The sequence below is a fragment of the Mobula hypostoma genome, chromosome 28 (genome assembly GCF_963921235.1).
Source record: "Mobula hypostoma chromosome 28, sMobHyp1.1, whole genome shotgun sequence".
Classification (NCBI taxonomy): domain Eukaryota; kingdom Metazoa; phylum Chordata; class Chondrichthyes; order Myliobatiformes; family Myliobatidae; genus Mobula; species Mobula hypostoma.
In genome coordinates, this window is record NC_086124.1 from 36,254,673 (window position 1) to 36,394,341 (window position 139,669).

Below are 139,669 nucleotides of genomic sequence, written 5' to 3' on the forward strand. Positions count from 1 at the left end.
GCACACTGTGTGGTCTTATTGTGCAAGTGTGTGTGGGGTCTAACTGCAAATGTGTGAAACATCAGTGCACACTTATGGTGTGCAAATCCTTGAGGAGTGTGCAAAAGCAGGGTGTGCAGTCCATTGCGGGGTTGTAAGTGTGTAAGTGCATTGTTTGTACACAAGTACTGGTGGTGTGTTTACACTTGCACTGGGTATGAGTGAGCAAATGCAGGGATCATACGTGTGCAAATGCTGGGAGTGTGAACACTCAAACGTGGACAGTGCTAGAGCATGTGAATGCCTAGGCTCAGGTGTGAGTGTGCAAATGCATGGGGCAGGTGTGTGCAAATGTGATTGTGTAACAACAGAGTGCCAATGTGTGGGCACAGAGCATGTGAGGTACAAATGAATGAGGTGTAAGTGTGCAGATGCAAGGATTGAGCACCTGCAAAGAGTGAGTATGCTAAAGCAGTGAGTGTGTGCACACAAATACAGGGACATAAATGTGCAAATACAAGGATGTAAGGGTGCAAATAAAGGGACGTAAGTGTAAGTGTGCAAATGTGAGCACTGAAATGTGCACCTACAGGGAGAGGTGCACCTATACTGAGGGAGCAAGAATGTGCAAAGAATGGACGTCCAAGAGCTCAGATGCATGAATCACAGGTGTGTAAATGCAGGCAGTGTGAGTTCACAAATGTAGGTGGTGTGAGTGTGTAAATACTGTTGGCCTAAGTGTGTGACTGTGGGCAATGTGAGTGTGTAAGTGCCAGTGTCTTAAGTAACTGCAGGCACTGTGTGTGTAAATATTGGCTATATAAGTGTGTAACAGGCAGTGTGAGTGTGTAAATGTCAGCTATGTGATTGTGTAAATGCAGGCGCGTGAACCTTCATCCACTGGGAGATTAATGACAATGAATATGTGGTGTGAGCGTGCAAAAGCAGAGAGGGTGAGATTCTGTCTTTGAGGGGAGAAAGGCCACAAGTGCAAAGTAGTGTAAACTTGCAAATAAGGTGAGTGCTCGTGTAAATGAGTGGTGGCCAAGTGAGCAAGTGAGGATAGTAGATGTTGGGTGTGACCATGCTAATACAGGGGGAGCGAGTGTGCAAATTTGTGAGGGTGGGTGTGCAAAAGGGACAGTGTGAGTGTGCAAGTCACAGCCTGTCCTGTCCTGCCCTCCTCAAACTCCTCGCACTGCCTCATCTCACTGGACAATAAACAACTCCAAGATGAAGTGGTGCCGATGGGGATCTGCTTTTTTCCTGGAGGGGAGAACGTAGAGAAGACCCACCCCCACCCCCCACAGAGGGATGGAGGGGAGGACATCAGAGGGGCAAGGGGTGGTTACGAGGAGGGAGAGAGAGGCAGAGAAGTAGATGAGCAGATAGAGGAGGGGTGAGTGAGAGGGGGTGGGAGAGAGTTAGAGGGGGCCTGTGGAGGAGGGTGGGAGACAGCAACAGGACGAATGAAGGGTGGGGGAGAAAGGGAGTAAGAGAAAGTGAGAAAAGGAGGGGTGCAGGAGAGTGAGTGGCAGTAGAGGGAAGGATTGTTAAAGACAATGGAGAGAAGGGGAAAGAGAATGTGGAAAGAGATAGAGGAGAGAGAGGGTACAGGGGCGGATTGAGCAAGAGAGTGAGAGGGAAATGAGAAAAAGGACAGAGTGTGGAGGAGGGGAATGGATGGAGGGAAAGAGCAGAGAGGGAGTTGGGGTTGGAGGGAGGATGAGAAAAAGAGGGAGAAAGGAAGGACCGAATGAAAGAGCAGAGAGGGGGAGGGAATTAAGAATGGGGAAGAGAGGGAGAGAGAGGCAGGAGTAAGAAGTTGAGGGAGGGAGAGTGAGGGAATGGATGAGAATTACAATAGGTAGGGGAGCAATGGAGAGGGGGGGACAAAGGCAGAATGTGAGAGAAAGGGGGACAAAAGGCGAGAGGGGGGACAAAGAAAGAACAGCGAGAGAGAGGGGGCGCAAAGACGGAGAGCTGAGGCAAGGGAGGGAATGGATAAAGAGAGAAAGAGAGGTTAGAGAGAGAAGACGAGGGAACAAAGAGGGAGAGAATGTGAGGCACAAAGAGAGAAGAAAGGGACTAAGAGAAGGCGAGAGGGAGGCAGAAGGAGAAGTCAAAGGAGGAAGGACAGAGGGAGAAAAGAGAAGGCAAAAGAGAGACGGGGACAAAGAGAAAAGGGCGACACAGAGAGAGAAGGTGGGTTGGGACAAAGAGAAGATGAGAGTGGGGGGACAGAGAGAAGATGAAGGTTGTTAGACAGGGAGGGATAGAGAATGAGAAGGCAAGAGGAAGAGAGAGTGTACAAAGAGAAAGAGAAGGTGATAGGGGTGAGAGAGAGAAGGGAGGGACAAAATGAGAAGGCAGAGAGAGGGGTGTGCAGAGGTGAGAGAGAGGGACAGAAAAGGCAGAGAGGAGTTTACAGAGAAGGTGAGAAAGAGGCATTATTAGCGGTGAACCAATTGATTCAAAGAGAGTGTGAGCTTCGTACAGATCGGGGAGAAGAGCACAGACGCAGTAGCTCATCATCGCGCAAGGCTGCTGAGAAAGGGAGACACCGTCTAGCGGAGCAGTTGTCGGAGTAGTGTAAGTCAGAGTAGTAGGGCTTTGGCTCATCTGGACTCGTCGAGGATGGACCTAGGCAAGATAGGTTACTTTTTTTTCCTCCTCTAATGAATAGTGGGTATGACTGCGAAGCCAGTTTTCTGTTCTGGGTGTCAGATGTGGGATATTTGGGAGACTTCTAGCCTCCTCCCTGCTGGCCACCTCTGTGCTAGGTGCATCGAGCTGCAGCTCCTTAGAGACCGAGTTAGGGAAGTGGGGATGCAGCTCGATGACCTATGGCTTGTTTGGGAGAGTGAGGAAGTGATAGTCAGGAGTTACAGGCAGTTAGTCACTCTGGGACCACAGGAGACAAATAACTGGGTGACCTTCAGGAGAGGGAAGGGAGGGAGTCAGGTAGTGGAAAGCACCCCTGTGGCCGTCCCCCCAAACAATAAGTACTCCATTTTCATCCCCAAGGATGACCTTCCCGGGGGGAAGGGAGTGGCCATGCCTCTGTCACTGAGTCTTGCCCTGTGGCTCAGAAGGGAAGAGGATGGCAGATGTAATAGGGGACTCTATAGTGAGGGGGACAGAAAGGCGATTCTGTGAGCATGAAAAAAAACCAAAGATGGTAATTTGCCTCCCAGGTGCCAGGGTTCGTGATGTTTCTGAACGCATCCACAATATCCTGAAATGGGGGGGCTACGTATTGGTACCAACGACATAGAGAAAGGGAGGAGGTCCTGAAAACACAATACAGGTAATTAGGAAGGAAGCTGAGAAGCAGGACAAGGGTAGTAATCTCAGGATTACTGCCTGTGCCACGTGACAGTGAGTATAGGAATAGAATGAGGTGGAGGATAAATGCCTGGCTGAGGGATTGGAGCAGGGAACAGGATTCAGATTTCTGGATCATTGGGACCTTTTTTTGGGGCAGGTGTGACCTGTACAAAAAGGATGAGTTGCAATTGAATCCGAGGGGGACCAATATCCTGGTGGGGAGGTTTGCTAAAGCTCTTGGGGAGGGTTTAAACTAGATTTGCAGTGGGGTGGGAACTGAACTGAAGAGGAAAAGGATGGGGAGGTTGGAGCACAAATAGAGACAGTTTGTGAGGAAGGACAGGCAGATGTTAGAGCAAAGATGCACTCAGCCTGATGGTTTGAGATGTGTCTATTTTAATGCAAGGAGTACCATAAACAAGGTGGATGAACAGAGCGTGGAACTGTGATGGTGTGGTCATTACAGAGACTTGGATGTCTCAGGAGCAGGAATGGCTGCTGAGTGTGAGGGGCTTTAAAAGAATGGAGAGGGAGGCAAAAGAGGTGGGGCTGTGGCATTGCTAATTAGGGATGGTGTCGCAGCTGCACATGGAGGAAGTCGTGGAGGGATGGTCTACTGAGGCAGTCAGAAACAGGAAGAGGGCAATAACTCTACTGGGTGTTTTTTAGAGAACCCCCTCCTCCTCCCCCCCCCACCAATAGTAACAGGGATATCAAGGAGCAGATGGGGAGGCAGATTCTGGAACGGTGCAATAATAATAGGGTTGTTGTGATGGGAGATTTTAGCTTTCCGAATATTGATTGGCATCTCCTCAGTACATGGGGTTTGGATGGGATGAAGTTTGTTAGGTGTGTTCAGGAAGGATTCCTGACACAATACGTAGATAAGCCAACTAGAGGAGAGGCTCTACTTGATCTGGTATTAGGAAATGAACTTGGTCAGGTGTCAGATCTCGGTGGGAGTGCATTTTGGAGTTAGTGACCACAACTCTATCTTCTTCACAATAGCGCTAGAGAGGGAAAGGAGCATGGGAAAACATTTAATTGGGCCGGGGGAAATATGCAGGAACTTGGGAGCAGATGTTCTCAGGGAAATGCACAGCAGAAATGTGGCAAATGTTGAGGGAACATTTGCATGGAGTTCTGCATAGGTATGTTCCATTGAGGCAGGGAAAGGATGGTAGGGTTAAAGAACCATGGTGTACAAAGGCTGTAGAAAATCTAGTTAAGAAGATAAGAAAAGCTTATAAAAGGTTCAAGAAACTGGGTACTGTTAGAGCTCTAGAAATAACTACAACACAATACAGGCCCTTCGGCCCACAATGCTGTGCCGAACATGTACTTACTTTAAAAATTACCGAGGGTTACCCATAGCCTCTACTTCTCTAAGCTCCATGTACCCATGATCCCACTGGTGATAGCACAGGACAGTTAACATCTTAGTCCACGTGTATTTTGTAACTCTACCTATCTAGAAGTCTCTTAAAAGACCCTATCATTTCCACTTCCACCACTCATTCCACGCACTCACCACTCTCTGCGTAAAAAAACTTATCCCTGACATCTCCTCTGTACCTACTTCCAAGCACCTTAAAACTGTGCCCTCTTGTGCTAGCCATTTCAGCCCTGGGGAAAAGCCTCTGACTATCCACACGATCAATGCCTCTCATCATCTTATACACCTCTATCAGGTCACCTCTCATCCTCCGTCGCTCCAAGGAGAAAAGGCCAAGTTCACTCAACCTATTCTCGTAAGGCATGCTCCTCCAATCCAGGCAACATCCTTGTAAATCTCCTCTGCATCCTTTCTATAGTTTCCACATCCTTCCTGTAGTGAGGTGACCAGAACCGAGCACAGTACTCCAAGTGGGGTCTGACCAGGGTCCTATATAGCTGTAACATTACCTCTGGGCTCCTAAACTCAATCCCACGGTTGATGAAGGCCAACTTTCCATATGCCTTCTTAACTGCAGAGTCAACCTGCACAACAGCTTTGAGTGTCCTATGGACTTGGACCCCAAGATCCCTCTGACCCTCCACACTGCCAAGAGTCTTATCATTAATACTATATTCTGCCATCATATTTGACCTACCAAAATGAACCACCTCACACTTACCTGTGTTGAAAATTACAAGGTTGCTAGGAAGGAGCTTAAATGGAAATCAGAGAGCCAGAAGGAGTCATGAGAAGGCCTCAGTGAGCAGGATTAAGGAAAACCCCAAGGCATTCTACAAGTATAAGAAGAGCAAGAGGATAAGCTGTGTGAGAATAGGACCAATCAGATGCGATGGTGGAAATGTGTACATGGAGTCAGAGGAGATAGGAGAGGTATTTAATGAGTACTTTGCTTCAGTATTCACTATGGAAAAGGATCCTGGCGATTATGAGGATGACTTACAGCAGACTGAAACGCTTGAGCGTATGGACATTAAGAAAGAGGATGTGCTGCAATTTGAGAGAAATTTGAGCTGCCTCATTCGCATTTTTTTCGTTACTTACAAATTAGACACTACATTCAAGCTAAGATTTGTAATTTTGAAATCCTTCCAGGGAGACATATGTTTTTTGATATTTTAAAGAACCCTCCTGACTCCAGGCATCTCATTTCTAAGTTTGTATGTTTGTTTGACAATTGCACTGTAGCATCTACTGTGAAGATTAGAGACAGCCAGAGAGAGGAGTTGGGCATTGAATTATCTGAAGCTGCCTGGGATAAGTGTTTGTCTATGATACAGGCTTGCTCTGTTAACAGCAGGCACTAACTGATCCAGTTTAAAGTTGTCCACCGTCTCCATCACTCTAAACTTAGGTTGCACAGGATTTACCCTTCTGTCTCGCCAATGTGTGATAGATGCCAAGGGACGGAAGCCACGTTGTCACACACCTTTTGGTTTTGCCCATTACTGACTGGATTTTGGTCCAAAATATTCAACTGGTACTCAAAGGCCTATAAAAGATCCTTCCCCTTGGAAGGAGGTCTCACCATATTTGGCTGCTCGCAATCTACTATTTGTTTCCCTGCAGCCATACAACAGTCTCTGATGCTGGGGATGATTGTTGCCAAAAGACTTATCTTGAGGGAATGGAAACCACCTTCTCCCCCTTCCTTTCGGAGATGGATGGCTGATATGATCTCAGTCATACAGATGGAGAAACTTAGGTTCTTGAGAACCAATTCAATTAAAAAAATGTTGGCTATCTGGGATCCATTTCTTGCCTACCTGGACGAGGCCGTGGGCAGATGACAATTTCCCTCCAGCTGATCTCTCACGGCCCTCATTTGAGATTTAATGTTTAGTATTCTTGAGTACTTTGTACACTAGGCATCCCTCTAATGTTATGTCTTTTTTTTTGCTTATTTCATTTTTATACATGTCTGAGCTGGTATGTTCTTGTTGATTTCATTTTTTTGCTTGAAAATTTTGAAAATAAAATATTTTTAAAAAAGAAAGAAAGAAAGAGGATGTGCTGGAGCTTTTGAAAAGTATTAAGTTAGATAAGTTGCTGGGACTGGATGAGATATACCCCAGGCTACTGTGGGAAGCAAGGGAGAGATTGCTAAACCTTTTGTGATGATCTTTGTGTTATCAATAGGGACGGGAGGATTGGAGGGTTGCAGATGTTTCCTTATTCAAGAAAGGGAGTAGAGATAACCCAGGAAATTATAGACCAGTCAGTCTGACTTCAGTGGTGGGCCAGTTGTTAGAGAAGATCCTGAGAGACAGGATTTATGAACATTTGGAGAGACATAATCTGGATAGGTACATGGAGTTTAGATGGACTGGATTGAGAAAAGGCAGATGGAGTTCAACCCAGATGAGTGTGAAGTGGTTCATTTCAGTAGGTCAAATTTGAAAACAGAATATAACATTAATGGTAAGACTCTTGGCAGTGTGGAGAATCTGAGGGATCTTGGGGTCCATGTCCATAGGACACTCAAAGCTGCTGTGCAGGTTGACAGTGTTGTTAAAAAGGCTTATGGGGTGTTGACCTTCATCAACTATGGGACTGAGTTCAAGAGCCGTGAGGTAATGCTACAGCTATATCTTAGAATGCTACAGACTTTGGTCAGTGCTGTGATCAGTTCTGGTCACCTCACTACAGGAAGGATATGGATACTATAGAGAGAGTGCAGAGGAGATTTACAAGGACGTTACCTGGATTGGAGGGAGTACGTTATGAGAATAGGTTGAGTGAACTTGGCCTTTTCTCCTTGGAGCGATGGAGCATGAGAGGTGACCTGATAGAGGTGTATAAGATAATGAGAGGCATTGATCGTGTGGATAGTCAGAGGCTTTTCCCCAGGGCTGAAATGGCTGACACAAGGTGGCATAGTTTTAAGGTGCTTGGAAATAGGTACCGAGGGGATGTCAGGGGTAGGTTTTTCACTCAGAGATTGGTGGGTGCGTGGAATGCACTGCCAGCAATGGTGGTGGAAGCAGATACAAAAGGATCCTTTAAGAGCCTCTTAGATGGAGCTTAGAAAAATAGAGGGGTATGCAGTAGGGAGAAGGTGAGAGAGAGAGAGAGGCAGGAACAAAGAGAAGGAGGAGTGACAGAGAGAAAATGACAAAGGTCCATGAGAGAAGGAGACAGAGAAAGGGCAAGAGAGAGGGGGTACAAAGAGAGAAGGTGAGTGAGAAAGGGGGAAGACAAGATAGGGAGAAAGAATGTGAAAGAGGAGGAGGGTTAGGGAGGTACAAAGATAGAGAACGAGAGAGAGAGAACGCGAGTGGGTCAAAGGCAGAGAGAAGTGGCGAGGGGAAGATAAAGGAAGGGGGCAGAGAGAGAAGATGAGGGCAGACAGAGAAAAAAGGTGAGAAGGGGGAACAGAGAGAAGGCAAGAGAGGGACAAGGTTAGAGAAGGAGACAGAGAGAGAAGGAGATGAAGGTGCAAGGAGTGAGTGATATAGGGACAGAGAGAGAAGGTGGGAACAGAGAGAGAAGGCAAAAATGAGAGGAGGGGAACAAACAGTGAGAGAAGGGGCACAAAGAGTGAGAATTGAGAGGGGGACAGAGAAAGAGTGGGGACAATGAGAGAAGGGGACAAAGAAGGAGAGATAGGGGTGGACAAAGAGAAGCTGAGAGAGAGGAGAAGGTGAGGGGGTAGATTGAATGTGAGAGAGAGAGGGAGGAACATAAGAAATAGGAGCAGGAGTCGGCCATCTGGCCCATCGAGCCTGCTCCACCATTCAATAAGATCATGACTGATCTGGCCATGGACTCATCTCCACCTACCTGCCTTTTCCCCGTAACCCTTAATTCCCCTACTTTGCAAAAACCTATCCAACCTTGTCTTAAATAAATTTACTGAGGTAACCTCCACTGCTTCATTGAGCAGAGAATCCACAGATTCACCACTCTCTGGGAAAAGCAGTTCCTCCTCATCTGTGTCCTAAATCTGCTCCCCAAATCTTGAGGCTATGTCCCCTAGCTCTAGTCTCACCTCCCTGTGGAAATAACTTTCCTGCCTCTATCTTATCTATTCCTTTCACAAGTTTCTATAAGATTTCCTCTCATTCCTCTAAATTCCAGTGAGTACAGTCTTAGGCAACTCAGTCTCTTCTCATAATCTAACTCCCTCATCTCTGGAATCAACCTGGTGAACCTCCTCTGCACCATCTCCAAAGCCAGTATATCCTTCCTCAAGTAAGGAGACCAGATCTGCATGCAGTACTCCAGGTGCAGCCTCAGCAGTACCCTGTGCAGTTGCAGCATAACCTTCCTGCTCTTAAATTCAATCCCTCTAGGCCAGTGTTCCATTTGCCTTCTTGATAGCCTGCTGCACCTGCAAACCAACATTTTGCGATTCATGCACAAACACTCCCAAGTCCTTCTGCATAGCAGCATGCTGCAATCTTTTACTATTTAAATAATAATACTTTCCTTTCAAAGTGGATGACCTCGCACTTACCAACGTTGTACTCCATCTGCCAGACCCTCACCCAGTTACTTAACCTATCTATATCCCTCTGCAGACTCTCCATATTTTCTGCACAATTTGCTTTTTCCACTCAATTTAGAGTCATCAGCAAACTCAGATACACTACACTCGGCTCCCTCTCCAGATCGTTAATGTATATCGTGAACAGTTGTGGGCCCAGCACCGACTCCTGCAGCACACCGCCCACCACTGATTGCCAACCAGAGAAACACCCATGTATCCCAAGTCCCTGCTTTCTATTAGTTAACCAATTCTCTATCCATGCTAATACATCACCCCAACTCTTTGCATCTTTATCTTATGGATAAGTCTTTTTTGTGGCACCAACCTTGTCCTAAATATATTTACTGAGGAAGCCTGCACTGCTTCATTGAGCAGAGAATTGCACAGATTCACCACTCTGGGAAAAGCAGTTCTGGAAATCCAGGTAAATAATGTCCATCCTACTATCTACTGCGCTCATTATATCCTCAAAGAACTTCAGTAAGTTTGTCAAACAGGACCTGCCTTTGCTGAATCCATGCTGCGTCTGCCTGATGGACCCATTTCTTTCCAGATGCCTCACCATTTATTCTTTAATGAAAGCTGCAAGCAGTTTCCCAACTACAGAAGGGAAGAGAGAGGGACAAAGAGAGAAGTTGAGAGAGAAAGAGAGGCAAGAGAGGGAATGGTACAGGAGAGAGAGCAAGGTTCAAAGAGAGAGGGACAAAGAGAAAGGGACACAGAGAGATAAAAAGAGAAAGAGGGGAGGAATTGATGGCTTTGTGGCAAAGTTTGTGGATGATACAAAGATAGGTGGGAGGGTGGTAGTGCTAAGGAAGCAATGCGCAGGACAAATGGAAGAATGGGCAAAAATGTGGCATACGGAATACAGGCAACACACACAAAATGCTGGAGGGACTCTGCCAGACAGGCTGCTTCTATGGAAAAAAGCACAGTCGATGTTTCAGACCAAGACCCCTCGACAGGACTGGAGGAAAAAGCTGCGGGAAGAGCTAGGAAGTTGATTACAAGTCTTTCCTAGCTCCTTTCTTCATCCCTCCCCCTCCAAGTTTCACCTATCGGCTGGCATTTCCCTCTCCCCTCACCCCAGCTTTCAAATCTACTTCTCAGCTTTCTTTCTCCGGTCCTGCCGAAGGGTTTCAGCCCAAAACATCGACTGTGCTTTTTCCCATGGATGCTGCCTGACCTGCTGAGTTCCTCCAGCATTTTGTGTGTGTTGCTCGGATCTCCAGCATCTGCAAATTTCCTCCTGTTTATGAGATGGAATACAGTGTTGGGAAATGTACAATAATGCATTTTGGTAAAAGGAACAATACTGCAGACTATTATCTGAATGGGGAGAAGTTTCAAACATTAGAAGTACAGAGGGACTTCGGAGTCCTCGTGCAAGACTCCCAGAAGGTTAATTTACAGGTTAAGTCTGTGGTAAAGATGGCAAATGCAATGTTGATATTTATTTCAAAGGAGAAAATGCTGAGGCTTTATAAGACACTAGACAGGAAGCTCTTGGAGTATTGTCAACCATTTTAAGACCATAAGACAAAGGAGCGGAAGTTGGCCATTCGGCCCATCGAGTCTGCTCTGCCATTTTATCATGAGCTGATCCATTCTCCCATTTAGTCCCACTCCCCCGCCTTCTCACCATAACCTTTGATGCCCTGGCTACTCAGATACCGATCAATCTCTGCCTTAAATACACCCAATGACTTGGCCTCCACTGCTGCCCGTGGCAACAAATTCCAGAGATTCACCACCCTTTCTTCGCATCTCTGTTCTGAATGGGTGCCCTTCAATCCTTAAGTCATGTCCTCTCATACTAGACTCCCCCATCATGGGAAACAACTTTGCCACATCCACTCTGTCCATGCCTTTAACATTCGAAATGTTTTTATGAGGTCTCCCCTCATTCTTCTAAACTCCAAGGAATACAGTCCAAGAGCAGACAAACGTTCCTCATATGTTAACCCTCTCATTCCCGGAATCATTCTAGTGAATCTTCTCTGTACCCTCTCCAACGTCAGCACATCCTTTCTTAAATAAGGAGACCAAAATTGCCCACAGTACTCCAAGTGAGGTCTCACCAGCACCTTATAGAGCCTCAACATCACATCCCTGCTCCTATACTCTAGAAATGAATGCCAACATTGCATTCACCTTCTTCACTACTGACTCAACATGGAGGTTAACTTTAAGGGTATCCTGTACGAGGACTCCCAAGTCCTGTTGCATCTCAGAACTTTGAATTCTTTCCCCATTTAAATAATAGTCTGCCCGTTTATTTTTTCTGCCAAAGTGCATAACCATACACTTTCCAACATTGTACTTCATTTGCCACTTCTCTGCCCATTCTTCCAATCTATCCAAGTCTCTCTGCAGACTCTCCGTTTCCTCAGCACTACCGGCCCCTCCACCTATCTTCATATCGTCAGCAAACTTAGCCACAAAGCCATCTATTCCACAATCCAAATCGTTGATGTACAATGTAAAAAGAAGTGGCCCCAACACGGACTCCTGTGGAACACCACTGGTAACCGGCAGCCAACCAGAATAGGATCTCTTTATTCCCACTCTCTGTTTCCTGCCAATCAGCCAACGCTCTATCCACGTATGTAACTTTCCCGTAATTCCATGGGCTCTTATCTTGTTAAGCAGCCTCATGTGTGGCACCTTGTCAAAGGCCTTCTGAAAATCCAAATATACAACATCCACTGCATCTCCCTTGTCTAGCCTACTGGTAATTTCCTCAAAAAATTGTAATAGGTTTGTCAGGCAGGATTTTCCTTTAAGGAATCCATGCTGAGTTCTGCCTATCTTGTCATATGCCTCCAGGTACTCTGTAACCTCATCCTTGACAATCGACTCCAACAACTTCCCAACCACCGACGACAAGCTAACAGGTCTAAAATTTCCTGTTTGCTTCCTTGCCCCCTTCTTAAATAGCGGAGTGATATTTGCAATCTTCCAGTGTTCTGGAACTATGCCAGAATCTATCGACTTTTGAAAGATCATCACTAATGCCTCTGCAATCTCCACAGCTACTTCCTTCAGAACACGAGGGTGCATTCCATCTGGTCCGGGAGATTTATCTACCTTTAGCCTATTTAGCTTCCTGAGTATATTCTCTGTCGTAATTGTGACTGCGCACACTTCTCTTCCCTGCCACCCTTGAGTGTCCAGTATACTGCTGATGTCTTTCTCAGTGAAGACTGATACTCGTTCAGTTCCTCTGCCATCTCCTTATCTCCCATTACAATTTCTCCAGCATCATTTTCTATCGGTCCTATATCTACTCTCACCTGTCTTTCACTCTTTATATACTTGAAAAAAGCTTTTAGTGTCCTCTTTGATTTTTTTTGCTGGCTTCCTTTCATAGTTAATCTTTTCCCTCTTAATGACCTTCTTGGTTTCCTTTTGTAAGGTTTTAAAAACTTCCCAATCCTCTGTCTTCCCTCTAATTTTTGCTTCCTTGTATGACCTCTCCTTTGCTTTAACTTTGGCTTTGACTTCTCTTGTCAACCACGGTTGCATCCTTTTTCCACTCAGAAATTTCTTCTTTTTTGGAATATACCTGTCTTGCACCTTCCTCATTTCTCGCATAAACTCCAGCACTGTTGCTCTGCTGTCTTTCCTGCCAGTGTCCCTTTCCAGCCAACTTTGGCCAGTTCCTCTCTCATGCCACTGTAATTTCCTTTACTCCACTGAAATACCGACACATCAGATTTCTCTTTTTCAAATTTCACAGTGAACTCAATCATGTTATGATCACTGCCTCCTAAGGGTTCCTTCACCTCAATTGCTCTAATCACCTCCGGTTCATTACACAATACCCAATCCAGTGCAGCCGATCCCCTGGTGGGCTCAACAACAAGCTGTTCTAAAAAGCCATCTTGCAGACATTCTACAAATTCTCTCTCTTGAGATCCAGTGCCGACCTGATTTTCCCAATCTACTCGCATGTGAAATTCCCCCACAATTATCATAACACTGCCCTTCTGACAAGCCTTTTCTATTTCCAGTTCTAATTTGTAGTCCACATCCCTGCAGCTGTTTGGAGGCCTATAAATAACTGCCATCAGGGTCCTTTTACCCCTGCTATTTCTTAGCTCAACCCATAAAGATTCTGCACCTTCCGATCCTATATCACCTCTTTCTAATGATTTAATATCATTTCTTACCAATAAAGCCACGCCTCCCCCTCTGCCTACCTTCCTATCCTTCCGATACACCGTGTATCCTTGGACGTTCAGCTCCCAGAGACATGCATCCTTTAGCCAGGTCTCAGCGATGGCCACAATATCATACCTGCCAATCTGTAGCTGTACAACAAGATCATCCACCTTATTCCTTATGCTGCGTGCATTTAGGTATAACACCTTAAGACCAGTATTTGGTACTTTTCGCTTTGATTTCACTGCAACTTTATTGCACTGCAACTCATCCCAATGGCTACAAATCTGCCCCATCACCTGCCTGTCTTTCCTGACATCTTTACTGCTCACTATCTTAGATTTATTTCTGTTTTCCCCTTCCTCCGCTCTATCATTCCAGTTCCCATCCCCCTGCCAAATTAGTAAAACCCTCCCTAACAGCTCTATTAAACTTTCCCGCCAGGATATTGGTCCCCTTCGGGTTCAAGTGTAACCTGTCCTTTTTGAACAGGTCATACTTCCCCCAGGAGAGATCCCAATTATCCAAGAATCTGAAGCCCTGCCCCCTACACCAGTCTCTCAGCCACTCACTCATCTGCCTGATCCGACTATTCTTGCCCTCGATAGCACGTGGCACAGGTAGCAATCCTGAGATTACTACCCTGGAGGTCCTGATTCTCAGCTTCCTTCCTAACTCCTGGAAATCTCTCTTCAGGACCTCCTCCTTTGTCCTATCTATATCATTGGTACCAACATGTACCAAGACAACTGGCTGCTCACCCTCCCCCTTTAGAATATTCAGGACCCGATCCGAGACATCCCGTACCCTGGCACCTGGGAGGCAACACATCATGTGGGTATCTCTGTCAGGCTCACAGAATCTCCTGTCCGTTCCCCTGACTATGGAATCCCCTACGACTACCGCATTTCTCTTCTCCCTCCTTCTCTCCTGCAGAACAGCGCCAGGCTCAGTGCCAGAGACCCGGTCACCGTGGGTGTCCCCTGTCAGGTCATCCCCCTCAACAGCATCCAGAACAAGATATTTGTTGCTGAGGGGGACAGCCACAGGGGTGCTCTCCACTATCCGGGCATTTCCCTTCCCTCTCTTGACAGTGACCCAGTCTTCTGACCCCTGTAGCCTAGGGATGACTACCTCCCTGTAGCTCCCGTCTATCACCTCTTCACTTTCCCTGATCCCTAACATGGTCTCTGAGGAGCTGCATCTCGGTGCACCCGGCGCAGATGTGGCCATCAGGGAGGCTGGAGGTCTCCCAGGATTCCCACATCTGACACCCTGAACAAAGCACTAACCCTGCAGGCATGCTATCTAATTCTACAGGAATGAAACAGGAAAAATAAGTCTACTGACCCACTTACCTCGCCAAACAGATGTACTTTTTAAACGATTAGCCCGTACCATTAGCTGTGAGAGCCCTGCTGTTCCTGTCCGTCCGGGCCGATTCGCGAAGTGGGGGGGGGGAGAAAAAAAAGAGTTGGCGCTTCACTCTCGCCTCTTTCCGTTTACCACCGAAGCCCGTTGAAGCTAAAGCCCTACACTCTGTTCCCACTCACTCCGCTGCCTGCTCCGACAGCTGCCCGCTGTATAGGGTGGTCTCCTTTTTAAACTCTCCGTGCGGTCCTGTTGACGTCACGTGCCTGTGCAGTCTCGCCCTTCTTGCACTCGAAGAAGTTTTTTTTTAAACTGCCTTACTTCAGAATTCAGCTCCCGCGACGCTGTGTAGTCCCGATCCAAAAGATGGGCCGCATATCTCAGAAAGGACGTGTTGTCATTGGAGAGAGTCCAGAGGAGGTTCACAAGGATAATTGCAGGAATGAAGGGGTTAACACATGAGGAGTGTTTGGCAGCTTTGGGCCTGTACTCACTGGAATTTAGAAGAATGAGGGGGGGATCTCATTGAAACCTACCAAATGTTGAAAGGACTTGGTAGGGTGGATAGGATATGGAGAGGATGGTTCCTATGGAGGGGGTATCTAGAACTGGAGGGCACAGCCTCAAATTGAGGGGTGACCTTTTAAAACAAAGGTAAGGAGGAATTTTTTTTAGCCAGAGAGTAGTGAATCTGTGGAATGCTCTGCCACAGACTGAACTTGAGGCCCAAGTCCGTGGGTGTATTTAAAGCAGAAGGTGATTGTTCCCTGATTGGTCAGGGCATCAAAGGATATGGCAAGAAGGTAGAAAATGACATAGGTAGAAAAAGGGAAGAGGTCCTGAAGAGGGAATTCAGGGAGTTTGGTAGGAAGCTGAAAGGCAGGACCTCTAGGGTAGTAATCTCAGGATTGCTGCCTGTGCCACATGCTAGCGAGTGCAAGAATAGATCAGGCATAAGACTGGTGTAGGGGGGAGGGATTCAGATTCATAGAAACAGAAAACCTACAGCACAATACAGGCCCTTCAGCCCACTTTACAACCTACACAAAAAGGACGGGTTACTAGCAGGCAGATTTAGTAGAGCTGTTAGGGAGGGTTTAAACTAATTTGGCAGGGGGGTGGGAACCAGAGTGATAGGCTTTAGGAAGGGGGAAACAGAAATAAATCAAAGGTAGCATGCCACAGAAATTATAGAAAGAACAGGCAGGAGATGAAGCTTAATCACAGCCAGTGGCAGGAGTTACAGGGCAATAGAGACATGGTGCAGTTAAAACAGAAAGTAACAAATACTGGACTGAGAGTGCTGTACTTGAATGCACGAGGCATAAGGAATAAAATGGATGACCTTGAAATTCAGCTGCAGATTGGCAAGTATGACGTTGTGGCCATCTCTGAAACTTGGCTAAAGGATGGCTGCCATTGGGAGCTGAACGTCCAAGGATATACAGTGTATCAGAAAGATAGGTTAGTATGCAGAGGGGGTGGTGTGGCCCTGTGAATAAGAAATAATATTAAATTATTAGAAAGAGATGGCATAGGATTGGAAGGTGTAGAGTCTCTATGGCTTGAGTTAAGAAATGGCAAGGGTAAAAGAACCCTAATGGCAATTGTACACAGGTCTCCAGACAGCAGCCGGGATGTGGATTACAAATTACAGCAGGAGATAGAAAAGGCATATCAGAAAGGCAATGTCATGATAATCGGGGATTTTAACATGAAAACCAAGTGGGAAGGTGCTCAGTGAGCTTAATGGTCTGAGGGTGGATAAATCTCCTGGTCCTGATGGAATGCACCCTCAGTTCTGAAGGAAGTAGCTGGAGAGATTGCGGAGGCATTAATGATGATCTTTCAAGAATTGATAGATTCTGGCATTGTACCGGATGACTGGAAAATTGCAAATGTTACTCCGCTATTTAAGAACAGTGGGAGGCAGCAGAAAGGAAACTGTAGACCTGTTAGCCTGACATCAGTGGTTGGGAAGTTGTTGGAATCGATTGTTAGGGATGAGATTACAGAGTACCTGGAGGCACATGACAAGATAGGCCAAAGCCAGCAAGGTTTCCTGAAAGGAAAATCCTGCCTGACAAACTTACTGCAATTCTTTGAGGAAACTACAAGCAGGGTAGATAAAGGAGATGCAGTAGATGTTGTGTACTTGGATTTTCAGAAGGCCTTTGACAAGGTGCCACACATGAGGCTGCTTAGAAAGATAAGAGCCCATGGAATTACAGGAAAGTTACTAGCATGGGTGGAGCATTGGCTGGTCGGCAGAAAACAGAGAGTGGGAATAAAGGGATCCTATTCTGGCTGACTGCCGGGTACCAGTGGAGTTCCACAGGGGTCGGTGTTGGGACCGTTGCTTTTTACGATGTTATGTCAATGATTTGGACTATGGGATTAATGGATTTGTGGCTAAATTTGCTGATGATACAAAGATAGGTGGAGGAGCGGGTAGTGTTGAGGAAACAGAGAGCCTGCGGAGAGACTTAGATAGTTTAGGGGAATGGGCAAAGAAGTGGCAAATGAAATACAATGCTGGAAAGTGTGTGGTCATGCACTTTGGTGGAAGAAATAAATGGGCAGACTATTATTTAGATGGGAAGAGAATTCAAAATGCAGAGCAAAGGGACTTGGGAGTCCTCGTGCAGGATACCCAAAAGGTTAACCTCCAGGTTGAGTCAGTGGTGATGAAGGCGAATGCAATGTTAGCATTCATTTCCAGAGGTATAGAATAGAAGAGCAGGGTTGTGATGTTGAGGCTCTATAAGGCACTCGTGAGACCACACTTGGAGTATTGTATGCAGTTTTGGGCTCCTTATTTTAGAAAGGATATACTGACATTGACATTGATTCAGAGAAGATTCACGAGAAAGATTCCAGGAATGAAAGGGTTACCGTATGAGAAAGGTCCGGCAGCTCTTAGGTTGTGTTCCCTGGAGTTCAGGAGATTGGGGGCGGGGGGGGGGGATCTCATAGAAACATTCTGAATGTTAAAGTGGGGATGACTGGAAGAATTGGATCAGCCCATGATAGAATGGCGGAGCCGACTCGATGGGCCAATGGCCTACTTCCACTCCTTTGTCTTCTGGAAGAGGAGGGAGAGAGAGGAGGGACAGAGAGAAAGAGAGGTGTCTATGTGTCGGAAGGTGGATCTGAGCGGGAGGAGGGCGGGGGTAGGCGGTGGGTCGATCGGTGGCGAAATGACTGTCCTGGGATGGCGTGGCGGAGGTCCGTCGATCCGGACTCCCTCCTCGCCCCGCCCTCTTCCACTTCCACCTCCACCTCACCACCCACAAGTTCACAGGTCGGGGAGTGAGTGCCCGCACAGAAATGAAAGTGAAAGAGAAACGGGGGGAGAGAGAGAGAGAGAGAGAGAGAATGCGGGAGTGGGTGGTGAAGGTGCGGTGAAGATTGTGGGGTATCTCTCACTACACATACGCCGAACCAGGTAGGAGACCGTGACCGTCGGGGGGGAGGGGGGCGGAGATGTCCCCCACTGTGGGTGCAGTTGAAACTCTCAGACCCACCGCACGCAAACAAACCCTTCACCCCAGGCCGTCCCTTCCGACGTGGGGATGGAGCGCAGTCAGGATGTGGCCATCTCTTGTGTTGGTGCAAGGTTCCCCACACCCCGCGTTTGCCCGCCTGACCAGACCTGCCCGAGTGCCTTTTAAATGTTGTTAATGTACTCCCCCCGGCCCCTCGTTGCATCGACGGGCCACCATCTGGGTGAAAAAGTTTCCCCTCAGATCACTTTTAAATCTCCCCTCCCTTCCCCGCACCTTAAACCTCTGGTTCTTCATTGCCCAGCCCTGGGGAAAAAGACTATCTATGTCCCTTTGTAAGGTCTCCAAGGAATAAAGTCCCAACCTGCCCAACCTCTCTCCATAACTCAGTCCCTCCAGTCCCGGCAACATCTTCCGAAATCTCCTCCTAGCTCAACGGCATCTTTCCTACAGCAGGGCGACCAGGGCTGAACACAAGACGCCAAGTGCGGCCTCACCAACGTCGTGCGCGCCAAGACATCCCGAGGGGTTTGGAGGGCGATGTGTGCGGCGGAGGATGGGGACACCAGGATTCGGGAGCCACGCTCCCCGCTGTTCTGGTGCTGGGGGGGATGGGGGCACTCGGTTAGTCAGATGGGACTTCTGAGACTAACGTTCATTCTAACTCTTCTCTCCTCATCCTCCTCCCTCACCCCCTCCCCATCCTCCTCCCTCACCCCCTCCCCATCCTCCTCCCTCACCCCCTCCCCATCCTCCTCCCTCACCCCCTCCCCATCCTCCTCCCTCACCCCCTCCCCATCCTCCTCCCTCACCCCCTCCCCATCCTCCTCCCTCACCCCCTCCCCATCCTCCTCCCTCACCCCCTCCCCATCCTCCTCCCTCACCCCCTCCCCATCCTCCTCCCTCACCCCTTCCCTCACCCTCTCCCTCACCCCCTCTCCCTCACCCCCTCTCCCTCACCCTCTCTCTCCCTCACCCTTTCTCCCCATCCTCCTCCCTCACCCCTTCCCTCACCCCCTCTCTTACCCCCTCTCCCTCACCCCCTCCCTTACCCCCTCTCCCTCACCCCCTCCCTTATCCCCTCTCCCTCACCCCCTCCCTTACCCACTCTCCCTCACCCCCTCTCCCTCACCCCCTCTCTTCTCATCCTCCCACTATCCTCACTCGCCCCCTCTCACTCGCCCCCTCTCACTCACCCCCTCTCCCTCGCCCCCTCTCCCTCAACCCCTCTCCCTCACCCCTCCCTCAACCCCTCACCCCCTCTCCCCCCTTCGCTCCCCATCCTTCTCCCTCACCCCCTCCCTCTCCCCCTCTCTCTACCCTCCCTCACCCCCCTCTCCCCCCTCTCCCCATCCTTCTTCCCTCTCCCTCACCCCTCCATCCCCCTCTCCCCCAACTCCTGCCCCCCTCACTCTCCCCTGTTGCCCCCCCCTCAGGAAGAGCCCCTTGCCCCATGATGGGCTCCCAGGAGCAGCTGAAGATCGACGTGCTACTACTGCTGTTTCAGCAGCCAGCCGGCCTGCCTATCGCCAGCCTCCCATACCAGTTCCTGCTCTTCCATGGCCGCCAGCTTGACCTGCAGGCCCATGGCTACCCCTCACTCGATGCGTTGCTCACTGACATGTCCAGCATGGTGGAGTTGAGGAGCGTTGGCAGTGGTGGCGTGCCCTACAGCCTCAGGCTCCTGCTCCGTGTCCCAGGCCAGGTGGAGGAGCCCCACCGACCACAGGCCCTGGCTCCGGCCTCCAAGCAACCCCAGCCTTGGCTTCTCAGTGTCCCAGTAATCCAGCGGTGGCCCCGCTTTCCCCACTATGTCCCTGTCCAGCCTCTCCGCTGGGCCCCGCCAACCAGGAGGGCAGGTTCAGCTGCAGCTGCAGCTCCAGTGAGGCCATTAATGAAGCAGAAGGAGGAAGCAGGAAAACCCAGCAGCACAGATCACAGCCCTGTGGTTCCGGGCAAGGAGGCAGCCCCCATGGCCAATGGGGAGAGGGAGATTCCAATGACCTACAGCGAGGTACTGAAGTCAGGAGGGCTAGCTGGAGGCAGGAGCCTGGTAGGGTGCAAGCCCAAGATCAGGCCAGGGCTTCAGGCCTACAAAGCAGGTGATCCAGCAGCCCAAAGCCAAGACAGGAGTTCAGCCAGCAGGAGAGCAGAGGAGCAGAAGGTGTGCCCAAGAGGTATGTGATGGGACGGTGTGGAGGGAGATTCACTCTGTGTCTGACCCCGGGAGTGTGTGATGGGACGGTGTGGAGGGAGCTTCACTCTGTGTCTGACCCCGGGAGTGTGTGATGGGACGGTGTGGAGGGAGCTTCACTCTGTGTCTGACCCCGGGAGTGTGTGATGGGACGGTGTGGAGGGAGCTTCACTCTGTGTCTGACCCCGGGAGTGTGTGATGGGACGGTGTGGAGCGAGCTACACTCTGTGTCTAACCCCGGGAGAGTGTGATGGGACAGTGTGGAGGGAGCTTCACTCTGTGTCGGACCCTGGAAGTGTGTGATGGGACGGTGTGGAGGGAGATTCACTCTGTGTCTGACCCCGGGAGTGTGTGATGGGACGGTGTGGAGGGAGCTTCACTCTGTGTCTGACCCCGGGAGTGTGTGATGGGACGGTGTGGAGGGAGCTTCACTGTGTGTCTGACCCCGGGACTGTGTGATGGGACGGTGTGGAGGGAGCTTCACTCTGTGTCTGACCCCGGGAGTGTGTGATGGGACGGTGTGGAGGGAGCTTCACTCTGTGTCTGACCCCGGGAGTGTGTGATGGGACGGTGTGGAGGGAGCTTCACTCTGTGTCTGACCCCGGGAGTGTGTGATGGGACGGTGTGGAGGGAGCTTCACTCTGTGTCTGACCCCGGGAGTGTGTGATGGGACGGTGTGGAGGGAGCTTCACTCTGTGTCTGACCCCGGGAGAGTGTGGTGGGACGGTGTGGAGGGAGATTCACTCTGTGTCTGACCCCGGAAGTGTGTGATGGGGCGGTGTGGAGGGAGCTTCACTCTGTGTCTGACCCCGGGAGCGTGTGATGGGACGGTGCGGAGGGAGCTTCACTCTGTGTCTGACCCCGGGAGTGTGTGATGGGACGGTGTGGAGGGAGCTTCACTCTGTGTCTGACCCCGGGAGTGTGTGATGGGACGGTGTGGAGGGAGCTTCACTGTGTGTCTGACCCCGGGAGAGTGTGATGGGACAGTGTGGAGGGAGCTTCACTGTGTGTCTGACCCCGGGAGTGTGTGATGGGACGGTGTGGAGGGAGCTTCACTCTGTTTCTGACCCCGGGAGTGTGTGATGGGATGGTGTGGAGGGAGCTTCACTCTGTGTCTGACCCCCGAAGTGTGTGATGGGACGGTGTGGAGGGAGCTTCACTCTATTTCTGACCCCGGGAGTGTGTGATGGGACGGTGTGGAGGGAGCTTCACTCTGTGTCTGACCCCAGGAGTGTGTGATGGGACAGTGTGGAGGGAGCTTCACTGTGTGTCTGACCCCGGGAGTGTGTGATGGGATGTTGTGGAGGGAGAATCACTCTGTGTTTGACCCCGGGAGTGTGTGATGGGAAGGTGTGGAGGGAGAATCACTCTGTGTCTGACCCCGGGAGTGTGTGATGGGACCGTGTGAAGGGAGCTTCACTCTGTTTCTGACCCCGGGAGTGTGTGATGGGATGGTGTGGAGGGAGATTCACTCTGTGTCTGACTCCCGAAGTGTGTGATGGGACGGTGTGGAGGGAGCTTCACTCTGTGTCTGACCCTGGGAGTGTGTGATGGGACGGTGTGGAGGGAGATTCACTCTGTGTCTCACACCGGGAGTGTGTGATGGGACGGGGTGCAGGGAGCTTCACTCTCTGTCTGACCCCGGGAGTGTGTGATGGGATGGTGTGGAGGGAGATTCACTCTGTGTCTGACCTCGGGAGTGTGTGATGGGACCGTGTAGAGGGAGCTTCACTGTGTGTCTGACCCCGGGAGTGTGTGATGGGACGGTGTGGAGGGAGCTTCACTCTGTTTCTGACCCCGGGAGTGTGTGATGGGACGGTGTGGAGGGAGCTTCACTTTGTGTCTGACCCCAGGAGTGTGTGATCGGACGGTGTGGAGGGAGATTCACACTGTGTCTGACCCCGGGAGTGTGTGATGGGACAGTGTGGAGGGAGATTCACTCTGTGTCTGACCCCGGGAGTGTGTGATGGGACTGTGTGGAGGGAGTTTCACTCTGTGTCTGACCCCGGGAGTGCATGATGGGACGGTGTGGAGGGAGCTTCACTCTGTGTCTGACCCCGGGAGTGTGTGATGGGACTGTGTGGAGGGAGCTTCACTCTGTGTCTGACCCCGGGAGTGTGTGATGGGACAGTGTGGAGGGAGCTTCACTGTGTGTCTGACCCCAGGAGTGTGTGATGGGACAGTGTGGAGGGAGAATCACTCTGTGTCTGACCCCGGGAGTGTGTGATGGGACAGTGTGGCGGGAGCTTCACTCTGTGTCTGACCCCAGGAGTGTGTGATGGGACAGTGTGGAGGGAGCTTCACTCTGTGTCTGACCCCGGGAGTGTGTGATCGGACAGTGTGGAGGGAGCTTCACTCTGTGTCTGACCCCACGAGTGTGTGATGGGACTGTGTGGAGGGAGCTTCACTCTGTGTCTGACCCCGGGAGTGTGTGATGGGACGGTGTGGAGGGAGCTTCACTGTGTGTCTGACCCCGGGAGTGCGTGATGGAACAGTGTGGAGGGAGCTTCACTCTGTGTCTGACCCCGGGAGTGTGTGATGGGAAGGTGTGGAGGGAGAATCACTCTGTGTCTGACGCCGGGAGTGTGTGATGGGACCGTGTGGAGGGAGCTTCACTCTGTGTCTGACCCCGGGAGTGCGTGATGGAACAGTGTGGAGGGAGCTTCACTCTGTGTCTGACCCCGGGAGTGTGTGATGGGACGGTGTGGAGGGAGCTTCACTCTGTGTCTGACCCCGGGAGTGTGTGATCGGACAGTGTGGAGGGAGCTTCACTCTGTGTCTGACCCCACGAGTGTGTGATGGGACTGTGTGGAGGGAGCTTCACTCTGTGTCTGACCCCGGGAGTGTGTGATGGGACGGTGTGGAGGGAGCTTCACTGTGTGTCTGACCCCGGGAGTGCGTGATGGAACAGTGTGGAGGGAGCTTCACTCTGTGTCTGACCCCGGGAGTGTGTGATGGGAAGGTGTGGAGGGAGAATCACTCTGTGTCTGACGCCGGGAGTGTGTGATGGGACCGTGTGGAGGGAGCTTCACTCTGTGTCTGACCCCGGGAGTGTGTGATGGGATGGTGTGGAGGGAGCTTCACTCTGTGTCTGACCCCGGGAGTGTGTGATGGGACAGTGTGGAGGGAGCTTCACTCTGTGTCTGACCCTGGGAGTGTGTGATGGGACCGTGTGGAGGGAGATTCACTCTGTGTCTCACACCGGGAGTGTGTGATGGGACGGTGTGGAGGGAGCTTCACTCTGATCTCCTTTCTCCTGCAGGTTTGTTACCGGATTGTCCTGTTAAGGAATGGCTGTTATCAGTGCTGAAGACTCGGGGATACCGTGACGGCCTCTATACCCGTAAGCTGGCCAGTCTCTGCCTCAAACAGCAGTGCATGGAGCTCTCGGCTTTCCTTTCTGAGAATCGCTACGGCTCGCTTGACGAGCTGCTCTCCTGTGTCCCAGAGGTGGAGATGGTGCCGGGTTGCGTTCATCACGGTGACTATGTAATCCGTCTGCGGGCCGGTACCAAATTGGATGGGGGAGCTGACCCTGGTAGGGGGCCATCACTCACCAAGGATAGCCCCTCGGCCCATCTGCATCATGCTGAACCAGGTATCTTACCAAGCTGCTCCCTCTTGCCCTTGTTTGGACCGTATCCCTCAACAACTCACCCATGCACAGCTGCCCAAATACCTGCCTCGTTCACCTCATCATCAATTAATTTACAGACTAGATACACAGATGACATGAAGGTTGGTGGAGTTGTGGACGGTGTAGAAGGTTGTCGTGGGTTACAACGGGACATTGACAGGATGCAGAGCTGGGCTGAGAAATGGCAGGTGGAGTTCAACCCGGAAAAGTGTGAAGTAATTCAATTTGGAAGGTCAAATTTGAAGGCAGGATTCTTGGATCCCAGTGTGGAGGGATATAGGGAACTTGGGATCCTTGTCCATAGATCCTGCAAAGTTGCTGCACAAGTTGGTCGGGTGGTTTTGAAGGCGTATGGTGTGTTGGCTTTTATTACTCAAGGGATTGAATTCAAGAACCGTGAGGTAACGTAGCTCTATAAAACCCTGGTTAGATCTCACTTGGAGTGTTGTGTTCAGTTCTGGTCTCCTCGTTTTAGGATGTGGAGGGTGCAGAGGAGACTTACCAGGATGCTGCCTAGATTCGAGAGCATGTCTGATGAGGAAAGGTTTAGTGAGCTGGGGCTTTTCTCTCTGGGGTGAAGGAGGATGAGAGGTGACGATAGAGGTGTACAAGCTCGAGGTAGAGATCGAGTGGACAGCCAGGACGGAAATGGCAAATATGAGGGGGCATAATTTCATGGTGATTGGAGTAACGAATAGGGGGAGGAATATCGGAAGTAGGTGTTTTTTTGCGCAGAGTGGTGGGTGTGTGGGACACTCTGCCAGGGGTGGTGGTCGAGGCAGATACATTGGGGGGGTATTTAACAGACACTTAGGTAGGCACATGGATGATAGAAAAATGGAGGGCTATGGGGGAGGGAAGGAACCTTGGAATAGGTTCAGGGGCCAGCACAACATGATGGGCTGAATAGCCTGTATTGTGCTGTGCTGTCCAAAAGGTTTCTCAAATTTATTTAAATTGCACTGAATTATACTTTAAACTATTCAAAAGAGTATTCACGAGATTTTGAGATCCAATTCAACGGTGCGAAGAAGTAAACATTATCCAAATGTTTACAAAAATTAATTAAGGTACATTAAAAAAATTAAATGATTCAGACACTAATAAATATATATTCCCACTCATGTATAGGACCTGTCAGAATGACTTTTAGACATTGTATTGTAGCTGCCTTTCTCCTGGGGAGAAAGACTGTGATGTCCCCTACCTGCACCACTCGTGGTGTTACAGACATCCCTCAGGTCACCCTCAGCCCCCCTGTCGGGCAGAAGATACGAAAGCCTGAGAGCACGTCCCACCAGGCTCGAGGACAGCTTCTACCCCGCTGTTATCAGACTATTGAACGGTCCCCCAGTACGAGGACAGCTTCTACCCCGCTGTTATCAGACTATTGAACAATCCCCCAGTACGAGGACAGCTTCTACCCCGCTGTTATCAGACTATTGAACAATCCCCCAGTACGGGGACAGCTTCTACCCCGCTGTTATCAGACTATTGAACAATCCCCCAGTACGAGGACAGTTTCTACCCCGCTGTTATCAGACTATTGAACGATCCCCTAGTACGATAAGATGGACTCTTGACCTCACAATCTACCTCGTCGTGACCCTTGCAGCTTATTGTCTGCCTGCACTGCCCTTTCTCTGTAACTGTAACACTTTATTCTGCACTCTGTTGTTGTTTTCCCTTGTTCTACCTCAATGCACTGTGTAATGATCTGATCTGAATGAACTGTACATGACACAAGATTTTCACTCTCTCGGTACGTGTGATTCACCAGATCTCATTTCCTCTGCAGATTCCTCATTTCCACAGCCAGCTGCATCCCCAGAAGTCACTGAGAGCATCCCGGAGAGAGTGTCCCTGCTCCTGGCACGATACCCAGAGGGTCTCAGCACCTTCCAGCTGCGTCAGGCATACCGAGAGACCTATCAGCGGGGCCTGGCTGTGGAAGGGCATCCCAGCCTCAGCACCCTGCTGGCAGCCATGGGCAGTACTGTGTCTATCCGCGGTCTGGGGGTCCAGGCTCGCCTCTTCCCACGTGGAGCACCTGGATGCAGTATGCTTGCCGGTGAGTGAACGCATCACACCAGCCAACCCCCCCACCCCCACCTGTCTCAACATACCACACTGGGAGAGTTGTTCACGGTTTCCCTCTTAACGGCCCACACTGTCAGGTTATTTCATGGTTCCCTTCTTAATATACCACACTGGGAGGGACGTTCAGGGTTTTCCAGTTGATATACCTTGGGAGGGATGTTCGGGGTTTCCATCTCAATAAACACACTGGGAGGGACGTTCTGGGTTTTCCAGTTGATATACCTTGGGATTGATGTTTGGGGGTTCCTATCTTAATAACCACACCAGGAGGGGAGGGGCATTCTGTATTCCCATCTCAGTAACCACACTGGGGGTGCTGTTTAGGGTTTCTGTACTGCAATACCACACAGAGAGTAGTTTCCCCTGTGATATACCTCAGTAAGAGGCAACCCTCTCGAAATGTCTTGCTGAGAGTGGTTTCCCTCTCATTACGTTACACTGACAGCAGTGTTCAGGGTTCACTGGGCATTCTCTCAATCTACTGCAGTAAGAGGGCCGGTCAGTTTTGCCCTCCTCATAGAATGCACTGAGTGGTCTCCATTATGGTGAACCATACTTCTCAATATATCATTCTGGTATTGGTGTGCCACTCTGGGAGGTCCATTTGGGCTTCCCCCTATCAATTCACAACACTGAGAGTAGTGTGCATGGTTCTCCTCTCAATATCCAACACGCAGAGTTGTGTATAAGGTTCCCGTCTCAATGTACCACTCTGGGAGGATCATCTTTGATACATCACACGGAGCTTGGGCGTTATTCAGTGGGAGTGGGAGGGAGAGCAGACCCAACAGGCCAAGCACTCGGGTTCATCTCCGACACGAGCCTCACAGCTGCTGACCCTCTCTTTTGTTTCCCAAAGAGCCTGAGACCACTCCACGCCAGCGAGATGGTGATGGGAAGTCCATGGGGAACGGGCAATTGGCCGCAGAGCTGCCAGAGTGGACCGTCACCGAGACGGGATTCTATGCCTCGGTGGGCTTGTCCCCCTGACCATTGTGATCAGTCTTCCCCACTGCCAAGGGAGACAGACAACAGGAATATCCGGGTCATATAGAACAGAAGTTATGATGCACCAAGTGTTTTGAGTGACACTGTAGCCTATCGGTTAGCGTACTAGTACTTCAGCGACAGTGCGACAGTGACCTGGGTTTACTTCCTGCTGTTAGCTGAACGTGCTCCCTGTGACCACATGGCTTTTGTCTGGATGCTCTGCGTTTTTCCCACATTTCAAAGACGTAGACTAATTGGTCACATAGATTAATTCAGCTGTGTGGGCTTGTTACTGTGCTGTATCTCTAAATTTAAAAAAATTATCCAGTTAAAGTCATGTTAACAAGTGCTTTTTAATCTACCGACGTAATGGCCCGTTAAAATTTCTTCACACCTCGGTGCTAAATTCTGTCATGTTGTGATCACTCTTCTCCGAGGCTGGGTGATCATCGGATCATAGAGTCAGAGAGCAGGGCCTCCAAATGGAACCCAACATGTGCTTTGACGTTCAACGTCCTCCAGCTCTGCCTGTCCTTGTCCATTCAGAAGGATTCTTCATTGCTGTTTCCATAACAGTTTTGTTTTTTTTTTAGCCAGTTAGGGTTGTTAGCCCCGAGCTGAACTCTAAACCTGCAGGACTGGTGGACCACCTCATCTGCTCTTTGACCTGTTTGGCAAGCCCTGACTCCAGCCAGCAGAGCTCGCCGGGTCACTGAGGCACACAGGTCTCCAAATCACAACAAAGTCGTGGTCCTCTTGGAGGGTGCTGTTAATGCTAGAGCGTAACTCAATATTTATTAGGAAATGTAGAGGAGGCTTGATCCAAAATCATGATTTAGCAAAAAACAATAACTTTAATAAGCAACCACAAAATAACGAACTATGAGAGGGCACCAAACGAAAGAGAACAGAGACTAAACATAACAGGCAGCAAGGTGAACTTTAGGAAGGGAACTGAAGGCTGAAGCAACTAGTTGAGGCCAGCTGGCTGGATGAGTGAACGAAGACTGTGGAAGAGAACGGGGGTTAAATAGGCTGCCGGCGGTGAATCTCGAACGAGCGGCAGGTGAATCCTATTAGCTGGGTGGAGACTGAGAGGTGTCTGTATTTGCATTGTTAAGTTCCATCAAGTTATGATCGCCCTTCCCTTAAACTTGGGTTTTAACAAGGTTATTAGAGTCCGCACCTGCTCTGCGCAGCCGAGCAAATTTTCTGTAACCTCGCACCATCATGTCTGGTTAAAGTATAACTTCATGCTAAGTTCTTTCACATTGTGATCACTCTTCCTCCCCAAGGCCAGTTGATAACAAGATTATTGTGGAGCCACAGAACAGGGCCTTCGGAACTCCAAGTGGGACCAAATATGTGTTTTGTAATGTTGCAAATGAAAGTATTCTTAAAGTTAAGTTCTATCAGGTTATGACCAAGAGCAGATTATCATGTGGTCCCAGAGTTGTTCACTGTGGAGGTGGGCCCTTTGCCAAATCTGATGCCCATCAAAACCAATCCATGTGCCTGAATTTGGCCCATAGTCTAAACCTTTCATATCCCTGTACCTGTCCAAGTACCTTTCAAATGTTGTTAATGTACCAGCCTCAACCACTTCCTCTGGCAGCTCGTTCATAGACGAACCACCCTCTGGGTGAAAAAGTTGCCCCTGGAGTCCATATTAAATCCCCCCCCCCCCTCACCTGTTACCTTCAACCTCTGCCATCTGGTTCTTGATTGCCCAACCCTGGGGAGAAAGTCTGTGTACATTCACCCTGTCTGTGCCCCTCATGATTTTAAACACCTCTGTGAGGTCACCCCTCAGTCACCTACACTCCAAGGAAAAAGGCCAAACCAGCCCACCCACTCTGTCCATATCTCCCAGCAACATCCTCGTAAGTCTCCTCTACACTCTTTCCCTTCCACTGTGGGTAGTCCCACCCCAGTCCAGATATTGGTACAGACAGTCTTCACTGAATTTGGGATCACTGGGAGACCTTGAATGACTCTAGCATGCTGGTAGAGTGGCTGAGATATATTGGGGGCATTTCTGGGGTCTGTGCATGTTGATGGGGTGGTTAAGAAGGTGTATAGTGTGTTGGCTTTCATTAATCGGGGGACTGAGTTTAAGAGCCACAAGGTAATGTTGCAGCTCTGTAAATCTCTGATTAGACCAGACTCGGAGTGTTGTGTTCAGTTCTGGTTGCCTCATTACAGGAAGGATGTGGGAGCTTTGGAGAGGGTGCAGAGGAGATTTACCAGGATTAGAGAGCATGTCCTATGAGAAAAGGTTGAACAAGCCAGGGCTGTACTCTTTGGAGCAGAGGGGAATAAGAGGTGACTTGATGGAGGTGTACAAGATGATAAGAGGCATAGATTGAGTGGACAGCCAAAGACTTTATCCCAGGGCAAAACAGCCAATGCAGGAGGGCATAATTTTAAGGTGATTAGAGGAAAATACAGGGGGATGTTAGAGGTAGTTTTTTTTTTTACACAGAGTGGTGAGTGTGCGGAACTCGCTGCCTGGGGTGGTGGTCGGGGCGGAACCCGCTGCCTGGGGTGGTGGTCGGGGAACTCGCTGCCTGGGGTGGTGGTCGGGCGGAGCCTGGGTGGTGGTCGGGGAGCTCGCTGCCTGGGGTGGTGGTCGGGGAACTCGCTGCCTGGGGTGGTCGGGGCAGAACTCGCTGCCTGGGGTGGTGGTTGGGGAACCCATTGCCTGGGGTGGTGGTCGGGGTGGAGCCTGGGGTGGTGGTCGGGGCAGAACTCGCTGCCTGGGGTGGTGGTCGGGGCAGAACTCGCTGCCTGGGGTGGTGGTCGGGGCAGAACCCGCTGCCTGGGGTGGTGGTCGGGGAACTCGCTGCCTGGGGTGGTGGTTGGGGAACCCGTTGCCTGGGGTGGTGGTCGGGGCGGAGCCTGGGGTGGTGGTCGGGGAACTCGCTGCCTGGGGTGGTGGTTGGGGAACCCGTTACCTGGGGTGGTGGTCGGGGCGGAGCCTGGGGTGGTGGTCGGGGAACTCGCTGCCTTGGGTGGTGGTTGGGGAACCCGTTGCCTGGGGTGGTGGTCGAGGCGGAACTCGCTGCCTGGGGTGGTGGTCGGGGAACCCGTTACCTGGGGTGGTGGTCGGGGCGGAGCCTGGGGTGGTGGTCGGGGAACTCGCTGCCTTGGGTGGTGGTTGGGGAACCCGTTGCCTGGGGTGGTGGTCGAGGCGGAACTCGCTGCCTGGGGTAGTGGTTGGGGCAGAACTCGCTGCCTGGGGTGGTGGTCGGGGAACTCGCTGCCTGGGGTGGTGGTCGGGGAACTCGCTGCCTGGGGTGGTGGTCGGGGCGGAACCCGCTGCCTGGGGTGGTGGTCGGGGCGGAACCCGCTGCCTGGGGTGGTGGTCAGGGAACTCGCTGCCTGGAGTGGTGGTCGGGGAACTCGCTGCCTGGGGTGGTGGTTGGGGAACTCATTGCCTGGGGTGGTGGTTGGGGAACTCATAGCCTGGGGTGGTGGTCGGGGCGGAACTCGCTGCCTGGGGTGGTCGTTGGGGCAGAACTCGCTGCCTGGGGTGGTGGTCGGGGAACTCGCTGCCTGGGGTGGTGGTTGGGGAACTCATTGTCTGGGGTGGTGGTTGGGGCGGAACTCGCTGCCTGGGGTGGTGGTCGGGGCAGAACTCGCTGCCTGGGGTGGTGGTCGGGGAACTCATTGCCTGGGGTGGTGGTCGGGGAACTCGCTGCCTGGGGTGGTGGTCGGGGCAGGTACATTAGGGACATTTAAGAGACTCTTAGGCACACAGATGATGGAAAATCATGGAGGGTTATGTAGGAGGGATGGGTTAGATTGATCTTGGAGTAGGTTAAACATCTCTACAGCAACACACACAGAGTGCTGGAGAACTCCGCAGATTCAGTAGCATTTATTAAAAAGAGTAAACAGTTGGCATTTCGGGCCAACACTCTTCTTCAGGATTGTGGGGGGGTGGGGGAGCAGGTGGGTGGAAAAGTTCAAGGGTTGGAGAAGAGAGAATCTGATAGAGGAGAATGGACAATAGGAGAAATGGAAAGGAGAGGGGACCCAGGGGAGAACAGGTGAAAGGTCAGAGTGGGGAATAGAAGGGTGGGAGTTTCGTTCACTGGAAGGAGAAATCGATGTTCATGCCATCAGGTTGGAGGTGACCCAGTTGGAATATAAGGTGTTGCTCCTCCACCCTGAGCGTGTATCCACATGTTAGAACGGTAATGGGAATTAAAATATCTGGCCACTGGGAAGTTATCTTACTGTGACCCCTCTCAGGCTTCAGTGCCCAACCAGGTCATCTCTGTTTCTTGGTGAGATGGAGATGGATATCAGTAACAAATAGGTGATCAATCCAGTCCTGATGAAGGATCTCAGCCCGAGCCATTGACTGTTGATTCATCTCCATTGATCCTGCCTGACCTGCCAGGTTCCTCCAGCATTGTGGGATCCCATATTGGCACTACAGGTTCCCACCGACCACAATTCCCATCTGCCCACGTTAAACTTTTCCTAACCATACACCTGTCCAAATAACAATGCACCAACCTCAACCACTTCCCCAGCAGCTCCTTCCATAGTCAAACCACCCCCGGGTGAAAAAGTTGCCCTTTGGGTCCCTATTAAATCTCTCTCATCTCTCCCTTAAATGTGTGCCCACTGGTTCTTGATTGCCCAACCCTGGGGAAAAAGAGGGCATTTAACTCTTTATGAGGACGGGGATTATTTTTAATTAAACTTTTTTGTTGGTGTTTCAGATGAGTTCAAATCAAAGTGAAAATAAATTAGTTGAAAAGAATATCTGGAATAATATGAATATGGTTAAGTACCTTCAAGGACAAGGGACTCTGGAAACTTCCATTGCAATTGTGTGATGAGATTGATTGTTAACTAGCTGCCATTGCTGGTTAATTACTACAGACTAGTGAAACCAGGCGAGGGATGAGAGAAAGTTAATACTGGTAGTAATGTTTACATCAACAGAGATATACACACACACATTTTTATTGTGTAGATTGTCACATGGCAGTAACTCAACGCATACAAGCATGTAGACATGGTCAAGAGGTTCAGTTGTTCAGACCAAACCAGAATGGGGAAGAAATCTGAAGTGACTTTGACCATGGAATGATTGTTGGTGCCAGACGGGGTGATTTGAGTATCTCAGAAACTGCCGATCTCCTGGGATTTTTACACACAACAGTCTCTAGAGTTTACAGAGAATGGTGAGAAACAAAAAAAAAATCCAGTGTCCTGCATTTTTGTGGGTGAAAGTGCCTTGTGTATGAGAGCGGTCAGAGGAGAATGGCCAGACTGGTCCAAGCTGACAGGAACTCAAATAACCTCACGTTACAACAGTGGTGTGCAGAAGGGCTTCTCTGAACATGTCTAACGTCGAAGTGGATGGGTGACAGCAGCAGAAGGCCCCACCAGGTTCCACTCCTGTACCTAAAAAAAAATCGCTATGTATTCATAAAACATAAATACAGAAAGAAAACAAAAGATTAAAAGCGGTTAAAAACAAAATAATCCTTATCATCTGTTTAATGAGCTGATTGTAGAATTCTGGAGGGAACCACAAACCCGACAAACCCCTTCATGCAGAGATATATCCTCCCTCCCTCCCTCCCTCCCTCTCTCCCTCTCTCCCTCCCTCCCTCCCCCTCTCCCTTTCTTTCTCTCTCCCACCCTTCGTCAACTCCCCCCACTCCATGTCTCTTTCACTCTAACTCTTAGCACGAGTTGTGACCAAGCCGAGGAGAAGATTCCCCATCTCCTACCCTTGCACAAAGAGGGTGTCCCTTTTTAATACCATTGCACACCCATCTTTATCTCCCAGGACATTCAGCGCAGACACACACAATTTAGAAACAGAGAGCAGGTGTGTAAAGAGGAAAACATTCTTCACCGCTATCTAATCTCAATAATGTACGTTGAACGAGACAAAACATTGGCGAATAAGGAGAGAAACGTCCTTCAAAATTGCTTTTATTTCAGTACGTATCTCCAAGGAATCAAATTCAACTCATTCCTTACAGTGGGATTAGTTTGGAGTCTGACACACGGTTGTGGGGAGAGAGTGGGACAATGGGATTACTATGGGGTCTGACACGGTTGTGGGGAGAGAGTGGGACAGTGGGATTAGTTTGGGGTCTGACACACGGTCGTGGGGAGAGAATGGGACAGTGGGATTAGTCGGGGTCTGACACAGGGCTGTGGGGAGAGAGTGGGACAGTGGGATTAGTTTGGGGTCTGACACGGCTGTGGGGAGAGAATGGGACAGTGGGATTAGTTTGGGGACTGACGCAGGGCCGTGGGGAGAGAGTGGGACAGTGGGATTAGTTTGGGGTCTGACACGGCTGTGGGGGAGAGAGTGGGGCAGTGGGATTAGTTTGGGGTCTGACACAGGGCTGTGGGAGAGAGTGGGATTAGTTTGGGGTCTGACACGGCTCTGGGGGGAGAGAGTGGGACAGTGGGATTCGTTTGGGGTCTGACACAGGGCTGTGGGGAGAGAGTGGGATTAGTTTGGGGTCTGACACGGCTCTGGGGGGAGAGAATGGGACAGTGGGATTAGTTTGGGGATTGACACGGCTCTGGGGGGAGAGAATGGGACAGTGGGATTAGTTTGGGGTCTGACACAGGGCTGTGGGAGAGAGTGGGACAGTGGGATTAGTTTGGGGATTGACACGGCTCTGGGGGGAGAGAATGGGACAGTGGGATTAGTTTGGGGATTGACATGCGGGGAGAAGGCGAATGACCCGGCACAGTCTGACAGGCGGTAGCACTGACCAATAGTGGGGTAAATTTCCAGGTGGGGCAGTAGCCGACCAGTAGGCATTCCAGGGGTGGCCGGGAGCCACTCGCCTCAGCCAATGGGGAGCTGGTCCGACTGTATAAAGCCGGCGAGTTCACCGGCTCCGGTAACCATCGAATCTGAATCCCTGATCACTTCCAACCGACCAGCAGCGGAAAACAATGCGGGAGATCGTGCATATTCAGGCCGGTCAATGCGGCAACCAGATCGGAGCCAAGGTAGGGAGGAGCGTTTTGTACCCACACACATTCCCCAGCTCCCTGGCCATGGGATCTTCCCGTGCATTGCCCCATTTTCCAACTCCCGGGTCCCTGGAAAGGGCGAGTTCCTGTTATCTACCCGTGCATTCCCCAAGCTTCGGGTCGCCGGGAGGGGAGAAGTGGGGGGGGTAGAGGAGAGAGGGAGGGGGAGAGGCAGGAGAGGAGAGGGTGGAGGGGAAGAGGAGAGGGAGGAGGGGGAAGAGGAGAGGGAGGAGGGGCAAGGCGGCGGGGGAAGGGGGAGAAGGGGTGCAAAGGAGGGAGAGGGGTAGGGGAAGGTGGGGCGGGGGAAGAGATGAGATCTTCCAGTTCCTGACCCCTTCCTCCGCTATTTCACCCGGGTCCTGGGATTTTCCTGCTCTTGGCCCTGTCCCATTGATGGGGAACGGGGTGGAAGGGTGGGTGAGAGTTATCTTCCTGTTCCTGCCGCCACCCACCCCCCGCGCCAAAGCCCAAAAGACGGTGCGGGGGCGGGGGACCGGCTGCCCGGTTGAGAGACTCCACTTTCGCCGCACCAGGAACGTTTCTCATCTCTTCATCCCTTCCCCCCACCCCCACACCACCTTCCCCTACCCCTACCCCTCTCCCTCCTTTGCACTCCTCCCCTTCCCCCTTCCCCCTCCCCTCCCCTCCCCTCCCTTTCTCTCCTCCTCTCTCTCTCTGCCTTGCCCTTCCTCTCCCCCTCCTCTCCGCTCCTCCTCCCCCTCCTCTCCACCCTCCCTCTCCACCTCTCCCTCTCCTCCTCCCCTCTCCCCCTCCCTCTCCGCCTTCCGTCTCCTCTCCTCCTCCCCTCCACCTCGACCTCCACCCCTCCGCCCTGCCTATCCCTCCTTCCTCCCTCCCCCATTTCATTCCTCCCCTTCCTTTCCATCTTCCTGTCCTACCTTCCCTTTTACCATCTATTTTTTCTCCATCTCCCTTACTCACCCTCTTTTCCTCCTCCTTCCCTCTACCCCCCCTTTTCTCTTTATACCCTTTACCTCTCTCCCTTACTCTTCTCTCTTAACCTGTCCTTCTATCTCTGCTCCCCCCTCCCTCTGTCTCCGTCTCTGCCCCCCCCCGTACCCCCCACTGCAGTTCTGGGAAGTCATCAGCGATGAGCACGGCGTTGACTGCACGGGGACATACAGAGGTGACAGCGACCTGCAGCTGGAACGGATCAATGTTTATTACAATGAAGCCACAGGTACACCTCACCTCGTCTGCGCTCCCTCCACCCCCCACCCTGTGCCCGAGCTCTCCTTTCTGAGGACCCTCATCTCCTCTTGCAGGTGGCAAGTACGTACCCAGGGCCATACTGGTGGATCTGGAGCCGGGCACGATGGACTCCGTACGGTCCGGACCCTTCGGGCAGATCTTTCGACCTGACAACTTTGTTTTTAGTGAGTGTACACCCACAGACTGTTTTGCAGGGTGGAAGCAGCTAATCCATGGGTGGTCCTGAAAAAGTGGGAGTGGAGGGGCACCTTGCATGCCTCAGTCAAGGGAATTGGCTGCTTGGCACTGAGGGCCTTTGCTCGGCAGACTGATCCTGGGTAAGAAATTAGAACGAATAGGCGGATGACTCGGCACCATGGCTCGTTGTGATGGAAGGGCTGTGTATTTCATTGTTATATGATGACCGGTGAAGAATGAGACCAGCTAATGGGTCACCATGGTGACGATGGAGACCTATGTAACTCCTGCCCAGTCTACATGGAAACTTGTTTTATAGGCCATAAGACATAGGAACAGAATGAGGCCATTCAGCCCATCGATTGGCTGAAATTGATCACAGCCGAGTGTGAGGTTTTGCTTTTCGGTCGAACCAACCAGGGTAGGTCTTACACAGTGAACAGCAGGGCACTGAGGAGTGTGGTAGAACAAAGGGATCTGGGAATACAGGTCCATAATTCATTGACAGTGGCGTCACAGGTAGATGGGGTCATAAAGAAAGCTTTTGGCACATTGACCTTCATAAATCAATGTACTGAGTACAGGAGATGGGATGTTATGTTGAAGTTGTGGAAGACGCTGGTGAGGCCTAATTTGGAGTATTGTGAAACGAGAAAAAATCTGCAGATGCTGGAAATCCGAGCAACACACAAAATGCTGGAGGAACTCAGCTATGGAAAAGAGTACAGTCGATGTTTCGGGCTGAAACCCTTCGGCAGGACTGAAGTATTCTGTCCAGTTTTAGTCACCTACCTGCAGGAAAGATGTAAATAAGCTTGAACGAATACAGAGAAAATTTCCAAGGATGTTTCCGGGTCTGGAGGACCCGAGTTACATGGAAAGATTAAATGGGTTCGGACTTTATTCCCTGGAGCGTACGAGACTGAGGGGAGATTTGATAGAGGTATACAAAATTATGAGGTATAAATAGGGTAAATGCAGACAGGCTTTTTCCACTGAGGTTGGGTGGGACTACAACCAGAGGTCACGGTTTAGATTGAAAGGTGAAAAGTTTAAGGGGAACATGAGGGGAAACATCTTCAATCGGAGGGTCTGCAAGTGTGGATCGAGCTGCCAGCACAAGCGGTGCATGCAAGTTTGATTTCACGTTTAACAGAAGTTTGAATACGTAAATGGATGTGAGGGGTATGGAGGGTTATGGTTGCCGTGTGGGTTGGTGGGAGTAGGCAGATTAAATGGTTCAGCATGGACTAGATGGGCTGAAGGGCCTGTTACTGTCATGTACTTTTCTATGACTCTGAAAATTTCACAGAATCTAAGTGAGTGTTTCCAGAGCAAAAAAAAGCATACACTTCCAGTGTCCTCAAAACATTTTCTTCTGCCCAGTCTTCCTAGTGCGGTGCGGTGTGCTACACGTTGTCGTGAGGGCCAGTGAACACGTCTCTAGCCACCTTAACTCGGTCTCATCACGTAACTGAGCTGAGTGAACTTCACTCCAGGGCCACGTTCCGTCCCTCAGCTGCCCCATTCGATTGTGGGTGCTAAGGGCAGCGAAATGATGCTTACAGCACAAGGCTTTTGTCAACCCTTATAACTTTCAGTTCCTTTCTGTTGTCATAGTTGGGTGTAAGGAGAGGTAGTGGAGACAAACTCCCACTACCAATTAAATGCTTTCAATTACGTGCATTTCGAATACCGAGTCTGGCTCCTATGCCCAGCAGAACTGTTTCTACTGACAGGAGAGGGGGCAAAGGCAGGACAGAGACACGTTGTCAGCCTCGGTCAGCTGCTCATCCAGGAGAACGAAAACTCTGATCTGCTTTGCAGCCATGGGGAAGGTTTTGGGAGTGAACCCCGAGAGAAAATGAGGAGCTGGAGTCCCTAAGTCAGTCCTACATTGAGTTCAACGCTGACTAGTAACTCCTGCGACGCCACTGGTGCCAGACTGTTAGTCCTTGCCATTCCTTCAGATTCATCAGATGTGTGGAGAGAGGCAGCTCCCCCCCGCCATATCGTACTGCTCTGGCTTGCGTACCAGGTAGACAACTGGAACACAACATCCGCAGTCGACCCCCACCAACGGAGGCCTCGTATAACTTTACCCATAAAGTGAGGACTGTTTTCACTTGAAAGTTTCTGCAGGATCCCAAAGCTAGGAGTAAATAAGGGTAATCAAAAATTCGGCATTACATCACTCACTTTCAAGTCCAGTTTACTGTTCAACCGTACATCACAGAATGAACTGAAGTTCCTCTGGATCAAGATGCACAGCACACTACATATAACTCACACACACAACAAATAAACTAATGGTTTGTTTACGATACAGGTTAAAAAAGTAACCGGTATTATGCTACCGGTGCTTCACTGCGTGATGAGACTGGGTGGTGGCAGGGAGTTCAGTGGCCTTACCGTCTGGGGGAAGAAGCTCTTTCCCATCTTGACGGTCTTTGCCCTAATGCTACGCTACCTCCTGCTTGAGTGGTTGGGGGGGAGAATCAAAGAGACGGGCAGATGGATGGGAGGGGTTGAATTGTTCTCCAATCTTGGCAATTTACTTCATCAGCATACGAGGAGATATTGTCAGTGCGCTGTTAATTTGTGGTGCGTTCTCTGAATGCTTGGCCTTTATATACTTACCAGTTGATTGGTCATCATTTCCGAAACTTAACTGTGACATAGGGTGGGGCTGCAGCACTGGTTGGTTGTGTGGTGAACTCTGTGCGTTGGCTCATAAATAGGATTGAGATCTTCACCTCTGCTTCGAGTTGTTCGTGGAAAACTAGCCCTCTTGGAATTCTCTTGCAGACCACGTGTTTTCTTGCACCGTGACTTCACTCATGCCCAGGCCAATTTGTGCCCCTCCCGATCTTCATGGGTGGAGATGGGAGAGAGTCGGTCGTGTCGTTTCACAGAGAGCTGATATTCACCGATCCTCGTGGATAGTTTTCTCCCCGTTCGGCTGAACAATGCAGAGAAGGTTCAAACATCGGAGGTGCAGAGGGATTTGGGAGTCCCCGTGCAAGGCTCCCAGAAGGTTAATTTACAGGTTGAGTCAAGGATAAAGAAGGCAAATGCAATGTTGACATTTATTTCAAGGGGAATAGAATATAAAAGCAAGGAGATAATGTTGAGCCTTTGTAAGACACTAGTCAAGCCGCACTTGGAATATTGTCAACTGTTTTGGTCGCCATATCTCAGAAAGGATGTATTGTCATCAGAGAGAGTCCAGAGTTCATGAAGATTATTCTGGGAATGAAGGGGTTAACATAATAGTAGCGTTTGGCAGCTTTGGGCCTGTACTCACTGGAATTTAGAAGAATGCATGGAGATCTCATTGAAACCTACCGAATGTTGAGAGGACTAGATGAGGTGGATGTAGAGAGGAGTTTCCAATGGTGAGGTTATCCAGAACTAGAGGGCACAGCCTCAGAATCGAGGGGCAGCCTTTTAGAACAGAGGTACGGAGGAATTTTTTTAGCCAAAGAGTGGTGAATCTGTGGAATGTTCTGTCATAGACTGTAGTGCAGGCCAAGTCCGTGGGTACATTTAAGGTAGAAGTTGATCGTTCCCTGATCGGTCAGAGTATCAAAGGCAGGTGAATGGAGTTGAGTGGGATCCAGGATCAGCCATGATAAAATGGTGAAGCGACTCGATGGTCTGATTAACCTAAATCTGCTCCTATGTCTTCTGGTCTTATGGTGATATTTGCTGTGTTAGGCTCCAGGCAGGGAAGGATCATTGGCAATGCCAAGGGCCCTGCGTAGGTGACTGGAAGAGGAGCCCGGTGATGCTCTTGGCAGTCTGATAAGAGCAGCAAGTTCATAAGCAAATCTCATACGTTTAGGTAACCACAACGTCCATTTGGAAACTGTACAAGTAATCTCCAGGGCGAGGGCCCCACAGCAGCAGACCCTGGCAGTGCCTTTCAGGATTGTGTCTCATACCATTGCTGCTACGTTCCTTGCTCTGGTCAAGAATCTTCCATTTTCAATTATATGGAAGGTACCGGAAAAGGGCCAGTAACCCATCCTGCTCATTGACTGTTTGTCCCTCTCCCAGCAGGGAGGAGGCTACATCGCATCCAGCCCAGTGACAGAACATTTCACAGATTCACCGCTCTCTGGCTAAAAAAAAAAACTCCTCCTTCCCTTTGTTCTAAAAGGTCCGGATACCCCCGTTATGTGCCGCATCGTATGACGTGGGTGATCATGGTCTTTGACCGTGATTGTTCCCGGCAAACTTTTCTACAGAAGCCTTTGCCATTGCCTTCTTCTGAGCAGTGTCTTTACAAGACAGGTGTCCCCAGACATTATCAATACTCTTCAGAGATTGTCTGCCTGGCGTCAGTGGTCACATAACCAGGACTTGTGATATGCACCAGCTGCCTGTACGACCATCCCTGATCCAGTGTCTAAGCAGGTGCTACACTCTGTCCAAGGGTGACCTGCAGGCTAGCGGAGGGAAGGAACACCTTACACCTCCTTTGGTAGAGATGTATCTCCACTCTGCCACGCCAGGACCACCAGACTCAAAACCAGTTACCTTCCCCTAACAGTAAGGCTGATCAACACCTCCACCCATCACTTCAGTATTCCCATCGGTCACCTTTACGAACATACAATCAATCATAAGCTGTCTTATGTGTTTATATTTATTGTGTTTTTTATTATTATTGTGTTATATTGTGTCACAGAGAAGGACAGCACAGAAGCAGGCCCTTCAGCCCATCTAGTCCATGCTGGACCATTTAGACTGCCTATTCCCATCAACCTGCACCAGGACCACACCCCTCCATAACCCCCCCCCATCCATGTACCTGTATAAACTTCTCTTAAACGTTGAAATCGAGCTTCCATGCACGACTTGCACTGGCAGCTCATTCCACACTATCACAGCCCTCTGAATGAAGAAGTTTCTCCTCGTCTTCCCCTCAAACTGTTCACCTTTCACCCTTAACCCGGGACCTCTGGTTGTAGTCCCACCCAACCTCAGTGGAAAAAGCCTGCTTGCATTTACCCCGTAGTGTGCATACTAAATACAACTTTGAGATTCGCCGTCTTACGAGCAGCCTCCAAACAAAGAAACACAGTATTAGCACAACACTTTACATGTAGGTGACCCAGGTTCATTTCTCGTCGTGATCGCGTGGGTTTCCTCCGGGTGCTCCGGTTTCCTCCCACAGTCCAAGGACACACCGGTCAGTAGGTGAATTGGTGATTGTAAATTGTCCCGTGATTAGGCTAGGGTTAAACTGGGGGACTGCTGGGCAGCATGGCCTATTGCATGTTGTATATCAATAAATAAATAAATTATTAAAAATGCACAATAAACATTTTCAAACACTAAATGTGCAGAAAAAAGCAAATTGTGCAAACAGCAAAAAAAAGTTCTGACAGGCTGCATGACTGTCTGGTGCGGGGGTGAGGGGCTACTGCACAGGACTGAAAAAAGCTGCAGAAAGTTATAAAGTTACTCAGCTCCATCATGGACACCAGCCTCCGTAGTATCCAGGATGTCTTCAAGGAGCGGTGTCTCAGAAAGGCAGCGTCCATTATTAAGGACCTCCAGCACCCAGGACAGCCCTTTTCTCACTGTTACCATCAGGTAGGAGGTACAGGAACCTGAAGACACACACTCAGCGATTCAGGAACGGCTTCTTCCCCTCTGCCATCCGATTCCTAAATGGACATTGAACCCGTGAACACTACCTCACTACTTACATTTTATTTTCTGTTTTGCTATTTTCAATCTAACTATTCCATACACATATATACTTACTGTAATTGATATATTTATTTATTTTCTATATTATAAGACCATAAAATGTAGGAGCAGAATTAGGGCATTTGGCCCTATTGAATCTGCTCTGTCGTTCAATAATGGCTGATCCTTTCTTTCCCCTCCTCAGCCCCAGTCCCCAGTCTTCCCCCCAGAACCTTTGATGCCATGTCCAATAAAGAACCTATCAATCTCTACATTAAATACACCCAACGACCTGGCCTCTACAGCCGCCTGTAGTAACAAATTCCATAAATTCATCACCTTCTGGCTAAAGAAGTTTCTCCACATCCCTGTTTTGAAAGGGCGCCCCTCTATCCTGAGGCTGTGCCCTCCTGTCCTAGACTCCCCCACCATGGGAAACATGCTTTCCACATCTTCTCTGTCTTGGCCTTTCAACATTCGAAAGGTTTCCATGAGATCCCCTCTCATCCTTCTGAATTCCAGCGAGTACAGACCCAGAACCATCAAACGTTCTGGTATGATAACCCCTTCATTCCCAGAATCACCCTTGTGAACCTCCTCTGAACCCTCTCCAATGTCAGCACATCTTTTCTTAGATAAGGAGCCCAAAACCACTCAGAATACTCGAGGTGAGGTCTCACCAGTGTTTTATAAACCTCGGTATCACATCCTTGCTGTTGTATTCTGGACCTCTTGAAATGAATGCTAACATTGCATTTGCCTTCCTCACCACCAACTCAAGCTGCAAGTTAACTTTTAGGGTGTTCTGCACTCTATGAACGTGAGGTGTCACGGGTGAATGTGAGGCGTCGCGGACGTAGGTAGGAAGGGATCGAGGTACGCCGATATGTTCTCCAATCACAAACAAGAGACAATATGCAGATGCTGGAAATCCAAGCAAGACACACAAAATGCTGGAGGAACTCAGCAGGCCAGGCATGTCTGCATACCTCGACTCTGTTTTATCCCCCCCGCAGTTCAGTCCCTTCCTACCTACAACTGTGACACATCACACGCTCTGGATCTTTTCAAGGATTTCAGGTTCCTTGGCCCCCGTCATCTCATTTTCACTACGGACCTCCAGTCCCTCTACCAGGAAGACTTCAAAGCTCTCCTTTTTGTCTGGACACCAGCCCCAACCAGTTCCCCTCCACCAGCACTCTCCTCTGCTTAGCAGAACTTGTCCTCACTCCTTATAATTTCTCCTCTGGCTCCTCCCACTTCCTTCAAACAAAAGGTGTAGCCATGGGCACTCACCTGGGTCCCAGCTATGCCTGCCTGTTTGTCAGCTACGTGGAACAGTCTATGTTCCAAGCCTACACTGGTGACCGTCCCACACTTTTCCTACGCTACATCGACGACTGCATTGGCGCTGCTTTCTGCACCAATGCCAAACTCATCAACTTCATCCACTTTGCCTCCAACATCCGCCCTGCCCTCAAATTTACCTGGTCCATTTCCAACATCTCCCTCCCGTTCCTCGATCTCTCTGTCTCAGTCTCTGGAGACAACTTATCTACTGATGTCTATTATCAACCCACAGACTCTCACAGCTACCTCCTCCCACCCTGTTACTTGTAAAACACCATCCCCTTCTCTCAATTCCTCCATCTCCGCCGCATCTGCTCTCAGGATGTGGCTTTTCATTCAGCTGTCCTCCTCTTTCAAAGAAAGGGGCTTCCCTTCCTCCACCATCAACACCGCCCTCAACTGCATCTCTTCCTTTTCAAACACGTCTGCTGTCACCCCTTCCTCCCGCCACACTACCAGGGATAGGGTTCCTCTTGTCCTCACCTACCACCCCAGAACCCTCCACATCCAGCACATAATTCTCTAGAAGTTCCACCATTTTCGACGGGATTCCACTACTTATCCTTGCAAGCAGAACAAGTGCTGCATCTGCCTCTACACCTCCTCCCTCACTACAGTTCAGGGCCCCGAGCAATCCTCTGAGGTGAGACGGCACTCCGCCTGTGGGTCTGTTGGGTCATATACTGTGTCTGGTGATCCCGGTGAGGCCTCCTGTATATGGGTGAGACCCAAGGTAGATTGGGAGACCGCTTCAGCAGGCACCTACACTCCGTCCAGCAGAGATCTGCCAGTCGTCACCCATTTTAATTCCACTTCCCATTCCCATTCCGATACGTCCATACATGGCCACCTCCGTGATCGTGGTGAGGCCACACTCAGGTTGGAGGAACAACACCTCATATTCTGTTTGGGTAGCCTCCAACTTGATGGCATGAACATTGATTTCTCAAATTGATGCAGTGACCCCCACTTCCCCCCCCTCACCTTATCTCCTTGCCCACCCATCACCTCTCTCTGATGCTCCTCCCCCTTTGCTTTCTCCCATGGCCTCCGTCTCTTTCATCAATCGACTCCCCCCCCCCAAGGTTTCACCTATCACCTTGTGTTTTTCTCTCTCCCCTCACTCCAGCTTTTAAATCTACTCCTTGTCTTTTCTCTCCAGTCCTGCCGAAGGGTCTCCATAGACGCTGCCTGGCCTGCAGAGTTCCTCCAGCACTGTGTGTTGCTTAGTTTCCATGATTGTTCATTGTTGTGGTTTACCCCTAAGGCACAGAGAGATTCCACATAAATGTTTACCGCAGCTCTGGCTGCAAGTTCAAATTCATTGTCATTGCTAATGTACACATGTACACCTCCAAATAAAACAGTGTTCCTCCGGACCAGGGTGCACAACACAGTACAGACAACTCCCATACAACCGTACACATGTACACCTCCAAAGGAAACGACGTTCCTCCGGACCAGGGTGCACAACACAGTACAGACAACTGCCGTACAACCGTACACATGTATACCGTCAAATAAAACAGTGTTCCTCTGGACCAGGGTGCACAACACAGTACAGACAACTCCCGTACAACCGTACACATGTACACCTCCAAATAAAACAGTGTTCCTCTGGACCAGGGTGCACAACACAGTACAGACAACTCCCATACAACCGTACACATGTACACCTCCAAAGGAAACAACGTTCCTCTGGACCAGGGTGCACAACACAGTACAGACAACTCCCATACAACCGTACACATGTACACCTCCAAAAGAAACAACGTTCCTCCGGACCAGGGTGCACAACACAGTACAGACAACTCCCATACAACCGTACACATGTACACCTCCAAAAGAAACAACGTTCCTCCGGACCAGGGTGCACAACACAGTACAGACAACTCCCATACAACCGTACACATGTATACCGTCAAATAAAACAGTGTTCCTCTGGACCAGGGTGCACAACACAGTACAGGCAACTCCTGTACAACCGTACACATGTACACCGTCAAATAAAACAGTGTTCCTCCGGACCAGGGTTCACAGGAACACTTTTATTTGGCAGCGTACATGTGTACCGTTGTATGGCAGTTGTATGTACTACGTTGTGCACCCTGGTCCGGAGGAACGTTGTTTCTTTTGGAGGTGTACATGTGTACGGTTGTATGGGAGTTGTCTGTACTGTGTTGTGCACCCTGGTCCGGAGGAACACTGTTTTATTTGGAGGTGTACATGTGTACATTAGCAATGACAATGAATTTGAACTTGCAGCCGGAGCTGCGGTGAACACTTACACGGATTCTCTTGTGCCTTAGGGGTAAACCACGACAATGAACAATCACAGAAACTGTGGGTTTCTTACCTTTTCAGGGAACTCCATTAATACATCAGCATCAGAACCTGGTCTCCTATTACCAGCAGGAGCTGTGAAGTTTGTTGTCTTTCTGGTCGCTGTACAATGCAACACGTAAGAAAACTGACTTTCAGTCAGAATTTCAAGTAAACTGTGTAGCCTGTGGTGGGGATGGAAACATACTGAAGCTGCCTTGGCCTGTGGGCATCTTTGAGCTCAGAGGCCAAAAAAACACATCACTTTCCGTCTCTTGCCCCCTCCCTGTCACCATACACAAGGATGATATGCAAATTCGTGAGGTGTTCCACATTTTTAGGTTACGAGGAGAAGGCCTGGAACTGGCGTTGAGGAGGAGGGAAGAAAAAAGATCAGCCATGATTGAACGGTGGAGCAGACTCGATGGGCCAAATGGCCTAATCCTGCTCCTATGTCTTATATGCTCTTGTGGTCTTACGGTCTTATGTTTATTCAATCAAAAAAACTATGAAACTATCTGATTAGAATAGTGTTCTCTAAATGACTACACTGTTGAAAACATACATCAAAGTTGCTGGTGAACGCAGCAGGCCAAGCAGCATCTGTAGGAAGAGGTGCAGACACCAGTTACGTCAGTCAGGTAACCTCTCTCCCTGTTCCTCTTCCCATTTCCTACGACCCTGTCTGTCCTGTCCAAAACCTCTAACCTCTTCCCATCTCCCCCCCTCTCTCCTCCCCAGGCCAGAGTGGAGCAGGAAACAACTGGGCCAAGGGCCACTACACAGAGGGAGCTGAGCTGATGGACTCCATCATGGACGTGTTAAGGAAGGAAGTGGAGAGTTGTGACTGCCTCCAGGGATTCCAGCTCACCCACTCGTTGGGCGGGGGCACTGGTTCAGGCATGGGCACCCTCCTCATCAGCAAGATCCGTGAGGAGTACCCCGACCGCATCATGAACACCTTCAGCGTCGTGCCCTCACCCAAGGTGTCAGACACGGTGGTGGAGCCCTACAACGCCACGCTCTCCGTCCACCAACTAGTGGAGAACACGGACGAGACCTTCTGCATCGACAACGAGGCCCTCTACGACATCTGCTTCCGCACCCTCAGACTCCCTACCCCCACCTACGGGGACCTCAACCACCTGGTCTCTGTCACCATGAGTGGCGTCACCACCTGCCTCCGCTTCCCCGGCCAGCTCAACGCCGACCTGCGCAAGCTGGCCGTCAACATGGTCCCCTTCCCCCGGCTCCACTTCTTCATGCCGGGCTTCGCCCCTCTCACCAGCCGCGGCAGCCAGCAGTACCGTGCCCTGACGGTGGCCGAGCTGACCCAGCAGATGTTCGACGCCAAGAACATGATGGCGGCCTGCGACCCCCGCCACGGCCGCTACCTGACCGTGGCGGCCATCTTCCGCGGCCACATGTCCATGCGGGAAGTCGATGAGCAGATGCTTAACGTCCAGAACAAGAACAACGTCTTCTTTTCCGACTGGATCCCCCACAACGTCAAGACGGCCGTCTGCGACATCCCGCCCCGCGGCCTCAAGATGTCCGCCACCTTCATCGGCAACTCCACCGCCATCCAGGAGCTCTTCAAGCGCATCTCCGAGCAGTTCACCGCCATGTTCCGACGCAAGGCTTTCCTGCACTGGTACATGGCTGAGGGGATGGACGAGATGGAGTTCACAGAGGCCGAGAGCAACATGAATGACCTGATTGCTGAGTACCAGCAATACCAGGATGCCACCGCCGAGGAGGATGGAGAGTTTGAGGAGGAGGATGATGATGAGGAGCTGACCAGGGAAGCAGTGTAGAAGATTCCACTGCCAGTAAGTCATCTTTCCTGCATTCCCAAAGCCAGGGACGCCACCCCCCCCCCCCACAAACAACAATCAAAGCACTCTCTCTTGTTCCTTCAGCAGGGTTCGAGAGAGAAACAGAGAAGTGGCTAAACAAGTCCCACCCCCATTGAAAAATCGAAAAGGGGGAAGGGGAAGCCGCATGAGTTCCCTGGTGCCTACGTCACTGCAGAAATCTTTCATCCCTATTGCGCTCCCTTTAATATCTCCTACTTCCCCACCCCCATGGTGAGCTTGCCTTGTTTTGAGAGCGTGTGCGTGTAAACACGGTATCTCTGTCACTTCATGGAAGGTGGGGTGATTAAAATATTTGATAGCATTTCTGAGTGTCCTGTGCAGTTCTTCTGTGGGATGGTCTTCTGCTTGGGTGCTGGTTCGATTTTGGCCGTTGGGACCGGCGTTGCATACATCTCCCGTCTCTCAGCATTTTCCTCCTCCTTCTCTTCCTCAGAAAAGAAGGACATGAAAAATGTCAGTGCTCTGTCAGGACAGACCACAGAACTCATCTGCTGAGGCTTCTTCTGGGTGGAACTGGCGGATCAGAAAGGAATGATCACGTTAATGCGGCTACCTAACAGTCCGGAGGATTTAAGGGAACAAATTTGTAGAGAGGTTGCAGACTGTCGCAAGAAACATAAGTTTGTGATAGTAGGTGAGTTTACCTTTGCACAGGTTGACTGCGACTCCCATTCTGGAAAAGGGTTGGACATGTTCAGGAAAGTTTCCCAGTGAGAGAGGGTCTGTAATCAGGGAATGAGACAGGGCAGCTGACAGAAGTTTGTATCAAGTGATCTGCCCTCAGTAACAATGATCAGCGAGGCACAGAGAATCTGTATTTATTGACAAGTAACTTTTATTGTCTCAACTAACAAGCACATGGGTTGACAAACTAATTACATATGTGCACCCAGCTAGAATCCCTGACCCTCCACGAACAGTCAATGAAGAGAAAAGGTAATACACGGGAAAGGACTCCATGCTGGCCAGGCATTCCTCATGGTCACGAACTCCACGTGTCCGAAGAGTCCTCCCTATCCACGATGGCTGGTCTCTGGTTGATGGAGAGTTATCGTCCCAATGTAATTGAAGCTCCCTATCCACGGTGGCTGGTCTCTGGTTGCTGGAGAGTTATCGTCCCGATGTAATTGGAGCTCCCTATCCACGATGGCTGGTCTCTGGTTGCTGGAGAGTTATCGTCCCGATGTAATTGGAGCTCCCTATCCACGGTGGCTGGTCTCTGGTTGATGGAGAGTTATCGTCCCAATGTAATTGGAGCTCCCTATCCACGGTGGCTGGTCTCTGGTTGCTGGAGCTCCCTATCCACGGTGGCTGGTCTCTGGTTGATGGAGAGTTATCATCCCGATGTATTTGGAGCTCCTGACTCAAATTCTCCTCATCAACTAAATTGGTGGATCTGCATCCCATTGGCTCAAGGTCACCTTCTCATTGGCTCTAGTTCAGGTTCTATGGCTTCTGCGCACCCCCGCCCCCCAAACCAGTCAGAACAAGGAGACCCAGACACCGAGTCTAACGAGACCACAGTTCACCTCCCCGGAACGTCTGACATTTTACGTAATAAATAACTACTTGTCAGGTTTAGCAGGTCATTACCTGAAGCTCCTTGGGTCAATTCCCCTGATTAGGTTGTCCCAGTACAAGAATCAGTTCCGAGTTCACAAAATGTGGTGGGAGGGCAAAGGCAACTGGTCTGTCTGCTTTCCCCTGTCCTTGATTCATCCAAATCCACTGACTGTGGTTCCTTCTGGCCATCAGTTTCAAGGTAAGTATGGAAAAGGATAGGTCTGGTCCACAGGTTGAAATTCTAAATTGGATAAAGACCAATTTTGATGGTGTCAGAAAGGATCTGGCAAGTGTGGATTGGGACAGGCTGTTTTCTGGCAGAGGTGTACTTGGAAAGCGGGAGGCCTTTGAAGGTGACACTTTGAGAGTACAAAGCTTTTATTTGTACAAAGTAAAGAGTACAGTTTGAGAGTACAAAATTGCAAGATCAGAATGAGAATCTATGTGTGGAGCCAAAAGAGATGGGGGGAGACCTTGGCAACACACACAAAGTGCTGGAGGAGCTCAGCAGGCCAGGCAGCATCTATGGAAAAATGTTTTGGGCCAAAACCCTTCAGCAGGACTGGAGAAAAAAAGCTGAAGAGTAGATTTAAAAGGTGGGGAGGGGAGGGGAGGGAGGTGATAGGTGAAACCTGGAGAGGAGGAATGAAGTAAAGAGCTGGGAAGTTGATTGGTGAAGGAGACAGAGACAGAGTCCATTTCACCTTTCACCTTGTGTTTCTGTCTCCCCTTCCCCCATCTTTTAAAATCTCCTCCTCGGCTTTTCTCTCCAGTCCTGCCAAGAGGTTTCAGCTCGAAACGTCGACTGTACTTGTTTCCACAGACGCTGCCTGACCTGCTGATACCCTCCAGCATTTTGTGTGTGTGGACCGGATTTCTAGCATCTGCAGATTTTCTCTCGTTTGAGACTGAGAGGAGAACCGAAATGAATTTTTGCATCTGTATTTACTCAGGAGACAGACAGAGTCCATAGAAATGAGGCAAAATGACAACAATTTCGTGGACCCTGTACAGATTACACAGGAGAAGGTGTTTGTCACCTTGAGGCAAATTATAGTGGGTAGATTCCCAGGGCCTGACGAGATGTTCCCTCGGACCCTGCGGAAGGCAAGTGCAGTAATTGCCGAGATATTTAAATCTTCCTTAATGACAGGCAAGGCACCAGAGGATTGGAGGACAGCCAATGTTGTTCTGCTGTTTAAAAATGGCTCTAAACACAAATCAGGAAATTACAGGCTGGTGAGTCTGACATCCGTTGTGAGAACGTTACTGGAAGGTATTCTAAGAGACCGGATATACTGTATGAGTGTTTGGATTCACGGGGATTGATTAAGGATAGTCAGCATTGCTTTATGTGTCAATCTTACAGAGATTTTCAAGGAAGTTACCAGGAAACTTGATGAAGGCAAGGCAGTGGATGTTGTCTACATGGACTTTAGGAAGACAGTTGACCAGGCTTTGCCTGGGAGGTTGGTCAAGAAGATTCAGTCACTCGGCATTCAGGATGAGATAGTAAACTGGATTAGACATTGGTTTTGTGGGAGAAGCCAGAGAGTGGTAGGAGAGGGTTGTCTCTCTGACTGGACGCCTGTGACCAGTGGAGTGCCACAGGGATCAGTACTGGGTCTGTTGTTGTTTGTCATCTGTGTCAACAATAGGGATACTGTGGTTAATTGGATCAGAAAATTTGTGGATGGCACCACGATTGTGGGTGTAGTGGACGGTGAGGAAGGATATCATGGCTTGCAGAGGGATCTGCATCAGCTGGAATTCAGTGCAGAGAAGTGCGAGGTGACCAGGGTAGGACTTGCATAGTGAACAGTAGGGCACTGAGGAGTGGGGTAGAACAAAGAGATCTGGGAATACAGGTCCATAATCCATTGAAAGTGGCATCACAGGTTGATAAGGTTGCAAAGAAAGCTTTGGCCTTCATAGATCAAAGTACTGAGTACAGGAGATGGGATGTTACTGTATGTTGTCGTTGTACAAGAATGGGGGAGGGGGAGTGAGTTGGGTCTAATTTGGAGTATTGTGGGCAGTTTAGGTCACCTGTCTACAGGAAAGATGTAAATAAGGTTGAACGTGTACAGAGAAATTTTACAAGGATGTTTCTGGGTCTGGAGGACCTGAGTTATAAGGAAAGATTGAATAGGTTAGGTCTTTGTTCCCTGGAATGTAGAAGATTTAGAGGAGATTGACAGAGGTATACAAAATTATGAGGGTATAGATAGGGTAAATGCAAGCAGGCTTTTTCCACTGAGGCTGGGTGGGACTACAATAAGAGGTCATGGGTTAAGGGTGAAAGGTGAGAAGGTTAAGGAGAACCTCTTCACTCAGAGGATCGTGAGAGAGTGGAACAAGAGGCCAGCACAAGTGGTGCATGTGATTTCACTTTCAACGTTTAAGGTACGTGAATGAGAGTGCCACGGAGGGCTATTATGGTCCAGGTGCAGATCAATTGGACTAGGTGGGCCAAAGGGCCCGTAGTTTTTCTATGACCACGTGACTCAGGATTGGTAACGTGGGGGAGAGTGTGGGACTGCTTCTTCAACCACTAGGACAGTGTTTCCCAACCTGGGCTCCATTGTATTGGTCCATGGCATAAGAAAGGTAGGGAACCCCTGTGCTGGGTATCAATATCTCCCATCCCCTCTTTAAAACTGGAAGATTCAAATGGAATCTAACAACGCCATTGAGCAGGAAAAGTGTAGAGGATGTTGCCGGGCCTCGAGGGATTGAGTTATGGAGAGAGGTTGTGCAGATTGGGAATTTATTCCTTGGAGTGCAGGAGACTGAGGGGTGACCTTACAGAGGAGTATAAAACCCCCGAGGGACACAGATACGGTTATTGCGCACGGTCTTTTCCCCGGAGTTGGGCAATCAAGAACCAAAAGGATACAGATTTAAGGTGAGAGGGAGAGGGATTTAAGGGGCAAATTTTCAGACATCCCACCTCTCCTGGAAGTTTTGGGAGTCTCCCGCATATTGATAGCAGCTCCCTGATGCCCGCAAATTATATACAATATTCCAGAAGTCTATTTGTTTTTTGAAAGTGAGCGAGAGGGAGAGAGTGACAGACGTAGAAAGAGAGTGACAGAGAGAGTATCCTGATTGGTCTCCCTTTGTGCTAAGTAGACCTATCAGTTTTCTCTGTGGGCCGGTTTTACAGTCGACCTCTCTTTCATTATCCATCAGTTCAGTTTAATGTCCTGCAGTGCCATGGCAGAGTGTTCCAAAAATAGAAAATATAAAACGTACTTCACCCCAGTGTACCCCTGCCTAATAGGGGTCAAAAATAATGACGGTGTTGCTCGCTGCACTGTTTGCAACAGTGACTTTTCTATTGCCCATGTGGGTTAAATGACTGTAAAAGACATGTTGAAGTGAGTTTAACAGGTGTCATTCATTCATTAGCATAGCTAACGTTATTTAAACTAGCTGGCTAGCTGCTAAGGAGCTACTCTATTGATGTCCTACGTGATGAGGCCAAACTCCCTGTAGACTTGCCTCATCACAGTACAAGGAAAGTTTGCAAAAGGAATAGAAAAGCTACTTGCATTAATATTTAGCTATTAGCATTGAGACTGCCAAAAAAATACTCAACAAGGAATATATATATATATATGTAAATAGTTTCAATATGTAATCAAATAAATTGTGTCCTTTCATTATCAAATGTTCTGTATACATGCACCCTTGGAGGTTGACGGGCAGAGGGAGGTTATGGGGCTGCAGGGGGCAGAGGTGGTGCTACCTCCCTGGGATGAGGTTTTGCAGGGTGGAATGTCTGAAATTTTTCACCTAGAGGGCGGTCCATCTATGGAACAAGCTGCTAGAGGAAGTGGTTGAGCCAAGTACATCAACAACATTCCTGATGTTGGGGGAGTCCAGAACCAGAGGCCACAGTTTAAGAATAAGGGGTAGGCCATTTAGAACGGAGTTGAGGAAAAACTTTTTCACCCAGAGAATTGTGGATCTGTGGAATGCTCTGCCCCAGAAGGCAGTGGAGGTCAATTCTCTGGATGCTTTCAAGAAAGAGTTAGATTAAAGGTGGTGGAGTGAAGGGATATGGGGAGAAGGCAGGAACGGGGTACTGATTGTGGATGATCAGCCATGATCACAGTGAATGGCAGTGCGGGCTCAAAGGGCTGAATGGCCTACTCCTGCACCTATTGTCTATTGAGACACAAGGACGTACAGAAATAGGAAAGAAGGGAAATGGGTTAAATGTGGGCAAACAAGAAACAACAACAATTGTCCTGACGAAGGGTCTCGGCCTGAAACGTCGACTGCACCCCTTCCTAGAGATGCTGCCTGGCCTGCTGCGTTCACCAGCAACTTTTATGTGTGTTGCTTAAATGTGGGCAAGATGGAGATCTGGGTCAGCAGGGGCCGGTCGGGCCGATGGGCAGTTGTCATTGCCTGTTCGCCCAATCACAATTCCGCATGTGCAATTGTGACGACATTGTCGGCCACGCCAATCAGGCGGCGCAGCAGTTTTGCAGTGCAGAGCAATTTCTGCGCAGTGGGCTGGGCCTTTCATAATTCCGCGCCTGACGGCCAATAGAAAAACGGGTCTGCCTGACGGACGCGCATCATGACCAATGTGAAGAAGCTGTGGGAGCTGCCCAATGAACGGCCACTGGTGGGAACCTGTGTATGGGAGCCGTATCTACCATTGGGAGGGGGAGCTGCCTGACGGGCGGGTGTGTAGCCAATGGAGAGCGAATTCCGGCGGAGAGAGCGGGGGAGGGGGCTTCCCTTCAGACGGCCTATCTGGGTTAAGGAACATGGGGGGTGGGCCAGTGCTTGCTGACGGGCGGGTTCAGTAACTAATGGTTGTTGAGAACTGGAAGGAAGCGCAGAAGCCTCCAATGGACAAACAAATCAGTGAGTGACAGACGGTTCAGATGACCAATAATCGACGAAATCCAAACGACCATTGAGGCATCAGTGTGGCGAGTGGGAGGGCGTGCTAACTTTGACAGGCGAGAGCATTAACCAATCGTAGTGAAGTTCTGCTGAAACTAGCCAATGGGCTTAGAAGATGGAGGGCGGGAGTCTTTTGACGAGCGTTCCCGGAAGCCAATGGAGGGGGGACTCGCCGCCGTTCCGGGCGCGGGCGGTTCCCCTATATAAACCCGGCCGGGGCGCGGAGCCATCATCGTTTCCACTGTCGCCGCCGCCCTTTTGCTATTCATTGTCCCGCGAAAAACCATGCGAGAGATCGTGCACCTTCAGGCCGGCCAATGCGGCAACCAGATCGGAGCCAAGGTGGGGAGGCGCTCCGTCACGGTCTCGGGGCGTTGTCCGGCCCTGGGATCTTCCCGTTCATTTCCCCTCCCCTCCCCTCCCCCACCCTCCGCTCCCCGGGACCATGAGATCATCCCGTCCCGGAACCGCTACTTCCCCGCGGCGCCGCGTCTGCTTCGGTGTCCTCGGACCCTTTTCCGGTGGTAGGCGGCGGTTTAGTAACGTTTGCTATTCTTTTTCTCCCTCTTTTCCTCTCCTCCCCCCCATTTCTTCTCTATTTCTTTCTCTTCTCCCCCGCACCTTCCCCTCCCCCCCCATACCTTCTCTCTCCCCCCCCCCGTGTCTTCTCCCCGGTACCCCCTCCCTCCCCCCTTACCCCCTCCCTCCCCCCTTACCCCCTCCCTCCCCTTACCCCCTCCCTCCCCTTACCCCCTCCCTCCCCCCTTACCCCCCTCTCCCTCCCCCCTTACCCCCCTCTCCCTCCCCCCTTACCCCCTCCCTCCCCTTACCCCCTCCCTCCCCTTACCCCCTCCCTCCCCCCTTACCCCCCTCTCCCTCCCCTGTACCTTCCAATCTCTCCCCCTCCCTCCCCTGTACCCCTCCCCCCTCAACCCCGTACCCCCCACTGCAGTTCTGGGAAGTTATCAGCGATGAGCACGGCATCGACTGCACGGGGACATACAGAGGTGACAGCGACCTGCAGCTGGAACGGATCAATGTTTATTACAATGAAGCCACAGGTACATCTCACCTCGTCTGCGCTCCCTCCCCCCGACCCTCCACCCCCCCACCCTGTGCCCGAGCTCTCCTTTCTGAGGACCCTCATCTCCTCTTGCAGGTGGCAAGTACGTACCCAGGGCCATACTGGTGGATCTGGAGCCGGGCACGATGGACTCCGTACGGTCCGGACCCTTCGGGCAGATCTTTCGACCTGACAACTTTGTTTTTGGTGAGTGTACACCCACAGACTGTTTTATAGGGTGCAAGTGGCTAATCCAGTGGGGCAAAATTTTATGGAGTCAGACTGACCTTGGAGGAACCTCCCAGAGCAGCCGATATGTGGAACCTCATCAATGTCCATGTGGACCTTATCTACAGATCCACTGTCTGCATCCATCATCAACCATCCCTTTCCCCTCTTCTCAAAGTCTGTCCCTCTCCTCTCCTCTCCCTCCTCCACCCAATTTCCAGCTGGTAAACCATGTACACAGAAAGCATCTGATCCGGATGCACCATGGCTGGGTACGGCAATTAAAAGGCATGTGGATGGAGGGCTATGTGGGGGGGAGGGGAAGGCTGGATCGATCTTGGAGCAGGTTAAAGCACACCATCCTGGGCTGAAGAGCTGGGACTATTCTGTGTTGATGTGGAGGGAGGAAGTTTGGTCTTTCCCCTGGTGTTCCTCGCTTCCTCTTTTCAGCCCAGCTCTGCATCCTGTCAATGTCCCGTTGTAACCCAGGACAACCTTCTACACCATCCACAACTCCACCAACCTTCATGTCATCTGCAAACCGTTCCTCATCCAAACCATAGGTAAGATTCCTCCCCAGTTGCAACACCTCACTGCAGTCTGCCATGTTTCCCCTCTTCTCGGAATTACACTCTGTTTGCCGTTCCTCTGTCCTGTCAATCCGCTGAGAAGCAGCGGTAAGTCTCGGGAATCAGCTGGCCGCGTGAACCCCGGAGGGTGATGGATACACCTGGGTCTGGGGGCGTGCTTCAGCCTCCGGTCAGACAAACGCCGTTCCGGCCTGCGCTCCTCCCGCTGCCGAGATGTCTCTGTCTCCGGTGTTCCCAGCTTCTGGCGGAAAGGAGAGTGTGAGGAGGTTGAATGTTAGAGCGGGCAGTTGGCAGGGAACCCAACCATCGACTCTGGCAATTCGTTGCTTGCGTGTTCTATGGAAAGTCCATAGATGACAGAACGTGACAGTCCACTACAGGCCCTTTGGCCCATCGTGTGCTGACCTTTTGAACCACTCTGATCAAGCTAGCCCTTCCCTCTCACATAGTTCTCCAGTTTTCTGTTTTCCTTCTCCATCGAAGAGTTTCTTAAATGTTCCTCAAGTACCACCCTCCCTACCACCTCCCCGGCGGAGTGACTCACTCACTCATCCTCCCTACTGCCTCCCCGGCGGAGTGACTCACTCACCCACCCTCCCTACCGCCTCCCCGGCGGAGTGACTCACTCATCCTCCCTACTGCCTCCCCTCGAGTGATTCACTCACCCACCCTCCCTACTGCCTCCCCTGGCAGAGTGACTCGCTCACTCATCCTCCCTACCGCCTCCCCTCGAGTGATTCACTCACCCACCCTCCCTACTGCCTCCCCGGCGGAGTAATTCACTCACCCACCCTCCCTACCGCCTCCCCTGGCAGAGTGACTCACTCACTCATCCTCCCTACTGCCTCCCCGGCGGAGTGATTCACTCACCCACCTTCCCTATCGCCTCCCCTGGCAGAGTGACTCACTCATCCTCCCTACTGCCTCCCCTCGAGTGATTCACTCACCCACCCTCCCTACTGCCTCCCCGGCGGAGTAATTCACTCACCCACCCTCCCTACCGCCTCCCCTGGCAGAGTGACTCACTCACTCATCCTCCCCGGCGGAGTAATTCACTCACCCACCCTCCCTACTGCCTCCCTTGGCGGTGTGATTCACTCACTCACCCACCCTCCCTACTGCCTCCCTGGAGAGTGACTCACTCATCCTCCCTATTGCCTCCCCTGGCAGAGTGACTCACTCACTCATCCTCCCTACTGCCTCCCCTCGAGTGATTCACTCACCCATCCTCCCTACTGCCTCCCCTCAAGGGGTGATTCACTAATCCACCCTCCCTACTGCCTCTCCTCGAGTGATTCACTCACCCATCCTCCCTACTGCCTGCCCTCGAGTGATTTACTCACCCATCCTCCCTACCGCCATCCCTCGAGTGATTCACTCCCTCACCCTCCTGCCTCCCCTGGCGGAGTGATTCACTCACCCATCCTCCCTACTACCTCCCCTTGAGGAGTGATTCAGTCACCCATCCTCCCTACTACCTCTCCTGGAGTGATTCACTACCCGTCCTACTACCTCCCCTCGAGGAGTGATTCACTTACCCACCCTCCCTACTGTCTCCCTTGGCGGAGTGATTCACTCACCCACCCTCCCTACCGCCTACCCTGGCGGAGTGACTCACTCATACTCCCTACCGCCTCCCCTTGAGTGATTCACTCACCCATCCTCCTACTGCCTCCCCTCGAGGAGTGATTTACTCACCCATCCTCCCTACCGTCTCCCCTCGAGTGATTTACTCACCCATTCTCCCTACCGCCATCCCTCGAGTGATTCACTCCCTCACCCTCCCGCCTCCCCTGGTGGAGTGATTCACTCACCCATCCTCCCTACTACCTCCCCTTGAGGAGTGATTCACTCACCCATCCTCCCTACCGCCTCCCCTCGAGGAGTGATTCACTCACCCGCCCTCCCTACTACCTCCCCTCGAGGAGTGATTCACTCACCCATCCTCCCTACCGCCTTCCCTCGAGGAGTGATTCACTCACCCATTCTCCCTACCGCCTTCCCTCAAGGAGCGATTTTCTCACCCACCCCTCCTACTGTCTCCCCTTGAGGAGTGATTCACTCACCCACCCTCCCTACCGCCTCCCCTGGCGGAGTGATTCACTCACCCACCCTCCCTACCGCCTCCCCTGGCGGAGTGATTCACTCACCCACCCTCCCTACCGCCTCCCCTGGCGGAGTGATTCACTCACCCACCCTCCCTACCGCCTCCCCTGGCGGAGTGATTCACTCACCCACCCTCCCTACCGCCTCCCCTGGCGGAGTGATTCACTCACCCACCCTCCCTACCGCCTCCCCTGGCGGAGTGATTCACTCACCCACCCTCCCTACCGCCTCCCCTGGCGGAGTGATTCACTCACCCACCCTCCCTACCGCCTCCCCGGTGGAGTGATTCACCCGTCCTCCCTACTGCCTCCCCTCGAGGAGTGATTCACTCACCTACTCTCCCTACCGCCATCCCTTGAGTGATTCGCTCACCCATCCTCCCTACCACCTCCCCTGGCGGAATGATTCACTCACCCACTCTCTCTACAGGCTCCCCTCGAGGAGTGATTCACTCACCCACTTTCTCTACAGCCTCTCCTCGAGGTGATTCACTCACCCACTCTCTCTACAGCCTCTCCTCGAGGAGTGATTCACTCACCCACTCTCTCTACAGCCTCTCCTCGAGGTGATTCACTCACCCACTCTCTCTACAGCCTCTCCTCGAGGAGTGATTCACTCACCCACTCTCTCTACAGCCTCTCCTCGAGGAGTGATTCACTCACCCACTCTCTCTACAGCCTCTCCTCGAGGAGTGATTCACTCACCCACTCTCTCTACAGCCTCTCCTCGAGGAGTGATTCACTCACCCACTCTCTCTACAGCCTCTCCTCGAGGTGATTCACTCACCCACTCTCTCTACAGCCTCTCCTCGAGGAGTGATTCACTCACCCACTCTCTCTACAGCCTCTCCTCGAGTGATTCACTCACCCACTCTCTCTACAGCCTCTCCTCGAGGAGTGATTCACTCACCCACTCTCTCTACAGCCTCCCCTCGAGGAGTGATTCACTCACCCACTTTCTCTACAGTCTCCCCTGTAACCTTGGACATTCAGCTCCCAACTACAACCATCCTTCAGCCACGAGTCAGTGATGGCTACAACATCATACCTGACAATCTGTAATGGTGCAACAAGATCATCCACTTTATTTCTTATACTCCGTGCATTGAGATATAACACTTTGAGTGCTGTGTTTGCTCCCCTTTTTGATGTTGCATCCCTGCTGTACTGGCGCTCGCTCTATCATCTGACTGCACGCTAGCTTTGATTTTTTAATCATCAGCCCTGTCCTGATTCCTTTCACTCCGGTTCCCACCCCCCCACCCCCATCATATCAGTTTAAACCCTCCCCAACAGCTGTGACAAACCTGCCCGTAAGGATATTGTTCCTCTCGGGTTCAGATGCAACCCGTCACTTTTGAACAGGTCATGCCTCCCCCAGAGGAGATTCCAATGATCCAAGAACCTGAACCAGTTTCTCAGCCACACATTAATCTGCCAAATTAACTGGAATACACTCTGCTCCACATCCACTGGTCTCACTTCATCAGTAGTATTTTTGTCACATCGTCAAAGAATCCAGTCAAGTTTCTGAGGCACATCCTGCTGACTGTTTCTCCAAATGCTCTCTGGTCTCCAATTCCCAGGGTTCTCCTGAATAAAGAAATAACAATCACCATCCTCCAATCATCTGCTCCCTCAGGGTGTGAAGATCATCACCGGGGGGCAGCAATCTCTTCCCACAGTAACCTCGGGTATCCTACCTACCCTGCCTACGGACTGTTTGTCCCACTCCCATCAGGGAGGAGGCTACCTAGCATCCACGCCAGGACCTCCAGACTCCAAAACAGTTCCTTTCCCCAAGCAGTGAGGCTGATCAACACCTCCACCCAGTAACCCCCAACCACCACTACTTTATCACTTCTTGTCAGTCACCTTATGTACAGACACCCCTGTGTCTAGAGTCACTTAATGGACGTACACTCTGTCTCCGTGTTGTGTTTTTAATGATGGTTATCTTTATCTTGTTTTTTTTTGCATCAGATCCGGAGTAACAATTATTTTGTTCTCCCTACACTTGTGTACTGGAAATGGCATTAAACACCCTGGAATCCTGTATGACCCTGGGGACTTATCTGTGCAAATGTTTTTCAAAAGTTCTGCTGTTTTCCACTTTGTTAATACCAACATTTTCAAGCTCACCCTCTGTTTTACAGTCGTCAAGGTCCCTCTCCCTGGTGAATACTGCAGTAGAGTTCATTCTAGACCTCCTCTGACTCCAGGCTGTCCTGACTGGCCCTCCCTTCTCTCTGCCATCTCCTGTTCTTCATGTGACATCTTGAGTTTTTCCTTAATCCTACTTGCCAAGGCCTTCTCGTGCTCCCTTCCAGCTCTCCTAAATCCGCTCTTCCTGGCTACTTTGTTACGCTCTTAACACCTTGGCTGACCTTTCCTAAACCTGAAGTAATCTTCCCCTTGACTAGATGTTCCACATCTCTTGATAACCTTGGTTCCTGCACCCTGCCTCGATGGGACATGTATCCAGAACCCCAGGCAAGTGCTCCCAGAACAACCTCTACATTCCTGTCGTGCATTTCCCTCAGCTCAACCTTCCTAAATTTACACTCCCCAGTTTCTGTCTAATAGCATTATAATTTGCCCTCCCCCAATTAAATACTTTACCGTACCATCTGCTTTTGTCCCTGGCCAGGGTGAAGGTCAGGGAGTTAGGGTCACTGTCTCAGAAGTACTCTCCCTGGTTCATTACCTCGTACCAGATCCTGTATGGCCTGTCTGTAGTATTGAGCCAGGGATCCTTCCTGGACGCACTTAACAAATCCCGCCCCACTTAAAACTTTCGCAGTAAGGACATACCAATCAATATTTGGGAAGTTGAAGCCCCCTATGATGACAACCCTGTTATTTTTTTCACCTTTCCAAAATCTGCCTCCTGATCTATTGCTATTGGGGCTGAGTGTGTCTACAGAGTAGTGAATTCTGGTTAATTGGGATAATCAGGACCAGTGCACTTTGGCCCAGTAAAGTGAAATTTCATAATGGACAAGCTACCACTTGAGTAACAAATTATGCATTTAAGTGAAATTTAGAACAAATTAGACCACTGTCAATACAGCGACAGTACTGTAAAACTATTACTTCCTGATGGTAATTGACTGGAGAATTCATCCAGTGTATGTTGCCGTGTTCTTTTGATTAGCTGTAAATGAACAAAGTCAGCAGAGACACCCCGTGAAGACAATGGACTGTCTTCACACAACGCTTCAGCAATTGCATCCTCCAAATCTTCATTTTTCATTGTAACATTCAAGACTATTGTCGAAGCCTTCAAATTCTTCATAGTTCTTAAAATGTTGAAATAGTTTAATTTTCGTTTCTGGCTTCTCCAGGCCTGAAAGCTTGAAACTGCAGTGAGTAAAACATTTCTGAATTGTCTTGTGCTTATTTCTTGCCAATGATCACTGACAGATGGCATGCTCTCTGCATACAAACACGCGTTACTGACACAGTGCAGTGTCTAATGGCCACGCAAATGCACGTGACTGAGAACACGTCAGTCTGCCCACAATGACGAACCAGCTGAAGAGCAAATTAAAAACTGAGTCTGAGCCTCCGTCGGTCAGAGTCGACCAATAGACAGTAGGTGCAGGAGTAGGCCATTCGGCCCTTCGAGCTAGCACTGCCATTCACTGTGATCATGGCTGATCATCCACAATCAGTATCCAGTCCCTGCTTTCTCCCCATATCCCTTCACTCTGCTATCTTTAAGAGCTCTATATAACTCTTTTTCGAAAGAATCCAGAGAATTGGCCTCCACTGCCTTCTGAGGCAGAGCATTCCACAGATCCACAACCCACTGTGTGAAAAAGTTTTTCCTCAACTCCGTTCTAAATTGTCAACCCCGTTCTAAATTGTCAACCCCTTATTCTTAAACTGTGGCCTCTGGTTCTGGACTCCCCCAACATGGGGAACATGTTTCCTGCCTCTAGCGTGTCCAATCCCTTAATAATCTTATGTGTTTCAATCAGATCCCCCCCTCATCCTTGTAAATTCCAGTGTATACAATCCCAGTCGCTCCAATCTTTCAACATATGACTGCCCCGCCGTCCCGGGAATTAATCTTGTGAACCAACGCTGCACTCCCTCAATAGGTAGAATGTCCTTCATCAAATTTGGAGACCAAAACTGTACACAGTACTCCAGGTGTGGTCTCACCAGGGCCTTGTACAACTGCAGAAGGACCTCCTTGCTCCTGTACAGCAAGGATGTTGTGTCCTAGCTGTGTAGATACGCAAGCCTGGGCAGTATGACATGGAGAGCAAGCAGAGTTGCCAGTCAGCATTGAACTCGATGTAGAGCTGCCTTAGGGACTCCATCTCTGGATCTCTCCCTCTAGGTTTACTCCCAAAGCTTTCCCCATGAGTGGGTATAGCCATAAGGCAGTGGAGGTTTGAGCTCAGAGTTTTCTTTCTCTGAGCTGCCAACCACGGTTCCGCCAGGCCTAGTAGCTAAGGCACACAAGAAGGTCAGGAGCAGAGGTTATTTCAGATGCACGCCATTGGGAATATTTTTTGACACAAAACTACAATCCTGCACCAAAGGCTTTTGGGACCTCCTGGGGTCCTGGGGAAGGAAGCATTGAAACAAAACTAGAGGAAAAGAAACTTTACAAATATAAAGGTCTCACTCTAAGTAAGAACTAGAATTTGATTATAAACAGAGTGGGAGAGTGGAAACCTAATTGGACGAGGAGTAACCAATCAGAGACAGACGTGGGGGTATTAATACCACCAGACTAGACATGACCAGGCATCATCCCTGGAGAAGGTGGCAGAGTTTGTCATCGAAATGTCAGTTTTAATCAATACCTGTACCCAGCTTGAAGACGGAGAAGAAATTATTCGTCATATACGCCAGGAAAGTACTAGATACTCTTACTAATCCCACTCCATGTTCCTTGTATCCATGTGCCTATTCAAGTCTCAAAAGCCTCAACCACCATACCAGGCAGCACATTCCAAGCATCCACTACTATCTGAGTAAAAAATTTACTCCTCACATCCCCCTTGAACCTACCCCCTTCACCTTCGATGCATGTCCTCTGGTAGTAGACGTTTCAACCCTGTGAAACGGAGATACTCACTGTCCAGTATCTGTGTCTCTCATAATCTTGAAACCTCCATCAGATCAACCCTCAGTCTCCACCGCTCCAGATAAAACAACACAAGTTTATCCAGCCTCACATGCCCTCGAAACCAGGCAGCAGCCTGGTAAACCTCTTCTGCACCCTCTCCAAACCCTCAACATTCTCCCTATGGTGGGGTGACCAGAACTGTGTGCAATTCTGGCCTAACCAGAGTTTTACAAAGTTTAAACATAACGGCCTGACTTTTGAACTCAATGTTTTGATTAATAAAAGCAAGCATTCATTAAGCCTTAACCACCTTATCGACCTGTGTAGTCACTTTCAAGGAGCTATGTACTTGGATCCCAAGATCCCTCTGCTCAACAACACTGTTAAAGGTCCTGTCTCCTTGCATTTGCCCTACCAAGGTGCAACACTTAACATTTACCTGGGTTAAGCAACAACTGTCATTTCTTAGCCCATATCTGCAGCTGATCTACATTGTGCTGTATTCTTTGCCAGTCTTCTACACAAATTGAATTGCATTGACTTTATTTCTGACATCCTTCACATACGTGAGTAAAAATCTTTGTGTTACGTCGCCATCTAAATGTGCAATGTGCAATCATAGTAATTTATAGTAAATAGAACAGTCAATGTAACAATGAATCAGCATGAATTAATCAGTCTGGTGAGAGAAGCTGTCCTGGAGCCTGTTTATTCTGGCTTCTTTGCTGTCGTACTGCTTCCTGGATGGTAGCAGTTGGAATAGATTGTGGTTGGGGTGACTCAGGTCCCCAATGATCCTTCGGGCCCTTTTTACACACTTGTCTTTGTAAATGTCCTGAATCATGGGAAGTTCACATTTACAGATATGCTGGGCTGTCTGCACCACTCTCTGCAGAGTCCTGCGATTAACGGAGGTACAGTTCCCATACCAGGCAGTGATACAGCTAGTCAAGATGCTCTCAATTGTGCCCTGTAGAAAGTTTTTAGGATTTGGGGGCCCATACCAAACTTCCTCAACCGTCTGAGGTGAAAGAGATGCTGTTGTGCCTTTTTCACCACACAGCTGGTGCGAACAGACCACGAGGTCCTCGGTGATGTGGATGCCGAGGAACTTGAAGCTGTTCACCCTCTCAACCCCAGATCCATTGATGTCAATAGGGGTTAGCCCGTCTCCATTCCTCCTGTCGTCCACAACCAGCTGCTTTGTTTTTGCGACATAGAGGGAGAGGTTTTCTTGACACCACTGTCTCAGAGAGATGACTTCTTCCCTGTAGGCCGCCTCGTTATTGTTTGAGATTTGGCCAATCAATGTAGTGTCGTCAGCAAATCTAATTAGCAGATTAGAGCTGTGGGTGGCGACACAGTCATGGGTATACAGGGAGTAAAGGAAGGGAGTTAGTACACAGCCCTGAGGGGTTCCTGTGTTGAGAGTCAGAGAGGTGGAGGTGAGGGAGCCCACTCTTACAACCTATCCACAATTCCACCAATCTTAGTATCATCTGCAAGTTTAATAACCTGTCCATCTATATTTTCATCCAGGTCACTTATATACATCACAAACAGCACAGATCCCTGTGGAACACCACTAATTACAGACCTCCAGCTCAAATGAGTCTTTTCAATCACCACCCTCTGTTTGAATGTAGACACTCAGTTTGCCACTGACCCATCCATCTTAATCTACGGAGTTAGCCTCCCACGAGTACTTTGTCAAATAGCTGGCTAAAATCCATGTAGACAACATCCACTGCCCTGCCCTCATCAATCTCTCATCACCTTGATTGAGTTGGTGAGGCATGGCCTGCCACACAGAGCCATGTTGGTTTTCCCTGATTAGGCCGTGGGTTACCAAATGCTCACACATCCTATCCCCAGGAATTTTCTCTAGAAATTTACCTACAACTGACAGAATAGACCAGTGGGTCTATTGTTCCCAGGGTTTTCACTTGTTCCCTTCTTAAGTAGAGGTACAACATTAGCCACCTGCCAGTCCTCTGCCTGTAGTTAGAGTCAAGGGCCCAGTAACCTATTGCCTCCTTCAATAACCTGGGGTTAATCGTATCAGCCCCAACACGTCCTCCTTGACCTCTAAACACCCGAATGTATTTATACACTCAGCACTGATCTCCTGGTTCTCCAAGTCTTGGTAAATACTGAAGCAAAATAATCATTTACCTCATTCACATTCTCCACATCCAAGCAAATGTCCCCCCTCCTTTGTCTTTGAGTGGTCCCACCCTGTCCCTTTTACTCCTGATGTATGTATAGAATACTTTGTGGGGTTCACCTTAATCCTACTTGCCAAGGACTTTTCATGGCCCCTCCGGGCTTTCCTAATTCTTCTTTGTACTGCTTGTGTGTTTCATTTGATCCTAACTTCTGAAGCTTTACATAATTTTCCTTTTTCTTCTGGACTAAATTCCCAATTAACACTTCTTAATTCCTGCCTAATGCCCTTGTAATTTTCCCTACTCCAACTTAAAACTCTCCCACAAGGACCATACCTATCCATCTCTATAGTTATCCTGAAAGTTAAGGAGCTTTGGTCACTGTTCACCCACTGAAAGGTCAGTCACCTGGCCAGGCCCATTACCCAACACCAGGTCCAGTACGGCCCCTCCTCTCGACCGTCCATATTGATTTAAGAAACCATCCTGGATACAATTAACAAATTCAGCCCCGTGTAAACCCCTTGCACTAGGAAGGTCCCAGTTTATATGAAGGAAGTTGAAATCCCCCGTGACGACAACCATATTATTTTTACACATTTCCTTAATTTGATTCCTGGTGGCTGTTGGGGGGTGTCTGTAGGACAATCCCATCAGTGTGATTGCACCCTTCCTGTTCCACCCAAATGAATTCTGTGTCTGACCTCTCCATTATACCTCCCCTGGGTGCAGCTGTCATATTGTTACTGATTAGCAGTGCAATTTCCCCCCACCTTATCTTTTCTAAAACTTTGAAAATCTGGTACATTAATCGCCCATTCCTACCCCTCCCTCAACCATTTCAGGAATGGCCACAACATTGTAGTTCCATGCTCTTAAGATCATCACCCTTACCCACAATACTCCCAAGCATTAAAAAAATACTCATTTTAAACTATCCAGCCCATCATAGCTGTTATTTCAATTTTGCCTTTCAGTACTGTTCCTGACATTTACAAATGTTCGTACCTTCTGGTCTGATCCTTCCCTTACTGTTCCCAGCCCCTCCCGGCCCGGATATTGAAATGTCTAAACTCTGGAGCAACCAGCTCTTCTGACAGCTAAGTTTCTCTAATGGTGACAACGTTGTACTTGTCCGTTGCTGTTGAAATTGGCCCATCACTCTGACTGCAGTTTTGCCCTATCAACTGTCTACCCCTGCTCACAGTCTCTAGACCAAGTTCCCAACCTGGGGTTCACAGACCCATCGATTAATGGTAGAGGTCTGTAGCATAAAGAAAGTTGGGAACCCCTCTAGATCCTGCATCTACCTGTACACCAACCACCTGTACAACACCAACCTTATCACTTCAGTTCCAAATCCCCTGCCAAACTAGTGTTAAACTCTCCCCAACGGCTCAATCAAGCCTGCCCACAAGGATATTGGTTCCCCCTTGGTTTCAGGTATACCCTGTCTTTTATTGTACAGTTGATATCTTCCCCAGAAGAGATCCCAATGATCCAGAAATCTTGAACACCTGGTCCCTGAGCCAATTCATCTGCCAAATCATCCTATTCTTAACCCTTAATAGTGCGTAGCGCACACAGCAATGTCCATCGAAGCGTACGGTGCCGTTTACGCTAACAGCCAACACAACCCAAGGGTGCGCTGGGGCCGGCCTGTTTCTCCACAGATTCCAGTGCCAACATAACCCCAGTTTGAGGTGCGAGCCTTCCTGTCTACAACCTCTAACCTCTCTCCTTCGCTCTCTTGTCTCCAGGCCAGAGCGGAGCAGGAAACAACTGGGCCAAGGGCCACTACACAGAGGGTGCAGAGCTGGTAGACTCCGTCCTGGACGTGGTGCGGAAGGAGGCGGAGAGTTGTGACTGCCTCCAGGGATTCCAGCTCACCCACTCGTTGGGCGGGGGCACTGGTTCAGGCATGGGCACCCTCCTCATCAGCAAGATCCGTGAGGAGTATCCCGACCGCATCATGAACACCTTCAGCGTCGTGCCCTCGCCCAAGGTGTCAGACACGGTGGTGGAGCCCTACAACGCCACGCTCTCCGTCCACCAACTAGTGGAGAACACGGACGAGACCTTCTGCATCGACAACGAGGCCCTCTACGACATCTGCTTCCGCACCCTGAAGCTCACCACTCCCACCTACGGGGACCTCAACCACCTGGTCTCGGCCACCATGAGTGGCGTCACCACCTGCCTCCGCTTCCCCGGCCAGCTCAACGCCGACCTGCGCAAGTTGGCCGTCAACATGGTCCCCTTCCCCCGGCTCCACTTCTTCATGCCAGGCTTCGCCCCTCTCACCAGCCGCGGCAGCCAGCAGTACAGCTCCCTCACTGTTCCCGAGCTAACCCAGCAGATGTTCGACGCCAAGAACATGATGGCGGCCTGCGACCCTCGCCACGGCCGCTACCTGACTGTGGCGGCCATCTTCCGCGGCCGCATGTCCATGAAGGAGGTCGATGAGCAGATGCTTAACGTCCAGAACAAGAACAGCAGCTACTTTGTGGACTGGATCCCCAACAACGTCAAGACGGCCGTCTGCGACATCCCGCCCCGCGGCCTCAAGATGTCCGCCACCTTCATCGGCAACTCCACCGCCATCCAGGAGCTCTTCAAGCGCATCTCCGAGCAGTTCACCGCCATGTTCCGACGCAAGGCTTTCCTGCACTGGTACACGGGCGAGGGGATGGACGAGATGGAGTTCACAGAGGCCGAGAGCAACATGAACGATCTCGTGTCAGAGTACCAGCAATACCAGGATGCCACCGCCGAGGAGGATGGAGAGTTTGAGGAGGAGGATGACGAAGAGGTTGCCTGAGGATGCGGGAGGGGCGGTATATGCGTCTCCACTGCCAAAATCTCCAATGCCAAGACCCCCCCGCCTTGACAAACTGAACCCTTTCTCCCTTTCCATTTCCCTCCTTGACACACTGAAACCTTTTCCCTCCCAATAAGCACGGAGTCAAGCATGACGGTTCGGGAGAGAGGGTTGCATGTCCCACGCTCCCTGAAAAGTTGTACGGAGGGGAGACGGTGCAGGAGTTCTCCAACGCCAAGGCCTCTCCCCTCTCGACACAACAAATCCTTTATGCCCACCCCCTCCTCTCCCTGTGTGATTATCATGACTTGTTTGGAGAGAGTGTGTGTGTCTTGGAAAAGTGTCCAGTATTTAGTGAAAGAAGGGGAGATTAAAAGACTTTTGATAGCATTTCTTGGTGCTCTGTGGAGTTCTTGTATGGGTCGGTCTACTGCTCTGTGTGGGCAATGGCTGGATTTTGGCCATTGGACCCCAGGACTGGAGGGACTGAGTTGTGGAGTGATATTAGGCAGTTTGGGGCTTTGTTCTTTGGAGCACAGGGGTGAACTTGCAAAGGTGTGTAAAACCACGAGGCATGGGTAGGGTTATTGTGCACAGACTTTTCCTTTTCACGAGGAAATGGGTTCATGGGTTTGGTAAGTGAGACAGAAAGCACTGATTACAAATAAGCACATTAACCATTTATTTACAGACAGCAAAACATTTGATCCAACATCTAAGCCACTCTGTTGGACAGCTAAAGCATTCAACAAATGGATACTAAACTAAGTGTGTACGAGCTGGAGCACACTTTTCTAGTGGTCGCGACCTCTGTGAAAGTGAGTACCGCAAAGACAAAGCCGGACGCCGGAGCCGTGGCAAGTCAACCGATGGGAAAGAGCTGCTGTAACCTTTAACGGACCAGTCGACGACCAGCACAGAAGTGACTTTCAACTTTCAACCCTTCTTATTACAGTTGGGTAATCAAGAACCAGAAGGGTCAGGGTTTAAGAGAAATTCAGTCAGAATATTTCACCCAGAGGATGGTCCATCTCTGAAATGAGCTCCTGGAGGAAGTGTTGAGGCAAGTACATTAACAACATTTAAAAGGCATGGCTGGGTATATCGAAACATAGAAAACCTGCAACACAATACAGGCTCTTTGGCCCACAAACCTGTGCTGAACATGTCCTTATCTTACAAATTACCTAGGGTTACCCATAGCCCTCTATTTTTCTAAGCTCCATGTATCTGTCCAGGAGTCTCTCAATAGACCCTATCGTATCCACTTCCATTCCACGCACTCACCACTCTGCATAAAAAAACTTACCCCTGATATCTCTTCTGTACCTACTTCCAAGCACCTTAAAACTGCCCTCTCATGCTAGCCATTTCAGCCCTGGGGGATCAATGCCTCTCATTATCTTATACACCTCTATCAGGTCACCTCTTATCCTCCGTCGCTCCAAGCAAAAAAGGCCGAGTTCACCCAACCTATTCTCATAAGGCATGCTTCCCAGTCCAGGCAACCTCCTTGTAAATCTCCTCTGCACCCTTTTCCTGTAGTGGGGTCTGGCCAGAGTCCTATATAGCTGCAACATGGATTAGAAAGGTGACTAAATCTCTGCACTCTCTCCTACAGCAGGGCGGCCAGGTCTCACCAACGTCTTGTACAACTGCAACATAACATCCCAACTCCTGTACTCAGTGCCCTAACTGATTGAAAGCCAACGTGCCAAACACCTTCACTACCCTATCGACTTGTGACTCCACTTTGATCTATGCTGCTAGGTTCCTCTGTTCTATTGTGCCCCATCGTGCATTGTCCTACACTGGAGTGACGTTCCAAAATGCATCACTTCCACTTACCGTTTCCATTTTCTGTTCCTCAGACTCCGAGTTCTTGAGTTCAAGATTTAAAAAACACAATCTACAGAGATTGTATGTCCATAAAGTGACAGTAGGCCCAGGCGTGTCTATACAGACGGTGACTGGAAATGATAAAGTAGTGGTGGTGGGGTTGCAGCTTTATAAAACTCCGGTCTAGCTGCATCTGGAGATTGTGTGCAGTTCCGATGGTGGACAGGAAGAAACTGTGTGTCTTCAAGCTACTGTACCTCCTCCCCATTGATAGTAATGGTTAGGAAGATATTCTCGATGGAGAAGGCTGAGTGGTCCTGTGTATTGGAGCCCCTGTGCCAGTGAGGATTGGTAAATGGATTTATAATTTCCAATATCTTTCTAATACATATTTTCTTGAGCTCATCAGCCCTACTGGAGCATAGGCCTCTTGACAGCAGCTCGTTGGAGTCCTCTGTCCTGGGTCACAGGGATTGGTCTGCTTTCATCACACAAATTCATACATCATCTAAAGATCCTTTCCCTCCCAGGGATGAGGACTTTGGCATTCCTGAAGTACTGTACTGGGTTTTCACTAGCCCTATGCCTAACCCTCTTTCACAGCTAGGGTTGGGAGCCTCCATGGCAGAGATTCTGAATCCAAGCAACATACAGAGCTGGAGGAACTCAGTGAGTCGGGCAGCATCTGTGGAGAGGAATACAGTCAATGTTTTGGGGCCATGATCCTTCATCAGGACTAGAAAGGAAGGGGTGGGGGGGGGGTGCAGAAGCCAGAATATACATCTATCTCCAGCATCTGCAGAAACTCATCTCCCTAGGACTTGTAAATATACATAGTGAGTGAAGTTGATCTCATTCCTAAATGTGGTTTACATGGGTTTCCTGAAGGGGAGATCTCACCCGACAAATGTGTTGGAATTCTTTGAGGAAATTACCAGCAGAATAGGCAGGAGAGTTGTAGATTATGTGTACTTGGATTTTCAGAAGGCCCTTGACAAGATGCTGCACAAGGCTGCTTAATAGTCCTAGAAAAGTACAACACAGAACCAGGCCCTTTGTCCCATCTCGTCCATGCCAAAACGAGTTAAACTGTACTTGGATCAGAACGTGGCCCTCCATACACCAACTGTACAGACTCCTGAAACATTGAAATTGGTCTCATGCATCACGTGCTGGCAGCTTGTTCCACATTCCCACCCCCCTCGTGAATGATGACATTTCTCCTCATGTTCCACTTAAACATTTCACCTTTTAACTCATGACTTCTAGTTGTAGTCTCATCCAACCTCGGTGGAAAAAGCCTGCTTGCATTTATCCTGTCTATACCCTTCATAATTTTGTATACCTCTATCAAATAAAGTCCTAACCTATTCAATCTTCCTTATAACTCAATTCCTCCAGACCCGGCAACATCCCTGTAAATTTTCTCTGCATTCTTTCAACCGTATCTTTCCTGTAGGTAGGTCACCAAAACTGAACACAATGCTCCAAATTAGGCCTCACCAACGTCTTAGACAACTTCACATAACACCCCATCTCCTGTATCCTGTACTCAAAGCTTTGATTTATGAAGGCCAATCCGTCAAGAGCTTGATGCCCCTATCTACTTGTGCCGCCCCACCACTTTCAATGAATGATGGACCTGTGTTCCCAGATCCCTTTGTTCTGCTGTTTTCAGTGTAGGAACTATCCTGGTTTGGTCCTACTGAAGTACAACACCTCACACTTGTCTGCATTAAATTCCAGCTGATCCAGATCCCTCTGCAAGCCACAATAGCCTTCCTCAGTACGCACTACACCCACAATCTTGGTGTCATCCACACGTTTTCTGATCCAGTTCACATTATCCCTATTGTTGATACAGATAACAAACAACACATACCCAGTACCAATCCCTGTGGCAGTCCACTAGTCACAGGCCTCCAGTAAGAGAAGCAACTATCTACAACTTACTGGTTTCTTCCACAAAGTCAATGTCTAATCTAATTTGCTACCTCACCTTGAATACCGAGCGACTGAACCTTCTTGACCAACCTCCCATGTGGGACCTTGTCAAATGGATTTTAGTCCATGTAGACAACATCCACTGTCTTGCCTTCATCCACATTCCTGGTAACTTCCTCAAAAAAGATTGGTTAGACAGACATACCACACACAAAACCATGCTGACTATCCTTAATCAGTCCATGTCTATCCAAATGCTTAAATATCTGGTCCCTTTCCAAGAACTTTCTCACAACTATTGTCAGACTCACTGGCCTATAATTTCCTGGTTTGTGTTTAGAGCCATTTTTCAACAGCAGAGCAACATTGGCTGTCCTCCAGTCCTCTGGTACCTCACCTGTCACTAAGGAAGATTTAAATATCTCTGCTAGGGCCCCGGCAATTTCTGCACTTGCCTCCAGTAGGAGCTAAGGGAACACATTATTGGGACCTTAGGACCTCTCCACCCTGATTTGCCTCAAAGTGCAAAAACCTCTAATCTGTACAGGGGCCATGCAGTTGATGCTGCTTTGCCTCACTTCTATAGACTCTGTGCCCGTCTCCCATGTAAATACAGAGTAATCGACTATTTATCTACTTATTTCTCACAGTAAATTTATTACGTCACCATATGCAACTGTGAGATTCATTTCCACCCAACAGAACAAACAACCAGTGTGCAAAAGGCAACGAACTGTGCAAGTACAAAACAATAATAATAAATATTGAGAACATGACATGGCAGTGTGGGTCCTGGAGCTCCTGTCCCTTCTTCCTGATGGCAGCAGTTAGTCTGGGTGGTGGGGGTTGTTGATGATGGATGCTGCTTTCCTGTGAGAGCGCTCGGTGTAGATTGTGCCCAGTGGCGATATTACCCGTGATTGGGTCGGTCACATCCACAACTGTTTTGTAGGATTTTCTGTTCAATGGCATTGGTGCGTCCATACCAGGCTATGCTGCACAAAGACAATCTACCAGTAGCCCCACAGATCTCTGCTCAAATCCACCGGTATGAAATATCAAGAGCAGGTTTATAGTCACACAACCATACACATGTACACCAAATAAAATAAGGTTCCTGCGGATCAGGGTGCACAACACAGTACATACAACTGTACACATGTACACCATGAAATAAAATATTGTGCCTGAGAACAGGGTGCACAACACAGTACATACAACTCCCATACAACCGTACACAGTCAAATTAAAACAGTGTTCCTCCAGACCAGGGTGCACAACACAGTGCAGACAACTCCCATACAACCGTACACACCTACACCATCAAATAAGACACTTGTCCTCTGGACCAGGGCATACAACACAGTACGTACAACTTCCATACAACCGTATGTACACCACCAAATAAAAGTGTTCCTCCAGACTAGCGTGCACAAGCATACAACTGTAAAAACGTACAGCACCAAATTTACACCCCCGTCTCCCTCCCCTCTCTCCTGTCTCACCCCCGCCTCCCTGCCCCCATCCACTCTCAATAGTCTCCCTCCCATCTCTCCTGGCTCCATGGCAATTCCCTGTTTCCCTCCTATCTACCCTGTATTCCTCCCCCATCTCTCTCCCCCTCCCCATTCTCCCACCCAACTCCTCCATCTCTCTCCCCCTCCCCATTCTCCCACCCAACTCCCCCATCTCTCTCCCCCTCCCCATTCTCCCACCCAACTCCCCCATCTCTGTCCTATCCCCCCGTCTATCTCTCCACTTCACTCTCCCCTCCCCTATCTCATTCGACTCCCTCACATCTCCCCGTCTGTCCATCCTCCTCGTCTCCCTTTCTCCCCCCTTTCCCCTCCCTCACTCACTCTCTCTTCCATTCTCACCCTTCCCTCTTTCTCCACTCCCTCTCTTGCCTTTGGTTTCTCTCTCTCCCCTTTCCCTTCCCTTTTCTTCCCCCCACCCTCCCTCTCTCTCTCCCTTCTCATTCCACCCGCACTGTCTTTCTCCTCGACCCCTCACTTATCTAACTCCCCATCTCCTCTCTCTATCTCTAGCCTCTCTCCCAACCCTCTCTTTCTCTCTCCCCTCCCCCTCTCTACCCTGCCTCACGCTCTCTCCCCAAATCTCATTCTCTCCCCCTCACTCTTCCCCCTCTTTCCTTACCTCTCTCACCCTCCCCTCCCTCATCCACTCTTTCTCCCCTCCCTCTCCTCCCCTTTCTCTCCTCCCGCTCTGTCATCCACTTTCTTTCTCCCCTCCCTCTCTCTCTTAACTGCTCTCTTTCCCCTCCCATTCTTTTCCCCTCCTTTTCTCCCTTCCCTCTGCTTCTCCCCTCCCCTCTCGCCCCTCTCTCCCACCCTCTGTCTCTCTGCCCCTTCTCCCTCCCACAATGCCTCGCTCCGCGCCTGCGCACACACCTGGTGACTGTGAGGCGGAGATGCCGCGAGCGGCGGGCGGAGGTCGGTCCGGCGGAGATCAGGGAGGGAGGGATGAATGAGGGTCTGTGAGGGATGGGGAGGTGGTAGGTACGGGCGATGGGGAAGGACGTCAGTGGGGAGAGGGTTGGAGGGAATGAGGGTCTGTGTGGGATGGGGAGGTGGTAGGTACGGGCGACGGGGAAGGACGTCTGGGGCGAGGGTTGGAGGGAATGAGGGTCTGTGTGGGATGGGGAGGTGGTAGGTACGGGCGACAGGGAAGGACGTCTGGGGCGAGGGTTGGAGGGAATGAGGGTCTGTGAGGGATGGGGAGGTGGTAGGTACGGGCGACAGGGAAGGACGTCTGGGGCGAGGGTTGGAGGGAATGAGGGTCTGTGTGGGATGGGGAGGTGGTAGGTACGGGCGACAGGGAAGGACGTCTGGGGCGAGGGTTGGAGGGAATGAGGGTCTGTGAGGGATGGGGAGGTGGTAGGTACGGGCGACAGGGAAGGACGTCTGGGGAGAGGGTTGGAGGGAATGAGGGATGGGGAGGTGGTAGGTACGGGCGACAGGGAAGGACGTCTGGGGCGAGGGTTGGAGGGAATGAGGGTCTGAGAGGGATGGGGAGGTGGTAGGTACGGGCGACAGGGAAGGACGTCTGGGGCAAGGGTTGGAGGGAATGAGGGTCTGTGAGGGATGGGGAGGTGGTAGGTACGGGCGACAGGGAAGGATGTCTGGGGAGAGGGTTGGAGGGAATGAGGGTCTGTGAGGGATGGGGAGGTGGTAGGTACGGGCGACAGGGAAGGACGTCTGGGGCGAGGGTTGGAGGGAATGAGGGTCTGTGAGGGATGGGGAGGTGGTAGGTACGGGCGACAGGGAAGGACGTCTGGGGCGAGGGTTGGAGGGAATGAGGGTCTGTGTGGGATGGGGAGGTGGTAGGTACGGGCGACAGGGAAGGACGTCTGGGGCGAGGGTTGGAGGGAATGAGGGTCTGTGAGGGATGGGGAGGTGGTAGGTACGGGCGACAGGGAAGGACGACTGGGGAGAGGGTTGGAGGGAATGAGGGTCTGAGGGATGGGGAGGTGGTAGGTACGGGCGAGGGGGAAGGAGGTCTGGGGCGAGGGTTGGAGGGAATGAGGGTCTGTGAGGGATGGGGAGGTGGTAGGTACGGGCGATGGGGAAGGACGTCAGTGGGGAGAGGGTTGGAGGGAATGAGGGTCTGTGAGGGATGGGGAGGTGGTAGGTACGGGCGACAGGGAAGGACGTCAGTGGGGAGAGGGTTGGAGGGAATGAGGGTCTGAGGGATGGGGAGGTGGTAGGTACGGGCGATGGGGAAGGATGTCTGTGGGGAGAGGGTTGGAGGGAATGAGGGTCTGTGTGGGATGGGGAGGTGGTAGGTACGGGCGACAGGGAAGGACGTCTGGGGCGAGGGTTGGAGGGAATGAGGGTCTGTGAGGGATGGGGAGGTGGTAGGTACGGGCGACAGGGAAGGACGACTGGGGAGAGGGTTGGAGGGAATGAGGGTCTGAGGGATGGGGAGGTGGTAGGTACGGGCGATGGGGAAGGATGTCTGTGGGGAGAGGGTTGGAGGGAATGAGGGTCTGTGTGGGATGGGGAGGTGGTAGGTACGGGCGACAGGGAAGGACGTCTGGGGCGAGGGTTGGAGGGAATGAGGGTCTGTGAGGGATGGGGAGGTGGTAGGTACGGGCGACAGGGAAGGACGACTGGGGAGAGGGTTGGAGGGAATGAGGGTCTGAGGGATGGGGAGGTGGTAGGTACGGGCGATGGGGAAGGATGTCTGGGGAGAGGGTTGGAGGGAATGAGGGTCTGTGTGGGATGGGGAGGTGGTAGGTACGGGCGACAGGGAAGGACGTCTGGGGCGAGGGTTGGAGGGAATGAGGGTCTGTGAGGGATGGGGAGGTGGTAGGTACGGGCGACAGGGAAGGACGACTGGGGAGAGGGTTGGAGGGAATGAGGGTCTGAGGGATGGGGAGGTGGTAGGTACGGGCGACAGGGAAGGACGACTGGGGAGAGGGTTGGAGGGAATGAGGGTCTGTGAGGGATGGGGAGGTGGTAGGTACGGGCGACAGGGAAGGACGTCAGTGGGGAGAGGGTTGGAGGGAATGAGGGTCTGTGAGGGATGGGGAGGTGGTAGGTACGGGCGACAGGGAAGGACGTCAGTGGGGAGAGGGTTGGAGGGAATGAGGGTCTGAGGGATGGGGAGGTGGTAGGTACGGGCGATGGGGAAGGATGTCTGTGGGGAGAGGGTTGGAGGGAATGAGGGTCTGTGTGGGATGGGGAGGTGGTAGGTACGGGCGACAGGGAAGGACGTCTGGGGCGAGGGTTGGAGGGAATGAGGGTCTGTGAGGGATGGGGAGGTGGTAGGTACGGGCGACAGGGAAGGACGACTGGGGAGAGGGTTGGAGGGAATGAGGGTCTGAGGGATGGGGAGGTGGTAGGTACGGGCGACAGGGAAGGACGACTGGGGAGAGGGTTGGAGGGAATGAGGGTCTGTGAGGGATGGGGAGGTGGTAGGTACGGGCGACAGGGAAGGACGTCAGTGGGGAGAGGGTTGGAGGGAATGAGGGTCTGTGAGGGATGGGGAGGTGGTAGGTACGGGCGACAGGGACGGATGTCTGGGGAGAGGGTTGGAGGGAATGAGGGTCTGTGAGGGATGGGGAGGTGGTAGGTACGGGCGACAGGGAAGGACGTCAGTGGGGAGAGGGTTGGAGGGAATGAGGGTCTGAGGGATGGGGAGGTGGTAGGTACGGGCGATGGGGAAGGATGTCTGTGGGGAGAGGGTTGGAGGGAATGAGGGTCTGTGTGGGATGGGGAGGTGGTAGGTACGGGCGACAGGGAAGGACGTCTGGGGCGAGGGTTGGAGGGAATGAGGGTCTGTGAGGGATGGGGAGGTGGTAGGTACGGGCGACAGGGAAGGACGACTGGGGAGAGGGTTGGAGGGAATGAGGGTCTGAGGGATGGGGAGGTGGTAGGTACGGGCGACAGGGAAGGACGACTGGGGAGAGGGTTGGAGGGAATGAGGGTCTGTGAGGGATGGGGAGGTGGTAGGTACGGGCGACAGGGAAGGACGTCAGTGGGGAGAGGGTTGGAGGGAATGAGGGTCTGTGAGGGATGGGGAGGTGGTAGGTACGGGCGACAGGGAAGGACGTCAGTGGGGAGAGGGTTGGAGGGAATGAGGGTCTGAGGGATGGGGAGGTGGTAGGTACGGGCGATGGGGAAGGATGTCTGTGGGGAGAGGGTTGGAGGGAATGAGGGTCTGTGTGGGATGGGGAGGTGGTAGGTACGGGCGACAGGGAAGGACGTCTGGGGAGAGGGTTGGAGGGAATGAGGGTCTGTGAGGGATGGGGAGGTGGTAGGTACGGGCGACGGAAGGATGTCTGGGGAGAGGGTTGGAGGGAATGAGGGTCTGAGGGATGGGGAGGTGGTAGGTACGGGCGACAGGGAAGGACGTCTGGGGCGAGGGTTGGAGGGAATGAGGGTCTGTGAGGGATGGGGAGGTGGTAGGTACGGGCGACAGGGAAGGACGTCTGGGGAGAGGGTTGGAGGGAATGAGGGATGGGGAGGTGGTAGGTACGGGCGACAGGGAAGGACGTCTGGGGAGAGGGTTGGAGGGAATGAGGGTCTGTGAGGGATGGGGAGGTGGTAGGTACGGGCGACAGGGAAGGATGTCTGGGGAGAGGGTTGGAGGGAATGAGGGTCTGTGAGGGATGGGGAGGTGGTAGGTACGGGCGACAGGGAAGGACGTCTGGGGCGAGGGTTGGAGGGAATGAGGGTCTGTGAGGGATGGGGAGGTGGTAGGTACGGGCGACAGGGAAGGACGTCTGGGGCGAGGGTTGGAGAGAATGAGGGTCTGTGAGGGATGGGGAGGTGGTAGGTACGGGCGACAGGGAAGGACGTCTGGGGCGAGGGTTGGAGGGAATGAGGGTCAGTGAGGGATGGGGAGGTGGTAGGTACGGGCGACAGGGAAGGACGACTGGGGAGAGGGTTGGAGGGAATGAGGGTCTGAGAGGGATGGGGAGGTGGTAGGTACGGGCGACAGGGAAGGACGACTGGGGAGAGGGTTGGAGGGAATGAGGGTCTGAGAGGGATGGGGAGGTGGTAGGTACGGGCGACAGGGAAGGACGTCTGGGGCGAGGGTTGGAGGGAATGAGGGTCTGTGAGGGATGGGGAGGTGGTAGGTACGGGCGACAGGGAAGGACGTCTGGGGCGAGCGTTGGAGGGAATGAGGGTCTGTGAGGGATGGGGAGGTGGTAGGTACGGGCGACAGGGAAGGACGACTGGGGAGAGGGTTGGAGGGAATGAGGGTCTGAGAGGGATGGGGAGGTGGTAGGTACGGGCGACAGGGAAGGACGACTGGGGAGAGGGTTGGAGGGAATGAGGGTCTGAGAGGGATGGGGAGGTGGTAGGTACGGGCGACAGGGAAGGACGTCTGGGGCGAGGGTTGGAGGGAATGAGGGTCTGTGAGGGATGGGGAGGTGGTAGGTACGGGCGACAGGGAAGGACGTCTGGGGCGAGGGTTGGAGGGAATGAGGGTCTGTGAGGGATGGGGAGGTGGTAGGTACGGGCGACAGGGAAGGACGACTGGGGAGAGGGTTGGAGGGAATGAGGGTCTGTGAGGGATGGGGAGGTGGTAGGTACGGGCGACAGGGTAGGACGACTGGGGAGAGGGTTGGAGGGAATGAGGGTCTGAGGGATGGGGAGGTGGTAGGTACGGGCGACAGGGAAGGACGACTGGGGAGAGGGTTGGAGGGAATGAGGGTCTGTGAGGGATGGGGAGGTGGTAGGTACGGGCGACAGGGAAGGACGTCAGTGGGGAGAGGGTTGGAGGGAATGAGGGTCTGTGGGATGGGGAGGTGGTAGGTACGGGCGACAGGGAAGGACGTCAGTGGGGAGAGGGTTGGAGGGAATGAGGGTCTGTGAGGGATGGGGAGGTGGTAGGTACGGGCGACAGGGAAGGATGTCTGGGGAGAGGGTTGGAGGGAATGAGGGTCTGTGAGGGATGGGGAGGTGGTAGGTACGGGCGACAGGGAAGGATGTCTGGGGAGAGGGTTGGAGGGAATGAGGGTCTGTGAGGGATGGGGAGGTGGTAGGTACGGGCGACAGGGAAGGATGTCTGGGGAGAGGGTTGGAGGGAATGAGGGTCTGTGAGGGATGGGGAGGTGGTAGGTACGGGCGACGGAAGGATGTCTGTGGGGAGAGGGTTGGAGGGAATGAGGGTCTGAGGGATGGGGAGGTGGTAGGTACGGGCGACAGGGAAGGACGTCTGGGGCGAGGGTTGGAGGGAATGAGGGTCTGTGAGGGATGGGGAGGTGGTAGGTACGGGCGACAGGGAAGGACGTCTGGGGCGAGGGTTGGAGGGAATGAGGTTCTGTGAGGGATGGGGAGGTGGTAGGTACGGGCGACAGGGAAGGACGTCAGTGGGGAGAGGGTTGGAGGGAATGAGGGTCTGAGGGATGGGGAGGTGGTAGGTACGGGCGATGGGGAAGGATGTCTGTGGGGAGAGGGTTGGAGGGAATGAGGGTCTGAGAGGGATGGGGAGGTGGTAGGTACGGGCGACAGGGAAGGACGTCTGGGGCGAGGGTTGGAGGGAATGAGGGTCAGTGAGGGATGGGGAGGTGGTAGGTACGGGCGACAGGGAAGGACGACTGGGGAGAGGGTTGGAGGGAATGAGGGTCTGAGAGGGATGGGGAGGTGGTAGGTACGGGCGACAGGGAAGGATGTCTGGGGCGAGGGTTGGAGGGAATGAGGGTCTGTGAGGGATGGGGAGGTGGTAGGTACGGGCGACAGGGAAGGATGTCTGGGGAGAGGGTTGGAGGGAATGAGGGTCTGTGAGGGATGGGGAGGTGGTAGGTACGGGCGACAGGGAAGGACGTCTGGGGCGAGGGTTGGAGGGAATGAGGGTCTGTGAGGGATGGGGAGGTGGTAGGTACGGGCGACAGGGAAGGACGTCTGGGGCGAGGGTTGGAGGGAATGAGGGTCTGTGAGGGATGGGGAGGTGGTAGGTACGGGCGACAGGGAAGGACGTCAGTGGGGAGAGGGTTGGAGGGAATGAGGGTCTGTGAGGGATGGGGAGGTGGTAGGTACGGGCGACAGGGAAGGACGTCTGGGGCGAGGGTTGGAGGGAGTGAGGGATGGGGAGGTGGTAGGTACGGGCGACAGGGAAGGACGTCTGGGGAGAGGGTTGGAGGGAATGAGGGTCTGAGAGGGATGGGGAGGTGGTAGGTACGGGCGACAGGGAAGGATGTCTGGGGAGAGGGTTGGAGGGAATGAGGGTCTGAGGGATGGGGAGGTGGTAGGTACGGGCGACAGGGAAGGATGTCTGGGGAGAGGATTGGAGGGAATGAGGGTCTGAGAGGGATGGGGAGGTGGTAGGTACGGGCGACAGGGAAGGATGTCTGGGGAGAGGGTTGGAGGGAATGAGGGTCTGTGAGGGATGGGGAGGTGGTAGGTACGGGCGACAGGGAAGGACGACTGGGGAGAGGGTTGGAGGGAATGAGGGTCTGTGAGGGATGGGGAGGTGGTAGGTACGGGCGACAGGGAAGGACGTCAGTGGGGAGAGGGTTGGAGGGAATGAGGGTCTGAGAGGGATGGGGAGGTGGTAGGTACGGGCGACAGGGAAGGACGTCAGTGGGGAGAGGGTTGGAGGGAATGAGGGTCTGTGAGGGATGGGGAGGTGGTAGGTACGGGCGACAGGGAAGGACGTCTGGGGAGAGGGTTGGAGGGAATGAGGGTCTGAGAGGGATGGGGAGGTGGTAGGTACGGGCGACAGGGAAGGACGTCAGTGGGGAGAGGGTTGGAGGGAATGAGGGTCTGAGGGATGGGGAGGTGGTAGGTACGGGCGACAGGGAAGGACGTCAGTGGGGAGAGGGTTGGAGGGAATGAGGGTCTGTGAGGGATGGGGAGGTGGTAGGTACGGGCGACAGGGAAGGACGTCTGGGGAGAGGGTTGGAGGGAATGAGGGTCTGAGAGGGATGGGGAGGTGGTAGGTACGGGCGACAGGGAAGGACGTCAGTGGGGAGAGGGTTGGAGGGAATGAGGGTCTGTGAGGGATGGGGAGGTGGTAGGTACGGGCGACAGGGAAGGATGTCTGTGGGGAGAGGGTTGGAGGGAATGAGGGTCTGAGGGATGGGGAGGTGGTAGGTACGGGCGACAGGGAAGGACGTCTGGGGCGAGGGTTGGAGGGAATGAGGGTCTGTGAGGGATGGGGAGGTGGTAGGTACGGGCGACAGGGAAGGACGTCTGGGGCGAGGGTTGGAGGGAATGAGGGTCTGTGAGGGATGGGGAGGTGGTAGGTACGGGCGACAGGGAAGGATGTCTGGGGCGAGGGTTGGAGGGAATGAGGGTCTGTGAGGGATGGGGAGGTGGTAGGTACGGGCGACAGGGAAGGACGTCAGTGGGGAGAGGGTTGGAGGGAATGAGGGTCTGTGAGGGATGGGGAGGTGGTAGGTACGGGCGACAGGGAAGGACGTCTGGGGAGAGGGTTGGAGGGAATGAGGGTCTGTGGGATGGGGAGGTGGTAGGTACGGGCGACAGGGAAGGACGTCTGGGGAGAGGGTTGGAGGGAATGAGGGTCTGTGAGGGATGGGGAGGTGGTAGGTACGGGCGACAGGGAAGGACGTCTGGGGCGAGGGTTGGAGGGAATGAGGGTCTGTGAGGGATGGGGAGGTGGTAGGTACGGGCGACAGGGAAGGATGTCTGGGGCGAGGGTTGGAGGGAATGAGGGTCTGTGAGGGATGGGGAGGTGGTAGGTACGGGCGACAGGGAAGGACGTCAGTGGGGAGAGGGTTGGAGGGAATGAGGGTCTGTGAGGGATGGGGAGGTGGTAGGTACGGGCGACAGGGAAGGATGTCTGGGGAGAGGGTTGGAGGGAATGAGGGTCTGTGAGGGATGGGGAGGTGGTAGGTACGGGCGACAGGGAAGGATGTCTGTGGGGAGAGGGTTGGAGGGAATGAGGGTCTGTGAGGGATGGGGAGGTGGTAGGTACGGGCGACAGGGAAGGACGTCAGTGGGGAGAGGGTTGGAGGGAATGAGGGTCTGTGAGGGATGGGGAGGTGGTAGGTACGGGCGACAGGGAAGGACGTCAGTGGGGAGAGGGTTGGAGGGAATGAGGGTCTGTGAGGGATGGGGAGGTGGTAGGTACCGGCGACAGGGAAGGACGTCAGTGGGGAGAGGGTTGGAGGGAATGAGGGTCTGTGAGGGATGGGGAGGTGGTAGGTACGGGCGACAGGGAAGGATGTCTGTGGGGAGAGGGTTGGAGGGAATGAGGGTCTGAGAGGGATGGGGAGGTGGTAGGTACGGGCGACAGGGAAGGACGACTGGGGAGAGGGTTGGAGGGAATGAGGGTCTGTGAGGGATGGGGAGGTGGTAGGTACGGGCGACAGGGAAGGATGTCTGGTGCGAGGGTTGGAGGGAATGAGGGTCTGTGGGATGGGGAGGTGGTAGGTACGGGCGACAGGGAAGGACGTCAGTGGGGAGAGGGTTGGAGGGAATGAGGGTCTGTGAGGGATGGGGAGGTGGTAGGTACGGGCGACAGGGAAGGATGTCTGGGGAGAGGGTTGGAGGGAATGAGGGTCTGTGAGGGATGGGGAGGTGGTAGGTACGGGCGACGGAAGGATGTCTGTGGGGAGAGGGTTGGAGGGAATGAGGGTCTGAGGGATGGGGAGGTGGTAGGTACGGGCGACAGGGAAGGACGTCAGTGGGGCGAGGGTTGGAGGGAATGAGGGTCTGTGAGGGATGGGGAGGTGGTAGGTACGGGCGACAGGGAAGGACGTCAGTGGGGAGAGGGTTGGAGGGAATGAGGGTCTGTGAGGGATGGGGAGGTGGTAGGTACGGGCGACAGGGAAGGACGTCAGTGGGGAGAGGGTTGGAGGGAATGAGGGTCTGTGAGGGATGGGGAGGTGGTAGGTACGGGCGACAGGGAAGGACGTCAGTGGGGAGAGGGTTGGAGGGAATGAGGGTCTGTGAGGGATGGGGAGGTGGTAGGTACGGGCGACAGGGAAGGACATCTGGGGCGAGGGTTGGAGGGAATGAGGGTCTGTGAGGGATGGGGAGGTGGTAGGTACGGGCGACAGGGAAGGACGTCTGGGGCAAGGGTTGGAGGGAATGAGGGTCTGTGAGGGATGGGGAGGTGGTAGGTACGGGCGACAGGGAAGGACGTCTGGGGCGAGGGTTGGAGGGAATGAGGGTCTGTGAGGGATGGGGAGGTGGTAGGTACGGGCGACAGGGAAGGACGTCTGGGGCGAGGGTTGGAGGGAATGAGGGTCTGTGAGGGATGGGGAGGTGGTAGGTACGGGCGACAGGGAAGGACGTCTGTGGGGAGAGGGTTGGAGGGAATGAGGGTCTGTGAGGGATGGGGAGGTGGTAGGTACGGGCGACAGGGAAGGACGTCTGGGGAGAGGGTTGGAGGGAATGAGGGTCTGTGAGGGATGGGGAGGTGGTAGGTACGGGCGACAGGGAAGGATGTCTGTGGGGAGAGGGTTGGAGGGAATGAGGGTCTGTGAGGGATGGGGAGGTGGTAGGTACGGGCGACAGGGAAGGACGTCTGGGGAGAGGGTTGGAGGGAATGAGGGTCTGTGAGGGATGGGGAGGTGGTAGGTACGGGCGACAGGGAAGGATGTCTGTGGGGAGAGGGTTGGAGGGAATGAGGGTCTGTGAGGGATGGGGAGGTGGTAGGTACGGGCGACAGGGAAGGACGTCAGTGGGGAGAGGGTTGGAGGGAATGAGGGTCTGTGAGGGATGGGGAGGTGGTAGGTACGGGCGACAGGGAAGGACGTCAGTGGGGAGAGGGTTGGAGGGAATGAGGGTCTGTGAGGGATGGGGAGGTGGTAGGTACGGGCGACAGGGAAGGATGTCTGGGGAGAGGGTTGGAGGGAATGAGGGTCTGTGAGGGATGGGGAGGTGGTAGGTACGGGCGACAGGGAAGGACGTCAGTGGGGAGAGGGTTGGAGGGAATGAGGGTCTGTGAGGGATGGGGAGGTGGTAGGTACGGGCGACAGGGAAGGACGTCAGTGGGGAGAGGGTTGGAGGGAATGAGGGTCTGTGAGGGATGGGGAGGTGGTAGGTACGGGCGACAGGGAAGGACGTCGTGGGGAGAGGGTTGGAGGGAATGAGGGTCTGTGAGGGATGGGGAGGTGGTAGGTACGGGCGACAGGGAAGGACGTCTGGGGCGAGGGTTGGAGGGAATGAGGGTCTGTGAGGGATGGGGAGGTGGTAGGTACGGGCGACAGGGAAGGACGTCAGTGGGGAGAGGGTTGGAGGGAATGAGGGTCTGTGAGGGATGGGGAGGTGGTAGGTACGGGCGACAGGGAAGGACGTCAGTGGGGAGAGGGTTGGAGGGAATGAGGGTCTGTGAGGGATGGGGAGGTGGTAGGTACGGGCGACAGGGAAGGACGTCAGTGGGGAGAGGGTTGGAGGGAATGAGGGTCTGTGAGGGATGGGGAGGTGGTAGGTACGGGCGACAGGGAAGGACGTCTGGGGAGAGGGTTGGAGGGAATGAGGGTCTGTGAGGGATGGGGAGGTGGTAGGTACGGGCGACAGGGAAGGACGTCTGGGGCGAGGGTTGGAGGGAATGAGGGTCTGTGAGGGATGGGGAGGTGGTAGGTACGGGCGACAGGGAAGGACGTCTGGGGAGAGGGTTGGAGGGAATGAGGGTCTGTGAGGGATGGGGAGGTGGTAGGTACGGGCGACAGGGAAGGATGTCTGGGGAGAGGGTTGGAGGGAATGAGGGTCTGTGAGGGATGGGGAGGTGGTAGGTACGGGCGACAGGGAAGGACGTCTGGGGCGAGGGTTGGAGGGAATGAGGGTCTGTGAGGGATGGGGAGGTGGTAGGTACGGGCGACAGGGAAGGACGTCTGGGGCGAGGGTTGGAGGGAATGAGGGTCTGGAGGGATGGGGAGGTGGTAGGTACGGGCGACAGGGAAGGACGTCTGTGGGGAGGGGTTGGAGGGAGGAGGGTCTGTGAGGGATGGGGAGGTGGTAGGTACGGGCGACAGGGAAGGACGTCTGGGGCGAGGGTTGGAGGGAATGAGGGTCTGAGAGGGATGGGGAGGTGGTAGGTACGGGCAACAGGGAAGGACGACTGGGGAGAGGGTTGGAGGGAATGAGGGTCTGTGGGATGGGGAGGTGGTAGGTACGGGCGACAGGGAAGGACGTCAGTGGGGAGAGGGTTGGAGGGAATGAGGGTCTGTGAGGGATGGGGAGGTGGTAGGTACGGGCGACAGGGAAGGACGTCTGTGGGGAGAGGGTTGGAGGGAGTGAGGGTCTGTGAGGGATGGGGAGGTGGTAGGTACGGGCGACAGGGAAGGACGTCTGTGGGGAGAGGGTTGGAGGGAATGAGGGTCTGAGGGATGGGGAGGTGGTAGGTACGGGCGACAGGGAAGGATGTCTGGGGAGAGGGTTGGAGGGAATGAGGGTCTGAGGGATGGGGAGGTGGTAGGTACGGGCGATAGGGAAGGATGTCGGGAGAGGGTTGGAGGGAATGAGGGTCTGTGAGGGATGGGGAGGTGGTAGGTACGGGCGATAGGGAAGGATGACTGGGGAGAGGGTTGGAGGGAATGAGGGTCTGAGGGATGGGGAGGTGGTAGGTACGGGCGATAGAGAAGGATGACTGGGGAGAGGGTTGGAGGGAATGAGGGTCTGTGAGGGATGGGGAGGTGGTAGGTACGGGCGATAGGGAAGGATGTCTGTGGGGAGAGAGTTGGAGGGAATTAGGGTCTGTGAGGGATGGGGAGGTGGTAGGTAGGTGATGGGAGTTGATGACGGTCATGAGGAGAGGTGGATGGAGGAGAAGAGGGAGGGGATAATGAGATTCTGGAAGGCTGGGGAAGCACTAGTGCAGGGGGTGCATAGGTGTCAGGAGGCAGGCGGGGAGGAGCGAGGGGTGAGAAATTGGCAGAGGGAGAGTGGGAGGACAGGAAGGAGAGGAGAGGTGTAGTATGTGGGAGAGGAGGGGATTTTGGGATAGAGGGTGGGTTTGTCCAGGGAAGTATAAGGGGAAGCAGAGAGGTTACAAAAGGGAGGGAGGGGGCTTTGGGAGTGAGGAGAGGTTCATCCAGGGGAAGGAGAGAGGGAGGGGAGGTGCAGTGCAGAGTCTAAGGGGAAGGGATATTGGACCCTGGGTCCACAGAGAGGGGAGGTTGAGGGGGATGATGAAGTCAGTAGGAGGGGAGAGTGAGGAAGAGGGAGTGATGAAGAAGGGAATTGGGGAAAATAGAAGGAAAGGAGAAGAGCAGGAGTTGGGTTTGGTGGAGAGGGAAATGAGAGAAGGATTTTAGTTTTCCTTTTTTTAGCGATACAGCATGTAGTCGGTCCTTCCATATCTTCGAGCTGCACCACCCCAGCAGCCCCATGACCCCAATCATCCGTAACCTAATCACAGGACAATTTACAATGACCAGTTAATCTACCTGTTACATCTGTGGACTCTGGAAAACCCACACGTTCCGTGGGGAGGTTGACAGAGACCTTACAGAACGATGTTGGAATTGAACTAGGATCTCGGAAGCTGCACCACTGTGGTTTAGTGAGAGTGAGGGTGGTCTAGATGAGGGTAGGGTTAGTAAGATGGAGGGAGAGAGGCATGTTGGAGTTGGGGCAGCGGGAAGTGGGGAGTGAGGGGGTGAAGTCTGGGTGGGGAGTGAGGGGGATGAAGTCTGGGTGGGGAGTGAGGGGGTGATGTCTGGGTGGGGAGTGGGGGGGTGATGTCTGGGTGGGGAGTGAGGGGGTGATGTCTGGGTGGGGAGTGGGGGGGTGATATCTGGGTGGGGAGTGAGGGGGTGATGAAGTTTGGGTGGGGAGTGAGGGTGATGTCTGGGTGGAGAGTGAGGATGACGTCTGGGTGGGGAGTGGGGGGGTGATATCTGGGTGGGGAGTGAGGATGAAGTCTGGGTGGGGAGTGAGGGGGTGATGTCTGGGTGGGGAGTGGGGGAGTGATATCTGGGTGGGGAGTGAGGGGGTGATGATGTCTGGGTGGGCAAGTGAGAAGGGAGGGAGGTGTGTTTGCAGGTTGGTATTGGGAGATGGGTCCTGAGGGAGAGTGTGGGTCAATGTGGGGGAAGCAAGGGGATTGGGAGTAGTTTTGTTAAGGGAGGGAAGACAGGATGGGATGTGGAGATGGTCCTAGACTCACCCGCTATACAAAACATCTCTCCTTGTCTAGGCCTTTCGATATTTGATAGGTTTCAATGAGATTCCCCTTCATTCTTCTAAACTCCAGCAAGTTCGGACCTCGAGCCATTAAAGACGCCTCATACATTAACCCTTTTATTCCTGGGATCATTCTTGTGAACCTCCTCTGGACCCTCTCCAATGCTTTTCTTATTAGATAAGGGGTCCAAAACTGTCACAGTGCCCCAAGTCTGACCAATGCCTTATAAAGCCTCAGCATCACATCCTTGCTTTTGTATTCTAGTTCCCTCTGATTTTAGAATTTGCTTCCCGCTAAGAAAATACTCTACACTTTTATTCCTTCTACCAAAGTTCATGACCAAAAGTTTCCTGACACTGTATTCCATCTGCCAGTTCTTTGCCCATTCTCCTAATCTGTCTAAGTTCCTCGGCAGAGCTGCTGTTCCACTTATCTGCATATCATCTGCAAACTTAGCTACAACACCATAAATTCTGTCATGCATATTATATAATGTGAAAAGAAGTGGTCACAACACAGACTCCTGTGGAACACCAGAACACCACTTGTCACTGGCAGCCCCCTTTATTCCCTGTCTTTGTCTCCTGCCAGTCTATCCATGTTGGTATCTTTCTTGTAATAACCATGGGCTCTCATCTTGCTACGCAACCTCATGTGCCACACCTTGTCAAAGGCCTTCTGAAAATCTAAGTACACAATATCCACTGAATCTCCTTTGTCTAGACAATAGATGCAGGAGTAGGCCATTCAGCCCTTCGAGCCAGCACCACCATTCACTGTGATCATGGCTGATCATCCACAATCAGTACCCTTTTCCTGCCTTCTCCCCATATCCCTTCATAGAACCATAGAAACTACAGCACAGAAACAGGCCTTTTGGCCCTTCTTGGCTGTGCCGAACCATTTTCTGCCTAGTCCCACTGACCTGCACACGGACCATATCCCTCCATACACCTCTCATCCATGTATCTGTCCAATTTATTTTTAAATGTTAAAAAAGAACCCGCATTTACCACCTCGTCTGGCAGCTCATTCCACACTCCCACCAGTCTCTGTGTGAAGAAGCCCCCCCCAATGTTCCCTTTAAACTTTTCCCCCCTCACCCTTAACCCATGTCCTCTGTTTTTTTTCTCCCCTTGCCTCAGTGTAAAAAGCCTGCTTGCATTCACTCTATCTATACCCATCATAATTTTATATACCTCTATCAAATCTCCCCTCATTCTGCTACGCTCCAGGGAATAAAGTCCTAACCTATTCAACCTTTCTCTGTCACTGAGTTTCTCAAGTCCCGGCAACATCCTTGTAAACCTTCACTCCGTTATCTTTAAGAGCTCTATCTAACTCTTTTTTGAAAGAATCCAGAGAATTGGCCTCCACTGCAGAGCATTCAACAGAATCACAACCCTCTGTGTGAATATGTTTTTCATCAACTCCGTTCTAAATTGTCAACCCCTTATTCTTAAACTGTGGCCTCTGGTTCTGGACTCCCCCAACATCGGGAACGTGTTTCCTGCCGCTAGCATGTCTATCTTGCCTTATATTTCCTCAAAGAATTTCCCCTTGACAAACCATGCTGACTTTGGCCTATTTTATCATGTGTCACCAAGTACCCCAGAATTACATTCTTAACATTCATCTCCAACATCTTCCTAACCACTGAAGTCAGGCTGACTGGCCTATAATTTCTTGTCCTTTGACTCCCTCTTTTCGTAAAGAGTGAAGTGACATATGCAATTTTCCATTCCTCTGGAACCATTCCAGAATCTAATGATCCTTGAAGGATCATTACTAATGCCTCCACAATCTCTTCAGCTACCTGTTTCAGAAGTCCGTCTTGTCCAGGTACTTATCTACCTTCAGACCTTTCATCTTGCCAAGTACCTTCTCCTTAGTAATAAAACTCACTTCTGCCCCCTGACTTTCTCGAATTTCTGGCATACTGCTGCTGTTTTCTATCACCTATTTCTTTACCCCACATTTCTAGCTCTCCAGTGTTATTTTCCAGCAGTCCAATACCTACTCTTGCCTCTCTTTCACTCTTTATATATTTAAAAAATATATTATTAGGTACAGTTCCTATAAAAAGTATTCAACCCCCCGCCTGGAGGTTTTCATGTTTTATTGTTTTACAACATTGAATCACAGTTGATTTAGAAACATAAAAAACCATACAGCACAATACAGGCCCTTTGGCCCACAAAGCTGTGCTGAACATGTCCTTACCATAGAACTACCTAGGCTTTACCCATAGCCCTCTATTTTCCTAAGCTCCATGCAGCCATCCAGGAGTCTCTTAAAAGGCCCTCTCTTTTCCACCGCCGCCGGCAGCCCATTCCACACACTCACCACATCTCCTCTGTACCTACTTCGAAGCACCTTAAAACTGTGCCCTCTTGTGTTGGCCATTTCAGCCCTGGGGAAAAACCTCTGACTAGCTGCACGATTTGATTTGGATTTTTTGACACTGGTCAACAGGAAACAGACTCTTTTGTGTCAAAGCAGAAATGGATCTCTACAAAGTGATCTAAATTAATTACAAATATAAAACCACAAAATAATTGATTGCAGAAGTATTCACTGCTCCCCTTTAATATGACACCAAATCATCTCTGGAGTAGCCAATTGGTTTTAGAAGTCACATAATTAGGTAAATAAAGATGACCGTGTGTAGTTCAACTGATTGATAAAAATACACCTGCATCTGGAAGGTGTTTCTATACCCCTGGGTTCCTCGGATCTATAACGCTCCCCAGGGTCCCTGTTGTTCACTGTGAAAGTCCAACCCTGGTTTGTCTTCCCGAAACGCAACCCCTCACTCTGATCCAAATTAAACTGCATTTGCCATTCATTGGCCCACTGCCACTGCTGATTAAGTGCTGTTAAACACTCACTATCACTGTTACATCGAGACAGTATGAAGGGAAAACAGAGCACAGTTATAGAGAAAGTACTGTGCAGCAGCCAATAAGCTGCAAGGACCGTGACGAGGTAGATTGTGAGGCCAAGAATCCATCTTATCGTTCTGGGTTATCTGTCGTTCAATAGACTGATAGTAGCAGGGCAGAATCTCCTTGAATCTGGTGAGATGTACTTTCAAGCTTTTGTATTTCCTACCTGATGGGAGGGGGAGAAGAGAGAATATCTGGGGTTAGGGGGCATCTATTATTATGCTGGCTGTTTTAGCCTGGTGGGATGTGTAGCTTCTGCCCGATGGGAGAGTGGGGAAAAGAGACTGTCCAGGGGGTGGTAGGAGGTCTTTGATGAGCTTGTTTCCATTTCAATCTGTGTACTTTCTTGACCTCTATCTGCCTATCTCTGTCCTCCCTCCTCTTTTCTCATCTCTGTCATGACACCCATGTCTCCCTCTCTGTCTGTCTCCTGCTTTCTTTCTCCCTTTTCACCTCTTCAACCCACACTGCCCTCTCTCTCTCCCCACACTCCCCCTCCACCGCCTTCCATTCCACTTCCCCATCTCCTTCCTTCCCCTCCACCTCCATCTCCCACTCCTTCTATCCCTCCCCCTTCCTCGCCTTCCTCCCCATCTCTCCCCAACCCCTCCCTCTTCCCCTCCTCTCCCCCTCCCCTTCCCCCTTCCCCCCTCTTCCCCCTCCCCCTCCCCTCCCTCCTTCCCTCTTCCCCCTCCCCCTTCCCCCTCTCCCTTCCCCCTCTCCCCTTCCCCTCCCCCTCTCTCCCCCTTACACCTCTCTCCCCTCCTCCCTCTTTCCCTTACCCCTTCACCCCCTCTTCCCCCTTCCCTCTTGACCCCCCTCCCCCTTCTGTTTGTCTCTTCCTTTGCCTCTCCCTTTCTCTGTGTGTGTCTCTTTCTCTGTTTCTATCTCCATCTCTCGCTCTCTGTCTCTCTCTCATCCAGTCTCCCTGTTTCTTTCTCGCTCTCTCCGTCCCTGTCTCTTTCTTTCTCCCCATCCCCATCTGTCTGTCTTTGTTTCTCTCTCTTTACCCCCCCGTCTCTATCGATCTGTATCTCTCTCTGCCTCTCTCGAATCTCAACTCTCTCCTCTCTCTAGACTGCCAGATGGAGACGTGTGGCGATGACTCAGTGGACAATTTGGTGAGTAGATCCTTGTGGAGATGGTCCCCCCACCCCCTTCATCCCCTTCGGTGACCTTTGTCCCCAGATACTCCCGTGGGTTTGGCTCACGTTCCCCTATCTCCTCTGACCTGGGTTCCCTGTTAATTCCTTCAGGGCCAGCCTGTGGCCACTTTTACCGAACACCTCTGCTGTCCCCTCAAGAAGTGTTGCTTCTTGAACCGTTGTGTGTGCGTGTGTTGGGGGAGCTGGAGAAGGGGCTCCCGGGGAGGGAGTCACTGGGTGTTCAGATTGCTGAGGATTCATTGAAGAGCTGACGTGTCTCTCTGGGTTGGTACAGAAGGAGCGACTGGGAGATGGGAAACTGAGGTTGGGGATGGCATCTGGGGCTGTGTTAACTCCCTTTGCTCTTCCAAATGGTTGAGGTGGGAGTTCTTAGGGAATGTGGGTGGAGGGAGAATGGCGGGGGGGGGTGATGACAGAAAATGATGGGAGGTGAGACAGAGAAAAGGAGGAGGGTGATAAAGTGTGAAGATGGGAGGGGTGGAGAGAGTGAGAGGGTGGGGAGGGAGTGAGAGTGTGAGAGAGAGAGGAGACATTCCCATCCCTTCACTCTCTTCCCCTCTCCCTCTGCCTCTCCTCCCCCTCAGGAGGACTCTGCAGCAGAGGAGGATGAGGAGTCACCTAACGCTGACAACAAGCCATCTGCCCTCCTGAACCAGTGGCCCCCGCTGGAGGAGGGGGGAGGGAGGGGGCCCAGTGAGAGGCCCCTCTCGTCCTCACCACCCGCCGCCCGCCGGACCTACATCTGTCCCGAATGCGGCCGCCCTTTCACCAAGTACTCCAACTTCAAGCAGCACTTACGGGTGCACTCCGGGGAGAAGCCATTCGCCTGCGGGGGCTGCGGCAAGGCGTTCAACCTGCGCTCGAATCTCCATCGACATCAGCGTACCCACACAGGCGAGCGGCCCTATCCCTGCCCGCAGTGCGGCCGGGCCTTTGGAGAGCGTTCCAGCCTGCGCCGCCACCAGCGGACTCACACTGGGGAGCGGCCGCACGCCTGCCCACTGTGCGGACGTTGCTTCGGACAGACCTCGGTGCTCCGAGCCCATATGCGGGCCCACACAGGTGAGAGACCACACGCCTGCCCGGTCTGCGGCCGCCGCTTCGGACAGCCATCGGCTCTGCGGGCACACCAGCGGGCACATACCGGTGAGCGTCCGTTCTCCTGTCCTGAGTGCGGACGCCCCTTCCGCCACGCCTCCAGCCTGGCGCAGCACAGGCGGGCCCACGCTGGACTGCGGCCCCACCGCTGCATTGACTGTGGCCGGGCCTTCGGCAAGTCGTCCACGCTCGCCCAGCACCGGGCCACGCACGCCGGCCTGCGGCCTCACGCCTGCCCCGAGTGTGGCCGCTGCTTTGGGCGGCCTTCTGCCCTGGCCCGCCACCAACGCCTCCACTCCTGGCGGGGAGAGAGGGCCTGCGGGGACTGCGGACAACACTTTGCTGACCCTGAGGGATTCCATGGCCACCAATGCTCTCTGGCCAGGGGCGATGTATGAGCCAAGGCAGGGCCTGGGGTGTTGGGTAAGGGTGGTGTCCATCTTTGGTGTTTCCTTTCAATTTATGTCAGGAGGGGTTGGTACCTGTCTCAGCTTCCTGGGCAGGGTTAATCCATGCACACAGCATCTGATGCATCACCCCTTCCTCCTCCCTCACTCTTCTAGTACCCCCCCTTTCCTTCTCTCACCTGTCTCACACGCACACTGTCTCCCTCACTCTTCCCTCCCACCCACCCCCAAGGACTTCTTAACATCTCCCGTTCACGACTCAGCCTCTCCCTCAGCCCTCCATGATGCCACAGTCTACCCTTGTCGTGAAGCAGCTTGCTACCCCTACCGATATCGGGGGTGGGGGAGGGCATTGCTGCTCTGGTTCATATACTGAGGGAGCATCACATACTGTCAGCTGGGGAGAGGGAGATGTCTATGCGCTGAAGGGCTGGATCGCTGAAGATAGTTTCCTTCCTTGCCCATCCCTCTCATATACCCAATGCCAATACCGTTTGCACCCAGTCTCTATACACTGCAGTCTCCCCGTGTGCCCAGTCTCTATACACTGCAGTCTCCCCGTGTGCCCAGTCTCTATACACTCTGCAGTCTCCCCGTGTGCCCAGTCTCTATACACTCTGCAGTCTCCCCGTGTGCCCAGTCTCTATACACTGCAGTCTCCCCGTGTGCCCAGTCTCTATACACTCTGCAGTCTCCCCGTGTGCCCAGTCTCTATACACTGCAGTCTCCCCGTGTGCCCAGTCTCTATACACTCTGCAGTCTCCCCGTGTGCCCAGTCTCTATACACTCTGCAGTCTCCCCGTGTGCCCAGTCTCTATACACTCTGCAGTCTCCCCGTGTGCCCAGTCTCTATACTCTGCAGTCTCCCCGTGTGCCCAGTCTCTATACTCTGCAGTCTCCCCATGTGCCCAGTCTCTATACACTCTGCAGTCTCCCCGTGCGCCCAGTCTCTATACACTGCAGTCTCCCCGTGTGCCCAGTCTCTATACTCTGCAGTCTCCCCGTGTGCCCAGTCTCTATACACTCTGCAGTCTCCCCATGTGCCCAGTCTCTATACACTCTGCAGTCTCCCCGTGCGCCCAGTCTCTATACACTCTGCAGTCTCCCTGTGTGCCCAGTCTCTATACACTCTGCAGTCTCCCCGTGTGCCCAGTCTCTATACACTCTGCAGACTCCCTGTGTACGCAGTCTCTATACACTCTGCAGTCTCCCCGTGCGCCCAGTCTCTATACACTGCAGTCTCCCCGTGTGCCCAGTCTCTATACACTCTGCAGTCTCCCCGTGTGCCCAGTCTCTATACACTGCAGTCTCCCCGTGTGCCCAGTCTCTATACACTGCAGTCTCCCCGTGTGCCCAGTCTCTATACACTGCAGTCTCCCCGTGTGCCCAGTCTCTATACACTCTGCAGTCTCCCCGTGTGCCCAGTCTCTATACACTGCAGTCTCCCCGTGTGCCCAGTCTCTACACTCTGCAGTCTCCCCGTGTGCCCAGTCTCTATACACTCTGCAGTCTCCCCGTGTGCCCAGTCTCTACACACTGCAGTCTCCCCGTGTGCCCAGTCTCTATACACACTGCAGTCTCTCTATACACTCTGCAGTCTCCCCGTGTGCCCAGTCTCTATACACACTGCAGTCTCCCCGTGTGCCCAGTCTCTATACACTGCAGTCTCCCCGTGTGCCCAGTCTCTATACACACTGCAGTCTCCCCGTGTGCCCAGTCTCTATACACTCTGCAGTCTCCCCGTGTGCCCAGTCTCTATACACTCTGCAGTCTCCCCGTGTGCCCAGTCTCTATACACTCTGCAGTCTCCCCGTGTGCCCAGTCTCTATACACTCTGCAGTCTCCCCGTGTGCCCAGTCTCTATACACTCTGCAGTCTCCCCGTGTGCCCAGTCTCTATACACTCTGCAGTCTCCCCGTGTGCCCAGTCTCTATACACTTTGCAGTCTCCCCGTGTGCCCAGTCTCTATACATTCTGCAGTCTCCCCGTGTGCCCAGTCTCTATACACTCTGCAGTCTCCCCGTGTGCCCAGTCTCTATACACTCTGCAGTCTCCCCGTGTGCCCAGTCTCTATACACACTGCAGTCTCCCCGTGCGCCCAGTCTCTATACACTGCAGTCTCCCCGTGTGCCCAGTCTCTATACACTGCAGTCTCCCCGTGTGCCCAGTCTCTATACACTCTGCAGTCTCCCCGTGTGCCCAGTCTCTATACACTCTGCAGTCTCCCCGTGTGCCCAGTCTCTATACACTCTGCAGTCTCCCCGTGTGCCCAGTCTCTATACACTCTGCAGTCTCCCCGTGTGCCCAGTCTCTACACACTGCAGTCTCCCCGTGCGCCCAGTCTCTATACACTCTGCAGTCTCCCCGTGTGCCCAGTCTCTATACACTGCAGTCTCCCCGTGTGCCCAGTCTCTATACACTCTGCAGTCTCCCCGTGTGCCCAGTCTCTATACACTCTGCAGTCTCCCCGTGTGCCCAGTCTCTATACACTCTGCAGTCTCCCCGTGTGCCCAGTCTCTATACACTCTGCAGTCTCCCCGTGCGCCCAGTCTCTATACACTGCAGTCTCCCCGTGTGCCCAGTCTCTATACACTCTGCAGTCTCCCCGTGTGCCCAGTCTCTATACACTCTGCAGTCTCCCCGTGTGCCCAGTCTCTATACACTCTGCAGTCTCCCCGTGTGCCCAGTCTCTATACACTCTGCAGTCTCCCCGTGCGCCCAGTCTCTATACACTGCAGTCTCCCCGTGTGCCCAGTCTCTATACACTCTGCAGTCTCCCCGTGTGCCCAGTCTCTATACACTCTGCAGTCTCCCCGTGTGCCCAGTCTCTATACACTCTGCAGTCTCCCCGTGCGCCCAGTCTCTATACACTGCAGTCTCCCCGTGTGCCCAGTCTCTATACACTGCAGTCTCCCCGTGTGCCCAGTCTCTATACACTGCAGTCTCCCCGTGTGCCCAGTCTCTATACACTCTGCAGTCTCCCCGTGCGCCCAGTCTCTATACACTCTGTAGTCTCCCCGTGTGCCCAGTCTCTATACACTGCAGTCTCCCCGTGTGCCCAGTCTCTATACACACTGCAGTCTCCCCGTGTGCCCAGTCTCTATACACTTTGCAGTCTCCCCGTGTGCCCAGTCTCTATACACTCTGCAGTCTCCCCATGTGCCCAGTCTCTATATACTCTGCAGTCTCCTCGTGTGCCCAGTCTCTATACACTCTGCAGACTCCCTGTGTACGCAGTCTCTATACACTCTGCAGTCTCCCCGTGTGCCCAGTCTCTATACACTCTGCAATCTGCCCATGTGCCAATCACCAACAGCCTGTCCTGGTCCAGACATGTAGACTTCTCGCCCAGGAAAGCCCACCAACACCCCTACTTCCTCAGCAGGTCCCCGTCGACCCTTACCAATTTTCACCGATGCACCACAGAAAGCATCTGATCCGGATGCATCACGGCTCGGTACGGCAACTGCTCCGCCTGGGACCGCAGAAAACCACAGAGAGTTGTGGACACAGCTCAGCACATCACGGAAACCAGCCTCCCCTCCATGGACTCTGTCTACACTTCCCACTGTCTCAGTAAAACAGACAGTGTGATCAAATACCCCACCCACACCGGACATTCTCTCTTACCCCCTCTCTCAGGCTCGTACCCTGCTGTTACTACACTCATGTTGAAAGTAAATTTAATGTTGAAGTATATATTGTTGCTGAGATTAATTTTCTTGCAGACATTTATAGGGAAATAAAAACAATAGGATTTACAAAAAAAAATCTCTACATTAACCAAGACTGCCAAACAACCAATGTGCAAAATAATAATAGTGGGAGCATTAGAAAGTTTTTGATAAGAACAGGCCATTTGGCCCGACACAGCATGTAGAATTCCTATTCACACAGAATTACAACACGAGTCCTTGAAATTGAGTCTGTAGGCCATAGAGTCATTTTAGTGCTGGGGTGGTTGAAGTTATCCACGCCGGTTCTGAAGGCTGATGATTGAAGGGTAATAACTGTTCATGAACCTGGTAGTGTGAGTCCTGAGGCTCCTGTACCTGCTTCTTGATGGTGGCAGTGAAATGAGAGCCTGGCCTGGATGGATGCTGCTTTCCTGCGACAGTGCTCTGTGTAGATGTGCTCAGTGATGAGGGCTTTACCTGTGATCAACTGGGCCGTGAACATCACTTACATAGAATAGTACAGGCCCTTCAGACTATGATGTTGTACTGACTCCAAGATCAACCTCATCCTAGACACAAAATACTCTGCAGATGCTGGGGTCAAAGCAACACTCACAACACGCTGGAGGAACTTAGCAGGTCGGGCAGCATCTGTGGAAACAATCAGTCAACGTTTTGGGCCAGAACCCTTCGTCAGGACTGAAGAGGGAAGGGGCAGAGGTGGGGGGAGGGTGGGAAGGAGAAGGCTGGTAGGTGCCAGGTGAAAAACCAGTAAGGGGAAAGATAAGGGGGTGGGGTGGGGAAGCAGGGAGGGGATAGGCAGGAAAGGTGAAGAAGGAACAGGGGAAAACACAATGGGTAGTAGAAGGAGGCGGAACCATGAGGGAGGTGATAGGCAGCTGGGGGAACACCTCGGTATTCCCCCCTCCCATACTTTCCTCCAATTGCCTTAAAATTATCCCCGTCATATTAGCCATTTCCTCCCTGGGAAACGGTCTCCGGCTGTCTACTCTATCTCTGCCTCCTTCAGTCCAGAGAGGAAAGCCCCAGCTCACTCAACCTTTTCTCATAAGACATGCTGTCTAACCCTGGTAAATCTCTGCACCCTCTCTAAAGCTCTCACATCCTTCCTGTAATGAGGTGATCAGCACTGATCACTATTTTCCAAGTGTGGTCTAATCAGCTGCAACTTTACTTGCGGCTCTGGAGCTCAATCCCCCAAGTAACGAAGGGTCATCCCGTCAACTGTGAGGCATCCATGGCTGTGGGCATCAAGATCCCTCTTTCTTCCACACTGCTAAGAATCCTACCGTTAACCCTGTATTCTGCCTTCAAGTTTGACTTTCCAAAGTAAATCACTTACCACTTTTCTGGGTTAAACTCTATCTGCCACTTGTCAGCCCAGCTCTGCATCCTGTCAATGTCCCATTGTAACATACAGCAATCTACTGCTGACCTCTGGTGCCATCTGCAAACAGCTGATGTTCCCGTGTGTTTGAATTGCTGTATCAGACTGTGCTGCAACCAGTCCTATTACTTTGAACAGGACATCTGTAGAAATTTGTAAGTGTTCGGTGACAAGACAAACCTTGATTTACTGAGAGAGTAAAGATACTGGCATGCCTTCTTGTAATTTTAAGGCGATTGGTAGAAAGTATGGGGGGGGTGGTTGTCGGGGTAGTTTATTTTACACAGAGAATGGTTGGTGTGTGGAGGACCCTGCCAGGGGTGGTGATAAATGTAGATGCATTGGGAGCATTTAAGGGACTGTGTGGATGATAGAAAAATGAAGAGCTATGTAGGAGAGAAGTATTACCATGAAGGTATCTTGATCTTGGAGTAGGTTAAAAGGTTGGCACAACATGGTGAGCTAAAGAGCTTGTTCTCAGAAATCTGGACACTGTCATGCCTTATAATGTCTCCATTAAGATTCAGAATAGTTTAATGTTATTTCTAGTACACAAGTGTAAAGGAGAATGCAATAATTGTTATTCTGGATCCAATGCAGCACAAAAAAATCACAGTAAGATAAAGAAAGCCATCCTTGCATCTGTATTTACTCAGGAGACTGACGCATAGTCTATAGAAACGAGGCAAAGCAACTGTGAAGTCATGGACCCTACAGATTACAGAGGAGGTGTTTGTTGTCTGAGATGAATTGGGATGGACAAATCCTGACAAGGACCTGACAAGTTTTCCCTTGGATCCTGTGGGAGGCTGTGCACAAATTGCAGAGGTCCTGGTGGAGTTATTTAATTCATCCTTAGCCACAGGTGAGGTACCAGAGGATTAGAGGATAGCCAGTGTTGTTCCGCTGTTTAAGAAAGGCTCTAAGACCTATATATTTATCTGTTGATTTTGACCTACAACCAAAGAATACTATTTGGAAACTAAATTCAAGTCTACTCAACGATTCCTATTTTAAGGAACAAATTAAAAAAGAAATTGGTCTTTACTTAGAATTCAATGATAATGGAGAGGTTTCACCTCCCATTCTATGGGATACTATGAAGGCTGTCTTAAGAGGGAAAATTATAGCAATATCGTCATATAAGAAAAAAATAAGGAATAAAACGTTAGGGGAAATTACAAAATAAGCTGAAGGAACTAGGAAAAAAACACAAATTGAGTTTGGCACAGGATACACTAGAGGAAATTTTAAAAAGTTTGGAATGAAATTAATAGTTTGGCTGCACAAGAAATTAGAAAAAATGTAATGTTTCTGAAACAGAGACACTATGAAAGTGGATCTAAATCTATGAAAATACTGGCGTGGAAACTGAATAAAAGATAGCAGAAAATACAATTCATAGAATTAGGGATCCAAGAACAAAAGTGATAAATAATAAGCTAAGTGAAATTCAAGCAGCTTTTGAAATGTTTTACAAAACTCTATATTCCAAAGTTCCAGGGGGAAGCATAGCCAGACTGATGCCTTCCTAAATTCTTTAGAGTTACCCACTTTAAGCAAAGAACAAAATACAACAATGACTGCTGACATAACTGAAGCTGAACTAAACACTGCAATTAGTAGGCTTAAATTAAGCAAGTCACCAGGATCAGATGGATATACGGCAGAGTGGTTTAAAGAGTTTAGAAATGAGTTAATTCCTGTTTCTCTCCCCACACTGAACTGGGCCCTAAGAAAGGTGCAAATGCCCCCCAGCTGGAAGGAGGAGATAATCTCAGCTGTACCGAAAGAAGGCCAGGATAAAATGGAATGTGGGTCATTTAGACCAATATCTGTTCTTAATGTGGATTATAGATTATTTACCTCCATCATGGCCAAATGATTAAAAGAGTTCTACCCACACTGATACATAATGATCAGACAGGTTTTATACAACAACACCAAACACAAGCCAATATACGAAGGACACTTCACATTATGGATCATATAAAAAAAAGAAATTGAAGCAATAGTGATAAGCGTGGATGCTGAAAAGGCATTTGATTCAGTTAATTGGAATTTCTTTACAGAGTTTTACATAGATTTGGTCTACATGACACAATTATTAAAACTGTACAGGCACTATATGACAATCCTACTGCTAGGATTAAAATCAATGGATAGTTATCTAATAGTTTTACCCTAGAAAGGGGCACGAGACAGGGTTGTGCATGGTCACCGCTACTCTTCACATTATATCTGGAACCATTAGCTCAACACATCAGACAAAATTAAGATATCAGAGGAAATACTTTTAAAGGGACAGAACATAAATTGGCCTGTTACGTGATGATATTTTGATCTATCTAGGGCAACCAACATACTCTTTACCTAAATTGATGCAATCCTTTGAACAATATGGCCAATTATCAGGATACAAGATCAACATAGATAAAACGCAACTACTTTCATATAACTATAGCCCACCAAGAGAAATTGAAAGTAGATATCCTTGGGCATGGCAAACAGAGTCCATCAAATATTTAAGCACCACACATCAAGGTTGCTGGTGAATGCAGCAGGCCAGGCAGCATCTCTAGGAAGAGGTACAGTCGACATTTCAGGCCGAGACCCTTCGTCAGGACTAACTGACGTGTTTGCGTGTTTCCATCAGATATTTAGATAGATAGTAGACAGATAGACATACTTTATTGATCCTGGGGGAAATTGGGTTTCGTTACAGTTGCACCAACCAATTTGGGCATCATTATGCCAAAAGATTTGGCAAAATTATCAGAATGCAATTATCAGCCTATATATAAAAAAAATTAAGGAAGATATAACAAGATGGAATCTAATTCCTTTTCTTGGTCTCAGTTCAAGGATTGAATCTATTAAAATGAATATACTGCCCAGATTACTATATCTCTTTCAGACCCTAGCAATAGAGATTAACCAAAATCACTTCAATGAATGGAACAAGATGCTATCAAGATATATATGGCAAGGTTATATTATATTATATGGTTATACGGTAAAAGGCTTAGAATTCGTCTCAAAACTTTGCAATTAGCCAAGGAAAAGGGGGGAAGGGGCCTACCTTCTCTTAGAGATTACTATTTTGCAGCACAGTTGAGAGCCGTGATATGCTGGTGCAACCCATCATATGATGCTCAATGGAAAAACATTGAGGAGAGGATACTTTCCATCCCCATACAGGCAGTTTTGGCTGGTAACAACCTCCAAAGTTACATAAATACATGGGTGAAATGGACTCTTAAAATATGGAAAACTATTATAAAAGAATATAAACTAGAGAGAGACATTGCAATTCTTCAATGGTGTGCATATGACTCGGATTTTATGCTGAACAAACTGGATGCTAGATTTAAGGACTGGACAGCTAAAGGAATAACAACTATTTGCAATATAATGAAAGAAGGAACATTGTTCAGTTTTGAAATGCTCAAAGGAGAAACACTTACTAGAAAAACAAGACTTTTATCGATATTTACAGATGTGACAGTATGTTAATAGGACAGTTAAAAATGTAACCAAAGCAAGTACATGTCTGATAGAGCTGTTTAGAAAAGCAGATAATTCAGACAACGGTAGCGTGTATAAGGGTTTGTCAAATCTTAAAACACATTTGACTTCATATATTAAAACAAAATGGGAGAAGGAAGGAGGGATAATAATATCTGAGGAAGACTGGACAATAATATGGAGGTATCAACGGAAGTGTACCAGTTCACAGAAATGGAGAGAGTTCGGGTGGAAAAACTTGATAAGATATTTTATTACACTCTCTCAGAAATCCCATTATGATAGTAACCTCCCTGTTTGCTGGAGAAATTGTGGAAATCAAAATGCAAACCATTATCATATTTTCTGGGAATGCCCCGTTATCAAAGACTGTTGGAGTGGAATACACAAGACTTCTTTAAATGTGAAATACCCTGAGAAAGTAAGACCATATATTTTGGGTATATACCTTCAGAATGGTTGAAAAGAGCTAAATATTTAATGAATGTACTGCTGGTGGCTGGTAAAAAGACCCTTACCAGGAAATGGTTATCACAGGAGAGCCCAACTTTAAATGTATGGATGGAAATTACAATGGACATTTACAAAACGGAGAAGATCACAGCATCTGATTATAAGTTGGAACAATTTGATTCAGACTGGGAAAAATGGTTTAACTACATAACACCTCATAGGCCTGATTTTATTCTCAGAAGTCAATGAATATGTTGAAAAAAAAGATCACTCCCTCCTTTGTGCATAGTTTTCTTCTTTTGATTGTTCTTTCTTTCCTCTCCTTTCTATAAGTGTATACCTCAGATAAATATTATGTGGAGATTTGTGACAAATATGACTATATGATATATGTACAGTATCTGAAATACATCTTATGGAAAGTTTTGTTTGATGATGAACTTCAATAAAAAAAAATTACAAAAAAAAAGGCTCTAAAATAAACCAGGAAAGTATGGACTTGTGAGCCTGACATTAGTAGTGGCAAAGTTATTGGAAGGTATTCCAAGGACTGGATATATGAATATTTGGAAAGACGGATCAATTAGGGATAGTCAGCATGGTCCCATGTGTGGTAGATCATGTCTAACCAATCTTACCAAGTTTTTTTGAGGAAGTTACCAGGAAAGTTGATGATGATGAGGCAGTGGATGTTGTCTACAATGAGTAAGGCTATTGACAAGGTCCCGCATGGTAGATTGGTCAAGAAATTTCAGTCTCGGCATTCAAGATGAGGTAATAAATTGCCTTTGTAGGAGAAGCTAGAGAGTTGTAGTAGATGGTTGCTGCTCTGATTGGAGTCCTGTGACCAGTGGAGTGCCACAGGGAATGGTGTTCTTTGTCATCTATATTAATGATCTGGATGATATTGTGCTTTACTGGATCAGCATGTCTGGAAGACACTGTGATTAGGGCTGTAGAGTGGGAGCTTGACCAGCTGGAATTTAATGCAGATGAGTGTGAGGTGTTAAACTTTGGTTGGACCAGCACAGTGAATGGTTGGGCACTGAGGAGTTCAATAAAACAAAATGATCTGGGAATACAGGTCCTTATTTCATTGAAGGTGGCCTCACAGGTAGATAGGATTGTAATGAAAGTTGTAAAAAAACGTTGGTGAGGCCTAATTTTGAGTGTTGTGTTCAGTTTTGGTCACCTAACTACTGGAAAAATGTAAATAAGATTCAAAGAGTATAGAGAAAATTTACAAGGAGGTTATCGGGACTGGAGGACCTGAATTTTAAGGAAAGATTGAGGGAAGACTTGATAAAGAAATACAAAATTGAGGGGTTTAGATTGGGTAAATGCAAACAGACTTTTCTCCACTGAGGTTGGGAGCTATGATGACTAGAGTTTAAGGGTGAAAGGTGAAATGTTTAAGGAAAACATGAGGGAAACTTTTACACTCAGAGGGTGGTGAGAGTGTGAAATGAGTTGCCAGTGCAAGTGGTGCGTGCAAGCTTGATTTCAACATTTGAATAAAGTTGGGATGAAAGGGGTATGGAGGGTTATGGTGTTGGTGAGGGTCAATGGGAGTAGGCAGTTTAAATGGTTCAGCATAATAGATGGACCGAAGGGCTTATTTCTGTGCTGTAGTTTTCTGATTAAATAACATAATAGTAAACAACACAAAAAAAATGAATACTGTACATAAGATAGCTTCTTTACATAAATTGGTTGTATATCCATAAGGTGGCACTATGTATGAGCGTGTCTGTACATAAGATACTGAACATTTGATGCCTCTGGCTCTACTCACTGGAATTTAGAAGGATGAGAGGGGGATCTCATTGAAACCTGTCGAATTTTGAAAGGCATAGACAGAGTAGATGTGGAAAGGATGTTTCACATGGTGGGGGAGTCTCGGACAAGAGAGCACAGCCTCAGGATAGAGGGGCGTTCATTTAAAACAGAGATTCAGAGACATTTCATTAGCCAGAGGGTGATGAATTTGTGGAATTTATTACCACAGGCAATTATGAAGACCAGGTCGTTGGGTGTATTTGAGGCAGAGTTTGATAGGTTCTTGATTGGACATGGCATCAAAGGTTACAGGGAGAATGCCGTCGAATGGGGCTGAGGAGAAAAAAGGATCAGCCATGATTGAATGGTGGAGCAGACTCGATGAGCTAAATTCTGTTCTTATGTCTTATGGACTATTACAAGAAATGATCAAGTAGCGGTGGATATGGGTGTGGAGAGGTGGGTTACTGGGTGGAGGTGTTGATCAGCCACACTGCTTGAGGAAAGGAACTGTTTTGGAGTCTGGAGGTCCTGGTGTGGATGCTACGTGGCCTCCTCCCTGATGGGAGTGGGACAAACAGTCCATGAGCAGGGTGGGTGGGATCCTTCCTGATGTTCCTAGCACCTTTCTGTATAGGCTCTGTACAGAAATACACTAGTCTATACACTACTAATGGTAGATAGTGTTTGTATCTGTAAGCATTCATACAATATGACTGAAACAACAGACAAGAGGCACATGACAAAATCATTTTATTTCCAATGTCATTTGGCCTGTTTAACCAGTCAGAACGAGAGCACATTGAAAGGATGTCTCAATGATGTTCCAGTCCCTGGAGCAGGACAGAAGGGCACAGATTCTCTGCTGGACAGCACCAGACCGGACAGCCAGGTTTGATCCCAGCCTCAGGCACGGCTTCCTGCGTGCTCCAGTCTTGTCCCACATCCAGTGGGTGGGGAGAGTTTATGTGGAGGGTTAGTCAGTGGAGAGTCTGATGAGGAGAGTGTCTGTGGGCTGAGGGAGGGAATCCAGTGAGTGGTGGGGGTGAACCAGTGACTGGACTGTGGGTGGGGAGAGTGTCTGTGGGTTGTGGGTGGGGAGAGTGTGGGCTGAGGGAGGGATGGAACAGGGTGGGGGAGAGTGTCTGTGGGCTGAGGGTGGGGAGAGTGAGCTGAGGGAGGGATGGGACAGGGTGGGGGAGAATGGGCTGAGGGAGGGATGGGACAGGGTGGGGAGAGTGTGGGCTGAGGGAGGGATGGGACAGGGTGGGGGAGAATGGGCTGAGGGAGGGATGGGACAGGGTGGGGGAGAGTGTGGGCTGAAGGAGGGATGGGACAGGGTGGGGAGAGTGGGCTGAGGGAGGGATGGGACGGTGGGGGAGAGTGTCTGTGGGCTGAGGGTGGGGAGAGAATGGGCTGAGGGAGGGATGGGACAGGGTGGGGGAGAGTGGGCTGAGGGTGGGGAGAGTGTGGGCTGAGGGAGGGATGGGACAGGGTGGGGAGAGTGGGCTGAGGGAGGGATGGGACAGGGTGGGGAGAGTGGGCTGAGGGAGGGATGGGACAGGGTGGGGGAGAACTCATCCAAAAGGCATCACTCCGTCTCTGAAGAGCCCAATGAGATTACTGTCAGGGGCTGGTTCCATAATAATTTTCTGAACCTGCAAATTAATGAACAGTGGTTATGCACAGGTGATAGAACTCAACCACCCCAATCCACCGTCAGCAGTGAAATTATCACCAGTCAACAGTGTGGGACTGACCCAGGGATAGGGAGACGGTGTTCCTGGTGTGGGTCTGACCCAGGGATAGGGAGATGGGAACTGAGCACGGTGTTCCTGGTGTGGGTCTGACCCAGGGATAGGGAGATGGGAACTGTGCATGATGCTCTCAGTGTGGGTTTATTTTTGCCGGTAAAAATGAGATCAAATCTTTAAAAAGAGGTGACATAGGATCGTAAAATGTAAAATCCTTATGGGTAGAGTTGAGAAACTGCAAACCCTTGATGGGAGGCCTCCGAACAGCAGCCAGGATATGGGCTACAAATTACAATGGGAGATAGAAAAGGCATGTCAAAATGGCAATGTAACGATAGTCATGGGGGATTTCAATATGCAAGTTGATTGGGAAAATCATGTTGGTGATGGATCTCAAGAGGAGGTATCTCTAGAATGCCCCCGAGATGGTGGTTGAGCTTACTAGGAGATCAGCAATTCGGGATTGGGTGTTGTGTAATGAACCGGATATAAGGTTAAGGTTAAGAGAACCCTTAGGAGAGCATTTAATAGAGCAAAAATGGTAAGTTAGGGGATTGGGAAATTTTTTATAACCAACAGAAATCAACTAAAAAAAGGCAAGAGTAGATATTGGACCGCTGGAGAGATAGTAATGGGGGACAAGGAAATGGTGGACAACTGTGGAAGACGCAGTGTGCCAGAAATTCGAGTGTGTCAATGGGCAGAAGTGAGTGCAGTTGCTATTAGTAGGGAGATGGTGCTTGGGAAACTGAAAGGTCTGAAGGTAGGTAAGTCAGAGTTCTGAAAGAGGTAGCTGAAGAGACTGAGGAGGCATCTGTCAAGAATCACTAGATTCTGGCATGGATCTGGAGGACTGGAAAATTGCAAATGTCACTCCACTCTTCAAGAAAGAAGAGAGGCAAAGGAAATTATAGGCCAATTAGCCTGATCTCAGTGGTTGAGAAGGTGTTGGAGTTGATAGCTACGGATGTGGTTTTGGAGGCATATGATAAAATAGACCATGGACTTCAGGGAATTCTTTAAAGAAATAACAAACAGGATAGACAAAGAATGTTGTGTACTTGGATTTTCAGAAGGCCTTTGACAAGGTGCCACACATGATGCTGCTAAAAAAGAGCCCATGGTATTTCAGGAAAGATACCACCATGGTTGATAGGCAGGAGGCAAAGAATGGGAATAAAGGGAGTCTCTTCAGATTGGCTGCCAGTGACTAGTGGCTTACCTTTGTGTTGTATGTCAATGATTTGTATGATGAAAATTATGGCTTTGTCGCCAATACATAGGTAGGTGGAGGGGCATGTAGTGTTCAGGGAGCAGGGAGACTGCACAAGGACTTAGCCAGATTAGGAGAATGGACAACGAAGTGGCAGTTGGAAAACAGTGCCAGGAAGTGTAGGGCCATGCACTTTGGTAGAAGGAATAAAAGCACAGACTATTTTCTAAACAGGGAGAAAATTCAAAAAACGAGGTGAAAAGGGACTTGGAGTCATCATTGCAGGATTCCCTGAAGGTAAATTTGCAGGTTGAATCGGTGTAGAGGAAGGTGAATTCAATGTTAGCATTCAATTTGAGAGGACGAGAGTGTAAGAGCAAGGGTGTAATGCTGAGGCATTAGGGTTAGGGTTCACTTGGAGTACTGTGAACAGCTTAGGCCACTTATTTAAGGTGTATTGACATTGGAGGTGGTTCAGAGGCGATAAATGAGACTGATTCCGGGAATGAGCAGTGATTGATGGCTCTGGGTCTGTACACGCTGGAATTTAGAAGAATAAGGGGGATCTCACTGAAACCTATCAAATGTTGAAAGGCCTAGATACAGTGGATGTGGAAAGGATGTTTCCTTTGGTGGTGAAGTCTAGGACCAGAGGGCACAGCTTAGAATACAGAGGTGTCCATTTAGAATAAAAATGTGGAAGATTTCCTTGCCAAATAATGGTGAATCTGCGCATTTTATTGCATTGTGTGCTGTGGTGGTCAGATCACTGGTGGAGGGTGATAGGTTCTTAACTAGTTGGGGTATGGAAGTTTATGGGGTGAAGGCAGGACAATAGGGCTGAGAGGGAAATGGATGAGTCATGATGGCAGAGTAGACTCAATGGGCAAAATGGCCCAATTCTGCTCCCATGTCTTATGGTCTTATAAGCCTGACACAGGGAGATATGGGGGCAGGAACTGTGGACGGTGCTTCCAGTGTGGGTCTAACACGGGGATATGGAGACGGGAACTGTGATGGTGCTCCTGGTATGGGTCTGACCCAGGGATACGGAGATGGGAACTGCGTATGGTGCTCCCGGTGTGGGTCAGACCGAGGGATACGGAGACGGGAACTGCGCATGGTGCTCCCGGTGTGGGTCTGACCCAGGGATAGGGAGATGGGAACTGTGCACGGTGCTCCCGGTGTGGGTCTGACCCAGGGATACGGAGATGGGAACTGCGCACGGTGCTCCCGGTGTGGGTCTGACCCAGGGATACGGAGATGGGAACTGCGTATGGTGCTCCCGGTGTGGGTCTGACCCAGGGATACGGAGATGGGAACTGCGTACGGTGCTCCCGGTGTGGGTCTGACCCAGGGATACGGAGATGGGAACTGCGTATGGTGCTCCCGGTGTGGGTCTGACCCAGGGATACGGAGATGGGAACTGTGTACGGTGCTCCCGGTGTGGTTCTGACCCAGGGATACGGAGATGGGAACTGCGTACGGTGCTCCCGGTGTGGGTCTGACCCAGGGATACGGAGATGGGAACTGCGTACAGTGCTCCCGGTGTGGGTCTGACCCAGGGATACGGAGATGGGAACTGCGTACGGTGCTCCCGGTGTGGGTCTGACCCAGGGGATACATAAACAGGAACTGTGCATGGTGATCCCTGTGTGGATATAGAAACATAGAAGACCTACAGCACAATACAGGCACTTTGGCCCACAATGCTGTGCCGAACATGTACTTACTTTAGAAATTACCTAGGGTTACCCATAGCCCTCTACTTTTCTAAGTTCCATGTACCTATCCAGGAGTCTCTTTAAAAGACCCTATCTGCCTCCACCACTGTCACCAGCAGCCCATTCCACGCACTCACCACTCTCTACTTTAAAAAAAAACTAACCCCTGACGTCTCCTCTGTACCTACTCCCAAGCACCTTAAAACTGTGCACTCCCGTGTTAGCCGTTTCAACCCTGGAAAAAAGCCTCTGACTATCCACACAATGCCTCTCATTATCTTATACACCTCTATCAGGTCACCTCTCATCTTCCACCGCTCTAAGGAGAAAAGCCTATTCTCATAAGGCATGATCCCCAATCCAGGCAACATCCTTGTAAATTCTCCCTGCACCTTTCTATAGTTTCCACATTCCTCCTGTAGTGAGGTGACCAGAACTGAGCACAGTACTCCAATTGGAGTCTGACCAGGGTCCTATATAGCTGCAACATATGCCTTCTTAACCACAGAGTCAACCTGCACAGCAGCTTTGAGTGTCCTATGGACACGGACCCCAAGATCACTCTGATCCTCCACACTGCCAAGTCTTACCATTAATACTATATTCCACCATTATATTTGACCTACCAAAATGAACCGCCTCACGCTTACCTGGGTTGAACTCCATCTGCCACTTCTCAGCCCAGTTTTGCATCCATAGAACCATAGAAACTACAGCACAGAAACAGGCCTTTTGGCCCTTCTTGGCTGTGCCGAACCATTTTCTGCCTAGTCCCACTGACCTGCACACAGACCATATCCCTCCATACACCTCCCATCCATGTATCTGTCCAATTTATTCTTAAATGTTAAAAAAGAACCCGCATTTACCACCTCATCTGGCAGCTCATTCCATACTCCCACCACTCTCTGTGTGAAGAAGCCCCCCCTAATGTTCCCTTTAAACTTTCCCCCCCTCACCCTTAACCCATGTCCTCTGGTTTTTTTCTCCCCTTGCCTCAGTGGAAAAAGCCTCCTATCAATGTCCCGCTGTAACCTCTAACAGCCCTCCACACTATCCACAACACCTCCAACCTTTGTGTCATCAGCAAATTTACTAACCCATCCCTCCACTTCTTCATCCAGCACATTTATAAAAATCACGAAGAGAAAGGGTCCTAGAACAGATCCCTGAGGCATACCACTGGTCACCGACCTCCATGCAGAATATGACCCATCTACAACCACTCATTGCCTTCTGTGGGCAAGCCAATTCTAAATCTACAAAGCAAGGTCCCATTGGATCCCATGTCTCCTTACTTTCTCAGTAAGCCTTGCATGGGATACCTTATCAAATGCCTTGCTGAAATCCATATACACTACATCTACTGCTCTACCTTCATCAATGTGTTTAGTCACATCCTCAAAAACTTCACTCAGGCTCGCAAGGCACGACCTGCCTTTGACAAAGCCATGCTGACTATTCTGAATCATATTATGCCTCTCCAAATGTTCATAAATCCTGCCTCTCAGGATCCTTTCCATCAACTTACCGGCCACTGAAGAAAGACTCACTGGTCGATAATTTCCTGGGCTATCTCTACTCCCTTTCTTGAATAAGGGAACAACATCTGCAACACTTCAATCCTCCGGAACCTCTTCCGTCCTCATTGATGATTCAAAGATCATCGCCAGAGGCTCAGCAATTTCCTCCCTCATCTCCCACAGTAGCCTGGGGTACATCTCGTCCAGTCCCGGTGACTTATCCAACTTCATGCTTTCCAAAAGCTCCAGCACATCCTCTTTCTTAATGTCTATATGCTCAAGCTTTTCAGTCAACTATAAGTCATCCCTATAATCACCAACACACACAAAATGCTGGTGGAACGCAGCAGGCCAGACAGCATCCATAGCAAGAAGCACAGTCGACGTTTCGGGCTGAGACCCTTCGTCAGGACTAACTGAAAGAAGAGATAGTCGACTGTGCTTCTTCCTATGAATGCTGTCTGGCCTGCTGCGTTCCACCAGCATTTTGTGTGTGTTGCTTGAATTTCCAGCATCTGCAGATTTCCTCATGTTTGCGCCCACAATCACCAAGATCCTTTTCCGTACTGAAGCAAAGTGTTCATTAAGTACCTCTGCTATCTCCTCTGGTTCCATACACACTTTCCCACTGTCACACTTGATTGGTCCTATTCTCTCACATCTTATCCTCTTGCTCTTCATATACTTGGAGAATGCCTTGGGGTTTTCTTTAATCCTGCTCACCAAGGCCTTCTCATGGCCCCTTCTGTCTCTCCTAATTTCATTCTCAGGCTCCTTCCTGCCAGCCTTATAATCTTCTAGATCTCTATCATTACCCGGTTTTTGACCCTTCTGTAAGCTTTTCTTTTCTTCTTGGCTAGATTTTCAACAGCCTTTGTATACCATGGTTCCTGTACCCTACCATCCTTTCCGTCTCATTGGAACATACCTATGCAGAATGCCACACAAATATCCCCTGAACATTTGCCACATTACTGCCATACATTTCCCTGAGAACTTCTGTTCCTAATTTATGCTTCCAAGTTCCTGCCTGATAGCTTCATATTTCCCCTTACTCCAATTAAATGCTTTCCTAACTTGTCTGTTCCTATCCCTCTCCAATGATATGGTAAAGGAGATAGAATTGTGATCACTATCTCCAAAATGCTCTCCCACTGAGAGATCCGACATCTGACCAGGTGCATTTCCCAATACCAGATCAGCCACACCCTCTTCTCTTGTAGGCTTATCTACAGTCAAGAAACCTTCCTGAACACACCTAACAATCTCCACCCCATCTAAACCCCTTGTTCTAGGGAGAAGCCAATCAATATTTGAGAAATAAAAATCTCCCACCACGACAACCCTGTTATTATTACACCTTTCCAGAATCTGTCTCCCTGTCTGCTCTTCAGTGTCCCTGGTACTATTGGGTGGTCTACGAAAAACACCCAGTAGAGTTATTGATCCCTTCCTGTTTCTTCCTTCCACCCACAGAGACTCAGCAGACAATCCCTCCATGACTCCCACCTCTTTTGCCTCCCTCCCTGTCCTTTTTGAAACATCTAAAGCCTGGCACTCTTAAGTAACCATCCCTGCCCCTGAGCCATCCAAATCTCTGTAATGGCCACAACATCATAGCTCCAAGTACTGATCCATGCTCTAAGCTCATCCGCTTTGTTCATGATGCTTCTTGCATTAAAGTAGACACATCTCAAACCATCGGTCTGAGTGTATCCCTTCTCTTATCACCTGCCTATCCTCCCTCTCACACTGTCTCCAAGCTTTCTCTATTTGTGACCCAACCACCTCTTCCTTTGTCTCTTCAGTTCAGTTCCCACCACCCCCCCCCCCAGCAATTCTAGTTTAAACTCCCCCCAGTAGCCTTAGCAAACTCCCCTGCCAGGATATTGGTCCCCCTTGGATTCAAGTGCAACCCGTCCTTTTTGTACAGGTCACTCCTGCCCCAAGAGGTCCCAGTGATCCAGAAATCTGAATCCCTGGTCCCTGCACCAATCCCTCAGCCACACATTTATCCTCCACCTCGCTCAATTCCTAAGCTCACTGTCGCTTGGCAAAGGCAGTAATCCCAAGATTAATACCTTTGAGGTCCTGCTTCTCAACTTCCTTCCTAACTCCCTGTAGTTTGTTTTCAGGACCTCCTCCCTTTTCCTACCTATGTCATTGGTACCACTATGTACCACGACTTCTGGCTGTTCATCTTCCCACTTCAGGATATTGTGAACACGATCAGAAGCATCCCGGACCCTGGCACCTGGAAGGCAAACTACCATCGGAGTTTCATTCCTGCGTCCACAGAATCACCTGTCTGACCCCCTAACTATAGAGTCCCCTCTCATGCTGCCATCCTCTTCCTTTCCCTACCCGTCTGAGCCACAGGGCCGGACTCTGTGCCAGAGGCGTGACCACTGTTGCTTCCCCCATGTAGGTCGTCCCCCTAACTGGAGTACTTATTGTTAACGGGGACAGCCACAGGGTATCTCTGGTATCTGATCTTGCCCTTCCCTCTCCTGACTGTTACCCACTTACTTATCTCCTGAGTCCCCAGTGTGACTACTTGCCTATAGCTCCTCTCTATCACCTCCTCACTTTCCGTGACCAGACGAAGGTCATCGAGCTACATCTCCAGTTCCCTAATGCAGACCCAAAGGAGCTGCAGCTCGACCCACCTGGCACAGATGTGGCCGTCCAGGAGGCCAAGAGTCACCCAGACATCCCACATCTGACACCCAGTATAGAACACCGGCCTCACAAACATACTTCCTGTTTCTATTCCTCACAGGTAACTTACCTCACATTGACCTGATATCACTAAAGCCCTATCACTCTGCCTCAGATCACTCTGTCGATGACTACTCTGCTAGGCAGTGTCTCCCTTTTATGCTTGAACCTTCCCTGCTCTCTAACTCAGGATTGGTGTTCCGGTTATCGCCGCTGACAGGTTATGTACAATAGACAAACACTCTTGAAACTCCCATATAAATAACCGCCGCCAACCTGCGAGAAATCCATCTTGGTAAAGCTCTGTTGACGCTGCTGATAGGCCACGTACAAAGGACAAACTCTCTTGAAACCCCCTTTTTAAATGATCGCCGCTGACCTGCAAGAAATCCCTTAATATGGAGACGGGAACTGTGCACGGTGCTCCCTGTGTGGGTCTGACCCGGGGATATGGAGATGGGAACTGTGCACAGTGCTCCCGGCGTGGGTCTGACCCAAGGATATGGAGACGGGACTGTGCATGGTGCTCCCTGTGTGGGTCTGACCCAAGGAGATACAGAGACGGGACTGTGCACGGTGCTCCCGGCGTGAGTCTGACCCAGGGATAGAGAGACTGGAACTGTTCATGGTGCTCCCAGTGTGGGTCTGACCCAAGGATATGGAGACGGGAACTGTGCACGGTGCTCCCTGTGTGGGTCTGACCCAAGGGGATACAGAGACTGGAACTGTGCACGGTGCTCCCTGTGTCGGTCTGATCCAAGGAGATACAGAGACGGGACTGTGCATGGTGCTCCCAGTGTGGGTCTGACCCAAGGATATGGAGACGGGAACTGTGCACGGTGCTCCCTGTGTGGGTCTGACCCAAGGGGATACAGAGACCGGACTGTGCATGGTGCTCCCGGCGTGGGTCTGACCCAGGGATAGAGAGACTGGAACTGTTCATGGTGCTCCCGGTGTGGGTCCGACCCAAGGATATGGAGACGGGAACTGTGCACGGTGCTCCCTGTGTGGGTCTGACCCAAGGGGGTACAGAGACGGAACTGTGCACGGTGCTCCCGGCGTGGGTCTGACCCAGGGATAGGGAGACTGGAACTGTGCACAGTGCTCCCGGTGTGGGTCTGACTCAGAGATACGGAGAGAGGAACTGTACATGATGTCCTGGTGTAGATCTGACCCAGGTGGGGGGTACACAGGGTCCCTTACCTCTCGGAACTTTGGGTGCTTTGCACCGGACAGGAGCTGTAGGAGAGCTGCCTCGCTTGTGGTGATGAATGCCCCACTCTGCCGCATTCTGGAAAGCGCCAGGAGTCTGTCTACTTGGCTGGAAGAGACCGTGTCATGCATAATTCAATCTGGGTCTCGGTCCCACCACCCCCACGCCCCGCTTAACTTCAGAGTCTAATCCTGATTCTAATCCAACCCTTTTTTGCCTTGTCAGCCTCTCCCGGGCTCCCCCCCTTCACCAAACTTGCCCACGCAATGAACCCCCCCCCACCTCAAATATCTCGATCTTGCTTCCCTCATACACTTCCCAGATTCCAATTCTACTCTCCATCAATTTCAAGACAGGATCTTTCCCGACCAGATGTGCCTATCCTTCCCCATCCCCCACTAGTAGTGATATCAATTAGGGCCACTCCACCCTTCTATCTGCTCCTACTCCTGTTTGACAAGCTCTGACTACCCCCACTGCTCACTTACATGAGGAAGCCCCTCCCTGCCATACAGACCCTAAAGTCCGGAGAGGTCTGAGGGAGAGGAGAGCTAAGGACTCAGGAGTCAATGATATGGTAGACAGTGAAGAGTATTGTCAAAAATCATAGGAGTTGTTTCCATCCACTCCAGAAGTGGGCTGAGGAATGGCAAATGCAGTTTAATTCAGCTCAGTGCAAGCTATTGTGTCTGGGAACTCAAACCAGGGTTGGACTCTCACAGTTAATGGCAGGAGCCCTGGGGAGTGTTGTAGAACAGAGGGACATGGTTCCCTGAAAGTGGAGTCACAGGTGGACTGGGGAGTGAAGAAGGCGATTGGCACGCTGGCCTTCATCAGTCAGGGCACTGAGTACAGAAGTTGGGACGTTATTTTGTAGTTGTACAAGACCTCGGTGAGGCCACACTTGGGAGTACTGAGTTTTGTTTTGGTCGCCCTGCTGTAGGAAAGATGCCACTGGACTGGAAAGAATGCAGAGGAGATTTACGAGGATGGGACTCATGGGACTGCATTCTAGAGAGACAGGTTGGGATTTTATACCTTGGAGTGGAGGAGACTGAGCACTGACCTTACAGAAGTGTATGAACACTCAGGGTGAAGACAGAGGTGTATAAAACCCCAAAGGGCACAGACAGGGTGAATGTGACAGTCTTTTCCCCCCAAGGCTGGGCAATCAAGAACCAGAGGGCACAGGTTTAGGGTGAGAGGGAGGGAAGAGATTTAATAGGGATCTGAGGGGCAAACCACCCATTTTCATCCAGAGGGTGGTCTGTCTATGGAATGAACTGCCAGAGGAAGTGGTTGAGGCAGGGACAGTAACAACGTTTAAAAGGTCCACAGACAGGTACATGGATAGGAAGGGGGACAGATGGGACTGGCAAGTTGGGCCTGTTTCTGTGCTATGGATTGGGATGCTCTGACTCCCCAGTAGTCCTCGTTTCTCACCTACGTGAGGAGCAGGCATCTGCAATCACATGGACATCGAGGCCTTTCTCAAGAAGGTCCAACGCTGTGCTCTGGAAGAGAGTTTAGTATTGAGTATTATTAGAACTGGTTTACATTGTCACACGTACCGTGAAAATCTTGTCTTGCGTACAGGTCAGATCATTACTTAGTGCACTGAGGTAGAACAAGGGAAAACAATAACAGAGTGCAGAATGAAGTGTTACAGTTACAGAGAAAGGGCAGTGCAGGCAGACAATAAGCTGCAAGGGTCACGACGAGGTAGATTGTGAGGTCAAGAGTCCATCTTATCGTACTGGGGGACCGTTCAATAGTCTGATAACAGCGGGGTAGAAGCTGTCCTCGTACTGGGGGACCGTTCAATAGTCTGATAACAGCGGGGTAGAAGCTGTCCTCGTACTGGGGGACAGTTCAATAGTCTGATAACAGCGGGGTAGAAGCTGTCCTCGTACCGGGGGACCGTTCAATAGTCTGATAACATCGGGGTAGAAGCTGTCCTCGTACTGGGGGACCGTTTAATAGTCTGATAACAGCGGGGTAGAAGCTGTCCTCGAGCCTGGTGGGATGTGCTCTCAGGCTTTTGTATCTTTTGCCTGATGGAGAGGGGAGAAGAGAGAATGTAAGGGGTGGGTGAGGTCTTTGATTATACTGTCTGCTTTATCCAGGCTGCAGGAAGTGTAGAGAGAGTCTATGGAGGGGTGGCTGATTTCTGTGATGTGCTGAGTTGTGATTTCTTGTGGTCTCAGGCAGAGCATTTGCTGTATTGAGCCTCAAGCCAATGTCAAACAGACCATAGTTGATCTGAGCAGTGGGATCAACGTGCATGAAACACCATACCCTGGCACCTTCACCATTGTTTTGGGGGATTTTAGCCAGACCATCTTAAAACTGTCACAAAATAACTACCATCAACAGATCACTTGCAATACCAGAGGAAACAACACACTACCATTGCTACACCACCAAGAAGAATGCCTACCGTGCTGTTCCACACCCACACCTTGGAAAGTTTGATCACCTGGCTGTACTTCTACTCCCTGAGTACAGGCAGAGACTAATGACTGCAGCACGAACAATGAGGACCGAGAAGGTTTGGACAAGGGAAGTACAGGACTGCTTTGAATCGTTGGACTGGACTGTATTCAGGGATTCATCTTTGAATCTGGATAAGTATGCTATAGTTGCTACTGACTTCATTAAAACCTGTGTGGATGAGTGTATGCCCACAAAGACTTACTGTACATTCCCAAACCAAAAGCCGTGGATGAACCAGGAAGTACGTCGTCTGCTGAAGGCCAGATCTGTGGCATTCAAGTCTGGCGACCCAGGCCTGTACCAGAAAACCACCTATGATTTGTAGAGGGCTATTTCAAGGGTGAAGAGACAATTTCGAATGAGGTTGGAGGTGATATCAGATGCATGGCAACTCTGGCAGGGACTGCAAGACATTACTTACTACAAAGCGAAACCCAATAGTATGAATGGCAGCGATGCTTCACTACCAGATGAATTCAACACCTTCTATGCCCGCTTTGAAAGGGAGAATACAACTACAACTGTGAAGATTCCTGCTACAGCCGGTGACCCTGTGATCTCTGTCTTGGAGGCCAATTGTCTTTAAGGAGGGTGAACCCTCACAAGGTAACAGGGCCCAATGGAGTACCAGGTAAGGCTCTGAAAACCTGTGCCAACCAACTGGCATGGGTATTCAAGGATGTTTTCAAAGATTCAAGATTCAAGAAACTTTATTGTCATTCTAACCGTACATCAGCTCTGCAGGGCAGAATGAGACAGCGTTTCCCAGGAGCAGTGCAATCATAACATAACAAACGCAACACTAAATAATAAACATAACAATAAATAGTAAAACACAACAGTCACATGTCAGTTAAATCAGTTATAATTGTCCAGTGCAAGTTAAAAGTGTCCAAAGCAGAGTCAGGTGGAGCAGCTATTTAGCAGTCTGACTGCCTGTGGGAGGAAGCTGTTTAGTAGCCTTGTGGTTTTAGTTTTGATGCTCCTGTAAGGTTTGCCTGATGGCAGAAGAACAAACAGTTCATGGAAAGGGTGTGAGGGGTCTTTAATGATGTACCGTGTCTTCTGGAGGCATCGACTCTGAAAGAGGTCTTGGACAGAAGGTAGGGAGACCCCAATAACCTTCTCTGCTCCCCTAACCACCCTCTATAAGGCTTTTTTGTCGACAGCACTGCAGCTGGAGAACCAGGTGGTGATGCTAAAGGTCAGCACACTCTCAACCACGCCTCTGTAGAATGTAGTTAAGATGTTAGTGGGGAGTGATGCTTGTTTAAGCTTCCTCAGAAAGTGCAATCTCTGCTGGGCCCGTTTCACAATCCCAGTGGTGTTCCTGGACCAGGTGAGATTGTCTGAGATCTGCACCCCAAGGAACTTGATGTTTTCCACTCTCTCCCCTGTGGAGCCGCTGATGCTGAGGGGTGTGTGCTCAGGCTGAGACCGTCTGAACCTCTCACTGCTGCGGTCGGAAGTTCCAAAAGGCAAAATTCTACCGGTACCTAAGAAGAGTAATGTGAGCTGCCTTAATGACTATCACCCAGTCACATTCACATCTATGGTGATGTAATGCTAGAATGAACTCCAGCCTCAACAAGGACCTGGACCAACTACAATTTACCTATTGCCACAACAGGTCAATGGCAGACACAATCTCAATGGCTCTTCACATGGCTTTAGATCGTCTGGACAATACAAACACCTACGTCAGGATGCTGTTCATTGACTTTTGCTCAGCATTTAACACCCTCATTCCCACAGTCCTGATTGATAAGCTGCAGAACCTGGGCCTCTGTACCTCCATCTGCAATTGGATCCTCAACTTCCTAACCAGAAGACCACAATCTGTGCAGCTTGGTGATAATATCTCCTCCTCGCTGACGATCAACACTGGCACAACTCAGGCTTAGCCCACTGCTTTACTCCCCCTATACCTATGACTGTGGACGCCATTATTAAGGACCCCCATCACCCAGAACATATACTCTTCTCATTGTCTCATTGTTAAATAAATCCAAAGGGTTTCTGCAGTTATGTTAGTGGCAAAAGGATAGTGAGGGATAAAATTGGTCCCTTGGAGAATCAGAGTGGACGGCTATGTGTGGAGCCAAAAGAGATGGGGGAGATTTTCTTCAGTATTCACTAGGGAGAAGGATATTGAATGGTGTGAGGTAAAGGAAACAAAAAGGGTAGTTATGGAAAGTATGACAATTAAAGAAGAGAAAGTACTGGTGGTTTTAAGGAATATAAAAGTGGATAAGTCTCTGGGTCCTGACAGGATATTCCCCAGGACCTTGAGGGAATTTAGTGTGGAAATAGCAGGAGCTCTGACAGAAATATTTCAAATGTCATTAGAAACGGGGATGGTGCCGGAGGATTGGCGTATTGCTCATGTGGTTCCATTGTTTAAAAAGGGTTCTAAGAGTAAACCTAGCAATTATTGGCCTGTGAGTTTGACGTCAGTGGTGGGTAAATTGATGGAAAGTATTCTTAGAGATGGTATATATAATTATCTGGATAGACAGGATCTGATTAGGAACAGTCAACATGGATTTGTGCGTGGAAGGTCATGTTTGACAAATCTTATTGAATTTTTGGATGAGGTTACTAAGAAAGTTGACGAGGGTAAAGCGGTGGATGTTATCTATATGGACTTCAGTAAGGCCTTTGACAAAGTTCCACACGGAAGGTTCAAACGTTAGGCATTAATATTGAAGTAGTAAAATGGATTCAGCAGTGGCTGGATGGGAGACGCCAGAGAGCAGTGGTGGATAACTGTGTGTCAGATTGGAGGACGGTGTGTAGCGGTGTGCCTCAGGGATCTGTACTGGGTCCAGTGTTGTTTGTCATATATATTAATGATCTGGATGATGGGGTGGTAAATTGGATTAGTAAGTATGCAGATGATACTAAAATAGGTGGCATTGTGGATGATGAAGTAGGTTTTCAAAGCTTGCAGAAAGATTTAGGCCAGTTAGAAGAGTGGGCTGGAAGATGGCCAATGGAGTTTAATGCTGAAAAATGTGAGGTGCTACATTTTGGTAGGACTAATCAAAATAGGACATACATGGTAAATGGTAGGGCATTGAAGAATGCTGTAGAACAGAGGGATCTAGGAATAATAAGACCATAAGACAAAGGAGCAGAAGTAGGCCATTCGGCCCATCGAGTCTGCTCCGCCATTTTATCATGAGCTGATCCATTCTCCTATTTAGTCCCACTCCCCCACCTTCTCACCATAACCTTTGATGCCCTGGCCACTCAGATACCTATCAATCTCTGCCTTAAATACACCCAATGACTTGGCCTCCACTGCTGCCCATGGCAACAAATTCCATAGATTCACCACCCTCTGACTAAAAAAAATTCTTCGCATTTCTGTTCTGAATGGGCGCCCTTCAATCCTTAAGTCATGCCCTCTCGTACTAGACTCCCCCATCATGGGAAACAACTTTGCCACATCCACTCTGTCCATGCCTTTTAACATTTGAAATGTTTCTATGAGGTCTCCCCCCATTCTTCTAAACTCCAAGGAATACAGTCTAAGAGCGGACAAACTTTCCTCATATGTTAACCCTCTCATTCCTGGAGTCATTCTAGTGAATCTTCTCTGTACCCTCTCCAACGTCAGCACATCCTTTCTTAAATAAGGAGACCAAAACTGCCCACAGTACTCCAAGTGAGGTCTCACCAGCGCCTTATAAAGCCTCAACATCACATCCCTGCTCCTATATGCTATTCCTCTAGAAATGAATGCCAACATTGCATTCGCCTTCTTCACTACTGACTCAACCTGGAGGTTAACTTTAAGGGTATCCTGTACGAAGACTCCCAAGTCCCGTTGCATCTCAGAACTTTGAATTCTTTCCCCATTTAAATAATAGTCTGCCCATTTATTTTTTCTGCCAAAGTGCATAACCATACACTTTCCAACATTGTACTTCATTTGCCACTTCTCTGCCCATTCTTCCAATCTATCCAAGCCTCTCTGCAGACTCTCCGTTTCCTCAGCACTACTGGCCCCTCCACCTATCTTCATATCGTCAGCAAACTTAGCCACAAAGCCATCTATTCCATAATCCAAATCGTTGATGTACAATGTAAAAAGAAGCGGCCCCAACACTGATCCCTGTGAAACACCACTGGTAACCGGCAGCCAACCAGAATAGGATCCCTTTATTCCCACTCTCTGTTTCCTGCCAATCAGCCAACGCCCTATCCATGTATGTAACTTTCCTGTAATTCCATGGGCTCTCATCTTGTTAAGCAGCCTTATGTGTGGCACCTTGTCAAAGGCCTTCTGAAAATCCAAATATACAACATCCACTGCATCTCCCTTGTCTAGCCTACTTGTAATTTCCTCAAAAAATTGTAATAGGTTTGTCAGGCAGGATTTTCCTTTAAGGAATCCATGCTGAGTTCTGCCTATCTTGTCATATGCCTCCAGGTACTCTGTAACCTCATCCTTGACAATTGACTCCAACAACTTCCCAAACACCGATGTCAAGCTAACAGGTCTGTAATTTCCTTTTTGCTTCCTTGCCCCCTTCTTAAATAGCGGTGTGACATTTGCAATCTTCCAGTCTTCCGGAACCATGCCAGAATCTATCGACTTTTGAAAGATCATCGCTAATGCCTCCGCAATCTCCACAGCTACTTCCTTCAGAACATGAGGGTACATTCCATCTGGTCCAGGAGATTTATCTACCCTTAGACTATTCAGCTTCCTGAGAACTTTCTCTGTTGTAATTGTGACTGCGCACACTTCTCTCTCCTGCCACCCTGACACCCTTGAGTGTCCGGTATACTGCTGATGTCTTCCTCAGTGAAGACTGATGCAAAATACTCGTTCAGTTCCTCTGCCATCTCCTTATCTCCCATTACAATTTCTCCAGCATCATTTTCTATCGGTCCTATATCTACTCTCACCTGTCTTTTACTCTTTATATACTTGAAAAAGCGTTCAGTATCCTCTTTGATATTATTTGCTAGCTTCCTTTCATAGTTAATCTTTTCTCTCTTAATGACCTTCTTGGTTTCCTTTTGTAAGGCTTTAAAAACTTCCCAATCCTACGAATTCCCACGAATTTTTGCTTCCTTGTATGACCTCTCCTTTGCTTTAACTTTGGCTTTGACTCCTCTTGTCAACCATGGTTGCATCCTTTTTCCACTCGAAAATTTCTTCTTTTTTGGAATATACCTGTCTTGCACATTCCTCATTTCTTGCATAAACTCCAGCCACTGTTGCTCTGCTGTCTTTCCTGCCAGTGTCCCTTTCCAGTCAACTTTGGCCAGTTCCTCTCTCATGCCACTGTAATTTCCTTTACTCCACTGAAATACCGACACATCAGATTTCGGCTTCTCTTTTTCTAATTTCACAGTGAACTCAATCATGTTATGATCACTGCCTCCTAAGGGTTCCTTCACCTCAATCTCCCTAATCACCTCCGGTTCATTACACAATACCCATCCAGTACAGCCGATCCCCTGGTGGGCTCAACAACAAGCTGTTCTAAAAAGCCATCTCGCAGACATTCTACAAATTCTCTCTCTTGAGATCCAGTGCTGACCTGATTTTCCCAATCTACTCGCATGTGAAATTCCCCCACAATTATCATAACACTGCCCTTCTGACAAGCCTTTTCTATTTCCAGTTGTAATTTGTAGTCCACATCCCTGCAGCTGTTTGGAGGCCTATAAATAACTGCCATCAGGGTCCTTTTACCCCTGCTATTTCTTAGCTCAACCCATAAAGATTCTGCACCTTCCGATCCTATATCACCTCTTTCTAATGATTTAATATCATTTCTTACCAATAAAGCCATGCCTCCCCCTCTGCCTACCTTCCTATCCTTCCGATACACCGTGTATCCTTGGACGTTCAGCTCCCAGAGACATGCATCCTTTAGCCAGGTCTCAGCGATGGCCACAATATCATACCTGCCAATCTGTAGCTGTACAACAAGATCATCCACCTTATTCCTTATGCTGCGTGCATTTAAGTACAACACCTTAAGACCAGTATTTGATACTTTTTGCTTTGATTTCACTGCAACTTTATTGCACTGCAACTCATCCCAATGGTTACAAATTTGCCCCATCACCTGCCTGTCTTTCCTGACATCTTTACTGCTCACTATCTTAGATTTATTTCTGTTTACCCCTTCCTCCGCTCTATCATTCTGGTTCCCATCCCCCCGCCAAATTAGTTAAAACCCTCCCTAACAGCTCTATTAAACTTTCCCGCCAGGATATTAGTCCCCTTCGGGCTCAGGTGTAACCTGTCCTTTTTGAACAGGTCCTACCTCCCCCAGAAGAGATCCCAATTATCCAAGAATCTGAAGCCCTGCCCCCTACACCAGTCTCTCAGCCACGCATTCATCTGCCTGATCCGACTATTCTTGCCCTCGCTAGCACGTGGCACAGGTAGCAATCCTGAGATTACTACCCTGGAGGTCTTGCTTCTCAGCTTCCTTCCTAACTCCTGGAAATCTCTCTTCAGGACCTCCTCCTTCGTCCTATCTATGTCATTGGTACCAACATGTACCAAGACAACTGGCTGCTTACCCTCCCCCTTTAGAATACTCAGGACCTGATCCGGGACATCCTGTACCCTGGCACCTGGGAGGCAACACATCATGTGGGTATCTCTGTCAGGCTCATAGAATCTCCTGTCTGTTCCCCTGACTATGGAATCCCCTACGACTACCGCATTTCTCTTCTCCCTCCTTCTCTCCTGGTGGTGCATAGTTCCCTGAAGGTGGAACCTCATGTGGATTGGGTGGTGAAGAAAGCTTTTGGTATGCTGGCCTTTATTAATCAGAGCATTGAGAATAGGAGTTGGGATGTAATGTTGAAATTGTATAAGGCATTGGTAAGACCAAATTTGGAGTATTGTGTACAGTTCTAGTCACTGAATTATAGGAAAGATGTCAATAAAATTGAGAGAGTACAGAGGAGGTTTACTAAAATGTTGCCTGGGTTTCATCTCCTAAGTTACGGAGAAAGGTTGAAGAGATTAGGTCTTTATTCTTTGGAGTGTAGAAGGTTGAAGGGGGACTTGATAGAAGTGTTTAAAATTATGAGGGGAATAGATAGAGTTGACATGGATAGGCTTTTCCCATTGAGAGTGGGGGAGATTGAAACAAGAGGGCATGAGTTCAGAGTTAAAGGGCAAAAGTTTAGGGGTAACATGAGGGGGAACTTCTTTACTCAGAGAGTGGTAGCTGTGTGGAACGAGCTTCCAGCAGAAGTGGTTGAGGCAGGTTCGATGTTGTCATTTAAAGTTAAATTGGATAGCTATATGGACAGGAGAGGAATGGAGGGTTATGGGCTGAGTGCAGGATGGTGGGACTAGGTGAGAGTAAGAGTTTGGCACGGACTAGAAGGGCTGAGACGGCCTGTTTCCGTGCTGTAATTGTTATGTGGTTTATATGGTTAATGTCAGGAAGGAGGTACAGAAGCCTGAAGGCGCACACTCAACAATTCAGGAACAGCTTCTTCCCCTCTGCCATCTGATTTCTGATTGGATATTTTTCTCTCTATATTATCGTGTATTGCATTGAACTGCTGCTGCTAAGTTAACAAATTTCACAACACATGCTGGTGATAATAAACCTGATTCTAATTCTGAAACCATGCTGCATCTGGATCGGATCCTTTCCGTTGTGTATCGAAAAATAATTGGTGCGGGTCGCTGGAGACATGCTCAATTTCTTTAGCCCTCTGGGATGAGGAGGTGAAGGAAAGAGGAGTCTGAACAGGGGACTGTGGAGTGTAGGGACTGCTGGGAGTTACAGAGTAAAACTCCTTCTACACTGTCCCACCACACGTTTCCAGGGTCAGTTACAAGGTGAGGCTCCTTCTGCCCTGTCCCATCACACACTCCCGGAGTCAGACACAGAGTGAAGCTCCCTCCACACCGTCCCATCACACACTCCCGGGGTCAGACACAGAGTGAAGCTCCCTCCACACCGTCCCATCACACACTCCCGGGGTCAGACACAGAGTGAATCTCCCTCCACACCATCCCATCACACACTCCCAGGGTCAGACACAGAGTGAAGCTCCCTCCACACCGTCCCATCACACACTCCCGGGGTCAGAGACAGAGTGAAGCTCCCTCCACACCGTCCCATCACACACTCCCGGGTTCAGACACAGAGTGAAGCCCCCTCCATACTGACCATTATACAGGCCTGCGTCTCGATGCCACACAGCAGGACAGACTGTAGCCCTGGCAGGGCATCAAGCTCTCTCTCCACCTCAGGACACAGCATACTAAAGCAGGTCTTGCTGATTTTCCTTAGGTCTTGGGCTCCAAGCTCCGGAACAGTGGGTCCCAGCCCCTGAGGGTACTGTTCCGTGACGATGGTGGGGATTTCCAGGGCTCTGGCACCCTGTTAAGGGAGGGAGAGACAGTTAAGGTCTCAGGACCTAAATCAGACAGTCTGTTATCACTGGCTGCTTTTTTTCTCACTTCCCCTCGTCCCTCCCTCCCTCCATTGGAAACCACTATTTTTTATAAGATTTGTGCTTTTTAACAAACTCATATTTTTAACACTCACTGGCAGAAAGTGGTCTACAGGTCCACAATCCTTTATCCGAAATTCTGAAATCCAAAAAGCTCCGAAAACCGAAGCTTTTTACGCCGACAGCTGACGTCACTCAGGTGTGACGTGGCAGCGCTAGCAGAGGCCGCCAGACGTCAGTTGTGGCTCAGTGCTCGTACTGGTTACACGTGCATTTGCTGTTCGCTGATATTTTGTGTTCACTGTTGACTTTGTGTTTAATTTCACTGTGAAAATGTCAAAAAGAGCTGCACATTTTTTTACTGCGCCCATGGTCTGTTCTTCATCAAATTATGGTATTGCTTTGCACGGCTGTAACTATATGTTATACTTATGTGGTTCTGTCAGTGTTAGTCTCTGTTTTGTCCTGTTTTCTGTGATATCACTCTGGAGAAACATTGTATCATTTTTTAATGCATGTATGCATTTCTAAATGACAATAAAAGAGGACTGAGTGTTCTCATAATCTAAAAAAAAAGATACCCCTATGGGTAACAATGAGAAAAAGAGAAGGAATCTTCTCTATCAATGACGCAGAAAGTGGAGTTATTGCAGAAGCTTGATGGTGGTGTGTCTGTGCGGCGTCTTACTGAAGAATATGGTGTCGGAACTACCACTGTATATGATTCAAAGAAACAGAAACACAAGTTACTGAAGTTTTATAGTGACATTGACGTTCCACATTTATTCCAAAAAGTCATTTACTATGTGTTTGATTCGGTTCGTTTGAAGCTGTATATTTTTATGTTTTATTGAATGTTTTTTTCTTGTCATTATTCCCTAAACAATACAGTATAACAACTATTTACATAGCATTTCCATTGTATTAGGTATTATAAGTAATCTAGAGATGATTTAAAGTATATGGGAGGATGTGCGTAGGTCTGGAGCTCTGCTGGGTCCTAAAGTCCACCGCACTAAGGTTAAATAAGGGACTTGAGCATACGTGTTTGTGGTATCCGCGCAGGGAGGGGGGTCCCAGAACCAATAAGGAGGGATTCTGAAATCCGTAAAATTCTGAATTCCGAAATGCAACTGGCCCCAAGGATTTCCAATAAGGCACCTGTATCAGCTAAACTAACAGTTTATCACCTGTCTTATTTTTCATTGGCTAAGTATTAGCACATCACCGACGTGATGTCACTGTTTTAATTATGTAGCCTATTTACTAGTTCGTTCTTATCGAAGGAATTTTCCTCATCTTATTATAAAAGTGATGGATTTTCCAGAGGTGCCATCTTGGCTTCTTTATTCCTTTTGTCTTCACATCCATTCCATCATTTCTCAGCTCTTTATTCAGTTTGATGAGTATTTGTATGTACTCTAAAATAAGCTGAAATCTTGGAATTAAAACTAACTGTCATTCTTGACTCCCGGAAGACCCCTAAGGATCAGAAAATAAAGAGAGATACAACAGCTCTATCTTTCCTCTCCTCTCTTTCACCTTTGCTCCATTATATCTCTCCTCTCTCTTTCACCTTCCCTCCATCTCCTCTTTCATTTTCCTCTCCTCTTCTCTCTCACTTTCCCTCCATCTCCTCCCTTCCTCCTCCTCACCCACCCTTCAGACCCTCTTTCCCACTGTCCCTCCATTTCTCCCCCTTATTTCACCTTCCCTCCATCCTCTCACCAACCTTCTTCCAACTCCTCTTTCCCACCCCTCCATCCCTCTCTCTTTCCCACCTTCCCTCCATCCCTCCCTTCCAGTGTGAGAGAGCTGAGGATGAGCCAGCAGGTTTACGAGTAGACGATGAATGTAAGGAAGGACAAGCCAATGACTGGGTACAAATGCAGACGGAGCAACGAGTTAAATTGTACCACAGAGGCAAACTTCATCAGGGCGAAGAATGCCGGACTGAAGGTGCTGTATTTAAGTGTACACAGCATTTGGAAAGAGGTGGAGGAACGCATGGCGCAATTAGAGATCGGGCGGTACAACGTTGTGGGCATCACTGAGCCGTGGCTGGAAGAAGGCCACAGTTGGGAGCTTGTATCGAGACGACACATTGGAGCGGCAGAGTGGTAAGAGATGGAATTACATCTGCAGAAAGAGGTGACATAGGGTCAGAGAATGTTTAATCTTTGTGGGTGAAGTTAAGAAACTGCAAGGGTAAAAAAAAATTACAGGAATCATATATAGGCCTCCAAATAGTAGCCAAGATGTGGGGTTGAGATTGCAAAGGGAGCTGCAAAGGACATGTAATAAGGGTAATGAGATAATTGTAATGGGGGACTTCAATATGCAAGAGGTTGGGGAAATCAGGTTGGTGTCGGATCACAAGAGAATACCCTTGAGATGGCTTTTTAGAGCAGCTTGCGCTTAAGCTGACTAGGAGGAAGGCCATCTTCGATTGGGTGTTGTGTAATAATCCAGATTTTATTAAGGAGCTTAATGTAAAGGAACCTTTAGGAGACAGTGATGATAATATGATTCAATTCATACTGCAATTTGAGAGGGAAAAGCACAAGTCCCATGTATCAGTATCGCAATGGAACAAAGGGAATTACAGAGGCATGAGAGACTATCTTGCCCAGGTGGATTGGAGGAGGACACCAGCAGGAATGACTGCAGAGTAGGGGTGGCTGAAGTTCCTGGGAATAGGTCACAAGGTACAGGATAGATTTGTCCCACAGAAGTTGTTCTCAAATGGCAGGGGTAGGCAACCATAGCTCACAAGGGAAGTTAAGGACTGCATAAATGCCAAGGAAAGGTTTAAAAATGACTGGGACATTGGATGATTGGGAAGCTTTTAAAATCCAACAAAAGGCAACTTAAAAAAGCCATAAGAAGGGAGAAGATGAAATAATGAGGGCAAACTAGCCATTAATTAAAAGTTATATAAAGAGTAAAAGGGAGGTGGGAGTTGATATTGGACCACTGAAAAATTATGCTGGAGAGGTAATAATGGGGGGACAAAGAAATGGCTGATGAACTTAATAGGTGTTTGGCATCAGTCTTCACTGTGGGAGACACTAGCAGAGTGCCAGAGATCTGTGAGTGTCAGGGAGCAGGAGTGAGTGTCATTGCTATTACAAAGGAAAAAGTGCCAGGCAAACTGAAAGGTCTGAAGGTGGATAAGTCACCTGGGCCAGATGGACTACGTCCCAGAAACCTGAGAGAGGTTGCTGAAGAGATAACGGATGCATTGGTCATGATCTTTCAAGAACCAGTTGATTCTGGCATGGTCCCAGAGGACTGGAAGATTGGAAAAGTCACTCCACTCTTTAAGAAGGGAGGAAGGCAGAAGAAAGGTTAGGCCAGTGAGCTGAACCTCAGTGGCTGGGAAAGTGTTGGAGTCTGTAATTAAGGATGAGGTTTCAGGGTACTTAGAGACCAATGATAAAATAAGTCAAAGTCTGTATGGCTTCTGTAAAGGGAAATCTTGCCTGGCAAATCTTCGAGAAGTAACAAGCAGGGTGGACAAAGCAGAGGCAGTGAATATCATTTACTTGGATTTTCAGAAGGCGTTTGATCGTGCCACATGAGGCTGCTTAACAAGATAAACTCCTATAGTGTTACAGGAAAGATACTGGCATGAATAGCGGAATGGCTGACAGGGAGGAGGCAACAAGTGGGAATAAAGGGGCCTTTTCTGGTTGGTTGCCAGAGACTAGTGGTGTTCCTCAGGGGTCAGTATTGGGGCCATTACTTTTCACTTTGTTTGTCAGTGATTTGGATAATGAAATTGATGGCTCTGTGGCAACATTTGTGGATGATACAAAGATAGGTGGAGGGGTGGGTAGTGCTAAGGAAACAATGCGATTGCAGCAAGACTTAAGTCAAATTGGAAGAATGGGTAAAAAAGTGTCAGATGGAATACAGTGTTGGGAAATGTATGATAATGCATTTTGGTAAAAGGAACAATAGTGTGGACTATTATCTAAATGGAGAGAAATTCAAACATCAGGTTGAGTCTGTTGTAAAGGCGGCAAATTCAATGTTGGCATTTATTTCAAGGAGAATAGAATATAAAAGTAAGGAAATAATGCTGAGCCTTTATAAGACACTAGTCAGGCTGCACTGGAGTATTGTCAACAGTTTTGGGCCCCATATCTCAGAAAGGATGTGTTGTCATTGGAAAGAGTCCAGAGGAGGTTCACAAGGATGATTCTGGGAATGAAGGGGTTAACATAATAGCAGCATTTGGCAGCTTTGGGCCTGTACTCACTGGAATTTAGAAGGATGTGGGGGGATCTCATTGAGACCTACCGAATGTTGAAAGGACTAGATAGAGTGGATGTGGAGAGGATGTTTCCTCTGGTGGGGGTATCCAGAACTAGAAGGCAGAGTCTCAGAATAGAGGGGTGACCTTTTAGAACAGAGATAAGGAGGATTTTGTTTTTAGCCGGAGAGTGGTGAATCTGTGGAATGCTCTACCACAGACTGAAGTGGAAGCTGAGTCGGTCGGGTATATTTAAATTGGAAGCTGATAATTTCCTGATCGGGCAGGACACCAAAGGATATGGCGAGAAGGCAGGTGTACAGAGTTCAGCCATGTTGAAATGGTGGAGTAGATTTGATGGACTGAATGGCCTAATTCTGCTCCTATGTCTTATGGTCTTCCCTCCGTCCACCTCTTCCTCACCTCGAGCATCCTGGCAGCCACAGAGACTATCTGTGGGAAATACACCACGCTCTGGCGGAATTTCTCCTGCATGTCACAGAGGAAGAGGGCACACGTCCTCGCCACGAGCTTTCCCACCTTGTGGCTCGACATTCCGGATCTTTTGTCTGTGGCAACAGGAGGAGACGTCATCAGGAATGCTGCACCAGAATGTGGTTGGGTGGGGGGTGGGAGGGGGAGGGGGAGGGTTTGGTGGGAAGTCTCCATTTTTGAGAGGGAGGGGTTGACCAGTCAGTGGCAGACATGGGAGGGGAGGGGTAGAGATTTCTGCCTTTCCCCCCCAACACCAGAGAAGGGAGAGATTCGGGGGGAGAGGGGAGAGGGGAGAGACACGGGAGGGGGAGAGACACAGGGGGAGGGGGAGAGGGGAGAGACACAGGGGGAGGGGGAGATACATGGGGAGAGGGGAGAGATGGGGAGGGGGAGAGACATGGGAGGGGGAGAGGGGAGAGACACAGGGGGAGGGGGAGATACATGGGGAGAGGGGAGAGATGGGGAGGGGGAGAGGGGAGAGACACGGGGAGAGATGGGGAGGGGGAGGGTTTGGGGGTTTGGTGGGAAGTCTCCATTTTTGAGAGGGAGGGGTTGACCAGTCAGTGGCAGACATGGGAGGGGAGGGGGAGAGATTTCTGCCTTTCCCCCCAACACCAGAGAAGGGAGAGATTCGGGGGGAGAGGGGAGAGACATGGGGAGAGATAGGGGAGGGGGAGAGACACGGGAGAGGGGAGAGACACAAGGAGGGGGAGAGAGGAGAGACATGGGGGAGGGGGAGATACACGGGGAGAGATGGGGAGGGGAGAGGGGAGAGACACAGGGGAGGGGGAGATACATGGGGAGAGGGGAGAGATGGGGAGGGGGAGAGGGGAGAGACACGGGGAGGGGGGAGGGTGGAGATACAGGGGGAGAGGGGAGAAACATGGGGAGAGATGGGGGAGGAGGAGAGACACGGGAGGGGGAGAGGGGAGAGACACAGGGAGGGGGAGAGATTTCTGCCTTTCCCCCCAACACCAGAGAAGGGAGAGATTCGGGGGAGAGGGGAGAGATACGGGGGAGGGGAGAGATACATGGGGAGAGGGAGGGGGAGAGGGGAGAGACACAGGGAGGGGGAGAGGGGAGAGATTCGGGGGAGAGGGGAGAGACACGGGAGAGGGGAGAGGGGAGAGACATGGGGGAGGGGGAGATACACGGGGAGAGGGGAGAGATGGGGAGGGGGAGAGGGGAGAGACATGGGGGAGGGGGAGATACATGGGGAGAGGGAGGGGAGAGATGGGGAGGGGAGAGGGGAGAGACACGGGGAGGGGGAGGGTGGAGATACAGGGGGAGAGGGGAGAAACATGGGGAGGGGGGAGAGAGACAGGGGAGAGTGGTGGGAGAGAGGAGAGAGACAGGGGAGTTGGGAAGGAGAATAGGGAGATGGGAGGGAGATGGATAAGAGGGGACGGAGGCAGGGGAGCGGTGAGAGAGATAGGGGAGCCGGGTGGGAGTCCTGCCATTAACTGTGCCCTGACCCTCAGCATTTCACCATCTTGAGGCAACAACCTTGGGTGAGACACCCGGTGAGCTCCCTTTCTCCCTCCCGAGCTCCTTGAACAGGTGACTGCCTTTCCAGAGCAGCCAGACGGGCCGGTGTCTTGTGCTATACACAAGTAGGCTGAGCTGCTCCCTCTCGTCTCTAGAGGGACCAAATTATCCCCAGTGTGGCAGGACCGCCTCATCCTATCCAGACAAGGATTCAACAGCCTCCTGTTTCCCAGGTGAAAGCCAACAAGATCTGATGGATACAACCTGGGCTATCAGCTTGACGGGCTGAGCGGCCCCCGATCCTGCAGACCCGCCTTTCTTATTAACATGGGTGGGGTGGGGTGCGGTCACTCATCCCGCCTCCCGAACGGCTCTCCTCCAATCACCTATCGCGTTCACTCCGCCCCTCCTTGCCATTGGACGGCGGCCGCTCTAAGAGCGCGTGAGAGAAGTAATTGACAGGTGTGTTTTGGGGGGGGGGCCCTCGACGGTCGGCGGCGGGAAGGGAAGGGTCGCGTCCTGATGCAACATCCATCGTCCCCACGCTTCCGCTCCTCCCGCCCGGCTCCCAACATCGCCTTCCCGATCCCTTGGAGTCGCACTCACCTCCTCCTGCTCGGGTCGGGACGAGCCTCCAGCGCGCACGCGCCTCGCCTACCCCCCCCTCCTGCCCAACGCGCAAGCGCAGCGCCCATCCTGATTAAGGATGGCATCCTTTCTGTTCGCGATGCTTGCTGGGAAACACATGGCGCCATCGCCGCCTCGTTTTCCTTCAATCTCCTTCAAGCGTCGTTGGGAGCTTGGTAACTGGGCGTGCAGATTAAAACGATGCAATAGAGTCAAGTGAAAGCAAATTAAGAAAGGTCCTGGATGATGCCACAGCAGTGTTCAAGGACGGCTTTGGAAAACTCAAATATATCAAAGGTAAAGTAGGTGAAATGAAAATGCCATGCCCAAGTTTTTGATAGAAGTCCAGATCATTATACCATCTGTGATTAAAAGTAGCCAGTGAGCTAGATTGCATGGAGGCTGCAGGAATTCTTTCCAAGGTTGAGTGGAGCCCATTGGCAATGTTAGTGTTTCCAGCCAAGAAGAATGGATCAGTAATGACTTTAAAGTCACCATCAAACCAATATTGAAATTGGAATAATACCACTCTCAGTCACCGATAGAGACCCATATCAGAATCAGGTTTATCATCACTCACATATGTCATGAAATTTGTGTGTGTTTTTTTGTGGCAGCAGTACTGTGTAATTACAACAATATTGTGCAAAAGTCTTAGGGCACATACATATAGTTAGGGTGCCTAAGACTTCTGCATGGTACTGCAGTAATTTAATGTATTACACTGTACTGCTGCCACCCAAAAAAGTTTCATGACATATGTAAGTGATGATTAACCCGATTCTGATGTGGGATTCTGATTTGATTTTATATTGAGTTGGAGTTCATAGCAAAGCAGGGAGGAGTGTTGTGTGCTTAGTATTTCAATAATATTTGATAATCTTGTAAATGTGTTGTTTGATTAAGCTTTATTTGTTTACTTAATTTATTATGGGTTATATGTAAAAGTATGGGAATGACATGCGTTATTATGCCACCACATCATACTTGCACACTTAAGTAAAGTAAAAACAAAACAAGCACAAGCGATTCCTGGTCCTGTGTTTTCCTTTCAGTTTATGCTTTGGAGTCACAAACCAAAGCGCTTGTGATGGAGTGGCTGAGTCTACAAACCTCCCCAGTCTCTTACAATTTTGTGCATTGGAGCCTCCAGACCATAGGACACAAAAGCAGAATTATGTCATTCGGCCCATCGAGTCTACTCTGCCATTCTATCATGGTGACTTATTATCCCTTTCAAACCCATTCTCCTACCTGTTCACCATAACCTTTAACACCCTTACTAATCGAGAACCTATCAACCTCGCTTTAAATACGCCCAATGATTTGGCCTCCACAGCCTGTCTGTGGCAATGAATTCCACAGATTCATCACCCTCTGGCTAAAGAACCAGGTAACCAGTCAGAATACACATCTGTAGAAACTTACAAGAGTCTTTGTTGCCTTAGCAAATCTCCTCAAACTTCTAATGAAATTTTGCCACTAGCATGCCTCCTTCATGTTTGCAGTCATGCATCCTTGCCATCAAGTCGTTTATTAAAGGAAAGACTGATTTTTGCGTCCTGTAGCTTACTGAAGAGGCTTAGTGAGGGCCAACGATGTATGGGTAGGTGAGGATTTCCATTCCTTTTTAAACCAGCCCTGTCTCCCCGCCTCCCCCAATGGGTTAAAGAGCTACTGGTGTAGCGGTTAGCGCAATGCTATTACAGCTCTGGGCTTCAGAGTTTGGAGTTAAATTCCAGTGCAGTCTTTAAAACATTCTCCCCGAGACCGCATGGGTTTCCCCCGGGTGCTCCGGATTCCTCCCCCAGTCCGAAGACGTACCAGTTAGTCGGTGAACTGGTCATTGTAAATTGTCCTCTCACTCAATGTCAGCAAGACCAAGGAGCTGATTATTGACTTCAGAGGCCCATGAGCCACTCCTCACTAGAGCGTCAGGTTCAGCAACTTTAAATTCCTGAGTGTGATTATTTCAGAGACCCTGTCCTGTTAAGTACAATAGTGAAGAAAGCCTCTGCTTCCCTAAGAGTTTTTAAACATTTGGAATGACATCTAAAACTTTGACAGACTTCTATATCGATGTGTGGTGCAGAGTATATTGACTGGTTGCATCACAGCCTGGTATGGAAACAGCAATGCCCTTGAATAGAAAATTCTACAAAAGTAGTGGATATGGCCCAGAGCATCACAGGAAAAGCTTTCCCCATCATTGAGCACATCTACATGGCACACTGTCACAGGAAAGCAGCATCCATCATCAATCACCCCCACCATCCAGACCAGGCTCTCTTCTCGCTGCTACCATCAGGAAGAAGGTACAGGAGCCTCAGGACCCACACCACAAGGTTCAGGAACAGTTATTATCCCTCAACCAACAGGCTCCTGAACCAGAGGGAATAACTTCACTCACTTCATTACTGAAATGTTTCCACAACCTATGGACTCACTCTCAAGGACACTTCATCTCATGTTCTCAATATTTATTGATTATTATCCATTCCTTTTGTATTTGCACAGTTTGTTGTCTTTTGCACACTGGTTGAACAGCCAAATTGGTGTGGTCTTTAATTGGTTCTGTTATGGTTGTTATTATTCTATTGAGCATTTATTGATTATGCTTGCAAGAAAACAAATTTCAGAGTTTTAAATGGGTGATATATGTGTACTTCGATAATAAGTTTACTTTTGAACTTTGAACAAGTGTAAAGGAGAACAAAACAATTGTTACTCCAGATCTGATACAGCACAAAAAAACACAGTAAGGTAAAGAACACAATAAGCATGAATATACAATAAATATACAGTGCTTATAAAAAGTATTCACCCCCCGCCCTTGGAAGTTTTCATGTTTTATTGTTTTACAACATTGAACCACAGTGGATTTAATTTTGCTTTTTTGACCCTGATCAACAGAAAAGAGTCTTTTGTGTCAAAGTGAAAACAAATTTCTACAAATTGGTCTAAATTTATTACAGTACAATTATTAAACACAATAATTGATTGCATAATTATTCACCCCCTTCAAGTCAGTATTTATTTGATGTACCTTTGTCAGCACTTAGAGCCTTGAGTCTGTGTGGGTAGGTCTCTATCAGCTTTGCACATCTGAACACTGCAATTTTTCCCCACATGGGAATCATCAGTGAACCGCCCTTTTCAAGCCTATACACAAATTCTGAATTGGATTCAGATCTGAACTCTGACTTGGCCACTCCAGGACATTAAGTTTGTTATTTTAAGCCATTCCTGTGTAGCTTTGGCTTTATGCTTGGGATCATTATCTTACTAGAAAGCAAATCCTCCCAAGTCACAGTTCTCTCGAAGACTGTATCAGGTTTACCTCCAGCAGATAAACTGATATTTTGCTACATTTTTACCCTCAACCCTCACAAGCCTTCTCGGGCATGCTGCAGTGAGGCATCCCCACAAAATGATGCAGGCACCACCATCCCACGATAGGGATGGGGTGTTTTTGATGATGTGCGGTGTTTAGTCTGATGCTCAAAAAGCTCAGTTTTAGTTTCATCAGACCATAGAACCACCTTCTGACTGACTTCAGCGTTCCCCACTTGCCTTCTGGTAAACTCCAGCCAAGATTTCATGAGTTTTTTTAAAACTCTTTCTCACTCTCCCATAGAGCTGTGACTGGTGAAGCACCCAGGCAACAATGGTTCTGTGCTCATCTCTCCCATCTCAGCCACTGAAGCTCGTAACTCCTCCAGAGTTGTCATGGGTCTCTTGGTGGCCTCCCTCACTAGTCCCCTTCTTACACGGTCACTCCGTTTTTGAGGACGGCCTGCTCTCGGTGGATTTACAGCTGGTCCGTATTCCCTCCATTTCTTGATGATTGACCTAGCTGTACTCCAAGGGATATTCAGTAACTTGGAAATGTTCTTATATCCATCTGCTGACTTGTGCTTTTCAGTGACCTTTTCACAGAGTTGCTTGGAGTGTTCTTTTGTCTTCATGGTGTAGTTTTTGCCAGGATCCTGACTCAGCAGCAGCTGGAAAAATACAGGTGATCTCCGTTTACCCAAGTATGTGACTTCTGAATCCAATTGGCTGCACCAGTGGTGATTTGGTATGCGGGGGGGGGAGTGAGTACTTCTGCAATCAATTATTTAGTGTTTTATATTTCTAATTAATTTAGATCACTTTGACATGAAAGAGTCTTTCACTGTTGATCAGTGTCAAAAAAAAAAGACAAATTATATCCACCGTGATTCAATGTTGTGAAACAATAAAACAGGAAAACTTCTTGGGGGGGGGGTAATAAAGTTTTATAGGCATTGCAAGATAAGATAGCTTATATCCATAGATCGATTGTATGTCCACAAGGTGATGTCAGGCACAGGAGTGACTGACAGGAAGTGATAAAGTAGTGGTGGTTGGGGTTACTGGGTGGAGGTGTTGATCAGCCTCACAGCTTGGGGAAAGGAACTGTTTTTCAGTGCTGTGGTCCAACATTGCCCTATGTGGTCCTGATGGGAGTGGGACAAACAGTTGATGAAGTGGGGTGGGTGGGATGCTTCCTGACATCACTGGCTCTTTTCCAGCACTTTTCTGTATCTACGTCCTTAAAGGTGGGTAGGCTGGTGCCAATGGTGCGTTGGGCAGTTTTGACTACCTGTTGTAGAGCTGTCATGTTCATCACAGTGCAGTTTCTGTGTCACTGGCTTATGTCATGAAATTTGTTGTTTTACGATGGCAGTACCGTCCAAAACATAATAATAAAGTACTGTACATTACAACAGGAACATAAATTTAACATTAAGTTAACTAGGTAGTTCTAAAAATAGTAATCTGTCAGGAGGTACCTACTTTAATGCAAGAAGAATCATGAACAAAGCGGATGAGCTTAGAGCGTGGATCAGTACTTGGAGCTATGATGTTGTGGCCATTACAGAGACTTGGATGGCTCAGGGGCAGGAATGGTTACTTCGAGCGCCAGGCTTTAGATGTTTCAGAAAGGACAGGGAGGGAGGCAAAAGAGGTGGGGGCATGGCACTGTTGATCAGAGATAGTGTCATGGCTGCAGTTGGAAGGATTGTCTACCGAGTCTCTGTGGGTGGACGTTAGAAACAGGAGGTGATCAATAACTCTACTGGGTGTTTTTTATAGACCACCCAATAGTAACAGGGACATCCATCGAGGAGCAGATAGGGAAACAGATTCTGGAAAGGTGTAATAATAACAGGGTTGTCGTGGTGGGAGATTTTAATTTCCCAAATATTGATTGGCATCTCCCTAGAGCAATGTGTTTAGATGGGGTGGAGTTTGTTCGGTATGCTTAGGAAGGTTTCCTGACATAATATTAGGTCAGATTAGATTCAACTTTATTGTCATTGTGCCGAGTACAGACACAAAGCCGATGAAATGCATTTAGCATCTAACCAAAAATGCAAAGAATAGAGTTATTTACAAAATAACTGCGAATAAAAAGTAAGTGCTACAGCACACAAATATAAAAGTACTGAGACAGTACAATATGGGTGCAATACTGCTTAGCGCTGTGATGTGAGGTTCAGCAGGGTCACAGCCTCAGGGAAGAAGCTCTTCCTGTGCTTGCTGGTGCGGGAGCGGAGACTCCTGTAGCGCCTACCGGATGGGAGGAGAGTCCATGGTGAGGGTGAGATGCATCCCTGATAATGCTCTTCGCCCTGCCCAGGAAGCGTTTATAGTAGATGTTCTCAATGGTGGGCAATTGGGTGCCGATAATCCGCTGGGCAGTTTTCACCACACGCTGGCGTGCTTTGTGGTCTGATACGGGACAATTGCCATACCACACTGAGACGCAGTTGGTGAGAATGCTGTTAATGGTACAGTGGTAAAAGTCCGTCAGTATCCTGGGACAGACAATAGACAATAGGTGCAGAAGGAGGCCATTCGGCCCTTCGAGCCAGCACTGCCATTCACTGTGATCATGGCCGATCATCCACAATCAGTACCACGTTCCTGCCTTCTCCTCATATCCCTTGAGGTGAGCTTCCTTGATGCTCCACGGGAAATAAAGGCGCTGTTGCACATTTTTGATCAGGATGAAGGAGTTCAGGGACTGGGTGAGATCATCGAAAATGAGGACACCAAGGAATTTGAAGCCTGATACATGCTCCACTACAGCTCTGTTGATGTAGATGGGGACATGAGTGAGGCTCCTAGCATGCCTGAAGTCCACAATGATCTCCTTGGTCTTCTGGCTGTTAAGGGCCAAGTTGTTGTTGGCACACCACGCGGCCAGGTGCTGGACCTTGTCCCTGTCGGTCATCTCGTCATCCCCTCTGATCAGGCCAACCACCGTGGTGTCATCTGTGAACTTGATTATGGAGTTAGGACTGTGTACAGGAACACAGTCATAGGTGAAAAGGGAGTACAGAAGAGGGCTCAGCACACAGCCTTGAGGCACGCCGGTGTTCAGGGTGAGAGTGGAGGAGGAGAGGTTGTCTAACTTAACTGATTGGGGTCTGTTAGTCAGAAAGTCCAAGGTCCAATTTCAGAGGGTTGAGCTAATACCAAGCTGGCGAAGTTTGGCGATCAGCTTGGAGGGGATCACAGTATTGATATTGATATGTAAATAAACCTACAAGAGGAGAGGCTGTACATGATCTGGTATTAGGAAATGAACCTGGTCACGTCTCTCAGTGGGAGAGAATTTTCAAGATAGTGATCACAATTCTATCTCCTTTACCATAGCATTGGAGAGGGATAGGAACTGACAAGTTAGGAAATTGTTTAATTGGAGTAAGGGGAAATATGAAGGTATCAGGCAGGAACTTGGAAGCATAAATTGGGAACAGATGTTCTCAGGGAAATGTACGGGAGAAATGTGGCAAATGTTCAGGGGATATTTGAGTGATGTTCTGCATAGGTGCCTTCCAATGAGATGGAAAGAATGGTAGGGTACAGGAACCTTAGTGTACAGAAGGCTGTTGAAAATCTAGTCAAGAAGAAAAGAAAAGCTTACGAAAGGTTCAAAAAATTAGGTAATGATAGAGATCTAGAAGATTATAAGGCTATCAGGAAGGAACTTAAGAATGAAATTAGGAGAGCCAGGAGGAGCCATGAGAAGGCCTTGGTGAGCAGGATTAAAGAAAACCCCAAGGCATTCTAAAAGTATGTGAAGAGCAAGAGGATAAGATATGAGAGAATAGGACCAATCAAGTGTGACAGTGGAAAAGTGTGTATGGAACCGGAGGAGACAGCAGAGGTACTTAATGAACACTTTGCTGCAGTATTCACTACAGAAAAAGATCTTGGCGATTGTAGGGATGACTTACAGCGGAATGAAAAGCTTGAGCATATATACATTAAGAAAGAGGATGTGCTGGAGCTTTTGGAAAGCATGAAGTTGGATAAGTCACCGGGACTGGACGAGATGTACCCCAGGCTACTGTGGGAGGCAAGGGAGGAGATTGCTGAGCCTCCCGAGGATTGGAGGGTTGCGGATGTTGTTCCGTTATTCAAGAAAGGGAGTAGAGATAGCCCAGGAAGTTATCGACCAGTCAGTCTTACTTCAGTGGTTGGTAAATTGATGGAAAAGATACTGACAGGCAGGATTTATGAACATTTGGAGAGGCGTATATGATTAGGAATAGTCAGCATGGCTTTGTCAAAGGCAGATCATGCCTTAAGAGCCTGATTGAATTTTTTGAGGATGTGACTAAACACGCTGATGAAGAAAGAGCAGTAGATGTAGTGTATATGGATTTCAGCAAGGCATTTGATAAGGTACCCCATGCCAGGCTTATTGAGAAGGTAAGGAAGCATGGGATCCAAGGGAACATTGCTTTGTGGATCCAGAACTGGCTTGCCCACAGAAGGCAAAGAGTGGTTGTAGATGGGTCATATTCTGCATGGAGGTCGGTGACTCAGGTATCCATTTGAGGATCCCTACTCTTTGTGATTTTTATAAATGTGCTGGATGAGGAAGTGGAGGGATGGGTTAGTAAATTTGCTGATGACATAAAGGTTGGGGGTGTTGTGGATAGTGTGGAGGGTTGTCAGAGGTTACAGCAGGACCTCGATAGGATGTAAAACTGGGCTGAGAAGTGGCAGATGGAGTTCAAGCCAGATAAGTGTGAGGTGGTTCATTTTGGTAGGTCAAATATAATGTAATATTTAATGGTAAGTATGTAATATTTAATGGTAAGTAACGGTAAATATGATGGCATAATTAATGGTAAGACTCTTGGCAGTGTGGAGGATCAGAGGGATCTTGGGGTCTGAATCCATAGGACACTCAAAGCTGCTGCGCAGGTTGATCCAATGGTTAGGAAGGCATACGGTGCATTGGGCTTCATCAATCGTGGGATTGAGTTTAAGAGCTGAGAGGTAATGTTACAGCGATATAGGACCCTGGTCAGACCCCACTTGGAGTACTG

General features: G+C 50.1%; 5 protein-coding genes across 8 annotated transcripts; 4 read left to right on the top strand and 1 right to left on the bottom strand.

Moving 5' to 3' along the window:
• The first annotated feature begins 18,060 nt into the window (after positions 1–18,060).
• Positions 18,061–29,813, top strand: LOC134339054 (uncharacterized). 2 transcript variants are annotated; one of them, XM_063035333.1, is made up of 5 exons: positions 18,061–18,243; positions 19,738–20,478; positions 23,758–23,838; positions 25,931–26,203; positions 27,092–29,813. In XM_063035333.1, exons 2-5 carry the CDS (start codon positions 19,755–19,757, stop codon positions 27,220–27,222), a joined length of 1,209 nt encoding a protein of 402 aa, XP_062891403.1. In that variant the 5' UTR covers positions 18,061–18,243; positions 19,738–19,754; the 3' UTR covers positions 27,223–29,813. The 2 variants fall into 2 exon arrangements, with proteins under 2 accessions (XP_062891403.1, XP_062891402.1); XM_063035332.1 differs by having other exon boundaries at positions 23,758–24,093; positions 27,092–29,811.
• Positions 29,814–33,873: 4,060 nt separating this feature from the next.
• Positions 33,874–47,223, top strand: LOC134339055 (tubulin beta-4B chain-like). 2 transcript variants are annotated; one of them, XM_063035334.1, is made up of 4 exons: positions 33,879–34,236; positions 35,353–35,461; positions 35,547–35,657; positions 45,790–47,223. In XM_063035334.1, exons 1-4 carry the CDS (start codon positions 34,180–34,182, stop codon positions 46,863–46,865), a joined length of 1,353 nt encoding a protein of 450 aa, XP_062891404.1. In that variant the 5' UTR covers positions 33,879–34,179; the 3' UTR covers positions 46,866–47,223. The 2 variants fall into 2 exon arrangements, with proteins under 2 accessions (XP_062891405.1, XP_062891404.1); XM_063035335.1 differs by lacking the exon at positions 35,547–35,657 and having other exon boundaries at positions 33,874–34,236.
• Positions 47,224–53,607: 6,384 nt separating this feature from the next.
• LOC134339057 (tubulin beta-4B chain-like) lies at positions 53,608–67,893 on the top strand. The gene is made up of 4 exons (XM_063035336.1): positions 53,608–53,765; positions 54,376–54,484; positions 54,583–54,693; positions 66,430–67,893. The coding sequence occupies exons 1-4, from the start codon at positions 53,709–53,711 to the stop codon at positions 67,488–67,490; spliced, it is 1,338 nt and encodes a 445-aa protein (XP_062891406.1). The 5' UTR covers positions 53,608–53,708; the 3' UTR covers positions 67,491–67,893.
• A 5,810-nt stretch (positions 67,894–73,703) lies between these two features.
• LOC134339058 (zinc finger protein 239-like) lies at positions 73,704–93,087 on the top strand. Its single transcript, XM_063035337.1, has 3 exons — positions 73,704–73,726; positions 90,872–90,915; positions 91,545–93,087. Exons 1-3 carry the CDS (start codon positions 73,705–73,707, stop codon positions 92,454–92,456), a joined length of 978 nt encoding a protein of 325 aa, XP_062891407.1. The 5' UTR covers position 73,704; the 3' UTR covers positions 92,457–93,087.
• An 11,751-nt stretch (positions 93,088–104,838) lies between these two features.
• On the bottom strand, positions 104,839–131,328 carry isoc2 (isochorismatase domain containing 2). 2 transcript variants are annotated; one of them, XM_063034694.1, is made up of 6 exons: positions 131,271–131,328; positions 129,105–129,250; positions 124,135–124,347; positions 114,902–114,972; positions 113,449–113,566; positions 104,839–104,968 (listed from the first exon to the last, which is right to left on the bottom strand). In XM_063034694.1, the coding sequence occupies exons 2-6, from the start codon at positions 129,234–129,236 to the stop codon at positions 104,888–104,890; spliced, it is 615 nt and encodes a 204-aa protein (XP_062890764.1). In that variant the 5' UTR covers positions 129,237–129,250; positions 131,271–131,328; the 3' UTR covers positions 104,839–104,887. The 2 variants fall into 2 exon arrangements, with proteins under 2 accessions (XP_062890764.1, XP_062890765.1); XM_063034695.1 differs by lacking the exon at positions 124,135–124,347.
• Positions 131,329–139,669: the final 8,341 nt, after the last annotated feature.

Coding starts and splice junctions, on each gene's coding strand:
- LOC134339054 (XM_063035332.1), top strand. CDS start 19,755: ATGATGGGCTCCCAGGAGCAGCTGAAGATCGACGTGCTACTACTGCTG. Junction 20,479..23,757: donor GCAGAAGGTGTGCCCAAGAG/GTATGTGATGGG, acceptor TTTCTCCTGCAG/GTTTGTTACCGGATTGTCCT. Junction 24,094..25,930: donor TCTGCATCATGCTGAACCAG/GTATCTTACCAA, acceptor TTTCCTCTGCAG/ATTCCTCATTTCCACAGCCA.
- LOC134339055 (XM_063035334.1), top strand. CDS start 34,180: ATGCGGGAGATCGTGCATATTCAGGCCGGTCAATGCGGCAACCAGATC. Junction 34,237..35,352: donor GCAACCAGATCGGAGCCAAG/GTAGGGAGGAGC, acceptor CCCCCACTGCAG/TTCTGGGAAGTCATCAGCGA. Junction 35,658..45,789: donor ACCTGACAACTTTGTTTTTA/GTGAGTGTACAC, acceptor TCTCCTCCCCAG/GCCAGAGTGGAGCAGGAAAC.
- LOC134339057 (XM_063035336.1), top strand. CDS start 53,709: ATGCGAGAGATCGTGCACCTTCAGGCCGGCCAATGCGGCAACCAGATC. Junction 54,485..54,582: donor TTATTACAATGAAGCCACAG/GTACATCTCACC, acceptor CTCCTCTTGCAG/GTGGCAAGTACGTACCCAGG. Junction 54,694..66,429: donor ACCTGACAACTTTGTTTTTG/GTGAGTGTACAC, acceptor TCTTGTCTCCAG/GCCAGAGCGGAGCAGGAAAC.
- LOC134339058 (XM_063035337.1), top strand. CDS start 73,705: ATGCCGCGAGCGGCGGGCGGAG. Junction 73,727..90,871: donor GCCGCGAGCGGCGGGCGGAG/GTCGGTCCGGCG, acceptor TCCTCTCTCTAG/ACTGCCAGATGGAGACGTGT. Junction 90,916..91,544: donor ATGACTCAGTGGACAATTTG/GTGAGTAGATCC, acceptor CCTCCCCCTCAG/GAGGACTCTGCAGCAGAGGA.
- isoc2 (XM_063034694.1), bottom strand. CDS start 129,236: ATGTCGAGCCACAAGGTGGGAAAGCTCGTGGCGAGGACGTGTGCCCTC. Junction 114,973..124,134: donor AGACGCAGGCCTGTATAATG/GTCAGTATGGAG, acceptor ACTCTCTTCCAG/AGCACAGCGTTGGACCTTCT. Junction 104,969..113,448: donor AGCACCCAAAGTTCCGAGAG/GTAAGGGACCCT, acceptor ATTAATTTGCAG/GTTCAGAAAATTATTATGGA.